The 142984-nt window shown below is 38.9% G+C and overlaps 11 protein-coding genes, 1 long non-coding RNA gene, 2 other non-coding genes and 2 pseudogenes across 18 annotated transcripts; 7 read left to right on the top strand and 9 right to left on the bottom strand.

Annotated features, from left to right (window-relative positions):
* Window positions 1-15131: 15131 nt before the first annotated feature.
* Window positions 15132-18170, bottom strand: LOC143865531 (dehydrodolichyl diphosphate synthase CPT3 pseudogene; annotated as a pseudogene).
* A 217-nt stretch (window positions 18171-18387) lies between these two features.
* On the bottom strand, window positions 18388-20051 carry LOC143865550 (dehydrodolichyl diphosphate synthase CPT3 pseudogene; annotated as a pseudogene).
* Window positions 20052-22894: 2843 nt separating this feature from the next.
* Window positions 22895-24779, top strand: LOC143865530 (VAMP-like protein YKT61). The gene is made up of 4 exons (XM_077375850.1): window positions 22895-23101; window positions 23950-24054; window positions 24253-24318; window positions 24714-24779. The coding sequence occupies exons 1-4, from the start codon at window positions 22958-22960 to the stop codon at window positions 24777-24779; spliced, it is 381 nt and encodes a 126-aa protein (XP_077231965.1). The 5' UTR covers window positions 22895-22957.
* Window positions 24780-32866: 8087 nt separating this feature from the next.
* LOC143865538 (dehydrodolichyl diphosphate synthase CPT3-like) lies at window positions 32867-34698 on the bottom strand. The gene has a single exon (XM_077375856.1). It carries the CDS (start codon window positions 33983-33985, stop codon window positions 33143-33145), a length of 843 nt encoding a protein of 280 aa, XP_077231971.1. The 5' UTR covers window positions 33986-34698; the 3' UTR covers window positions 32867-33142.
* A 14068-nt stretch (window positions 34699-48766) lies between these two features.
* LOC143865555 (uncharacterized) lies at window positions 48767-49749 on the top strand. The gene has a single exon (XM_077375876.1). It carries the CDS (start codon window positions 48830-48832, stop codon window positions 49427-49429), a length of 600 nt encoding a protein of 199 aa, XP_077231991.1. The 5' UTR covers window positions 48767-48829; the 3' UTR covers window positions 49430-49749.
* On the bottom strand, window positions 49602-50868 carry LOC143865554 (uncharacterized). The gene is made up of 2 exons (XM_077375875.1): window positions 50370-50868; window positions 49602-50249 (listed from the first exon to the last, which is right to left on the bottom strand). The coding sequence occupies exons 1-2, from the start codon at window positions 50682-50684 to the stop codon at window positions 49860-49862; spliced, it is 705 nt and encodes a 234-aa protein (XP_077231990.1). The 5' UTR covers window positions 50685-50868; the 3' UTR covers window positions 49602-49859.
* A 6583-nt stretch (window positions 50869-57451) lies between these two features.
* On the top strand, window positions 57452-58508 carry LOC143865552 (protein RADIALIS-like 4). Its single transcript, XM_077375874.1, has 2 exons — window positions 57452-58018; window positions 58227-58508. The coding sequence occupies exons 1-2, from the start codon at window positions 57717-57719 to the stop codon at window positions 58252-58254; spliced, it is 330 nt and encodes a 109-aa protein (XP_077231989.1). The 5' UTR covers window positions 57452-57716; the 3' UTR covers window positions 58255-58508.
* Window positions 58509-62785: 4277 nt separating this feature from the next.
* Window positions 62786-63967, top strand: LOC143865529 (Tetratricopeptide repeat (TPR)-like superfamily protein). The gene has a single exon (XM_077375849.1). The coding sequence runs from the start codon at window positions 62786-62788 to the stop codon at window positions 63965-63967; it is 1182 nt and encodes a 393-aa protein (XP_077231964.1).
* Window positions 63968-66275: 2308 nt separating this feature from the next.
* On the bottom strand, window positions 66276-70901 carry LOC143865536 (protein RER1B-like). Its single transcript, XM_077375854.1, has 3 exons — window positions 70430-70901; window positions 67547-67727; window positions 66276-66653 (listed from the first exon to the last, which is right to left on the bottom strand). The coding sequence occupies exons 1-3, from the start codon at window positions 70768-70770 to the stop codon at window positions 66609-66611; spliced, it is 567 nt and encodes a 188-aa protein (XP_077231969.1). The 5' UTR covers window positions 70771-70901; the 3' UTR covers window positions 66276-66608.
* Window positions 70902-71489: 588 nt separating this feature from the next.
* Window positions 71490-71972, bottom strand: LOC143865528 (uncharacterized). Its single transcript, XM_077375848.1, has one exon. The coding sequence runs from the start codon at window positions 71970-71972 to the stop codon at window positions 71490-71492; it is 483 nt and encodes a 160-aa protein (XP_077231963.1).
* Window positions 71973-80598: 8626 nt separating this feature from the next.
* Window positions 80599-80670, bottom strand: TRNAQ-UUG (transfer RNA glutamine (anticodon UUG)). Its single transcript has one exon. It is a non-coding gene; the product is annotated as a tRNA-Gln (tRNA).
* A 945-nt stretch (window positions 80671-81615) lies between these two features.
* Window positions 81616-93029, top strand: LOC143865542 (uncharacterized). The gene is made up of 2 exons (XR_013241918.1): window positions 81616-82054; window positions 92818-93029. It is a non-coding gene; the product is annotated as an uncharacterized LOC143865542 (long non-coding RNA).
* On the bottom strand, window positions 81880-95881 carry LOC143865539 (uncharacterized). Of its 2 annotated transcripts, none has more exons than XM_077375858.1 (3): window positions 95142-95881; window positions 86736-87176; window positions 81880-82479 (listed from the first exon to the last, which is right to left on the bottom strand). In XM_077375858.1, the coding sequence occupies exons 1-3, from the start codon at window positions 95668-95670 to the stop codon at window positions 82280-82282; spliced, it is 1170 nt and encodes a 389-aa protein (XP_077231973.1). In that variant the 5' UTR covers window positions 95671-95881; the 3' UTR covers window positions 81880-82279. The 2 variants fall into 2 exon arrangements, with proteins under 2 accessions (XP_077231973.1, XP_077231972.1); XM_077375857.1 differs by lacking the exon at window positions 81880-82479 and adding an exon at window positions 84299-84784 and having other exon boundaries at window positions 95142-95878.
* A 2030-nt stretch (window positions 95882-97911) lies between these two features.
* LOC143865545 (2-methoxy-6-polyprenyl-1,4-benzoquinol methylase, mitochondrial-like) lies at window positions 97912-124693 on the top strand. Of its 3 annotated transcripts, none has more exons than XM_077375864.1 (10): window positions 97912-97946; window positions 103606-103688; window positions 103771-103884; window positions 110484-110610; window positions 110710-110771; window positions 110943-111101; window positions 111205-111349; window positions 111994-112065; window positions 112870-112978; window positions 124364-124693. In XM_077375864.1, exons 3-10 carry the CDS (start codon window positions 103791-103793, stop codon window positions 124463-124465), a joined length of 870 nt encoding a protein of 289 aa, XP_077231979.1. In that variant the 5' UTR covers window positions 97912-97946; window positions 103606-103688; window positions 103771-103790; the 3' UTR covers window positions 124466-124693. The 3 variants fall into 3 exon arrangements, with proteins under 3 accessions (XP_077231979.1, XP_077231980.1, XP_077231978.1); XM_077375865.1 differs by lacking the exon at window positions 97912-97946 and adding an exon at window positions 98053-98267; XM_077375863.1 differs by lacking the exon at window positions 97912-97946 and adding an exon at window positions 99519-99715.
* On the top strand, window positions 113264-113370 carry LOC143865561 (U6 spliceosomal RNA). The gene has a single exon (XR_013241920.1). It is a non-coding gene; the product is annotated as a U6 spliceosomal RNA (small nuclear RNA).
* Window positions 124694-127759: 3066 nt separating the features above from the next.
* Window positions 127760-140482, bottom strand: LOC143865544 (Golgi transport complex protein-like protein). Of its 2 annotated transcripts, XM_077375860.1 has the most exons (4): window positions 139209-140481; window positions 135370-135843; window positions 128058-129152; window positions 127760-127953 (listed from the first exon to the last, which is right to left on the bottom strand). In XM_077375860.1, the coding sequence occupies exons 1-3, from the start codon at window positions 140289-140291 to the stop codon at window positions 128196-128198; spliced, it is 2514 nt and encodes an 837-aa protein (XP_077231975.1). In that variant the 5' UTR covers window positions 140292-140481; the 3' UTR covers window positions 127760-127953; window positions 128058-128195. The 2 variants fall into 2 exon arrangements, with proteins under 2 accessions (XP_077231975.1, XP_077231977.1); XM_077375862.1 differs by lacking the exon at window positions 135370-135843 and having other exon boundaries at window positions 139209-140482.
* Between the last annotated feature and the right edge of the window lie 2502 nt (window positions 140483-142984).

The following is a 142984-nucleotide window of genomic DNA, read 5'->3' as shown; positions in this document are numbered from 1 at the left end:
GGGGGAAGCAGCATGCATCTTCTTCACACAAGCATCTAGGCCTGTCCTTTGAGAGGGCTGCTACAAGCGGCTATAAACAGCAATGGAACCCTTAGCCAAGACCCTAAATCTCCTTCCATTCTTCGAATTACCTTTAGATGATCCCTGCACAAAGAAAGCATTTAATACAAATTAGTGTTTTAGTGGGTTTAAGAGCCCCTACTTTTAATTAGATGGTTGCCAAATGTTAATTCAGACATTTGCCAAATGTTAATTCAAGTTAATTCAGACACACCAAGATAAAAAAAAAATAATACAAAATTCACACAGCTTCTGATTCCATAAAAGATGAACTCACCTCAACCTAACTTGCAAGATTTAGCTTTTCTAGCATAAAAGATAGATCCAGATTAACATCTCTACGACAAAGGAAGAAAAAACAAATCAGTACAAATGTGCTCTTTGAAAATAGTCCTAATATGTCATAAAGATGCATGTAATATAGCTCATCGATCCTTACCTGACGAACTTCCTCCTCCTCATGTTCTTTCACTCCATCTGCTATGTCTTTTTCGGTTTTCATACACCTTTTTATTCCACACATACAGTTGCTTTCCCCGTGTGAGCCAATATTGCTATGGTTAGACGAGGCCATTAAGCTTCAGTATCTACAAGCAGAATCAACCATCAGAGATTAAAAGTTTAATCAAACAGTAGAAGGGATTGAGGCATTTCATCAAACATTATAAGGTCATGAGTTATGCAAACATTATAACCATCACCATTGTTTAATCAAACACTATAGTTATGCAATTTTTGAAAGAAATCTTTGAAATGGTGCAGGTTTCATGGCTGAAGAAACAGTTCTCCATCAGCACTGAACCCTAATTTACTGAACATAATGGGACTTGCAGGTAAGAAGTGTTTAAAATTTTTAAGACCAAAAAAAGCTTAAATTTCTGTTTTTAACCCTAACAAACATTAGATTGAAACCGTACAAAGGAATCATACAAAGAAACATGAAAACATGAAAATAGAATTTCCATGGTTTGGGTTTCTTCCTCTCCTTCTTTCAAACATGAAAACGGTTTCCATGGAAAAGGTAAATAGAATTTCTCTTCATAGATCTGCTACTTGCTATTGAATCTCAATCAATGACAAATTCATGAGTAGAAACGGGATTTTGATGAGATTTTTTATACTGTGGTTTGAATTTTCCATTTTTGGTCTGAATTTAGTGAAAAAGTGTAGAAAAACATAGATTTCTACTTTGGTCTGAATTTTCCATAACTATAGTGTTTGATTAAACAGTGGTGATGGTTATAATGTTTGCATAACTCATGACGAGAAAGTGTCAAATTTCAATGATTTTGGGGATTTGGGTTCTGTTGAAACTGTAGAAAAAGTGTCAAATTTCAATGAAAATGAGTTAGGAGTTAATGTACCCTGTGTTGAAGAGATTAGAGATTTGGGTTCTGTTGAACCTGTAGAGATTGAAACCCAAACCCAAACCCAAATCATGTTTGAAACAAGCCGGAGGTTTCTTCACGCCGGACCGGAGATGGGAGAGAGGGAAGAAATCGTACAAAAAATTTAAAAACTCTTTCTGTCAACACATTCAAATAGCAGAGGAAAAAACCCAAAACACAAAAAAACCCAAACCATGGAAATAGCAAGGAAGGAAAGAAAAAAAAACCCAAAACCATGAAAAAACCCTACCTGTTACCTCACGCAAGTATCTTCAACCTCTGTCTTCGTGGCTCTGCCGTTGTTTCGTAGATAGATTAGGGAGAGAGAGAGGAGATGGGGTGTGTGGTCGGTGGAGAAAAACTAGGGTTTTGGGTTTGGAAAGAGGCAGAGACGAAAACGTGAGAGACCCTGTTTCGTTGGCTTTTTTCTCTCTTTTAGGAATGCACGGTCAAGATCGTAGTGATCCGACGGTTCAAATACATAATAGCCTAAATTTTAAGTAGGGAGCATTTGCCCTATATACTCTAGGGTGTACACTCTCTTTCCTCATATATATATATATATATATATATATATATATATATATATATATATATATATATATATATATATATCTTTCCATGCCTTCATGTATGATGTGAGTGATTCCATATGGTTTCTTCAAATTTTTTTGTTTGTTTGAATGGTATATGGTTTTTTCAATCTATGGAATGTTTCATTATTTAAGTGGAAACGTGAAATGGAGCTCATATACCCCCCAAGTTACATGTTGTTGGTTCTATTGTTAGTAATGTTCACCAATAAGCCCATCTGGTGTCTTTTTGTAGTTATTTTTTTAAAACTCTTATAGGTTGTTTTTCTGCCATTTTTTCTACAATTTTTTTAAAACTGTGATTGTGATTTGTGAATTTCATAGAAATTGATGCTTCTACCATTGTTTTTCTCATAATGAATCGAAACATCTTGAGGAAATGATTGTTGAAAATAATACTACCTTTAATTGCTATACTTTTTACTTCTTAACTCTGAGTAAATGTATCCATGCCTCCATATACGATGGGGGTGATTCCATATTGTTCTTTCAATATATGCAATGTTCCATTATTTGAGTGGAAAAATGTGAAATGGAGTTAATACACACTTCAAGTTATATGTTGTTGGTTCTATTGTTAGTAATGTTCACCAATAAACCCATCTGGGAGTTTCTCTTTCATGCTTAAGGTCCAAAAAAACACCATCATCCCATCGAGTTTCTCTTCTATTCTTAAAGTCCAAAAAAACACCATTATGCAACGCATCCACTGCAGATTTCCTTTTAGTTTTATTTAAAAACCTTGGTAAATATATATGTTTTGATGATTTTAATGTGGTTTATAATGTCAATTTTATTCATCTATTGCTTGGGCTAAAATTGTAGAAACAAGTGAACAATTAATGAAATGAACAATATTAGTATTATAACTACATATGTAATTAAACACAATACAACGTAGTAGGTGCACTTACACAAAGATACTACAAAGTAATATACCATATAAAAGAAATGAAAACTGTTGTAGTACTATAAATGATATGAAAAAATATCATGAAAATTGCAGAAGAAGAAAAAAAAAATTTACAAGACCTATATATATGAGGATCAAACACTGTAGTAGATATAGCTTTGTTTTAGAAACAACAATAAAGATTGCAAAATAAGAAGAAAAATCTAAAAAATAAAAAAAGTAAAAGAAATACAAGTAAATGGATGCATAACTTCATAAATCTAGCTCCGAAACATGTAAAACCATCAAATAATGAATACATAAACCAAGCATCCATTAAAATATGAAAAATTGGAAAAAAATAAGTTGATATAAAAAAGCAAAAAGCAACCGCCAAAACTCATCAGATCTTACAAAAAACATGCGTATTTCATTAATCATGTATGCCTTTGATGTTTCATGACTAATCCATAACAAAAACAAGGGGGAAAACTAGCTCTCTTGCCTCAAACTAAGAAAATCTCCAATTTCGTGAATTCACCTATGTCCCGTGATTAATGCTTTTATTCATGTTGTGTTACTTTTTTTGTAAATCTTGGTGGGATTTGGTCATATACATGAAAAGAGAATCAGAAGATAGGGAACTCTTACATCAAATATAGCAAAAAAGAATCAAAGGAAAGGAAACCTCTACCTGAAAATTCTCCGGTCACCGATTTTTTTCCAGGTTACACCTTAGAGTGGATTGAACTGCAAATAATCTGTAAAAATATATTCTAATTTTAATATATTCTAATCTCAAAACAATGTCCTTATTGTCCAGATAGTGTCTTCTCAATTTATGCTTCAAGGTAGTGTCCTTTCTGTCTAATTTATTTGATGGTTAGTTGGTTACTAAGCCCAGCAGTTCGCCATTCTTTAGTTTATTTCTTGGCTACTATGCTCAGCAGTTCGCCTTTCCTTAATTAAAGTTTATTTCACGGGCTACTATGCTTACCAGTTCACATTTCTTAATTAAAGTCTATTTTACGGCTACTATGCTAGCAGTTCACCGTTCAAATATTTTGAAAACAAAATCTAACATAGGTGGTAGAACCGACCCATATTTGAGAACAAAATCTAACATAAGTGGTATAACCTACCCATATCAGTAATACCCATGATAAATAACTTTAAACTATCTATTATGATACATATTAAAGACTTACTTTAGTGGTGATGAATAGAGAAAAGTGATTTTCCCATGTCTTTTTCTTTCTCCTTTCTCCTTCTATATCTCTTTCTCTTTTCCTCGCTCTCTCTACTTTTTCTTAACACTCTTTCTTTTTCTTTCTTTTCTCTCTCTCTTTTCTCTCTCTCTTTCTTTTTATTTTTTTTCTTCTTCTCTTCCTCTATTTATAGGGAAAGCTGAAGTGAATAGTGACGTGAATAGTGTTTAAATAGTGATTAAATAGTGACACTGAATAGGGAACGACAACTTTCGTCAACTTTTTCAACTACTCTCTTAGATGCTTTTACGAAAATATATGAATAGTAAAGGTATAAATAAATGAATAGTAAAGGCTGCTTGAATAGTAACAGGATGATTAATATTATTTAATTATTATTTTCGTCGGTAAAGCGCAACTACTCATTAATGATAGTGGTTGTGGAGTTCACCCGCTTAGTCAGTGAGTTAATGAAAATGGTTGTGGTGTGTCCTTCTTGCAGTAGTTCCCACTAGTGATGGTTCCCGTTGGCGGTGGGTCCCGCTATTTGTGGGTCCCGTTGTGGTGGGTCCCATTGGTGATAGGACCCGCTTGTGTGGGACCCGCCTGTGGTGGGGCCCGATGGTGAATAGTACTTGGTGGGTCCTACTGTGAATAGTAAATATAAATAGTGATGTAAATAGTGTCAATGCACAGTAATTTTGAATAGTGACTATTGGTAATATTCAATATATGTAAGTATATCTACTCATTTTTTTGTTGACATCTGGGGCAGTGGCTTAGTAGTAGGAAGTCGTTCAATCCACGCTCAGCATCGGGTTCGAATCGCGTAAGCCTCATTATGCCAGATGTCATCATGCCCGATTAACTCGGAGAAAATAAGTAATGGCCTATGATTACCCACCTATGAGGTCATTTTTTTTTTTACTGATTATTACAAGTATGCTCTTGGCCATTCTTAATTGATGCTATGTATTCCAAGTTGGGACTCCTGGTCCCCAATGTAACATCCATAGTATCAATAAAATTGACATGTTTCAAAATATATATATATATATATGATAATAGAGTTCCTAAGGTGTCACCTCATATAGCTTATATGAGGTGGCGCTTAAAAACATAAGGGGCCCACTTTGTTTGGATGATCCAAAGCATTCATTTGATACGCCCTCACATAGATAGGGTGTGCCCAAAAAAATGAGTAGATATACATCTTCTTGCATTTCCCTTTGACATTTACATCTTTACTCTTTGAATTTTGATCATTACTAAGTTCCTTTTACTTGTCCATTCACAACCGACCGAACAGTTGGTTAGAACCATATTAGTGAATTTGTTATCTACAAAAATTGAAATTGTGTTCTTGATTCATTAGATATGCTATACTCATTGATACTGATAAAGAGACCTGTTTCCTGAACAGATGTTTTACAAGCAAGCTAAAAAAACGAACCAGTGCTGTACCATATTATAAGTTTCTTGGGGGAGCAATGATTCTTGGGAGAAATTTCTTATTAATGGTGTATTAGAATTGTATGATGAAGAAATTGTGGGTGTAATCTCTTATATCGTTTGTTATAAGTGTGGGCTTGTTGGAATTCTTCTGCTTCACTTTAGACTATGTCCTCCTTTCATTCATTCTTCTGTTTCATTTTTCCAAATGGAGAGGCAGGTAATTGATTATTTGTTCTGTAATACAGAGTTTATGTTAGTGGTAATGTGTGTTATTCATGTAGCCCTCTTTGGTTACCTAGAAACATTATTTGCTGCTAATCTTACTAGCATTACTGGTCCAGGCTGTGCGTTAATGCATGGCTGTAAAATGGTGGGCCCCACCCTTTTCATGTTTTAAGGTGGAGATGGCTGGACCCAACCCATTGGTGTAAAATGGTGGGCCCTTCCTATGCAGTTTGGTTGTGCTGATATTATGTTGTTTAATCCGAAGTTCTCTACCCATTCCTTATTAAGTTTGCTTACTTAAGTTGTGTTCTTTAATCCTTATAGGATTGTTATTCACATATAGGATTAAGTGTTTTGCTAGGCAATCTCACAATTACTATTTTGCAGCTCACTTTTTCAGAAGAAAATAGCCACCTCAGATGAATTAAATGAATAAGACAAATTCTGCTACGAGGTGGTTGTTCTCTCATGATAAGTTGAGTTGCAGAATGACCGTGAAATTGCCTGGCAACCCTCTTGTTTTTAATTAGTCTAATTTGCAAATGGAACGCTAAGTCCCTGTTTGTTTTCTATTTTGAGGATTGTGTGTCCAAAACTGATTATTTGAATAAAACATAGTCTTGGACTCGCAATCGGTTCTCAAAACACAAAACAAACTATCATGGTGATTCCTGTCCAAAAAGCACTGCCCAACTTTAAAGCTCTTTTGTAACCTATTTAGTGGAAGAATCACGAAAAGTTGTAAACTAGAAACTTGTAACCCTTTGAAAGTTCTTTCCAACGCATATTTATTCTTTAAATTTGGCCAATCGGTTAAAGAGTTAAGATAATTTTAGTAGGCTGGAATTCCCGTCCAAATGACACTGCCTGATTTTAAAGCTCGTTTTTTACTTATTTCGTGGACGAATCACGAAAAGTTGTAAACTAAAACGTTATACCCCTTCTCTAGATGTTTCCAACAAGTATAAGTACAAAGTTTTTGGACAAGTTATTAAAAAGTTATGGTCATTTTAGTGAGGTGAGCCTGTAAGCAAAGTAATCCACTTTAAACATAAAAATACGGGTCTCCCAACCACTGTGGTCAAATTAAAGAGATGAGAGCAGACCCACACCTTGTGTTGGGCACATGGGTGAGACCCACCATATGACCGAAATAGAGGGTTCACCCCTAAATCAATTGATTTTCAGTATTGGACCCAAACAAGCTAAAAAGTGCATTTTCGTTATTAAAACCATGTGTAGGCTCACTTACTTGGCCCAGATTTAATTACAATGGAAATGCGAGCCCACCAAATTAGAACAAACCCTTCTCTTTTGGATTTTATGAATAATGTCTCAACGCTTTGGACAGAAAAGATGGAAAATGATGTGGAAATAACCAAACTACCCTTAGAACGCAAGAAACCCTGAAAAATTCTAAAAACGGCAAGTTTGCCAACTTGATTGGAAACTCCAAATGACATCATTCGGAGACCTTTGGAATAGCCTGGAATCCCTCAAGAGCATGAATCATTACGAAACCCTTAGAAAGACAAAAAATTACTCTAAAATGTAGTAACACCCAAACTATATGTGGACACTGACTTTGGACTCGATGGATTCACCAATACTCTTTGCTTTCTAAAGCGTAGCAAAATAAGGGTGTCTACACTTGGAAGCGACAGTCATTCGTAATGTGACCGCTGATTCGAAAACTAAAGGTAATACTGTCGATCAGAGTAAGGTAATTTTTCCACAAATCTTAGCCCCTCCTTGGGGTACTTTCCAACCCCATTATGCAAAGATCAATTCCCTAAGGTGTGTAAATCCAAGATATACGCTTTGTCACACCTTGTATAAGCAAAAGAAACCCCCAAAGATCTCCCAATATAATCCGACTTTGACGTTTGTTGAAGAAGAGACGAAGAAATCCAAGTGTGCTTTGAAGAAAAACAAGTAATAGAAGATGATCAAGAACACCACAATGGGGGAAGGAATTTTCTAGAGGGGGAAGACATGGTGGGATGTTTTTCCATGAGAAGAAAAGCCTTGGGTGGGTTTGCTTTTATAGGTACAAGGCTAGGTTTTAGTGAATTTGGAAGTTTTTAATGTGAGCTCTCTCCTTTTGGCTTGTTTCCAATTTGTGCTTTGACTTTTTCATTCTTAGATTTTCATATTGAACTTATTTCTAAACATTATTTCTTGCAAGCCAAGCAATGCTAAATTACACAATGGAGATCCTTCAAGATCAATCTAGAAGCCTTCTCATATAGGAAACTAGCTTTTATGAATGATTTTGAGGGCTGCCCAACGTTTGAGCTCATTTTTGACCTATTTAGAGGCCGATTTAGGAAATTTTGTAAACTAGAAAGTTGTAGATCTTTTCGAGACGTTCGAAATAAAAATAATTATAAATTTTTTGAACGAGAAGGTAAAAAGTTATGACCATTTTACTAACCTGACCATACTAGCCCTTTCTAATTATACCTCTTCCTTTCTTTTTTATTTTTTCAAAACATATATGTTGTCACCAACCACCTCATCCCATGTTGGACATTTTTGCATGTGGCCACGTATGTGGCCAACCCACATGGGTGGGTCCACATGGACCCCCACCTTGTGGGCTTTAGCCCAATGGGCCTTATGACATGTATTTTAGGTTTTTTTTCAATAAAAATTCAATAAAATCCTTTAAATTCAAAATTTTTATTGATGAACCCAACCCATATGACGAGCATTGCCTGGAGATAATCATATTTAACTTCAATACCTTTTGTGTATAAGATTATATGCAAATAATTTTTAGAGGTACCCCAAGAGGCAAATAGATAATGACTTTATAAGGGTAAGGGTGGCAATATGCCGGATTCAAATTTGATCCACCCATATTCAAATAGGAGAATTCCTCGGATCCTAACCTCATTATTTGAATCCAAGTCCATTAGGATTCGAAATATTCAGTTTATGATATAATATTTTTAAAAACTTGAGTCCATTAGCATTATCATGTGCGTGCAAGTATTTTAAAAAAAATATAGTAGGGCCATGTTGTTCTATGATCCAAATCATTCATTTGTTGGGCCCCTACTTAAACCGTGCCTCGAAAATCACCTACGACCCTCTGAGCTCTAGAGGTTTTTAGATTGTGCCGTCCCTCTACAGATCGAAGGGTTAGGATCATCCTATGGAGATGATTTTTTGCGCACAACTTATCTAAGTAGAGGCTCAACAAATGAACGGTTTCGATCATCAAACCATGTGGGCCCGACTGTAAGCATCATATAAAACTCCGGGGGATGACTATTATTCTACTGACAAAAGATTAGATGAAGAGAAGAAAGAAAGCATGACAAAATCGTTGAGAAGTTTAATAGAGTGAGATCATGGCAGCTATTCCATTCATGTTCTTATCTTTTCGCCCCAAATTCGCTGAAGCAAACTAAGAATTCCTATAATCTAAGCCAAAGCTTTAACCAGGAGAGAAAACAGGACTACTCGACATAAACAGAAAGAAGGGACCCTTTCGTATTGTTTTAATTTACATTAGAGAAATGATATCAGCACAACCAAGTTTTAATAATTGCACAGACCCAGCTTGTCTTTTCTTTTCTAATTGGCTCGTGAGAGCTTTTTGGGAACTGTAATAACTTTTGACCACTCTTTATATACTAAAAGACAAGATGCATTACTGAAAATATCAAAACATGGTTGTGCTGATATCATTTCCCTATACCATATTACGCGTGGATCTTTTATCTTTTTCAATTTACATTTTTGCTTTTATTGGCATTTTGTTTTGCATTTTGTTTTCCTCCTCTCAATTGTTGAACTGGGTGGTGATCTAATTTTGATTTCAGGTGCCTATTTGGTATTGCTTACATAAATTTTCAGGGATTTTTAAGTTTTTTTGTGTTTTTATGATGATTTTAGATACCCATTTTATATTTTTAATCACATAATTTGAAGTTCCAAAATTTATTTTTTCTCCTTTAATCTTTAGGATGTGGTGACATTGGTACCTTTTGTGCTATTGAGTTAATGTACCCATTTCATATTTCTCACACTACTTGAATTCCTATTGTTTCCTCTTACTTTTTTGTAAACATTCAATTATTTCATTTATTGATGTTTAAATGTCTGCTTTCTAAATCTCTAGTCTTGCTTTTTCAATGAATAATGAATAATGAATATTGGTTGAGGATAGGATAGAAAAATGAAGAGAGCTCTGGTTTATGTGATATTCAACTAAAAATAACCTCCCATTTCACAACTAGAATCCCATGAAATGAAATTGCAGCTCAAAATGTGGCTAAGAACTGAGTCTTTACCTAATAGCAAGTCTTCCTGTCAATCTTGATTGTTGGATTCTAAGTGCTAAAAAAAAATCTTTTTTAGAGGTTGCAAACACTATTGCCTGCTCTGGAATTAGTGTTTTGAGGCTAACATAACAGCAAAGAGCGTAGATAATGGATACGGGTATGCAGTAGTTTGAAATGGAAGTGTGCCCCATGTAACTAGTGAAGGACTCATGAGGGTCTATGAGGCGTGAAACCTGTAACAAAACAATGGATTCCAGTAGGCACCAAGACTAAATGCAGCCATGGAGAGCCTTGGTAACAAAGTGTAGCCTCACCTGTGGCTAGCTTGGCTTGGAAGCTATGCCTAGCCACAGGAAAGCAATAAAGTTGGAAAGCATACATCTGGAGAGCATGACAAATGAGTCACATAATCCATAAGCTTGGCTGAAAATGCTATAGGACTACAGAAGTATAGGAAGGATTTAACTAGGTGAAAATCATACATTGACATCTCTGTATCTTTTCTGTTTGTTCCAATGTGTAGGGTAAACTTAGGGGATATTTGATTTCCAATGTTCCACTGACCACATATCATAGGGAGCAAGTATATAACATTTCTAAACCGTGAATTTTAAACCAATTAGATCAGAGTACTAAAATCATCATCTCAAGAAGTTATTTGTACCATAGCTACACTATGAGACCACTAAATGAGTGGTTTAGATCATCAAAAAATAAGAAAGCTACATTACATGATCCATTTCTTAGACAACGGTCCTTTATGCTCAGCATCTAATGAAGCATCTTTTGTCGAGCGAATGACCCTAAAATATTTTTTTCCAAAACCATCTTATGCTCAAGAAGAAAGATATCTACCAGCTTGCAAGAAAAAATAACGCCATTTGAATACAATTTCTCTGCTAAATAGGTGTTCCACCGACCAAATTGCCGTTCTCAGATCAATCCCGACTGCACATCCAATTCTTAGACCACAATCCCGATTGCACGTCCTCCCATCATAAGTTCGATTTACATCACAGTTCCATTACTTGGAACATCCATCGAACTAATTGCCCATCCACTTACCTAATTGCCCTTAACCATAACTAAAGGACATGCAATGAACAGACAATCAGGCTTTTATTGCAACAACAATATCATGTGGGATCTACCTTGATCACCACCACTGTAACCAAAAATCATGTCTAAGCTAACAATCTAGTACAAATATGATAAATTTAGAATCAAGAAACAAGGGGAAAGGAAGCAATCCAATCATAGAAAGTTCTACAACAAAGCTTCACTATAATTGAAAGGAAACGATCCAAAAGTGACCGACATTCCTCCATAACTTTGATCAAAGTCCTAATCCAATGGCAGGATTCAAGATCATGTTTTTTTTTCTTCTATCAAATAATAATCAAGGAAGATTATATATTATAATTCAAAAGTATGATTTATATAATCTTTCCAGTGCTTGGCACAACTAGCACAAAGAAGCACCACTAGGAACAAAAAAAATGGAAGCAACCTTCTTTCTCTAACTAGTAAGGCTTATAAAAGAATCTCTAGATAGCTGACTTAAGAACCTATAAAACTTCCTGAATTTTATTTGTTAACAAAAACGTGCTCTTTGCAAGCAGCCTTGAGACTGACCACTTGGTTTGGCACCATATTTATATCTCTTGGGCAACGATGAACTTTAACTACCATCCAAGATATAACAAGGAAGCAGAAACTTTACAATTGAAGTTTGACATCCCATCTTCCTCAATAGTTCTACCCATATTTTCCTTGTCATCCTCAGTGCCACTGCGAGAAACCAAGCACTGAACATAATTATTTTGTCCATATGCACAAGCTTCTGTTTGGGAAAGATCCAGTTCTGTTTAGGACATTAATACAATTGGATGGCATGGCTTCATTTCAGTCGAGCCTCGAAAATCCCCAAAGAGGCCTACTTCCTTTCTGTGATTTCTTCTTCCTTCTCATTTTTCAACTCACAAATGATCTCATTCCTAATTCTTGCTGCAAACAAATTCTGGAATCAAAATCTCGTACAAGAACATCATAGGATTCTTCCAACAAACCGCAACAATCTCATAAATTAAAAATAAAAAAATCTACTGAATCCTCTGAAAGTGGGTATGAGATCTAGGGCGGTCATTGAGGCTATCTAGGCAGTTGAAGTTCAATGACGAAGGTCTCTTTAAGCCTACCTCCCTGTCAATCTCAACCATGGTAAGTACGTCCTAGATTTAGCAATGATTGGATGCTGCTGCCATAGATTATGTGGGCAGCGTGGATTATAGGCCTACACCAACAACACTACATAGATCTAGAGGTGCTTGGACATTGCTGCAATAGCTGAGGAGGTAGTGGAGAAATTCCGTTGGAAAGAGAATAGGGATAAAAATGTCAGGTCTGATCCAGTTCTGATTCAGTTCTGAGATGGAAAATTATGCCACAAAAGAGAGGAGTTTTCGTGGCTGATTTTCACAAAGCAACGATATTCAGTCAGAGCCGACCCCAACTAGTTTGGGACAAAGGCTTAGTTGAGTTGAGTTGAGTTTAACGATATTCAGTCAGAGCTGAAGAAAGTGAGGGAAGAACAGGGAGAAAATGGGGGCAGGAGAGATGAATCGGGAAAGAAAAGTCGAGTTTGGGAAAGAAAAGTCGAAAACTCAACTTTGTAGGGTTCTGCAAAAGACTTATCCGACATACCTAATTCAGTCTCCAGTTTTTGCAACTTCTACTTACTCTGTTGGAGAGTATGCCACTTCCCCCATTTTGGGGTAAATGGCTGATGATGCGGAAGCGACTTACGGAGTGTTTTTTTCTCATTTATAGGGTGGGTAAATGAATGTTTTACCCCATATTAACCCTCACCGGAACAGACACTTAGCAAAAGAAAATCCCTTGTGAAGATCATCACGGACATTAAGCTTAATTTGCCTGCTTGGTCCAACGAAAGGTTGGCCATTGTGATAATCCCCTCAGGCGTCTCCCTCCACAATTGGAAGCCAATCATTCGGGAGAAAAGGGAATAAAATAAAGCCTCACCTAAATAGTATCCACCTCCAAGCAATATAATAAAGTTGAATTTTGAAGGTAATGAAACCAAGTTGAATTTTAGGGATTATGAAGGCAGAACTATCAAGTGCTAATCTGAGGCATGTGGAATAACAGATTCAAACGACGTGGAGGTCAGATCACTACTGATTGGTCTTCATATTTCAAAGAATGTATCAGTGGGGATTGTATTATCGAAGGGGATAGGGATTCAAAAATGATGGTTTCGTGGGCTAAAGGGATGTCAGAGGGACCATGGAAGCTTGCATCGATCCTCTCTGAAATTTCAGATTTACGTACCCTCATCAATCCCCATCATGTTCATCAATAGAGGTCGGCTGTAGTCCGGAACGGAGTGCTCATTAGCAATATTTCCCTATAGCACATGTGTTTTTACTTTCATCTTGTATTATGGCATTTTCTGTCGGCTTAGGACAGTCTGTCCTATGTAGAAAGGCTAGTACTTAGTAGAGATTGGTTATGGGGCCATCTATTCCCTTGATGTAATTTATTTTGATTCAAGGAGCATTGAAAAAAAATGTCGTCACTTAAAAAAATAAAGAGAAATGGAAGGAAAGTATGTGGCAACACTACGTTTCAAAAAAAAAAGTATTTGGCAACAGTTGACTAGCTTGTGACTTGAATACCAACATGCCCTTAGCTTGGCTAGGTCAGGTAGTTGGATATGCGATTATAGTATGATTGCAGACGTAGATAGTGGTTGACATTAACTGTCTTGACATTTACACTGTTCGGTTTTGCTTTCATTTCTTCCATTCTTTTGCCTATATACTGAAGTAGTTATGCCTCTTCTCTTATTTAAGAGTGTCCATACTTTCATTATTAAATTACTCTGTATATCATTTTCTGTTAATATTTTCATTTTTTCTTGATGTTGCGTTTGTGGCTTCTCCATTTACTTCTGGAACAGTTCATGTATTTCATAATTTAATTTTTTATTTTTTAATGGTAATTTAATTTTTCATTTTATCTGTTCTCAATGTTGAAATAGTTGTTTTTTCCGTTTCATATTGAAATTTCTCGTTTATCAGTCTACCTTTGATTGCTTGTTTGCAGGTCGAAGGGACTCAAGAGAGGCTGATGATGTGTGTTTTCTGCTCCAACAAACATCTCTACGTCCAAGTGATTGACGATGCAAAAATCTAGCTCTAAGGAGCTTGATTATACATCTGGACCTACTATTGTAAGTTAGAAATTTAAGAATCAGTGGAACCACATCTGGTTCATTGCTGGAGTTGGGCATTTACATTTTATATCTAAAGATCTCTTCTAAGTTGAGTAACCACAACTTCCTGAACTCGATGAATGGACTTGACTAATTGTTATCAGTTACTCTTTACATCCATGATCTGAAACTTAAAAAGTAATTACAAAGTCTGTAAAATGTTATGGTTTGTCAACTGTCACGTTTCCTCGGTTGCTATTTTTTTTTTTTTTGTGAATGGTGGAAAGTTTCATTAATGAAAAGGAGACCGAGATGGTCCGATACGAATCAAATCATAAGAGAAATCTACATAAAGCACAACAATAAGAAGCTAGAATAAGCTAACAAGGTCCTCGGTTGCTAAATTGTGGGGCTAAAATGCGATTTGCCCTGAATTTCATCTTTTCAAGAGGGCGTCCTATTGGAGTCATTGGTCATTATCCGTGCACATATTGATGACAACTAGTCTAGTTTTGGAACATATTACAAAAAATGTAAATTTATTTTGAGTGGAATATGTGGTGGGGGGGTTTGTTTACTGTAACTGGGGTGGGTGCATTTTTCTAATGCTGGGGGACATCTTGTCCCCGTTGTAATCTCTTTCTGAGCAATGAAAGCCAATTTAAAAAAAAAAAATGCGATTTGCCCTGATTTATCTTTTCAAGGAGAAGACCAGTGAACAAGAAAACACACATTCAATTCCAATAAGATGGTATAGTGGCACTGGAAATATTCAAAATTAATGATATAAAATTGAATGAAGCACAGTAGTCAAAGATTGATTTTTATCATAAATATTAGGAGCAATACAAGAAAAAAACTGTAGTCTCTGTTGTGGTAGTACATTTCAACAGCATATCATTCTCACCCGATCGGATTGAAGATCCGATATAATGAAGAAAAGATCCCTCCCAACATACAGGGATAAGCTAAGAAGGAACCACTAGAACTCACCTTACGTGCATTGCATTGATAGTTCAAAAGCTTTTGTAGGTACCGATATAATCTACAAGCTGAAACCTTCAGAATTGAAAGAAACAGTGATTCATAATCACTTGTTCTTCTTCTTCTCCAAATAAGGATGAACTCGTTGATATTCCAAAATTGCCCACACCAAGTGCCTGAGAGAGATATCTGGCCAAAGAACATCAGGAGAAAGCAAGTAGCAAAATGTAGTTGTTAACTTACCAACTTCTCCAAGAGCTTAAGCTGTTAGAGAAAGGCGTTATTTATCTTTTATACTTTAACACTCCACCGCACGTGTGGCCCACTTGGCAAACACGTGGCACATGTGGTCCCACTTTGGGCCGACCATTGCATGTGGATTTTCGCTATCTGGGAGGTTTAAACTCGAGACCTTTGGCTCTGATACCATGTTAACTTACCAACTTCTCCAAGAGCTTAAGCTGTTGGAGAAAGGCGTTATTTATCTTTTATACTTTAACAGTAGTAGCGAGTCTCGCCTGAAGTCCTAACCAATATGTCAGGATCCGGGCACCCCGTCGTATACATGTGCCTCTCCAAATCTGCCAGTGTGATCACACATTCTTCCAAACCATTGTCACCACCTTTTGAATTTGTTTCTAAAAGATTGGGTTGTTTTTCATTGTATGATTCTTGGACAACATGAACAATCTCATCGGTACAAGTGTAGGCTACACAGATTGAAAGTACTGCTTTCGTGTTCCCGGCTGTGGTTGTCACTGCCTTCTCGGCGGCATTCCTCACGGGCTCATCTAAAACCTTCAAATTCCCAATGAATTTAACCTTAATCCCATACTTATTCACAATACTCTCTTCTTTGAGCAAACCTTCGAATTTCTCCAGCATTAGTTCCATAACAGACTGAACTTCTTCAGCGTTTCGATTGAAATTGTCAATGCTAAAAGCATAGACAGTCGCATACTTCACACTCAATTCATAACAGCGTCGGAGAATAGACATGAGAGCCAAAAACCCAACTTTGTGATCACTGCCAGGATTCAAATTCCGGCATTTGGCAAATCTTCTGTTTCCATTCATGATAAAGGCTATGTGTTGAGGAATGGGACTAAAAGAGAGCACACCAAAAAGGCACCTTTTGATGAAATTACAGATACTTGTGTAGAACACAGATGGATTGCCCACATTAGACTCCTCCATTTCAAGAATCTATAACCCAATTCAATTAAGAACCCTAACTCAAAATAGATTGCAACTCGGTTTACTCTGAATTTGAAGAATGAGTGAAAAAATCCTTCTCATAAAGGCCAAAGCACAGAGACCATTTCTGTTGTAAGCATGCACCTTGTATTCTGAACACAAATTGGGAGAAAAAAATTATGGGTTGACCTTCTCATCTAAAACATAGAAACACTGCCATGAAAGAAAGAAATATCTATCTATATGTCTATCTACCAATATATAGCCGACCCAACAATCATATGTAGTAAAGATGAAATAAAGGGTTATACATGTTATGCATCAAGAATCACAACTCACAATATCCAAATGCAACTTGAACACTGGTCACCAAAAAATTCCAAACCAAATATGATAGAGCGAATAAAACTGGATAGGTAGCTGAATGTTCAGTAATCTTCTTAGGTGCTTATACTTTGTGGAATGCTATGTGGAAGGAGTGCATCCCACAAAATATAAACCCCTTGATTCTTTCATTAAAAATCAAGGGGCTTTTTTAGTCATTTTTGAATAACCATTGAAGTTATTTTATGTATTGCAACGAATAGATTGCACCACCGAACAAGCTCAAAAGTGATCTTATATTATTTGAAAATTTTTGAAAAAAAAAATTATATAAAATGAAAATATTTTAATTTTATTACCTATTATAAATAAATAAAATTAAAAAATCACATAGCATTCAGCTCTTTGATAAATCAAGTAAAAAATGAACAACAACAAAAAAATAATAATAATAAGAATAATAACCGACTGATGTTGAAGAATCAGCGGATGAGTTGTGGTTAGGGGTGAAATAGCTAGGGGTGCGACTTAGGTTGGCTTGGGTTGGGCTTTTGCTAAAAAATGAATAGGAATCAACCTGAACCCGACCCGATTTTAACATAAAAGCTCAACCCGAATTCCTAAAAAACATCCCGCGTTGTACCCCTAGAAATGCCACTCGAACCTAGAGCCTTCTACCGAAAAAGGGCTCCCTACACACATCATTTTATTCTACCAAATAGGATGAATGGCCATATCGTTCTTTCAAAATTATGAGCATATAAAAGTACAAGTTGGGTCTACTTATTCTTCGGCCTTGATGTACGGGGTACACACCAAAATTCTTCTCCATCAGATTATCCCAACCCAACCCTTTGATTTGTGCAAGTTTCCTTTTATGAAAGTAGATCATTGTTTTTAATCTTTCTATGTGTTCATTTAGAGGCGACAAATTAAAAGTTTAGAATGGTCTAATGAAAGAGCACTTTGTAAGGGTGCCCATCGATACGCATGGGATGCATATTCAGATAATCCATTGGCTTGGGTTGAATCGGAGACCAAATGCAAGGCCAAATACGAATTGAGAACACCTTAAATCGAATCATCCTAGGCCTATGGGTACAACTTGGGTCGGGTTGAGGCCAACCCTAACCCAACACAAGATACTATTCCCCCAACACGAGATATTATTCCCTCAACCCTAACCCGACCCTCGGGTTGAGGATGGTCAACCCTAGCCCAACCGCCCCCAAATCGGGTTGGGTTCGGATTCATCTTGGGCCAAAGAAAAATACAAGGAAAAAACATAATCATAAGAAAATCATGATAAAATTAGAGGACAGAGGTCGGGTTCGGGTCGGGTTGCCAAAGCCTCAACCCGAGAAAATGCCAACCCAGCCTGAGCCAAAATCGGGTTGAGCCCGACCCAAGTTGCACCCCTTGATTCATGAGCCTCATTTAGGGTTATGCCAAGAAAAGATAAACAGTTGATTTCCATTATCTTTTATCTTACGTAAATTTGGCTTCGGACAGAGACTATGCGGGTGAAGTCATGATGATAAAAAAGATCAACAGTCTTGATCGCATAAGATGTCCTTTGTAGGACCCAAAATATGCTTGGTAACCTGATCCATGAACGGATAAATCTGCCCCTTTATTTTCCATGGTCGCCCCATGCTTCTTGCTAGAGGCGGTATCCGGTTGGGACCCTTTTACCCGATCAATGCGTGGGCCCAGTATATGCTTTGAAACCCAAGTAAGAAAAATGGGTTTCCAACTTGTAACTGATCACCTTCTTGCCCTAATCTCCAAAACTGGGCAAATCGGAAAAATACAGAAGCTTGAGGTAAACTGGGCCCACGTAGAGAGAGAGAGAGAGAGAGAGAGACAGGTTACTCGTACTCAAAACGGGGTACAGTCGGTTGCCGGTGCTATCCTTTCATACAAAAGAGTCTTTTCCATGGTCAAATATCTCTTGGATTCTTCGAAGAAAGAAGAATAAGAAGGGTTAGATCTCCTCTACTTATTAGATTCTTCTAAGAAAGTAGCTCCATATTGCACTACTAAAGGCAAGCTCCATATTGCACTACTAAAGGCAAGTTAGGATTGTTTCCCCCTTCTCATCTAATATTGCACTACTACATGCAAAGTAAGACTGTTTCATTCTAAGACTGTTTCATTCTCTTATCTTGCATTGTACTGGGTTACTTTGTGCTCTGTAAATCTTTCATGAAATACCCAAGTGTTTGGTTTAATGCCCAAGAAAAGAAATTCAAAACCCATGTCTTTAACTGTTAGTTTTTTTTTTAATTTACTGTTGGGTACTGTTTCTTGAGGTAGAAAAAGGATTTTTTCACTCTTTCTTCTAGTCCCAGTAAACCCAGTTGAAATCTAGTTTGCAGGTTACTTTGTGCTATTCCAATCTTTGATGTAATACCCAAGTGCTTGATTTAAGGCCCAAGAAAAGAGATTCAGAACCCCTTGTCTTTAACTGTTAGGTAGAGTTTGTCTTTAATTGGTCAGGCGAGTCTCGCCTGAAGTCCTAACCAATATATCAGGATCTGGGCACCCCGCCGTATACAAGTGCCTCTCCAAATCCGCCAATGTGATCACACATTCTTCCAAACAATTATCAACACCATTCAAATTTGTTTCCAAAACAATGGCTTGTTTTTCATTGTATGATTCTTGGACAACATGAACAATCTCATCAGTACACGTGTAGGCTACACAGATTGAAAGTACTGCTTTCGTGTTCCCGGCTATGGATGCCATTGCCTTCTCGGCGGCATTCCTCACGGGCTCATCAAAAAGCTTGAAATTCCCAATGAATTTAACCTTAATCCCATACTTAATCACAATACTCTCTTATTTGAGCAAAGCTTCGATTTTCTCCAGCATTAGTTCCATAATAGACTGAACTTCTTCAAGTTTTCGACTGAAATTGTCAATGCTAAAAGCATAGACAGTCACATACTTTACACCCAATTCATAACACTGATGGAGAATAGACATGAGAGCCAAAATCCCAACCTTGTGACCACTGTCAGGTTTCAAATTCCGGCATTTGGCAAATCTTCGGTTTTCATCCATGATAAAGGCTGTGTTGAGGAATGGGACCAAAAGAAAGCACACCAAAAAGGCACCTTTTGAAGAAATTACAGATACTTGTATAGAGCCCAGATGGATTGCCCACATTAGACTCCTCCATTTCAAGAATCTATAACCCAATTCAAGCTAGAACCCTAAATAAAACTAGATTTCAACTGGGTTTACTCTAGATTTGAAGAATGAGTGAAAAAATCCTTCTCTAAATAGAGAAGCTCTACCTAACAGTTAAAGACAAGGGTTCTGAATCTCTTTTCTTGGGCCTTAAATCAATCATTTGGGTCTTACATCAAAGATTGCCAGAGCACAAAGTAACCTACTAACTAGATTTCAACTAGGTTTACTGGGATTAGGAGAAAAAGTGAAAAAATCATTTTTCTACCTCAAGAAATTGTACCCAATAGTAAATTTCAAAAAAAACTAACAGTTAAAGACATGGGTTCTGAATCTCTTTTCTTGGGCATTAAACCAAACACTTGGGTATTTCATGAAAGATTTACAGAGCACAAAGTAACCCAATAGAATGCAAAATAAGAGAATGCAACAGTCTTACCTTGCATGTAGTAGTGCAATATTGTGTCAGAAGGGGAAAAAATCCTAAAAACGCGGTATGGGGCGATTAGTCGATTGCTAATGAGCGGGTGGATTGAATACCAACCCCCAAATAAACAGCACAGAGGCTAGTGAGGTAACAGAGGCCGGTGAGGTAACGGATGCGGATCGAATAGGGCTACGGGCAACTATTCACCCGACTATTGGAGATTGCGCCGATCAGATGGCAGAGAGTTTTAGAAGACTCTAGCAGGTAATGACATCCTATTTAAAGAAAGTTCTTCTCATTTCCACTGGTTGCCTTTAGTAGTGCAATATGGGGCTACTTTCTTAGAAGAATCTAACAAGTAGAGGAGATCTAACCCTTCTTGTTCTTCTTTATTCGAAGAATCCAAGAGAGGTTTGACCAAGGAAAAGACTCTTTTGTATGAAAGGATAGCACCAGCAACTGGCTGTACTCTGTTTTGAGTACGAGTAACCGGTCTCTCAGTACGAGTAACCGCTCTCTCTCTCTCTCCCTCTCTCTCTACATGGGCCAAGTTTACCTCAAGCTTCCGTATTTTTCCAATCTGCCCAGTTTTGAAAATTAGGGCAAGAAGGTGATTGATCACAAGTTGGAAACCCATTTTTTTTACTTAGGTTTCAAAGTATATACTGGGGCCCATACATTGATAGGGTAAAAGGGTCCCAACCGGATACTGCCTCTAGCAATAAGCATGGGACGGCCATGGAAAATAAAGGGCCAGATTTATCAGTTCATGGATCAGGTTACCAAGCATAGTTTGGGTCCTACAAAGGACATCTTATGCGATCAAGACTGTTGATCTTTTTTATCATCACGACTTCACTCGCATAGTCTCTGTCCGAAGCCAAATTCACGTAAGATAAAAGATTACGGAAATCAACTGTTTATCTTTTCTTGGCATAACCCTAAATGAGGCTCATGAATCAAGGGGTGCAACTTGGGTCGGGCTCAACCCGATTTAGGCTCAGGTTGGGTTGGCATTTTCTCGGGTTGAGGCCTTGGCAACCCGACCTCTGTCCTCTAATTTTATCATGATTTTCTTATGATTATGTTTTTTTTACTTGTATTTTTCCTTGGCCCAAGATGAATCCGAACCCAACCTGATTTGGGGGTGATTGGGCTAGGGTTGACCATCCTCAACCCGAGGGTCGGGTTAGGGTTCAGGGAATACTATCTCGTGTTGGATTAGGGTTGGCATCAACCCAACCCAAGTTGTGCCCCTAGGCCTAGGATGATTCGATTTAAGGTGTTCTCAATTCGTATTGGCCATGCATTTGGTCTCTGATTCAACTCAACCCAATGGATTATCCGAACATGCATTCCATGCTTTTCGATGGGCACCCCTACAAAGTTCTCTTTCATTAGACCATTCTAAACTTTTAATTTGTCGTCTCTAAGTGAACAAATAGAAAGATTAAAAACAATGATCTACTTTAATAAAAGGAAACTTGCAAAAATCAAATGGTTGGGTTGGGATAATCTGATGGAGAAGAATTTTGGTGTGTACCCCGTACATCAAGGCCGAAGAATAAGTACCCCTAACTTGTAATTTTATATGCTCATAATTTTTAAAGAACGATATGGCCATTCATCCTATACGGTAGAACAAAATGATGTGTGCAGGAGCCCTTTTTCGGTAGAAGCCTCGAGGTTCGAGTGGCATTTCTAGGGGTGCAACTTGGGTTGGTTTTTAGGAATCCGAGTTGATCTTTTACGTTAAAATCGGGTCGGGTTCATGTTGATTCCTATTCATTTTTTAGCAAAAGCTCAACCTGACCCGACCCAAGTCGCACCCCTAAGCATTTCACCCCTAACCACAACTCATTATAATTATTATTGTTGTTGTTGTTGTTCCTTTTTTACTTGATTTATCAAAGAGCTTAATGCTATGTGATTTTTTAATTTTATTTATTTTAAATACGTAATAAAGTTAAAATATTTTCTTTTTATTTAATTTAATTTTTTTCAAAAATTTTCAAATAATATAATATCACTTTCGAGCTTGTTCGAGGGTGCAATCGATTGAATTTTGGGTGCAATCTATCCGTTGCAATAGATAAAATAACTTCAATGGTTATTCAAAAATGACAAAAAAAAAACCCCTTGATTTTTAATGAAAGAATCAAGGGGCTTATACTTTGTGGGATGCACTCCTTCCACATAGCATCCCACAAAGTATAAGCACCTAAGAAGATCACTGAACATTCAGCTAGCTATCCAGTTTCATTCGCTCTATCATACTTGGTTTGGAATTTTTTGGTGACCAGTGTTCAAGTTGCATTTGGATATCATGAGTTGTGATTCTTGATGCATAACCTGCATAACCTTTTAGTTCATCTTTACTACAAATGATTGTTGGGTCGGCTATATATGGGTAGATAAACATATAGATAGATATTTCTTTCTTTCATGGCAGTGTTTCTATGTTTTAGATGAGAAGGTCAACCCACAATTCTTTTTCTTCCAATTTGTGTTCAGAATACAAGGTGCATGCTTGCAACATAAATGGTCTCTGTGCTTTGGCCTTTATGGATGACCAGTATCCTGTGCGAAATGCATTCTCTCTTCTCAACAAGGTAATCCAGGTTCCAGTCGCATTGAATTTTCACTATTTCATATATTATGGAATCTGCAGCAGTAGTGTCAGTTGTCTGCATAACTGTAAGGTGTATTGCAGTTGTGTACATTTATTTATTGGATGTAGATTGCTGTTGTATAAATTTATTTATTGGTTATCCAATTCCTGTTTAGTGTTTTCTTTATCTGCCAGCATTGCATCTTTAGAATTTGGCTTTGTTTTACTTGTACTGAACCCTACTTTCCTGCATTGGAATCTTCCTAGTACTTCTTCCTCATAATTCTTCTGGCGTTTCTGTTTCAGATCTTCCTTTAACTCTGATCACCGACTTGCATTATTAAAATGCTACACATCTAACCCTAATTTCTTCTTCTTCTTCTTTTTGAATGGAACACATCTACCCATAACTTGATTAATGTTCTGTTGTTATTTTTTTTTCTTATGAGGATGTCCGTGTTGCTTGTGAATCTGACACTGATATGTCACCTATTGACTTCTCGGTTTTGAATGTAAAAATCGGAATTCGTTGGGACACGGTCACAAGACGAATTCCGCCTTGTCCTATGCGAATCCATGTCAACATATGTCAACACATGATTCGACCCTAAGACACCAAGAATTGTGGAACGCAGCTTGGTGTTGACCTGTAAACAACAGATTGTTTAGCGATTCCACTGATAATTATTGATACATTTAGTTTTGCTTACCTTTCTATTACAAGCCTGTATGCTTGCATTCTGATTCATTTTCATAGTGTTTTTTCTCTAATTCTGCTGTATAAAATTGTGCAAAGGTTTTTATCAACTGATTTTGTGGAATGCTGATTTAATTATAATATTTTGGCAGGTGGTAGATCAGTATCAGAAGAATTTTGGGGAATCTTGGAGAACAGTACAGCAAGATGCTGCTGAACCATGGCCCTATTTGAATGAAGCTCTCACAAAATTTCAGGTATATGTCTTGTTTCTTGTTTCTCATTGCACTAGCTAGTGGCTACGACTATAGATGTGAATACTGGTAAGTATCAGTTTGTTCATTTTTCTCTTACATTTCATCATGTTATACATTTGTTATGGGTCAAATCTGTCTCAAATATGACTACTTTTTTCACAAGTAACAAGAAATATACTTCTCTAATTTTTCTTTCAGGACCCTGCAGAAGCAGATAAGTTGTTGAAAATTCAGAGGGATTTGGACGAAACAAAAATTATTATCGTGAGTGCAATTATAGTTTGCTTGAGCTTAATTTTATTTGTATTTGTATTTGTCCTTTCTGTGTGACTTGCTTCCATGTTTTCTTTTGGGTAGAAAATCAAGTAGTTGGTTATACTTGTGCTACCAATGCAAACCTATACTTTTATGTTAGGTTCAATGTGGTTCTTTCATCCTTGAATTTCTTCCATATTGGTCTCGCTGTTAGTGATATGCCCTGACACATGCAGGTTAGTTTGAGCTCGGGTGTGCTTGCTTTCTCTAGAAGTTTGAATTTTTCTATTCATTGGAGAATTGGGTAGCTATCCTTTAATAGTTGTAATGAAGAAGCATGAAATAAGAAACAAATCTAAATTACCATTCAAAAAATAATAATATCAGAAACAAATATAAAACAGAGAAAATTCATAGAAGTACTAACAAAGGGAGAGAAAAGTGAATCAGTTAAAGAAAAGAGAGATTAACATGTACTCTCTTTTCAGAGGGGTTTGAAAGAATGTGTGATCACATTAGCGGATTTGGAGAGGCACATGTATACGGCCGGGTGCCCGGATTCTGACATATTGGTTAGGAGTTATGGCGAGACTCGGCTGAGCAATTTTTTTTCTTTGGCATACTACATTTTGATACTTGCTTGCTCCTGATGTTCTTTGGCCGGACATCTCTCTCAGGCCCTTGGTGTGGGCCATTTTGGAATATCAACGAGTTTATTCTTATTTGGAGAAGAAAAAGCAACGATTATGAATCGTTAGTTGTTTCAATTCTGAAAGTTTCAGCTTGTAGATTATATTGGTACCTACAGAAGCTTTTGAACTATCAATGCAAAGCAGGCAAGGTGAGTTCTAGTGGTTCCTTTTAGCCAATCCCAAATGAATTGGAAGGCGTGTGCAAAGTGCAAACCCAAATGAAGAGGTGAAATTGATATCAACAATCTAAAAAAGCAAGGAACAATGCTCTATTTGGTAAATGAATTTGGAGATTTGTTAAAGAAAAAGATGCCTTGTGGCATAGAATCTTACTCATCAAAAAAAATCTTTAGGGAAAAATATGGGGTAGGTTGGGGGATTGGGAAAGTAAGGACCTGATATAGGTAAAAGTTCAGGAGCATGATGGTCCATTTGTAAAAGTATAGGTACCTATTCGAGTCCAATGTTACTTAGAATGTGTGTGTGTGTGTGTGTGTGTGTGTGTGTGTGTGTGTGTGTGAGAGAGAGAGAGAGAGAGAGAGAGATTAAGGTTAGCCTTTTGATGCAACACAAAAACTTATGGCAACTATTACCGTTTGGGTGGTGGCGCCTATATTGTTAGAGCAGAACAATCGAATTTTCCTTAGGGTTTGTTCAGTGAGGGTAAATACGAGAGGGCAACCTATTTCACACTAATCTGCTTACCCTGCATTGATTTACCTTTGAATTTGTTTCGGTTCTTCCAATGTGTAGGGTAAATTAAAAGGGTATTTGTGTTCCTGTGATCACAATCATAGCATGTACATGTATAGCTTTTTTTAACAGTTCATTTTACACCATTCAAATGAGAAGACTAGAATTATCGGTCTTATGTGCCATATATGTTTACTCTTCACTATGATATGCAATAGTTAGTTAATCGATGTCAAATTCTTTTGTTCGTCTTACCCCATGACTTCTCTTCTTCTCATCTCTTTTCTCTTCTTCTTAACCTATGACTTCTCTTCTTCTCCTCTCTTCTAGTCTTTTCGTCTTTTTTGTTGTTCTAAAACTAGATTCAAGGTGTCTTATACATACACCCTCACCATATTATCCATTATCTCATTAGCTTCCTTAGGAATGTGAGCAAACTAGGCCTCTGAAGGGTCTCTTGAAAGCTCCCTATTTACGAAGACCAGTGAGGAAAAGCTCTGTCTCATTCAAAATCTTGGTGGCCTATTGGCATCTGCATTAAGTTGGGAGTAAAATTAATTTTGACAACCCTCCAAAAAGATTCAAATGACAGAAGGTTCTATTGAGATTGATATTCATGGCATTTCCTGCCTATTTGGATGTAGTTATCTGAAAGAAGTGGACAAGCTCAGTTAAGGTAGGAATTGCATTTACTAAATACGCTGCCCAAAAGAAAGAGTGGGCTCAAAGCTACAGTGCAGCTTACTGTAACAATGCTCAATAATGGAAAATCCAAAGTGGGATGCGCTCTTGATCCAGACCACAAATAGTTCTGATAATAATCATGATGTCCAACTTGTAATTCACTACATCTAATTTTCTAACCTTCCACATAGATCTGATCATGCGGTCCCGTAGATATGTTTGTGTAAGTTTTAATAAGCATTCCCCGATTTTTTTTTCCTCCAACATTTCATCATGTTTCAACTATCACCAGTTGCAATCTAGAAAGAGAAAAACTGTTGGTAAGATACAAATCAGTAAGGGTAAATACGAGGGGATAATCTATTTTTGGGTAAACCATTTCACAGTATTCTACTTACCCTGAATTTGTTTATCTTTGAATTAATTTCTGTTGTTCTAATGTGTCGCGTAAACTTAGGGGATATTTGCTTTCCAATTTTCACACTGACCACATATCAAAGGGGGCAAGTATATAACATTTCTTTTTTTCTTTTGAAAGGTAACGATTATCATTCCAATGTAAACAAGGGATTTACAACAAAAGAGAGGAAAACAGCCCCAACCGAAAAGCAAGCCGAAACGTAGATACACGGCTACAAAGGAAAAAAAAAACCCAAAAGTCCCCAACCAATATAAGAGTAGAAATACCGGACCCGCCAAGCTAGCGTTGACGAAGAGACCGCCACCTCCTATAAGACACCATTCGATGTAGGAGTGTAATCCACAGTGATAGATGCCAAGTTGACCGCATCCTTAGCTAAACGATTTGCCCTCTCATTGGCAGACCTTCTCATATGATGGATTTTAGGGCAAATAACGCGGACCAAATCCTGAATTTCAGTGGTGATGTGCTCAAGCTTCAACGGACCCCACTCTTATTAGAAGCCCAAGCTAGTGCATTCAAGGAGTCCCCTTCAATAATAAGAGGACCCAAGTTATGGCTCACATACCATCTTAGACCAAACAATGAAGCCCTGGCTTCTGCTTCATTAGCATCGCATACACCAGCCAGGCCCGAGAATGACATCAATACCCCACCATTACCTTCCCGAATCAAGCCACAATCCTTGCACGACCTGGGTTACCGATAGAACTTCCATCAAAATTCAACTTGACCCAACCCATCGGAGGCGATTTCCATTAGGGGTGATTTTCATCTTGCTTTTCTTCTCCCAAATGACTGAGTGCCAATTTCTAAGTGTTTCCCCAACTCCATATGTAAGCCCGCTTTTAACTCTAGTCCAAGCAATCAAGGCCAACTTAATTTCTAAGTATACAACATTTCTAAACCGTGCATTTTACACCAATTAGATCAGAGGACTAAAATCATCATCCCAAGAAATTATTTGTACCATAGCTTCTCTATGAGACAACTAAATGAGTGGTTTAGATCGTCAAAAAATAAGAAAGCTACACTACATGATCCATTTCTTAGACAATGGCCCTTTATGCTCAGCATCTAATGAAGCATTTTTTGTCGAGCGAATGACCCTAAAATATCTTTTTCCAAAACCACCTTATGCTCAAGAAGCAAGACATCAACCAGCTTGCAACAAAAAATAACACCATTTGAATACAATTTCTCTGGTAAATAGGCGTTCCTATGAGGAGGATTTGGATGCTACGAAAAATTTATTCTATTCAATGCCAATCACAGCTCTGCAGGAAAGTAATGATGTGGAGAGGAAGTAAGTGATGAAAAAGGGCCGAGGGTTTTAACCCTGTATATTCGCTTTCCGGCCCGAAGCGAGATAGGAAAACTAAGGTCAATATGAGTGAAAAATTCGTTGTAGTATAAACTAAATGAAGTTAGGCAGGTGGCTTTTGCAATATACAGTTTTTTGGTCTTGGCGTTGCCTGGCGGTCCTTCAATGACCTTCTATAATTCTGTTTTTGCTAAGGAACGGTAGAGATGGAAGACAACGAAGTCTAATTTTAATCTTCTTGATAATTTGTGCCGGAAGGAATTAATTTTGTCCCATGAGAATCGTTGGATGGTTGTTGTTTCTTCCAAGCTGTGTAGGATGGAAGGACATAGAGATCTCTAGAAGTTCCATGGGTGGTCACGTTGAGAGTTGTAGGAAAGAAGGGGATGGAGAGAATATTTCTTGTAGCACCCAGGAAAGGATATCCTTGGGTTCACCAGTTTTTGTCCGGTGTGATATATTAATGATATATTCAGGTTCGTTCCTGAAATAATGCAGGATAGAAGCTGGGGTGCTTTTGGGGAAGAATTTATTTCGGAGGAAAGTAGATGTAGAGAATACAGTCTTTTGTGTAATACAGGGATGAGTATAAACAAATGTTAATGCTTTTTATATCTTTTGGACTAGTCCCGGCATGTCGGTCTTGTCCACCTTAATATTCTGTAAAGCAGGCTGGGACTACTGGTCCCGAATGCTATCTTAATATTAATGAAATTTGTCAACTTTCAAAAAAAAATAACCATAATTAAAGGGAATGCATTGAACAGACAATCAGGCTTTCATTGCAACAACAATATCATGTGGGATCTACTTTGATCACCACCACTATAACCAAAAATCATGTCTAAACTAATAATCTAGTACGAATATGATAAATTTATAATCAAGAAACAAGGTGAAAGGAAACAATCCAATCATAGAAAGTTCTACAACAAAGCTCCACTATAATTGAAAGGAAACGATCCAAAAGTGACCGACATTCCTCCTTAACTTTGATCAAAGTCCTAATCCAATGGTAGGATTCAAGACCAATGTTATTTTTTTCAATCAAATAACAATTAAGGCAGATTATATATAATAATTCAAAAGTATGATTTATATTGTCATTCCATTGCTTGGCACAACTAGCACAAAGAAGCACCAATAATAACAAAAAATATGGAAGCTACCTTCTTTCTCTAACTAGTAAGGCTTACAAAAGAATCTCTACATAGCTGACTTAAGAGTTAAGAACCTATAAAACTTCGTGAATTTTCTTTCTTAACCAAAACGTGCTCTAATTGCAAGAAGCCTTTAGACTGACCACTTGGTTTGGCACCATATTTTATTTATATCTCTTGGGCTATGTTGCATCGATTCTTTGCCCCCTATGCCGAATCCATGACGACACATCTCCGCATCTGAATCGGACATGCATTCACGTGGGACACACCTGGATTCTTGTCGTAACCGTGTCCCGCACGAATCCTGTTTTTCTTATGGCGAATCCGATTCATTGTTGTCTCTTTAGAAATGTGAATCCAGTATATTTTCCCTTTTAATGTATTTTCTTCTTAACTATTTCTATATGAAAGTACAACCCGTACTCTTTTAATAAAAACCCTTGCGCCTCGACCCTCGAATGTCGACCCCCTTCATCCTTCAACTCTCTTAATACAAAACTCGCCTCAACCCTCAGCCCTCACATTTTTCATGAATATATATGCATAGACATAAAACTTTTAAATTTTCAAAATTTTATTTTATTTAAAAATCACCGAATCTGAATCCTACTTTTGGAGGTTTGCCGAATCCGACACCTCGAATCAGTGTCGGATCCCGACACACGAATCCGAATCCATGCAACACTACTCTTGGGCAACGATGAACTTTAAATACTATCCAAAATATAACGAGGAAGCAGAAACTTTACAATTGAACTTTGATGGCTAATGTGCACCTCATCTTCCACAATAGTTCTACCCATCTTTTCCTTGTCATCCTCAGTGCCACTGCGAGAAACCAAGCACTGAACATGATTATTTTGTCCATATGCACAAGCTTCTGTTTGAGGAAGATCCAGTTTTGTTTAGGACATTCATACAATTGGATGGCATGGCTTCATTTCTGTTTAGACTCAAAAATCCCCAAAGAGCCTACTTCCTTTATGTGATTTCTTCTTCCTTCTAATTGTCAACTCACAAATGATCTCATTTCCTAATTCTTGCAGAAGACAAAATTGTAGAATAAAAATTTCGTACAAGAACATCATAGGATTCTTCCAACCAAACCACAACAATCTCATAAATTAAATGGCGAAGGTTTATTTAAGCATACCTCCCTGTCAATCCCAACCATGGTAAGTACGTTCTGGATTTAGCAGTGCTTGGATGCTTCTGCCATAGATGATGTGGGCAGCGTGGATTATAGGCGGTCGACACCACCGTCGCTGCATAGATCTAGAAGTGCTTGGACATTGCTGCGATAGCTGAGGCGGTAGTGGAGAAATTCCGTTGGAAAGAGAATAGGGATAAAAATGTCAGCTCTGATCCGGTTCTGATTCAGTTCTGATTTGGAAATTGATGCACAAAAAGAGGTGAGTTTTTGTAGCTGATTTTCAAATAGCAACGATTTACAGTCAGAGCTGGAGAAAGGGAGGGAAGAACAGGGAGAAAATGGGGGCAGGAGGGATGAACCGGGATAGAAAAGTCGAAAACTCGACTTTGTAGGGTTCTGCGAAAGACTTATCCGACATACCTCATTCAGTCTCCAACTTTTGCAACTTCTACTTACCCTGTTGGAGAGTATGCTACTTCCCTCATTTGGGGGTATATGGTTAAGGATGCGGAAGCGACTTACGGAGTATTTTTTCTCATTTATGCCCATTGGAACAACCATCTTTTCATAGGGGGTAAATGAATGTTTTACCCCCTTTTTACCCTCACCGGAACAGACACTTAGCGAAAGAAAATCCCTTGTTAAGATCATCATGGACATTAAGCTCAATTTACTTGCTTGGTACAACGATAGGTCGGCCATTGTGATGATCCCCTCAAGCATCTCCCTCCACAATTGGAAGTCAATCTTTTGGGAGAAAAGGACATAAAATAAAGCCTCACCTAAATAGTATCCACCTCAAAGCAATATAATAAAGTTGAATTTTGAAGGTAGCTCTAAAGGAAACACTACGGGGTATCTTTAGGGATCATGAAGGCAGAACTATCAAGTGCTATTCCGAGGCATGTGGAACAACAGATTCAAATGAGGTGGAGGAGAGAACACTACTGATTGATCCTCGTATTTCAAGGAATGTTTCATTGGAGATCGTATTATCGAAGGGGATTCAAAAGTGGTGGTTTCGTGGGCTAAAGGGATGTCAGAGAGACCATGGAAGCTTGCATCGATCCTCTCTAAAATTTCAGATTTGAGTACCCTCATCAATCCCCATCATGTTCATCAATAGAGGTCGGCCAACTTGTAAGCAGATCAATTGGTTAAGCAAGGGGTAGTCCAGAACGGATTGGTCATTAGCAATATTTTCCCTATAGCATAGTTTTTTTTTTTTACTTTCATCTTGTATTATGGCATTTTCTGTCATCTCAGGACAATTTGTCCTATGTAGAAAGCCTAGTAGAGATTGGTTATGGGGCCACTATTCCCTTGCTGTAATTTATTTTGTTTCAAGGAGCATTGAAAAAAAATGCTTGTCATTTAAAAAAAATAAAGAAAAATTGAAGGAAAGTATTTGGCAACACTTTAACTCACTTCCATATCCTTATAGGACTACCTTGTAACTTGAATACCAACATGTCCTCAGCTTGGCTAGGTCAGGTAGTTGGATATGCGATTGTAGTATGATTGCAGAGGTAGATAGTGGTTGACATTTACACTGTTCGGTTTTGCTTTCATTTCTTCCATTCTTTTGCCTTCTATTAATATTTTCATTTTTTCTTTCTTGATGTTGCATTTGTCGCTTCCCCCATCTACTTCTGGAACAGTTCATGTAATTCATAATTTAATTTTTCATTTTATCTGTTCTCAATGTTGAAATAGTTGTTTTTTCCTTTCCATATTGCAATTTTTTGTTTAATAGTCTACCTTTGATTTCTTGTTTGCAGGTCGAAGGAACTCCAGAGAGGCCGCTGATGTGTGTTTTCCGCTCCAACAAACATCTCTATGTTCAAGTGATTGAGGATGAAGAAACCTATCTCTAAGGAGCTTGATTATACCTCTGGAACTACTATTGTAAGTTAGAACTTTAAGAATCAGTGGAACCACATCTGGTTCATTGCTTGAGTTGGGCTTTTACATTTTATATCTAAAGATCTCTTCTATATTGAGTGACCACAACTTCTTGAACTCAATGAATGGACTTACTAATTGTTATCAATTACTCTTTACATCCATGATCTGAAATTTAAAGATTAATTACGAAGTCTGTAAAATGTTATGGTTTGTCAACTGTCACCTTCTGTTTCCTCAGTTGCAATTTTTTTTTCTTGAATGGTGGGAAGTTTCATTAATGAAAGGGAGACCGAGATGGTCCGATACAAATCAAATCATAAGAGAAATCTACATGAAGCAAGAATAAGCTAACAAGGTCCTCGGTTGCTAAGTTGTGGGGCTAAAATGCGATTTGCCTTGAATTTTATCTTTTCAAGGACAAGACCAGCGAACATGAAAACAGACATTCAATTCTAATAAGATGGTATATTGGCATTGGAAATATTCAAAATTAATGATATAAAATCGAATGAAGCACAGTAGTCAAAGCTTGATTTCTATCATAAATATTAGAAGCAATACAAGAACAAACTGTAGTCTCTGTTGTGGCAGTACATTTCAAGAGCATATCACTCTCACCCGATCGGATTGAAGATCCTATATAATGAAGAAAATATCCCTCCCAACATGTAGGGATAGGCTACGAAGGAACCACTAGAACTCACCTTACCTGCATTGCATTGATAGTTCAAAAGCTTGTGTAGGTACCAATATAATCTACAAGCTGAAACTTTCAGAATTGAAAGAACCAACGATTCATAAACATTGCTTTTTCTTCTCCAAATAAGGATAAACTCGTTGATATTCCAAAATGGCCCACACCAAGTGCCTGAGAGAGATGTCTGGCCAAAGAACATCAGGAGCAAGCAAGTAGCAAAATGTAGTCTGCCAAAGAAGAAAATTGCTGAGCCGAGTCTCGCCAGAAGTCCTAACCAGTATGTCAGGATCAGGGCACCCTGCCGTATACATGTGCCTCTCCAAATCCGCCAATGTGACCACACATTCTTCTAAACCATTATCAACACCATTCAAATCTGTTCCCAAAACATCGGCTCGTTTCTCATTGTATGATTCTTGGACAGCATGAACAATCTCATCAGTGCAAGTATAAGCTACACAGATTGAAAGTACTGCTCTCGTGTTCCCCGCAGTAGCCGACATTGCCTTCTCAGCAGCAATCCTCACGGGCTCATCTAAAAGATTCAAATTCCCAATAAATTTAACCTTAATCCCATACTTATTCACAATACTCTCTTCTTTGAGCAAACCTTCGATTTTCTCCTGCATTAGTTCCATAACAGAATGAACTTCTTCGGGTTTTCGATTGAAATTGTCAATGCTAAAAGCATAGACAGTCACATACTTCACACCTAATTCATAACAGTGTTGGAGAATAGACATGAGAGCCAAAAATCCAACTTTGTGACCACTGCCAGGTTTCAAATTCCGGCATTTGGCAAATCGTCTGTTTCCATCCATGATAAAGGCTATGTGTTGAGGAATGGGACCAAAAGAGAGCACACCAAAAAGGCACCTTTTGAAGAAATTACAGATACTTGCATAGAACCCAGATGGATTCCCAACTTTAGGATCCTCCATTTCAAGAAAGGAGCGAAAAAAACCCAGTTGAAGCAAAATGTTATGTTCCTAGATGGTCCCCACTTGGGGTGGAATAAATTAGTTTACAGTTGTTTTGGAATGGATATAGGAGTCGTAGAGACAAGGGTTATCTAGATTGGCTTGGGTAGGAGTTTTAGAGGAAGTGATCAAGTGGGTTTTCTATAAATAACATGTAAGTAGTCTTTTTGTCGAACGAATAAAGAAATTTATTTCAGAAATTGTGTCTTTTTTAGTACAAAGGAGGACTGACCCTTCCCTCGAAGTGGGTCAAAGGAGGATTGACCCTTGCCTCGAAGTGGGTCAAGAGGCTGATCTTCCCTCTAAGAAGATCAATCACGTTGCAAACCGATTCATAACGCAAAAACTGTAAATCAGACTGGATTTCAAGTGGGTTTAATGTGAAGTTCAAAACCTAACAGTCAAAGACATGGATTCTAAATCTCTTGGCTTAGGCATTAAATCAAACAGTAGTATTCATCAAAGATTTGTAGAGAACAAAGTAAGGAAAGAATTCCACCTTGCATGTAGAAGTGCAATCTGGGTTGAGAAGGAAATTGTCCTGCCTTGCCTGTAGTAGTGAAATATGGTTCTCCTTTCTTCGAAGAATCTAACATGCAAAGGAGATCTAACCTTTCTTCGAAGAATCCAACTCTTATTGGGGAATAATTAATTCGCCCCAATTTTCCCCACTCTCGCCCCCTTTGACTGGCCACTCACTCTTTACAGGGGTGCAACTTGGGCGGGCTCAACCCGAACCCGTCGGGTTCAACCCGGGAAAAAGTCGGGTTCGGGGCCGGGTTCGCGTTGAGGGCTTGGGCAACCCGACGTTTTTAATAATTTTTATATTTTTTAAGCTTAAAATATCGGGTTGGGTCGGGTTTGGGTTGGCCAAAAGGGTTCTTCGGGTCGGGTCGGGTTGGGTTGAACCCCGTCGGGTTCGGGTTGAGTAAATGGTTGGTCGGGTCGGGTCGGGTTCGGGTTGGCCTCAACCCGACCTGAGTTGCACCCCTGTAACAGCCAATAAAAAAGTTCACCATCCCTCCCAAGACCAACCACCGAGAGTTCCATGATACATAGTTACATACGTTCGATTAGAGTTTTTTTATAAGGGAGGTCATAAATTCACCACTTTCTATTACAATATTAACCCCCTCTTTTTCAAAATGGACTGCACAGCACACCCCATAGGATGATCCAAACCGTCTATTTGACAGGCCACAATGTAAATAGGTTGTGCCCCAAAAATCATTTCCATAGGATGATCCTAGCCCTCATATCTATAGAGAAACTCCATATAATCAAACCTCTATAGATCAGAGGGATATGATCATCCGATGGAAATGATTTTTTGGGCACAACCTATTTACATTTGGCCCGTCAAATGGACGGTTAGGATCATCCTATGGTGTGGGCGGGATGTACAATCCATTTTGAAAATTAGGGGGTGAATATTGTAATAGAAGGGGATGAATTTATCATTGTGCTTTTATAATAGCTATAGAAAATAATTTTTGGGGGCACAAATTATTATGGAAACCTCTATAGATCGGAGAGCTAAGATCATCATATGGAAATATTTTTTTGGGCACAAACTACTTACGTTGTGGCCCTTCAAATGGACGGTTTGGATCATCTCAAGGTGTGGACTTTTTAAAAAATACTGGACTATAGGAACACACTTATTGAGGGGATCACGTAGGGGACCAGTTATTGACGGGATCAGGTTAACAAGCATATTTTGGGACCCACTAAGGACATTTTATACAATCAAGACCGTTGATTTTTTAGATCGTCATGACAGGATTGACATGATCTTTAACCAAAGCCAAATTTATTATCCGATGGGTAAGATAAAAGACTACAAAAAATCAACTGTTTATCCTTTCTTAGTATAATAACTATAATTAAGGCTTGATGGATCAAAGGGCCTAGCTGATCAGATCAAGGTGTTCCCAATTGTACCTTGCCTTGTATTTGGTTTTTGTTTGGATCAACCCATCAGATCACAGATAGGTGACATTAGAGGAGCCCAATAAGTGTCTGTTAGGAACAAGCAGTCAGGATCAATGCTCACATGCAATTTCTGGGTCCGAGGGAAATGTATGTGCAATTGAGACAGTCTGATTGGATGTATATATATGTCCAATTGAGACTGTTGATATCGTAGATCCATGTCAATTGGACATCTCATGTGTACCATAAAAGACTACAATAATCAATGGTTTAGCATTTAGAGGGGGAGCCTTGGCGCAACGGTAAGGTTGCTCTATTGTGATATGGTGGTCACGGGTTCGAGTCACGAAAATAGCCCCTCTAAAAAGCAGAAATAAGGATGTGTGTACATCTAGCTCACCCCAGACCCCGCAAATGGCGGGAACCTCGTGCAATGGGCCTCCTTTTTTTTTAATCAATGGCTTAGCATTTCCTAACGAGTACTGCTAAAACGGTTTGAAAACCGAACAGGAAACCGTACAAATGGGTTATGGCCACCCCATCACAAGTGAGAGAGAGAGAGATTTATGCAATTTATCAGTTAGCAATGACATAAGTGTGTGATATCTTAGTGAATCTATCATAATCTAATTTTATATCAAATTCCAAAAATGAATTATATTTGGATTCTCGTATTATATCCTTAGATATTATATGATTTCATATAGATAGAGAATTGGATATAAATGATTTCAAATAGATATTATAGGATTTCATGCCATTTTTATGATGTGAAATGGACGTGATTGGTTTAGGTTTAGATATCACACACTTGTGGAGGTGAAATGGACGTGAAATGGACACCCTATCTATGTGAGGACCATTCAAATGAATGGTTTGGATCACCCAAACAATGTGGGCCCCCACTGTATTTTAAGCTAGTGTGTAGGTAACTTACCTACACAAGTGTGTAGGAAATGTTTTCTAATATATATATATATATATATATATATATATATATATATATATATATACTAGTGGGACCAATCGTGCGATGCACGATGCACAAGTTGAAAAAATGGTGAAAGTAAGGTATAAAACATAGAAAATCAATAGTTATCGTTGAGAGCAACTGAAGAAAAGAAGAATCTTGAGAACAAAATAAAACATTGTAATCATAAAATTTAACAAAGCAAACCAGATAAGTTGTATAAATTTCGGACATATGATATTGAAATAAATAATAGATAAAGTTTTTCCTTAACAAAAGCAGATTGAGCTTCAACGTAGTTAGATATGAATCTTATAAAATTTAAAGGGATGAGAGGCACCCATTATCAAAACATGATTGTGCAATATTAGCAACTATGTATTTGTATAGAAAGTTAATGCATAAAACAGCTGATCTATGATAGGATTCAAGCATAATGCAGTCTCAAAAGTGAGTCTTACTGTAATGTTGAATCATAACAGTTAAGGTGGCCACATGTTTACTATAACATAAAATGCATTTCTTTCACTAAATAATACAAAGTTAAAATCTTATTCATCAAACATAAAAATGAGGAAAAGGAGAGAAGAGAGAGGAATATACCAACCTTGTACCCTCAATGACCATATTTTTGATTTTACTTCTGGGTCGTGTACTAACACATAAAAAATAAAATTATAAATAAATAAGCAAATGCATATATATAAGCATAAAAGAAAAGGAGAAAATTAAAATGGGTACTATATTTTTACTGTTGTGAAATTTACAAGTTGATTAATCATAAGAGCAACATGGGTCATGTGGTATGCAAAATAATCAAATAAACATATGAATTTCACATAAAAATATTCCACATATGATTAGGTGGTAAAACCCACATGTGGCACTCGAACGTCGCCAAACCATATGTCTAGTTGGAAGGAAAAAATCACCGAAAGATCATCGCCACCACCTAAAAACCCAAAGAAATCAAAACAAAATAGAATAAATAGATAGAAAGAACTGATACTCTTCTCCTCAAAAAAGAGAATTAGAAGATTCAATAGCATCTCTTACATAAACAACCTTAGAGATAAGCAAAATATATTGGATGCAAAATATGCCTTACATAAACACACATGCTTCATGAACGCAGTAGTCTTTCACCACCAAAAGGAATAAGAAAAGGCGTTCGGTAGGAGTACAAACCTTTGGAATGGAATCAGTGAGATATCCTTGAGATTATATATTTTCCTAAATTGATTATATGTCGTATGCGTTTGGAAAGCCAAAAGGCCATAAGTTTATATTATAAGGAAAAGCTAGGAACATGAAACGAAATAAATGCCATCAATTTTAGAAACAAAACTAATTAGAAACAAATTATTAAAGGATATGCAAATTTTGGAAAACAAATCGAATTAAGAAAATAAAAAGAATTAAATGAAACGTGTCTATCTTTTGGAAAGAAAAGGATTGGCATTTAAGGTTGCCAAAACCGAAAATATAGGAACGGAATAAAGAGGGAGTGTGATTTTAAACATAGATAACGGAATAAAGAGAGATTTTTTTGAGGAATTATCTGCTAAGTGCATAAAGAGAGATTTTTTGAGGAATTATCTGCTAAATTAAAGGGGTATTAATGCCTACTTAATAGAAACGTGGAGGTGAAATGTTACCAATATACGAATTGATAGTAAGCGTTTGGACTAAATGGCCTAAAATTCCTTTTCTTCTTTTAATTGTTCACATGACACGTAGGAAATTTTCATGCCATGTAGATTCGAGGGAGGAAGGGGAGGGCTGCCACCTCAGCGGTGAACAGTAAACTATGCATTACTGGGTTTTCTTTGTACTGTTTCTTTTAACTGTTTGCCTTTGTCTTTTTCCATCTAGAGGAACTCATCAACCTCAACCACTCATCCTAAAACTCAACTATAAAAATTCTGGATATCCACATTGTCAAAAGTCATAGCCATTTCTCTTTTGTCATATGGGTATCTTTTTTGGTCCAAAGATGCTCCGAAAGAGAATTTTCTACACCTTCCTTTTCTTAACTCTAATGGCATTCCAACAAGAACCCCACAACCAAGTTTTGGCCCAAGGGAGTTTTGTCAAAACCAGTGGAACCCACTTTGTCCTAAATGGGAGACCTTTTTACCTAAATGGTTTTAATTCTTAGTGGATGATGTCCTTTGCATCAGACCGATCATAGTTGGGAAATGTGTCTTCTATTTTTCAACAAGCCCAAAAGTATGGATTGACTGTATCAATCCATACTTTTAGGGGTTGGATTTTGTGATTTCAGAGGCTAGAAAATATGGGGTTCATTTGATTTTGAGTTTGGTGAATAACTATCCGGATTTTGGGGGAAGAAAACAATATGTTCAGTGGGCCAGAGAGCAATGGCAATCCTTAAGCTCTGATGATGCATTTTATACAAATCTTGTAGTTAAAGGCTACTATAAGAACCATGTCAAGGTATAGAAATTATTTAATATCTTTCTTCCTATGATGAATGTCTTGATGGGTGTGTTTGAAATTTGTTTTTTGGGAAGTTTCATATGTTCTGATCAATATTTTTCAGGTAATTTTCTTCCAATTTATCTTCTTTTTTACTATTATATTTTGATGATTTACAGCTTGAGCTTTGTTTTATCTTATGTTTGCCTAATTTTATTGGGTTTTGAAGCCATTTTATTGTCAAATAATTTTCAAGTCAATTGCTCCAAAACTTCTGGAGTTTGATCTTTTTGCTTCTTAGTCACTCTACTTTCTTCCATTTTCTTTTTCTGGTTATTTGAATGTTGTGTTTATTAATTCTCATATTGTAGAGAGTGATATGAATATTAGTAATAGTAATATTCATGATTTGTTCAAATTTTATACTATTATACTTCAGTTAACTATCTGAAAATTTATCTTGTGCAGACTGTTCTTACAAGGATCAACTCAATTACTAAGATTGCTTATAAGGATGTGTTAGAAAAGTGTTTCAAATTATATTTTACAAATGCATTTTTGAAAATTTAATTTTATTAGAAATGTGTTTCAAATTATAATCTTGAAAATAAATTTGTGACTTTTCATATTCCTTGGTATTCTAAGAGTAATTCACAAAAGGACAAAAGAGTCAGCTTTTCTTGGTGACTCTTTGTATTCCATTAATGGTGACTCTTTGGTTTTCTCATTTGAGTTGAATGCCTTGAGTTCTCTCATTAAGGGTGATTCCAAAAATGGAGAGTCTCTTGGATAGCTTCTATTAAGAGAAAAATAGTTGAGCTTTTTAAAAGAGAGAAGTATGAAAAATACAATCCTTTTTCATAGAGTTGATTTTCAAAGAGAAAAGTCATTTTGAATAAAAACTTGTTTCACTTGTTTGATCGATCGGAGGTGGATACACGATCCATTGTAGAGAAATGCAACTCTCTTGGATGCACAGGGAATCTGGGCTTGGTTGAATCCCGGCGATAGTGCTACCATAGTTGTCTTCCGTTTGCATGTGGGAAAGGCTTCAACTATCTTCAAGAAGCATTTACGCGCCTCTAAGTCTTGGTTCTTTCTTTATATTTTCGGGTAGTATCTTATTTTAATTTTGTGCACTTGTTCTAACAAATTGAAGATAGTTTAACTCTCATGGCTTCTAATGGAGTTAATAAGAGTGTTCACCCGAATTTTGAGACTTTTGATGGAAAGAACTTTCAGAGATGGCAGACTAAGATGGAGTTCTTCCTTCGTCAACTTCAATTGGCTTATGTGTTAACTCAACCATGTCCTGCAAGTCCAACTGCGGAATCATCATCTGATCAAGTCAAAGAAATCAATGATCAGATTGCTAAATGGAATGATAATGACTACTTTTGCAAGAATCACATCCTTAGTGGATGTCTAATTCCTTCTTTGATCAGTACTCCAAAAAGTTCATGACTGCAAAAGACTTATGGGACACTCTGAAAACAGTTTACCAAGCAAAGGAAGCTAGTTCAAAGAAATTTATGGTTTCAAATTATATGGACTTCAAAATGAATGATGATAAGGATGTCTCTATTCAAGTTCGTGAATTCCAATTGATTGCTAATGATATTGTTGCTGCAGGCATGACTCTTGATGAGAATTTTCATGTGGGGGCTATTGTTACTAAACTTCCACCATCTTGGAAGGAATACTGCAACAAGTTGAAGCACAAGAAAGAAGATCTCACTCTTGACCAACTTATGCAACATCTACACATTGAGGAGGAAACTAGAAAAGGTGACAATGAGACAGTAACGAAACCGATAATTAAAGCACATATTGTTCTTGACAAGGAGAAGAAGAAAGATTCTGAAAAGAGAAATCTAGAAAATTTTCTGAAACCAAAGAATGCGAAGAACTTCAAGCCTTCTAGCTCTAATCCTGCCAAGAACAAGGAGTGTTACAATTGTCACAAGATTGGCCACTTTGCCAAAGACTGTCGCAAGCCTAAGTATGGAAATGATAATAAGAAAGAGAAAAGAGAAGACTCAAATGATCTCGTCGCAATGGTGACTAAAAACTTTATGGTGGAAAATGAAGTTGAATGGTGGATTGACACTGGTGCATCTCGACATATTGCAGGAGACAAGATTCTCTTCAAACATTATGAACTAGTGGGGGATGGCATGCTAATGTATATGGGCAACTCATCATCCGCCAAGGTTATTGGCAAGGGCACTGTTGAACTCAAATTCACTTCTGAAAAAGTTATCACTTTGAAGGATATGTTGCATGCTCCCGACATCCGCAAGCATCTTGTCTCTAGAGCACTTCTGTCTGAGCATGGATTCGAGATGGTCTTTGAAGCTGATAAATTCATTTTATCAAAAAATGGTATGTTTGTTGGTAAGGGCTATTCTGTAAATGGCATGTTTAAGCTTAGCATTGAAAATGAAATTATTTCTGCTTATATTGTTGAGTCCTTTGATTTATGACATCAAAGATTAGGTCACGTGAACTATAACTCAATTGCTCGCATGATTAGTGAAGGGGTTATAAGTAATTGTGATAGAAATCATGATACTCAATGTGTGATATGTAGCAAGTGCAAGATCACTAAGAAACCCTTCAAATCTGTTGAAAGAACCACCACTCTCCTTGAGTTAGTTCACACTGACATTTGTGAAATGGACTTCATTTCATGAGATAGCAAACGTTATTCATAACCTTCATTGATGACCATTCTAAATATGCCTGTGTATATCCTTTAAAATCAAAAGATGAAGCTTTTGAAAAGTTTAAGGCATATAAAGCAGAAGTTAAGAACAAGTTGAATTTGAAAATTAAGACCATTCGTTCAGATAGAGGAGGTGAGTACATGAAGGTGAATTTCATGATCTTTGTAAAAGATGGAATTGTAAGACAATTAACTGCATCTTATACTCCTCAACAAAATGGTGTAGCTGAAAGAAAGAATAGAACTCTGATTGAAATGATTAACTATATGTTAAATAGTTCTGGACTAACTGAAAATTTGTGGGTAGAAGCCTTGTTTTCTGCTTGTCATGTTTTGAACATGATCTCTCAAAAGAAGATCAATCAGATATCGTATGAGTTGTGGAATGGCAGAAAACCAAATATCTCTTATTTCAGAGTTTGGGGATGTTTAGCTCATGTGAGGTTACCAGATAAGGATACTCCAAAGCTCGGTTACAGGCGAGTTGATTGTATTTTTATTGGTTATTCTACAACCAGTAAAGCTTATAGATTTCTGAATCTGGAAACTCCGTCTCCTCACACGATTGTCGAATCAGTGCATGCAAATTTCTTTGAGAATGTGTGTCCAAAGAAAGACAGAAAAGTTGAAGCTGGTTCTTCAACTGAACTGAAGAGAAAAGCTGTTGAATCACCAGAAAGGGTTACACCTAGACGAAGTTCAAGGGTTGCTATTCCTAAAATATTTGGACCTGATTTATGCACTCTCATGGTGGACAAGGATCCAGATACATATTCTGAAGCTATGTCCTCTAATGATGCTCTTTTCTGGCGTGAAGCTATTGATGGTGAAATGTATTCAATCATGTCTAACACAACTTGGATTTTGGTAGATCATCCAACAGGTTGTAAGCCTATTGGTTGCAAATGGATCCTCAAAAGGAAATTCAAAGATGATGGCTCATTGGACAAGTTTAAGGCCCGATTAGTTGCTAAAGGGTATAAGCAAAAGAAAGAGTTTGACTATTTTGATACTTTTGCTCCGGTAACAAGGATCACTTCCATAAGACTTCTTATTGCTTTCGCTGCTATTCATAATCTGGTTATTCATCAGATGGATGTTAAAACAGCATTCCTCAATGGTGATTTGGAGGAAAATGTCTACACGGAGCAGCCTAAAGGATTTGTCACTCCTGGACAGGAGCACAAGGTTTGCAAGCTATTGAAATCTCTCTATGGCTTAAAACAGGCTCCTAAGCAGTGGCATCAGAAGTTCAAAAGTGTGATGTTGTCCAATGGATATGTAATCAATTGAGGAGATATCTGCATCTTTAGCAAGTTCAGAGATAATTCTAGTGTTCTTATATGCTTGTACGTGGATGATATGCTCATCTTTGGTACATATATTGAAAAGGTTAATGAAGCTAAGAGGTTTCTTGCTTCGAATTTCAGCATGAAGGACGTTGGTGAAGTAGATATGATTATGGGAATCAAGATTGTAAGATCTCTGAATAGTATTGCTATTACGCGATCAAGTTATATTGAGAAGATCCTCAAGAAATTCATTCATTTTGATGATGCACCTGCTCCTACTCCTTTTGACCTAAGTGTTAAGTTGCTACGCAACAATGGTCAAGCTATTGAACAGCTTGAATATTCGAAGATTATTGGCAGTCTTATGTATGCAATATGTTGTACAAGGCCAGACATTGCTTATGATGTTGGCACACTGAGTAAGTATACAAGTAATCCAGGGAGAGATCACTGGAATGTTCTTCTACGATTATTGAGGTACTTGAAGAGTACTTTGAGTTATGGACTATATTATGGTAGCTTCCCAGCAGTTATTGAAGGCTATAGTGATGCTACATGGAATTCTGATAAAGAGGATTCTGTACCTGTGACTATCTGGATATTCTCTTTAGGTGGACCTGCGATTTCTTGAAAATCAAAGAGGCAGACGTGTATTACTCACTTCACTATGGAATCAGAATTCATTGCATTGTCCTCTGCTGGAGAGGAAGCTGATTGGCTAAGTAGCATATTGGTTGATATACCAATATGGAGTAAGCCAATACCACATTTGACAGCGTATTGTGATAACAAGGCTGCTTTGTTTCGGGCAAGTAGCGAGTACAATAACAGCAAATCTAGACAAGTTCGTCTAAAGCACAATCACATGAGAAGGAACCTAACTGATGGAATTATAGCCATTCAGTATGTGAAATCAAGATTAAATTTGGCGGATCCTTTGTCAAAAGGTTTGGGAAGAGACCTTGTGTCTGATACATTGAGGGGGATGGGTTTAAACCCTATTGAAATGTAAGTTGTACATTATGGATACCCAACCCAGTTGATTTTCTCCTGGGTTTTCAATGGGAAGAATGAAATAATGTTACAACTATTGGTGCACATGAATAAGATTTCTTATTTCCCTCCCTATGATGTATATGTGCATGATCCTGTATGAGATAGAGGTTGAGAATTCAATTCTCTTAATGAATCTATAGACCAATGGTTTGGTTAGAGTTGACAAGACAACTCTTGATAGATTCACCGAATGAAACTCGCATGTGAGAGGTTGAGAATATAGTTCTCTTAATGAAATATCCATAGTTGTATGACGGGGTTTGTAAGTTAACCCTTGATGGATTCACCGATCTGAGTGGGAAGTTTGGCCGCTTCCTATAGGATTTAAAGGCTTTAATCCTTAGAGCACTCGGGCTTTAGTACTTCATCTCCAAAATAGAAGTGTATGTGATATATTTTTGATTTGTTAACGTGGTTCTTAGTTCAAGGCTTTGTCCACTAAGATCCTAGATGAATCAAGAAACATATTCACTAGGCAGTGGTTCAAGTCAAAAAGACACCATTGTTGATGTACATGACTGTGCCGATCAAAACTAAATTTGAAACAAGTGGGGGTTTGTTAGAAAAGTGTTTCAAATTATATTTTACAAATGCATTTTTGGAAAATTAATTTCCTTAGAAATGTGTTTCAAATTGTAATCTTGAAAATTAAATTTGTGACTTTTCATATTCCTTGGTATTCTAAGAGTCATTCATAAAAGGATAAAAGAGTTAGCTTTTCTTGGTGACTCTTTGTATTCCATTAATGGTGACTCTTTGGTTTTCTCATTATTGAATGCCTTGAGTTCTCTCATTAAGGGTGATTCCAAAAATGGAGTCTCTTGGATAGCTTCTATTAAGAGAAAAATAGTTGAGCTTTTGAAAAGAGAGAAGTATGAAAAATACAATCCTTTTTCATAGAGTTGATTTTCAAAGAGAAAAGTCATTTTGAATAAAAACTTGTTTCACTTGTTTGATCAATTGGAAGTGGATACACGACCCATTGTAGAGAAATGCAACTCTCTTGGATGTACAGGGAATCTGGGCTTGGTTGAATCTTGGAGATAGTGTTGCCATAGTTGTCTTCTGTTTGTATGTGGGAGAGGCTTCAACTATCTTCAAGAAGCGTTTACGCGCCTCTAAGTCTTGGTTCTTTATTTATATTTTCGGGTAGTATCTTATTTTATTTTTGTGCATTTGTTCCAACAGGATGATCCCACTATTTTTGCATGGGAACTTATGAACGAACCTCACTGTGAGAGTGACTCTCTGGGAAGACTTTACAGGTAAGAATCTTGGTGATTGAGAGTGATGAATTGTGATGGTTAAATTATAAGTAACCAATTGGATGGTTAGGATCATCTATTCAGTAACTTTCATATGTAAAACTTTCTAGCCATTGGATGGGTATTTTTTGTCTTTTCGCATCCACAAGCCGTTAGACCTCCATATATACTCCTCTAACCCTTTGTTTCCGACCAACTTCTCCTTCACTTTCTCTTACGACTTTCTTTACTACACTTTTCTACTTACTCTAAGCTTCAATTATACTCTTCAACCTTCTTTATTCTCTCTACATTCTAAGTCTACTTCATCCAAAGATCCAAATATAGATGTCCTTCTTTTTTTTTACATATTTAGTTCATTTAATTGTTTCTTATATTTTTTTTACAATTTCTGATTTTTTGAATTTTTATATTTTAATTATTAAAAAAAATTCCCTCTTCATAGCGGAATGAAAATTTTCAAATGAAATGGACGAAACACCGAAACGTTCCGTTACGATCGCCAAACCGAAATAGCGAATGAAACGGAATTGATAACTAAGATGGACACTGTCATTCAAACGTCTAGTGTTGCTGTCTTGCCAACATCTGCCATTGGTACCGTTGTCACTGTCCATGGCTGCTGCGACTATCCTAGCAAATTTTATTTAAGAAACTGAAGAATGTTTCTTATATACTACCTACACACGGTATGTACATACATGTAGTAAGTAATTTGAACATCTTTAGGGCATAACAGATGAATCCAACTGTGTCTATTGAATCCCTAACCTTAGGTTCGAGATTATTTCAGATCATGACGTAAACGTAATGTTTAAAAGGCCTACTCTAATTTACTCACCGATAACCTATTAACAACGACTTGAGGTTCTCCTCTGTCCAGTAATGTTGTTATTAATGCTGTTATTTTCCCTAGGAATGTACAGAAATCATCTCTCTGCTCTGCTGCATTTATTTGTTCTATTGATTGTCCTTGTTATTCTTGAGGTTTATTGAAGTTAGCCTTCATTTTGGATTGTGGCCTTTGGCTGGGCATATGTCTAAAATAGCCACAATACCTGGGAGCAATTTTATGTTTACTAGATTTGCCCATTCGTTGGAGCGATTCTGGCTGCTTGGGCCTTTCGGTTCTGCTTCCCCCCTCCGACAAAGCAGAAGAAAGCCTGAGGAAACGATAAAACATCTAGTCAGGTTGTTTTTGTGTCTAATGCTCTCAAGGAAATAAAAGTGTCAAGTGTGTGGACTTCATCATTATTTCTTTTCTGGATCATCCTATTGTTAAGCCCTGACTTAGCTTAGTTCATATTTGAAGAAACTATCATTTCTTAACAGGGGTGTAAACGAGCCGAGCCGAGCCGAGCTTGGCCAGGCTCGGCTCGGCTCGGGCTCGAACCAGGCTCGGGCTCGGCTCGGTCAGGCTCGCGAGAGGCTCGCGAGCCTTACCGAGCTCGGGTTATATTATGTTCATACCCCTCATCTTCCCTGGACAGCCCTACTAGTGTAATTTGACTACTTTTTTTACACTATGGGGGGTGGTCCTAGTAACAAATGGGGTTCCAAAAATGAAGTGACATATTTTGCCCCTGCTTTTAATGTATAAATTAATATATAATATATATATTTAAATATATTAAATTCTTAACGAGCCTTAACGAGCCGAGCCTAGCCGAGCCTGGCCTAAATTAGGCTCGGCTTGTTAAGCTTAACGAGCCTGGTGAGCCGGCTCGGCTTGGCTCGTTAAGGATTCGAGCCGAGCTCGAGCGAGCCTCCGAGCCGGAGCCAAAATTGACACCCTTATTTCTTAATCATATCCAAGAGTGTTTTTTATTTATATTATCGGTGCAATGCTAGTTTGTTAAAAGTATAGAAGATTAAATAAGACATCCCCAACAACTTAAGCTTTTGGAGTAATTGGTTGTTTCACATGGTATCGGAGCAATAGCCATGTGGGTTCAAACCTCCTTGATATTAAAAATCCACGTATAATGACCAACCCAAAAAAAGGGCAACATGCCCTACGTGTAGCTCAGAGGCCTCATACGTGAGTGGAGTGTTAGAAGTACAAAAGATTAAATAATGTCATCCCCAACCGCTTAAGCTTTTGGAGTAATTGGTCGTTTCACACAGTTGCATTTGAGCATGTAACCCCTAGCCACCCGCTTGTAGTGTAAAAAGAGTAGTCATATATATACTATTTTTCGGGTAACTAAAAACTCTTTAATTATTTTTGGCAATAATTAAAGTTCTATCCGACGTTGAAGTGGGCTTCTGTTCTTTAACTCTCATTGGCGGTCAATTTTTGGGTCCAACTATATACTACATTGAATGGCTTTGCAAAATCTAACTTACCCGGTCAACTAACCTATGTTTATGCTGATATATATATATATATATATATATATATATATATATATATATATATATATATATATATATATATATATATATATATATATATATATAGAGAGAGAGAGAGAGAGAGAGAGAGAGAGAGAGAGATTTCACAGTGGGAAATGATATCATCGCAACCACATTTTGATAATTGCCCCAACCCAGCTGTCTTTTCTTCTTTAATAGGCCCCTGATGGGAAATGTAATGACCTTTTGAGAGCTCTTTAAATACTAAAAGACATGATGATTTGTGAAAATATCAAAATATGATTGTGCTGATATCATTTCCCTTTTCACAATTTATCAAAGTCTTCCCCCGAATTAGAGTCGGGTGCAATGTACCGGGAAGACTTCATGGGATAAGGGGCTGTGGGGATTCTTTATTATCCATAGGATGGTGGTGGGTCCTATTATGGATGTGCCACACCATACGAAACGTTGACTGAATTGTAGTGCCTATCTCATCAATGGCCTTTAGAACAAAATCTTCCGCATCTAGCATCTAATTTGATGAGATTTCGTAAATTAAGAATCTCCCACCTTTGATTTTTACCGCCAAAACTACAACTTTTGGCGCCAAATAATCCCGCCAAGTTCCAGCCCTTTGCAGCTTTACCAATTTACCAATTTCATTATAAAACAGGAGGATGGCTGGAGATGGAATTCACACTGCTCCTCATTTCTTCTCTCGTTTGTTGTTTGTTGTTGTTGTAAGAGCAAGCTTTCATGGTAGTTGCTTTGGGTCCTGGCAAGTTTTATGGAAGCAGCCTTCCTCGGCCTCGGTTCTATACAGACGTGAAGCTGAATGATGAGAGGGTTGATCCTCCATTGCCCGTCCTCCATCCCTTTCTGTCGTGGGCTGCTGATGCTCACTGGTCCATGGGCGGACTCAGCTTCAAGCGCCACAGATTGCAGGGCAGGATCGAGGGCAACGTCAAGAGGCTTAGGGCACAACGGGAAAAGACTACAAAAACCAAAATCAACAGCAACTCCCTATCGCCCTCACATTCTCCTCCGCAGGTAAACAAAAAAAAGCGACGACTTGTCCTCCTTGATGACGGCGACGACGACTCCTTCACCTCCGAAGAAGAAGAAGAGCAGAATCAAAGAAGCTTGTTGAAGAAAAATAGCCATGAGTTGACTGATAAAGCTTCTTCCGCTTCAGGCGATCATCTCAAAGATACAATTGCTTCTCGCACTCGGAGTCAAAGGAATGGCAAAGAGGAAATGACTCGAGTTAAAGATCTAAAATCCACAGGGGAAGTGAAGGTATCCGCCAAGAAGAAGTCATCCAAGAAAAAGATCACAACTGTTAAGGGGCATTAAAGGCACCCATCATAACAGCAAACAGAGTCCTCACAGGATATTAGCTGGTGGTCCGATCGTGATTCTGTCCTTCATGTTTTTAGGTTCTTGATTTTAGTTATGCTGAAATACATGTTTTCCTTGTGCTTTGTTCTACTAGAAATGTAAGGTAGGTAGTGAATGGAAATTGCAATGTCTTGAAACAATGGTCCTCTGTTGTTAAAATGGGATGAAGCATAGAATTTGTCTAATTTACAACTTCACCGAGTGTGGGTGCTTATTTTCGCTACCCTTCATGTATTGCTTGTATGTATATCATAAAATCAGCCCTGTTGTGTGCATCCACATTCATTCTTTTTACATGCCCAATACCACAATTAAAAAAAAATTGAAACAGATACATATAATGGGCAGGAGGGTGTGTTTAATGTCTATAACCCCCATGAAATGATTATGGGCTGTTTTGCAACCATGAGTTTCTGAGCTGCAATTCTGCCGTTTCACCATAGCATTTGGCTCTCACCAAGCAGAAATAGGTGCAGAAGCCAAGAGAGGAGCATACTCTGTTGGTCTTGAGGATGTAACACGCCCCACAATCAATCCCTCTTCCTTGGACCAATAACCCCCATGATTTGGAATTTCCCTTCTCCCCGTCTTCTTCCTCCTTGAGCTGTTGGATTAAAATGATCCCATCTGGAGTGCAGCTCCCTTCCTCCCATCTCTTTCTAATGTGGGGCCAGCTATCTGAGATTGGGGTCTCTATCTTCAATCTAGAAGAAGAAGATCCATTGGATGAGTAGACATGAAGAAGGAACGGCGCATCTCGTATATTGCTCACGATCTGTGAAAAGGATGAGGGAATTGGTACTTAGAAGATGGATAAAGGATCACGCAGTCACAATCATATATCTATATAAAAAGAAGAGAAAAGAAAAAAGATGTATGGAATGGAAACACCCACCTCTGTGATGCATTCATTCATCCACTGATCGAGCCTTTCAGCGTGGTAGATGGGGTCGTCGCTCTTGCAGTCATCTTCTTTATGACGAAAAAGGGAATCGACCTGATAAACAGAATGGCCATGGCCACTTGTGGTGGTGGTGGTGGTCATATTCCCACATCTTCCTCCTCCTCCTTGGGCATTGGCAAACAAGCAGGTCTGTTGTTTGGGCTTGAACCTAAGAAGAGAAGGAGACTCAGTCCAAACCAAACGGCTCCTCCTCCACCCCACAAAACCCTTTCCGCATCCAACACCAGCCGCCAAAGAAGACGCCATAGAGAGAGAGAGAGAAAGAAATCGATATTTCCCCCCTCCCTCCCCCCAAATCACGTTGATTGAGGGAGAAGAGAAATATTCTCCCTTATCAATTCACGCCTCAAAAACAAATCAGATTCTTCGGGGGTGGGTTTGATTAGGATTCTTTGTTTGTTTGTTTGAACGCGTTACCTACGCCTTTCCCTCACGCTTCCTTTTATAACTCCATCCTATGTGGCCAGCCACGCACTTTACGCCTGCTCACACTTTCCCCCACGCGCTTTCCTCCCTCTCTCCTCACCTATTTATTTCCACCTCATCAAATTCGGCACATCGTTTATATCGTGTTACCCACTCCTCTCTTTTGATACCCACGTGTTTAGCGAGCTATTGGGTGACCTTTAGGTGTCTTGCTTACTAGGATGCACACTTGTACAAAGTTCTACCACCGACCACAAGTCTATCCACCTAGCTCTTTACCTTGGTAACTAGATTATATTTCATGTGCCACGGCTTTCTAAATACCTACTCGTTCCTTGGATTCACAATAAACAATGTCAAATGTCACGACGTGTTATGTATCAACCATCTTTATGTGATTCAACGTACTTTACATGCTCACTTCATTACTAAAGTCTTGTCATGACCCATTATATCGTGGTTACTCCTAAGTCAATCAAGCACCTTTCCTTAGATCGATCAAAAAGGGATGGACCTAGCACCAATCTTGCCTACATGCACGTGTCGTAGAGTTGCTTATCTCAGTCACTTGAGTAGTAGACCCTAAGCAAGAAGAGTACGTGTAGAAATGGAATTACACACTGATCATGATCACATTTGAATAGCCTGTGAAATAGTTAGGCTATTCTACCAGACAAGACCCTTTATATGTCCTTTGACCTGAGGGATTATATTGGTCTGTGGGCCAGTCTCTCACTTTTGAGCTATCTAATAGTGGCTTTAATAAGGATCACCTGAGAGTAGTACTAGAATGTTAGACAAGCCTACGAGACTAATAGGGATACCCGACATGGAATTCTTCGCCCAATTATTTGGACAACATCTACAGTTTTACTCAGAGCAGTACACCTATAAAATTACCTGGCCAGGTGGATTTGATAAAAGGCTTGTCAAAAGTTTTACAAAATATATATTTAAAATGTTTTTAACAAATGTATTTGCGGGCCTAAACTACTTGACTGAATCTTTAGGATTATGTCTCGATGGAAGCCACTAATCCAATGCGATTGTAGTTTTAACTAAGGAGCAAGATCACAGTGGGGCCCACCAATGGGTTCCACATGATCGACTGTTAAATTCCTGCTACGATCCCACTCACAATTCAAATGACCCATTTATATCCTTTAGATAGGGGTCTCGCATTTATTGGATTGCACGGACGAACTAGTTTCGTTGCATTTGATACAAAGGGATAACTATACATATTTCTAATAGTGGAATACCAAATTGGTTAAGTGCTAACCAAAGGGTTACTTTGGGAATTACATATTAATTGAATGGAGCTTTAATATTATCGGATAGGAGGTTCTGCATATTATTTAATTGTAGAATTAAATAAAAATCTTACTTTCTATTCTTGTTGGAAAAAGAGTTGGAAAGGAATATTTGATTTGGAGAGAAAAAGAGGCTAAAGTGGAGATCATTTAGGAGATCTTTTCGCAACCAACTTGGCGACCCAATTTCACAAAGAGAAAAACACCCCAATATGGGCTTGCAAAAACGTGTGATATTTTTCAAAAGGTTCTCACTTGGTATTGGTTTCTATATTGAAAAAGCAACATAGCTAGTTTCCCAATGTGAATCCAATTGAGAGAGAAACTTTAGGGTTTTTTTTTGAACTTGGAAACCAAACACTATAAAGATAGGGATGATATCATTTTTCATTCAAACTACTTTCAAAACCACATTCGGATCAAATTTAATTTCATGAAAAATCGTTTTCAAAAGATCCCAAATATTGCTAAAACAAAAGGATATGGCCCAACGACCCATAGCCCAAGTGCTAAGTTAAGTTTAAAAGTGAAAAGATAGAAAATTAGAACTTGAATGGGGGACCATAGACCAAAATCTATCTTAACTGGTCCAAAATATTTTTAAATATTTTTGAAAATATTTTTTTATAAATTCCTCTTGTTCTTCTGATATTCGTAGAGTACAAGAATGTCAAAATCCGATAAGAAATGAGGGGGATATGAATTTTATAAGTTCAATACAAAATCAAATAAAATCTGTCCACCCTTCTGTGCCGAAACCAGACTTTTAAAGTTTGGCCAAACGTCCGACCAAACGTCTTGAATAGATATATGTTTTGAAATCAGATGTCTGAAGTCTGGACAGACGTCTGACTTAGCATTTGGAAAAGAGCAGTTGTGCTCTAACGGCTAGTTTGACTTTTTGACCATTTGTTATCTTTTTATGCCCAAATTACCCCTAAACGATCATGAATCCTTAGGGACTATAAATATGGCATTTATTCACACATTTAATAACTTTTGGAAAGATTGAAAATTATTTTTGAGCTAAAACTTTCAAATCTACAAGTTTTCTTAGAATTCTTCAAAGAGCTTTGAACTTGAACATCTAGTTGAAGAGGATCTCCACAGGGCTTCATTGTATTCATTCTTTGGAGAGTTTTTGTGAGCTTTACAAGTTGTAATCAAGGCTTCAAAGAGCCTAAGAGTGTTCATCGTCGTTCTTCAACTACATTATAAGAGGGTCTCCTCCTCGGCCCGCTAAGAAAGGTGAATCTCGGCATTGTAAGAGGGTCCTTAATTCGGCCCGCTAAGCAAAGTGAATCTCGGCATTGTGGGAGGGTCTCTAATTCGGCCCGCTAAGAAAGGTGAATCTCGGTACTGTAAGAGGGTTTTCAAGTCCGGCCCGTTAAGAAAGGAGGATCGTGATAGTGGAAGCGCTAAGGAGATCTTGGCGAGTGGATGTAGGTCTTGGTGTTGGATCCAAGTACCGAACCACTTTAAAATCCTTGTGTTCATCTTCTTGCTCTCCTATCTCTCTCTACTTGTGGTTGGTAACATCTAAACCCTTCTTTATTTTGTTTGCATTTTAAAATTAAAAATGGGTAGTTGCACTTTACATTTCTAATTAACAAGGGCTTGTTAAATAACTTAACTTGAATTTTGTGATTTGCTGATTGTGGTTTGTGCACTTAACTTAAAACTTATTTTCAATCTTGTATCAACTCACTTAAAAAGAACAAAAGTTTTTAATTACCCAATTCAGCCCCCATCTTGGGTTGCCTATTGGGATTTCAAACATCATCAATGAAAAGCAGAGTTTTCCATGAAAAATGCTAACTACTTTGAATGCCATCAAAATCTCCCTTGCAAGCTTTGACTTCTAGAATATTACCCACATTTGGAAGGAAGGTAACAATGCAGCAGATTTTCTATCAAAATCAGATTGCCCTTGTAAAGGGAAGTTTATTCCAAAGACTCTTTGTGAGTCCCCTACTATCGTTTGTAAAATCTTTGTAATTTTTTCTATTGTTAATTATTTTAGTTGGGGTCCTGCCAAACTCCTCATTAGCCACAAAAAAATTTGAACCACCTTCCTTAAACTTCATATTCACAAGCTTTCTAATTAGAAAAGCTTTGTTCCCGGCAATCTTCCTCTCATAAAGAGACTCTAGATTCTTCCAAAGAGAATATGCAAATATTTCATTAGACAAATGGTGGAACACTGTCATCTAACAACTACCTAATAAGTCTTATAGCCTTTCTATTCTGGTTTTTCCAATCCCTATCAGACATGTTAATCAGCTTGGCCTCATCACCTTCAATGGGTTCACACAAATCCTTACAATAAAGGATATCATTCATTTTGCATTTCTAAATCATCCAATTTGATCATGTAAGCTTGATCGTGGTTCCTGGAGAATCTTCCATCTCAATCCACACAAATAACTGCGTTCCCACGCACACTAAGGTCTGATACTACTTGTAGGGTTTTTGCGCCGAAGAAAAACCACTAAAATTCCAAACCAAATATATATGTGGATTAAAGAATCAAACCATCGAGAGAGCAATAACACAAGAGATTTACTAGGAAAACCCTCCAGTGAAAAGGGGAAAACCACGAGGCAAATCTGATGAAATCTCTACTAATTAAAATGAGTAATACAATGTCTATCAAGTTTTCACCTAAAACTTTATGAAATACAAAAAATTAGGGAGATCCAAGGTTTACCTCATTGCGAACTCACCACAAATACGCACACTGATCTTAAATCGGAGAAATCCAAATCCTCGCGAAGTCTAGTGCATATAGAGGATTCAAAGGCGAGGTGAAAATCTCCAAGAAGTACGTTCCAAAGTCCAAACCCTAGGTTTTGATCCCGTACAAAACCCCCGAAAAAGCACACAAGAAAACCTAGTTGCTTTGTTCTTCTCTTCCATCTTGTCTCTTTTTCTCTCTACATTTCTTGTGTTTTTTTCCCTTTTTTGTTTCCCACACGCACACACCGATTCTCTCGCATTTTCTTTTTTCAATTAGGAGACCTTGTTTCCTTTTCTTTCTTTTTTTTATTAGGAAACTTATGTGCATAGGTGTGGGGCCTACACATGGGGCTGGATCCCACAAAAAGAGATGAGGAAAGCAATAGCAGTAGCATCTGTGATGTGTGGCCCATGATTCCCCATGATTGGTAAGCAACGATATATGCCCCTACTTTTAGTGTCGCAATCCCCTTTTATGATATTCGAGTAGCTAGAGGCAAGGATTATGTCCTTTCCTCTCCCTTTTACTCCCCATTGCCCTGATTTATCCCCGATTCTTTGAAAAGCTCCACTCTTCTCCTTATATGGTAACCAGTCATTCCATAGATGCTTGAGAAAGACGTTGGCCTTTTTCAAGGCATACCTTCTCTCAACTTGAATGACTATGGATTCTTGGGGGATAAGCCTCCTTTATTCCAATCCAAAGATTCACCTGTGGCTGTCAATTATAATTAACCATCTCAATGTGTTGTTTTTCGCACATCTCCCACCAACTTGCACCCCATTTCTAGTAAAACTATTTGAAAATTCTCGATGCTAATCCATAGCTTCATTATGCTTATTACTATACTCTGTAAAGAAGGCTAAAGAGGCTATTATGTGTCACTAATTAATCACCCTATATAGTATAAATTGCAAGGTTATTATACATGTCATAGTTTACGCCTCTTTAAAAGAAGTATAACAAATTGTTTTGAAGGCATTATACATTCGCACGCGTGTGTATGTATATATGAAGTGAGCCCACTTATAGGAAGAAAAAAAATCACTTTGACCAACCAGTCCGATTCTTGGATATGTTGTTTCAGCTCTTGCATTTGAAGACAAGGCACCTTTTAACCTTCTTATTTCTTTACTTAAAACATATCTCACCCCTCTCTCGTTTTACCTAGAATTACACGTCGAAGCTCATCTATCTCAGTGTAATCAGATACAAAGTTGAGTGAGATTCATATGTGATAATACTAAGGAGAAGAAAGACGATACCTGCAGCGCTGAGTGGAAAGGTGTAAGATAACATTGGCACTTATCTCTAAGAGGCATAAGCGTATCTGTGTACGAGAGAGAGAGCTGTAAGGAATACACATGTTATGAGGATTAGAGAGCAAACAAGAGAAGTGCTGTAATGCACCCTTCCACGTTTTTTCTCTTTCTTGTATAATGGGCTACCCCAGAAGCGAACAACAGGTAAAAAAAAAAAAAAGGACAACCGTGTCTTTGAATGTACAGCTATCCTTATTTTGGAATATTGTTCACTTTGGTACTCTGCCTCTGACATTTAGCTCCTAGAAAAACGATCACCTCTCTCTCTCTCTCTCTCTTAACGTGTGGAACCGCTCAGCTCTGCTTTCTTCCCCTTGTATCAGAAACGCATCTCAGATACTCCACTGCCATATGCCCAACAAACTAACAGAGTAAACATTTTTGGCTTTTCCCCCTGTCCTTCAATTTTACTAAAAAGCCCCTCTCTCTGTATTAGATTAGAAAATAGAAACAGAAATCAACTCATGATAGTAAAACTGAATACAAAGTTGCAGTAGAAATAGCAGATGATGAGATGGTGGTGGCCCAACTTATAAACACCCTCTAACCAAATTCTCCACGTCTACAAATGGGTCATTAGCAAGAACAAAAATCCAATCTTGATCCTCCCATTCCTCTTACCATTTTTGTAAGCGTTTCTCTGACTCAGACTGTAAAACTCCATCCGTTACATAAATAATAACCAAATGTTTACGTTACCATTCACGACAACAGATGAGAAATTTGTTGCATTCAAATGGGGGCATGATGGTGATTTTCTAAATATTAGTGATGTGATGTGTCATGCAACATACATCTTTGCAAAAGATTTAGTGCTACAGGCTACAGCTCTAATAAATAAAGGCTACTGATTCTGGCACTGCCATGTTTTGATAATGAGACGAACTCACTTGTCTTTTCATCATTTTACTAGCTGTCAAAAGCCATTACAATTCCCAAAAAGCAATTAAAAAAGAAACTACAAGGTGAGTTGGGGTCCATTATCAAAACATGGTATCTCGAATATCAGTAGCCTAAATAAATAGATGATGTAATTACAAAAGGGAAGCGAATGAATCCCTAAATAAAAGGTAAATGGAAACCGGGGCAAGCTGCCCACCGTATCTTTTCCGTATTTGTTGTATTCTCGTTTATAGAGAAACGTTTTTCAGAACCTCCTGACCCTTTACTGTAAAAAGAATGAATAACGGCTGAGAGAAAAAAAAAAAAAAAAAGGAAACAAGAGAAAACACCAATCCCCTCCTCACTTGGCTTATCTCTCTATCTCTCGGCCAGTCTATCTATCATGCAAAAAGTAGTTGGATTCTAGTCTACCGGACCCAACGTCACTATTCATCACCTCCCTCCCTATCTTTTCATCTCTATATATAGAGACTAGACCTGCATACTCTCTTGCATGCTATGAAAACATCTCTAGCTTGTTTGATTTTGTTTCTTCCCTCTCTGTGCTTTGTTTGTTGAGTCTTATATATGTATAATGGCTTCGCTTTCCCTGAGTTCATCTTCATGGAGTGCCAAACAGAACAACTCCTTCGAAAGGGCCTTAGCCATATTCGACAAGGAAACCCCTGACCGCTGGGAAAATGTGGCCTCTATGGTTGGTGGAAAATCCGTTGAGGAAGTGAAGCAACACTATGATATTTTGGTGGAGGATGTGAAAAACATCGAGTCAGGTCAGGTGCCCTTTCCTAACTACAAGCCAATTTCCTCTAATAAGCTTAACAACGCCCATGCCAAGACCCATGGAAACACAAATCTCATCAACGATGATGACCACAGGTATGTATGTGATATATTCAACCAATCTCATATTATTTCTTCAAAAAATGGAGTTTGGGCCGTCTAACTACAAAATCCATCTTCGATCTCTCTGTCCTTTTCTTTTTTTATTCAACTGGGTCTTCATTAAAGTTACAGAATCACGGGATCTTTTCATGTGGCTCACTTTTTTTTCATGTGTTGTTTCTCTGTATGTATATGTACGCAGGCTTATGATGTATCTCAAGTTACGGTGAGCTGAGTCCTGCTACTACAGGGTGTCTGAAGAGAGCTGCTTCCCAGAATAAACTGACCTCTCTCTCTCTCTCTCTCTCTCTCTCTCTCTCTCTCTCTCTCTCTCTCTCTCTCTCATCTGATAGGACTGCTTTACAAGAATAGAATTGGTTGTTTTCGTTTTTAGTGACATGTCTTACTCTTTTCATAGTTATATAAGGGTATGTAAGTATTTAATTAGTATTAAAAGAATAGTAGAGAGATGATTTAGAGTTGACTGCCTTCTCTTTTACTTAATCTCGATCGTTTATTATATTTATGGGTTTTGTTTAATAGCAGAGAATTACGGGACGCACACACGCATCATGCTTAAAATAGCTGATGTAACCTTTTATGCAAATAAGGGATTCACCAGGCAATTTTGGGGAAAAAAACAATCCGCAGCTGGCTTTTGCAGGAGAGAACAGCCACCTCAGTTGAATTAAATGAATAAGACACTGTCTCTGCTAAAAGAAGTGAGCCTGCGGCTGTTCTCTGATGCAAAAGTGAGCCCCGAGATGGCTTTAAGCAAAATTACTTAACAAATCCCTTCAAATAATAGCTAAAATAGTTTTTTGTCTGTCGTCAACATATTCAGGCAAGAGAACGACGATGCGACTGGATACTGACAGTTTTAGACTGCAAGCAAAACAGAAATCTGTTTCGTTAAAACGAAACGAGATTCTCTACCAAGACACATGTGCAAGAAACGAGGACGAAGGCTTGAATCCCCCACCAAATGCCAAAAACACTAGGAAAATATCAAATCATCCGTCATTTTCACTTTCGTCTTTATTATCAGTGGTTTCCATAGTTTTAATAGCTGAAAGAAAGTTCATAATTATAAGGTTTTAAATAGTCTGTGTGGCCACCAGGGTATAGATGTTCTTAACTTCTCGAGCAAAACATTAGATATGTAAAAGGGACTTTACTTTGAATAACTAATTTCCCGTAATATAGAAGACAAAGAAAATGACTTTCAAAGCTGCCCATTCACTCATCTGCAAATAAGATTAACTAAAAACAAGCTCTTTTTTTGCAAATAAAGACTCATTTTTGGTGGTGTAGAAAGAGATCCTAGATTTGTCAGTGTGAAACTCAAATGATCATTGTTAAGATATGATCTCAATTATGAACCTTGGGCCTCACATATATATAGCACACATGTGTGACCAACCCAATGATTTGGTAGAACCCCATGAATTCCAGAGCAAAGTCGTTTGCCTTTATATTATAAATTTTTTTTGAATGATGTGTAGCATTGTTAAAAAAAATTTATGTAAAAAGATTTATCTCCTTTTTGGGCTTTTCCTACCTTTCAGGAAAGTTTAGGGAGTTTGAGTAAGAGAAAGATGAGAGGTCTGGAAAAAGTGGGAGAGATTTTAGGGAAGTAGGATAGGGTTCAGATGTCTCAAATAGGCCACTGGTTTTCTCATAAACGGTCTCTCTCCCTCTTATTTTTATCTAAATACAGCAAAAGAAGAGAAACTTCTTTCTACGGATCTCACCCACAAAAAATTTCTTCTTCAAAAACAAAAAAAAACAAAAAACTTCATGTTCTTTTTTATTTTGTTTTTTACATTTTAATGTTTTCAGCAATACGGGCGATTAGGAGTTCGTGTGATTGCCGCTGCACAGAAATGATACGGAAAATCGTTGTATCTTTGGATATAAATGCCAATCAACCCAGTTCAGATATAGGTATATTGTTTCTAAGGAGAGTATAATTTTTGGTGTGCCTCGATCTAGTCATAAGTTTTTCTAAATCTTGTTTCTGATTAATTATCTTTATAATTTGATTTGTCAATATTAGAATTGAGGTACTATGTTAACCAAAAATTCATCTTAGATTATTTTATCATACCCCCAACAACTTATACATGAATAAAAACAACAACAATGCTTTCCACCCGCATGCACAGTTCATGTACAGCATGAAATTTAATTTATTTCATTTTATGCATGCCCTCTAATGTTTTCTATTCATTTATCTTTTATTTCTGGAAGGCCCCGGTTTTTGGTTTCATATGAACTTTGTGAAAAAATTAGTATAACTCCATAAGCTTGATAAAAATAGTCTGAATTTTGGCTGGTAATTTCCATGTTCATGACTGATCTTGTTGAGAAAATCCGCAGATCAAATCCGATCCAATGTGCACCAATTAACGTAAAGGTAGAAAATAAATTCACCAAGATTTACGTGGTTCGGCCAAGCCTACATCCACAGGTGAGAAACATAATCTTTACTATGAGAAAACAATATATGAGGACTACCATAGATTAAACCAAAACCCACAAACCCACAACCCTTTCCTTGCTTCTCTCACCCAAGATCGTACAAGAGAATAACTTGAGAAAAAACCTCAAAAAAAAATACCCAAGAGAAGAACCAAAGAAGAAACTCTCTCTCTCTCCCAAGCCTCTCTTGTAGCCATACCACACACCATGGTCAAGAGAAGCCTAGCTTTATAAATTTAGGTTAATTTCCAAAAACTTAGAGAGTTAGTTTCTATTTTCCCTTCCTTCCAACAATCTCCACCTTAGCTTATTTCCTAGCACACCTAAAGATTTTTCGTTAATGTCGTCACCGATACGCTATCGCCGCATACCACCATTGGACTTTTGAAGTATTAACTTCACACCCTCAAATCATCCCGGTTCTGATTCCTTCTGATTCAATTAACATGGCCAATATACATGTGTAGATGCTAACCCATTGACTCACCAAGTCAACCTTGGTGAGTCAAAAAAACCTAAATTTGGGGGGAAATCTTGAAATTTTGACCGAAATTCGGTACAAAAATAAAAGAATTAATTAATGTTTACAACAGTTCGAGCAAAATTACTGAAATTTCAACCGAATTTTGGATTTCGCGAAATTTCAGTTTCGGTCCCAACCGATATTCAGGTCCAAAGATTCGGACAAAATTTAAAACCATGATTGGAAGCATGGTTTTAAATTTTGACCAAAATCCGAAATTTCAGCACAAAATTGGGTAAACCCGAAACGTTACAAAATTTTGACCGAAATTTCGAAATTTTGGTCTTTGGATCGAAATGTAAGGAATTTCACCGAAAAATCTGGATTTTATTCATTATTTAATATTTTCCCGAAATTTCAATCGAAATTACTGAAATTTTGGCAATTTCGGCCAAAATTTTGTACGAGATAAAATAGTAGTTTCTTTGATTTCGTTGGCTTTCGGCCGAAATTTCAAAATCTCAGTTTCGATGAAGTCCTAAACGCATTCCGAAACTGACATTTGAAACCATGATTGGAAGTAGGGTGCAACTTGTGTCTGGTTGAGCTTCTGGTAAAAAATGAATTGGAATCAACCTGAACCCGACCCGATTTTAAGGCAAAAGCTCAACTGGAATTCCCAAAAATCAACCCGAGTTGCACCCCTAATTGGAAGCCCTCATCCTGTACCACCTGTAAGGATTTCAATGATTCCATCGAGACCTGGCACAGAACCAATCTACCAAAAGAAACATAAAAGAAGCCCAAACAAAACCGGAGGCCTGTCTCTCGAAAGACTCCAAAGAAGGAAGATGGAGACTACTCTCAAGAAGATCAAGCAAAGGTAAAATCTGAGACAACGATGGATGAGCTGAAAATAGAATCCAACTGTCCCAAATAGAAACCCCTCAAAAGCTAGCTTGTCAAGATATCACCCTAAAAAAAAGCTACAGCATCCTCGAAGAGTCCGGAGAAGATGAAGATGATAGTGACACAGATGACCATTGCTCAAGCACATCTTCCGGAAATCTTGTCTTAGACGAAGAACGGGTAGGAGAAGGTTTCCACCGAGCAAATTCTCCAGCACCCATCCATGATGAGAATAAGAGACGAAATACTAAAATCGATGAAGGGCCAGAGAAACATGAAGTTGGGTCAGGAGATGATATATATCCCCTTCCACTGAGGACCAAAAGTTGAGGAAGAGCAAGACAATCATAAAGTTGAGTCATAAGTTGATAGTCCTCCAGGAACATTAGGAGCATCAAGTTCTTGTTATAGTCTTTCTTGGATCATTTGAATCCTTTATTTCCCCTATCTAGTTTGTCCAAGGATAGGGGTGATGATTTTCATTCTCAAATGTATCATCTTTCTTCTCATTTGATAAACCGGTAGGGGTCCCCGCCAAACCCCAGCTTACCAAAAGAAAAAAAGATTACCATCCATTTGTTTTGGATATGGTTTCCCCTCTACTGTCTTCTATTTTTTAATCCCATCCTTTCACAAAAGAAATGAAAGGCCGAATTTGGGATGACGAGGAGAAACAACCTCTTTGTTTTGGTCATTGCCACCATATCTTTTAATTTGAATTTCCGATAATAGTGTAGTTAAACTAGCAAAAAGTTTACCATTTTTAGTTGTGTGTGTGTGAGAGAGAGAGAGAGAGAGAGATAGATCTTAGCACCCGTTTCAACTTACGACGATCACAAGCCATTGTGTAAAAGTGTAGTTATAGGTCACTAGAGAGAAGAGATTGGCAATTGCAACATGAACAAATGGCCGTCTCACCCTCTTGGCATGCAGTGACCAAAACGACTCATAGAAGCAGCCTTAACAAAACAAGAGACCCACCACCACCATTACCTTCGATTCGATTTCCCAAACTCCCTAAACCAAAAGTCATAGAGATCAATTCAATCCAACCCAAGAAGAAAAACAAGAGCTCGACCGCCATTGATGTTTTACGCTTGATGGACAGTCTGCAACTCCCCATAAAAGCCGACATGTACGCTTCTCTTGTAAAGGAATGCACCCACTCTAAAGATGCCCTCCAAGCCGCCCAAGTTCATGATCACATCCAGGCCAGCGCTCTTCGTCCTTCCCTTCTGTTAACCAACCGCCTACTGCTTATGTACACCGCCTGCACTAGACTAGAAACTGCGCGCAAGCTCTTCGACAAAATGCCCGTGAGAGATTCCATTTCCTGGGCTACTCTGATCATCGGTCATGCCGAGCACGACCAACACAGCGAGGCCTTGAAGTTGTTTGTGGAAATGCTAAAAAATGGCGGCGTACAACCCACATCATTGATTCTCATAGCTGTCCTGAAAGCATGCATCCATGAGAGAGATTTGGAATTCGGTAAGCAAATTCATGGTCGGGCTTTAAAGACAGGAGATTGTAATCATATGCTTCTGGGTAGTTCGTTTATCGACTTGTATGGGAAATTGGGATTCTTGGAGAGCGCCCAAATGTTGTTTGATCAAATGAGCCGTCTTGATACAGTGGTTTGGACAGCTATGATTGTTGGGTACTGTAGACAAAGTCGTTTCGAAGAGGCCGTCAAGGTGTTCAAGGAGATGGAGAGAGCAGGAAAGAAGAAGAACAATTACACATTTTCCATCATTCTTCGAGCATGTGGGAAGATGAGCAACAACAATGGGGAAGTGGGTAGACAGGTCCATGCCAAAGCCATCAAAGTCGGGGTGGAAGAGGATTTATTTGTGCAGAGCAGTTTGGTGAACATGTATGGGAAATGTGGGCTTCTGAAGGATGCGAGAAAGGCGTTTGAGATGATCGACCCAAGGAACACAGTTTGCTGGAATGCAATGCTAAGTGGTTACGCACAAAATGGGTGCTGTGATGAAGCTATCAAGTTTCTGTACGAGATGAAAGCTGCGGGTGTAGAGCTCCAGGAATCAATGCTTAATCAAGTAAGGTTAGCTTGTGGGGAATGAATTTTAGGTATTGCTGATCTGAAGACAACCACGATCGATTATGTATATGAATGCCGCAGGAGGGAAACTGTAGCTTAAATGTAATTAAACAAACATTTTATTGAGTGTTGAATGGTTAAGAGCGTTTGAATTTGGTAAAAGAGTGTTCAAATTTGGGATACCAGTCAGGGGACAATAGACCACTCGCATGTAAAATTTCAGCGTTTAGAAGTCCCACCTGAAAAAAAAAAATAGGGGTTGTTCTCTTTATATAGAGTATCGGGTACAAGAGAAGTGGCCCATAGAAAAACTGCATTTAGGCACTGGATCAATAGATCATACAATTTTATTTACCCATCATACATGTGTAACACTTGGTATTTGATTCCGTCTCTATTGTCAGCCAACTCTACTTCAGCCTTCATTGCCACAAGCTCTATCTTAATTAGTTGATCAACACCTTGATCAGAGAAAAAAGTGGCACTAATCAAAATCTCTTTTTTTTTTTTTTCAATTTTATTAATAATAATGCAAGGGTTGCAATCATGGGGCAAGATGTCCTGCTAATAATAACAGCGGCTACACTAACCGAAACCACAACTACGTGCACTAATCCAGCCCCAAGACCAGAGTCTTTACTCTTTACTCCCGATCAGACACCTAGGACACATTCTCATTCTCCTCGCACATTCTCCTTCTCCTAGATAGATCCAACATCATCATGCCAGATTGCAATGCTCTCCCTGATCAAAATCTTTTTTGGATTGCAATTAATGGCTATCATATGCTTTCCCCAAAGGGAAGGAATATTACGACTAATGGCTATCATCCACTGACTCATTTATCCCTCCAAAATGCCAACATATGTTTATTTCAGGATAATTGAATCCATTCTCATATTAAACGAAAAAAAAAAAGACTTCATGGTCCTCCATTAAAGGAATGAATCTGCCACCTTCTTCACACCTCAGATCTCCCAAATTAAGTCTTCAGATGATGGAAAAGGTTGTGAAAGTAAGGCATGCAATAACAAGTTGAATCCATCCCATCACACACAGTAAAATGAGCTATTCTAACACTAGGAAAAACTCCCATGCAATAACAAGTTGACCATCTTACACTGGAGCAGAGTCCCCTTCGGCAAAATGGAACATACCCTTTCGAGCCTTTAACCTTTTTGCAATTATTAGGCACATTTCGAAAGACAGGAATGTTAGGAATTTTGAAGACAAAGGTGGAAAGGAAGGATTGCATGGATATCAAAGTTGACCATATTTCTTGGGCAAGGAATGGGAAAATAATGAGGTTGGAGGACGGTGATCTTTGAGAAAGGAACTAAAAATATTATAGCTCCAAGGTGGAACCTACCTCCACTGGAGTGACTGAAATTTAGCTTCGATAACAGGGATGGCAAAGATGAAATCATTTTTGTTAAAAGGGATTGAGCCTCCAGCTCAATGGTCAAGGCTTTGCGTGGAACCTTGCTACAGGTAATCCGGGATGGCAAAGATGAAATCATATTCTTTAAAGGGGATTGAGCCTCTAGCTCAATGGTCAAGGCTTTGCTCTACAACTTGGAGGTCGCAGGTTCAGTCATAAAAGAAGTTAATCCGGGACAGGCAGGAATTGGAGGCCTGTTTAGAAATTTCAACGAGAACTCATTGTTCAATCCTTTTCCGGACCAGCCAGGGTTAGCAACTCAAATGATGCAGATGCACGAGCTCTACTATGGGGCTTGAGATGGTTGTATGCATATAGGCATGTCGGGCCCTCCAATTGTTGAAGTAGATTCTTCTAGTGCTATAGCGTAGACCACGAACAAAGCCCTGGGGCCTTGGAAGTTAGCCGACATCTAGCAGATATACATGATTTGTGTTCAATGATTCGCCCGTAATATAAAGAAGTCTGTCAGCAAACGCTCTTGCTGATAGATTGGCGACAGAGGGAGGAGATAAGGAGATCCTACTCCGTCCTATAGGGAATAGGATTGAAGTGTCGTAGGTAGGAGTATCCCCTGTTTAGGCTTGGTCTCTAGCTGCTGTTTACATTCTTTGGGACATCTTGTCGCTGCTGTAATTCGGTTGCTGTTATTGATAAAATTTTCACCTTTCAAAAAAAACATATCATTGTTTTTAGTGCCCTTGCAAGCCCAAAAACACACAGATAAGCTCAATTGCCTATGGATTTTCTCCTGCGCCTGCAAGTTTAGTGAAAGGAAAACATAAAAGAATAATATGAAGGAAAGAATCCAGAAACAGCCAACAAAATTAAGCAACTGCTATCAAATTAAAGTCAGCCAGTTACTCCTGGTCAACCTGTGAACAGCACATAACAAAAGAACTTCATAATATTGAAAATGCAGAGTACAAACCTATAGAAGAATGGCATCTGAAAATGTCAAACTAGAAAGAGTAAGCATGAATAAGCATATACACATATATGAAAACCAGTACTCCAGTCCTGAATTCAGTTGGTTTCCTTTGCTCAGTACTCTGTCCAACTCCATTTTAAAATGCTTCAATTTTTAGAAGCCGCGTCCAAATATTTAAAAGTGAAATCACTACTCATAAATGAACCCCCAGGAACAGCTCACCAGCATCGCCCTGAAACATAGTCTTCAGCAGAACGGCCAGCCAAGACAATCTCTGACTTCTTTGGGAAATCAATCACCGGAAGTGCTTGCATATGACTTCTTCCCGGTATATCTCTGGCAAATTATGAAACGTAATAAGCAGGTAAGAACTACAGAAGCAAACCAGGTTGCTGACTAGCAGAAAATTATCTTCCAAGCAAGATAATGACAAAAATCCCCTGTTCTTTGGGAGACACGGAACCAACTTATGGTTTAGCCAAAAAATAACCAACCCATACAAGTTTCATCAACGAATAAATAGGTGTCCCATGATTTCTCAAACGTACAAACATATCTCATATTTATTGAGACCAGTCTTGGCGATGTGGTTTATTTCAATAAGCACCAAAAAGGATACTGGTAGGAATGGTGGGTTTATGGCCCACTTTTTGGAAAATAAGGATGTTTCCTCAAACATAAAGGTTATTGCCATAGTTTACAAGGAATTAACTACATTTCTCAACATTAGATGAAACTCTTAACTCTTAAAGTTCCAACCAACATACCGTTCAAGCACATTACAAAATTATGGTCATTTTATCAGCACTCCAAATGCTGAACAAATGAGATAAGCTGCCAATTTAGTTGAAAATATTAATATTTTTGTCACGGTGATTCGGAATTTCAATGGTTTTTAGCTATTAATGAGGTATTTTGGTGTTTCAACTACTTCCAAGGGGTTTGAGTGCTGCTCCTGCTTGTTGAAAGCAAGAACATTTCTTCCATTTGTGTAAGTTTCAAAATGGTTTCTGTGATTCCGCAAAAACAGGGGCATTGTCATATTTTATCTAGAGGAATAATTAGTTAAAAACAGTAAGTCCTATCAGAAGAATCAGCTTGATTGGAATCAAGAGATTGCCGAACAAGTGAAACACATCGGAAACTGACCCAATATGGCAAATGTCTTAAGTCAAAAAAAAAAAGAAAAAAGAGGGAAAGAATCACAGCTTCGTATGTACATAGCTTACCTTCTTTCCAACACTGAATGGTACATATCTGTATTTGATCATGTGAAGTATCTGCCGCTTCATTGTCAGCACAAACAGAACAATCCAGTAACATAATAATATAGGCCAAAACACTGGAACATCAAAGGCTGAGAAGAATGTCATAACAAAGGCAACACAGAAAGCTTTTGTTATAGAATACCTGCGATCTCAACAACACAAGAATTCATAAGGTACGCATGATTAAACAGATTCATGCATACAACCAACAAAGACTATCTTTATAAAAAAGGGCATACCATAAATTTATTCTATCACTACAACGACACATTTACGTGTATAACCTAGAACTCCCATAAGAATCTACCATATATGACTTTTTTTTTTTTGAAAACCTCTACCATACATAACTAATCTTACTATACAGTTATAAATGAATGAACTGCAAATGCAAATAAGAAAATGGCATAGGAAAAAATAACATTCTGAAATCAAACATTAGTGTGCTTCAATTTCTTCCAACATCCAATCATTTTAACTGATGCTATGTTTGGTTGCTTGGCGTGGCTCGGAGAGTAGTGGAATAGGAAGTCAAAGGGAGGAGACAAGCATTTTGATTTGCCTAGAATTACCTCGGAAAATTGTGTGGCTGTTTGGTTGCACGGCATATATTCGGAGAGTAGGAGAAAAAGTAAGGGGTGTCATTACCAATATAGAGAGAGAGAGAGAGAGCATCATTCCATAGAAAATTCAACCATAATTCTTTGCTATTGGAAGAAGGGGACAAGAAAGAGACAAGTAATTACCACATGATAGAAATTCAAGGGAATCAAAGGGAGTCCAATGCATTTTGGCAACCAAACGTGGGATGGCATGCCAAATCCAAACCAAATTCCGACAGCTGCCAAGCTTTTGTGCAACCAAACGAAGCATAATAGATTGTATACCAAATCACCTGCTTCGCTCGATGACATACCATATTGCGAACCAGATCACACTATGGTTATTCCCTCTAAAAACTAGTGAATCACGAGCCAGAATGGAAGTCAGGTGGTTCAGCGCCCAATTTTGCCTTTCAAATTTCTCACTCCCAACACCTATATAGTTTTGACTTTCAACATTGAGTCAAAGTTTCGGTTTTTTAATCCTTTGTTAGAGTTGCTATCCTCTGTTCAAATCGACCTGTGTTCTTGGATAAAATGTTACCATAACAAAATTGAACATTGGACCGCAGTGAATAGGTGTATTGGGATTGGAGGATATTTTGAATGGTTTTCCTGAGTATGAACAATGATGCCATGATGGAGATAAGAGTAAATTGAACTCATTGTGTTCAATTGCAGGAGAAAGATTCTACAACTGTCATTGCATGGGCTTCTAATAAAGCAAACGGTCAATCGAAACCAGCGGCCGTGATTGAGGAAATTAGGGACCTTTGCGCCAAAATTTCTCCAAAATTTCAACAGGCTGAGGTTGGCTAATGAAAATGCAGGGGAAGTGGCAAAAGGAACGGAAAGGAGGATATGGCAGTAGTTGATAGTAACCATCTAGGTGACAGGCGGCCGGAAGAGTAAGGAAAAAGCAGGGAGTCTGTGTATCTTTTCTGCATATGTTGTGGGATAACTTATGGTCCCACGAATATACATGATGTGGAAGAGTCCGGTTTGTCAATAAAATCTGATACTTTTCAAAAAAAAGAGTAAATTGAACTAGCGAACCGAAGATGCCTACCCCTAACGAACAGGTCTCGTTTGGAAGTTGCAAAACCAGAATCAAGCATACCAATGAACCGAGTAACAAACTCTAAGGCCACTGGAGCATCATTATTCATAACAAACAGCTTATCACCAGTTTACTGGTAACTCCAGTAGGTGCAACCAATTCAATTTACAAAAGCAGACAATTTAAAGCATAGGTGGCGCTTGATAACTTCATTCCTCTTGACAATAAGAGTCAAAGAAGTTGCTGAGCTATCAATTTTTCATTGGTACCAACTTCCAGCACTAATAAAAAATTTGGGCTCCATCATCATCCTATCATGGATGCAATTAAGAAGTTCACATGAGTCATCCTTGTAAAAAAAAATAGTCTATATAACTTTTCCCCAATTTTCCTTTCTATAACTCATTTCACCCACAAACTCACCCTTAAGACCCCCTCCCTCCTTTTCTACATAACCAAACCTTTTCCCATCAGTTTTTACACTCCAATTTAACCCAAGCAGTCCAACCCTTGTCACCCATACATCATACCCGGATCCTTTTAGCATCCTCTAATTTCTTTATCATTTTAGGATTGTTTCGACCTTGGTTAGGCATTTTATTTCAGATCTAATTTTCTAAGACAGATTTGACTGAGAATTAATTTTGATTCATTAGATTGTTGGGCCACCAAGATGCAGCATGTGCATAATATGAGTGTCGCGGAGATGCGAATGCTTAGATGGATGTGCGGCCACACAAGGTTAGATAGAATTAAAAATGAAGACATCCGTAAATGTTGCCGATGAAAGTATAGCCATATGCAGATGATTCTTAGAAACATTGCTCCAGATAGGATTATTGTACAACCTCACTTGTGTAAGATGAGTTCAAAATTGCGTATCTTGGATCAGTGCTGCAGATACATGAATGTATTATATCCGGTGGATAGCCAGATGATGTTTAGGATATCCATCTTTTTTTTGTGCCAAAATTATCCAATCGACCCAGTATAACTTAAGCCAAAAAGGGAAAAAAATGGGAAGGAGACATAGTATTACCCTAGTTATGATGGAAGACTACAATTTCATAGAAAAGACGATAGCAATCAGAAACCTAGATGAGCGGCAGAAGAAAAACCCTAGAAATATGAAGGATGAAAGAGTCAGATAAGAAAAGGAGGAGAGAGGTAAAAGGGGCTAACCAGAATTTGAATTCGGGGAGGCGACGGACGAAGGGGCGGAACTCATCAGAGCCCTTGGTGGGGAGAGAAGCGCCGTCCAGGTGGTCGAGCTCAGGATCGACCTGAGGGGAGAGGAATCCGATGAGGAGATTGAGGATGTAGATGCCCAGGCCGTAGGATACGATGTAGAAACCCTGCAGGAAGTAGACTCGAAGGACGTATACGGCAGCGGCTGCGAGAGTGCCCAGCCATCGCCGGACCGGGTGAGGAGTAGATCGGTCCAGGTAGTGCTGGAATACCCGAGAGAAGCTAGTTCTCCACTGACCCAAAGCGCTCGTCTCCTCTCCAGGGCCGCCCTCCATTCAGAATTTCAGATCCGAACCGATCAGAGAGAGAGAGAGAGAGAGAGAGAGAGAGAGAGATTCCTATCCTACCCAAAAATGAGGGGGTGAAAAGGAGGAAGAGGGTGGTACTAAAAATCAAAGGGAAGACCTCCTCCGTATCCTATATTAATTTTTTGTGATTTGTCGCGGCTGTCTTTGGCTTTCCCACACGTATCCTTCTACCGACACCTACAATACAACCGTGCGAAACTCACTTCGGGATTAATGGTAAAATCCAATTTGTTAGTTAGCTGGGACCCACAGCAGGACATGTATGTGAAATCGAGACCGTTTGTGGATTAATCATGTATACAAGGCAGACAGGTAGACCTATGAAAAGCCATGAGGAATGGTTGGGTAGAGAGCAACCTCACGTAAGGGCCAGGCGGCTTAACTGATCTGAACCGTTGACTTGATAGTCCTTGCTTTTTTATCTTCTATGGTTGATAGCCCCCAGTCATAACATAACTGACTAAAGAAGCTCAACCATTCTCCATCTAAGTATGACGTTTGAAATTAAAACCAACCCTACAAGCCAAACATGCTTTTACTCACTTCAAGGAGTTGTAACCCGTATTCCTCTCACTGACCCCATCACATTAACCCCAAAACCCCCCCCTCCTCCCTCTCTTTTGTAACCATCATGTTCAACCATTTTTTTTTTTTGAATAATGTTTGACCATTATCCACCTTCTCTATCAGAGAAAATCAGCAGCTGCATTATCTTCTCTCCAAATGTGGGACAACTTCCAAGAGTCAAAACAAGCAAGGGACTTCTTTATGTCTTTGATGAGGTTGAGCTTACTCCAAGGGCGAGAGGAGGTACCAATTATCATGTCAATAGCCAGCTTTGAATCAGATTCGATCCATATTGATTTCAAGCCCATCTCTCTAGCTAAGGTAATACCTTGATGAACAGCAAGTAGTTCTAGTTCAAAAATTTCTTCCCGCTCCACATTCATTGAGAACATGGCAATTACCATGCCATATTCATCTCGAATTAAGCCTCCAATACCGCCACCTTCTGAGTCCAGCAAGGCATCAGTGTTGATTTTGAAAGAGTCTGGGTCCGGCTTTTTCCAAGAGCACCATTTTGTTTCAGCTTTGATAGGGCAGAGGACATAACCAAAATTTGCGGCGATCAGATTATTTCTAGAATTGTCTACATCCTGAAGAGCCATGCCAGAGATTTTCCCGCGGGCAGTAGATAGAATGTCCGAGAGAATTGATTTCTTGTGGAGGCGCGTGTTTCAAAGATGCGCATATTTTTTTCTCTCCAAATTCTATAGATTGAAGCAGAGAAAGCAATTTTGGTCGTTTTTGTACCTTGGCCGCTTCCTTTGAAATTGTTCCTAAGCCAAGATTCTTCTTCCATTAGAGACTTTGCAGGATTTCTCCTATGGCCAAGACGCCGAAGAATCGATTTCCAAATCCATTTAGTGTAGCTGCAGTTGAAGAACGAGTGACTGACAGATTCATTCTGTTGGTTGCAGAGAATGCATTTACGATCTACATTTGGACCAAGGAAGGGGAGATGGTCTCAAGTACTGAGGCCATTCTTCATTGCTTTCTAAGCGGTAAGGTCATGTTTGGGGATGTGTCCTTTGAACCAGATGCTTGGGGTCAGGCAAGGATTGGGTCTTTATCCCGAATGGAATTCCAGGCACTCTTCGAGGAGAAGTTTCCGTTGGTGTTAGGTTTGCAGATGGGATAATTGACTCCGGAGTCAGAGAAGATGGTTTCATCTAGGATTTCTTTTCTTCTGCAAGAGCAACATTTGATAGGATGGGGACCCACTCAACCAAGGATTTTGCTGTTGCCACAGAGCGATCGGTAGAGTGTTTTGAAATCACAGGAGAGATTAAACCTCGAGGGTGCCACGGCTGCTCCCAAAAATCAAGTTGGAATTCATTGTCGATAGAGTAACAAATATGAGGTTTGGCAAGATCTCTAGTTCTAAGAAAGCTCATGAGGATGGTCTGGAGGGAGATTTCATGGTCCAAAAATTCTTATCCCTAAACATATTTTTGATGAAGGCATTGAGCCCATAGGTTTTTGTCACAATGAAGGATTTTATTCGAAGGTCCATTGGTAAGAAAGAGTTGAGCCAGGGTGGTAGAGACATTGTTGAAGTTTTGAGTTTCACAACCAGCTTGAAGGGTGTTTTAGTCATTTACAGTGGGCACATCTATTTATAAGTTATAAGACAAGACAACCTCTTTTTCTTTCAAAAGGATAACGGGGATTTTGGTGCTTTCTCTCTCAAAGAGCAAAAGAGCTGTGTGCCTATCTCTATTAATTAATAATGGATGTAGTAGCAATGGCGGTTTCCGTCTCGTTCTCGCCCATCCCCACCCGAAAAATCCCTTTCTCTCCCTCTGCATCCATTGCCCTAACCACAACATCCAACCTCAGCTCTCTTTTCTCTGTCCCACTGAAACCCTCATCATATCGGAGGAGAACCGTTACTAGGATGATGAGCATGGAGGCCGGTATCGGAGTTATGGGAACGAAGCTGGGGATGATGACTTACTTCGAGCCCGAAGGTAAGGTTGTGCCGGTCACAGTCGTCGGTTTCCCTAAATAATGGAATATGACTACTGAAATTGCATGGTACATCTAGAATAGACCTAAGAAGACATGATCCGATAATTCTATTTGAAACTTGAAATGAGTTTTTTAAGTTTTACACATTCCGTTTGCATTACCAAGAGGGTTTGTGAAAAATAATCACCTAAATAAGAAGAGTACTCTTAATTAAGAGGAATCACACTGAAAGCACGTTTTCCCTAAATCTGGGAAGCGAGCTTCTGACCTAATTAATGGCTTCCAGTAGCTATGGCACGATTCAAAAGTGGAAGGTAAAGTATACCAAATTGGGGATAGAAGTTTTGATATTTTGATTAATATCGGCTGTACAAGGTCATGAATGACAGGGATGGTTTTCAAAACAAAGGAGATTGTATTTTTCATGAGATGGAATGCTGGATTTGACTGTCATTTTTTTGATATAAAACAACTCTTATTCTATCCACACAAAGTAGACTGGGTAGAAATTACATGGAATAGTTCTTTGAGTGTAAAACCAAGTTGTGCGTCAGAAGATTAGTTTTCTTCTACTCAATATGGTGATGTTGTGATAGTTTTGGTACCTTTTCAGCCTAGCTGTGGTAGGGAAAAGGATTAGAAGAAGCTTTTGACTCACTTATGCCTGCTCCAACTTTTCTTTAAAAAGAGGGCGAATATCCTAGGACGGAATGCACATTTTGAATGATGAAAGATTTTATTAAAAAGAAGGGGAATTTATCTTGTTAGAGCTTTGAATGTGCATTTTGGTGGTTGTGAGAGAAGTTCTTACCCCGATTCTTTACTTCGTAGAATGTGATCTAATCTTTTGAGCGGTTGGCGTACACACCTCTCTCCATCTCCATTGGACCAGATTAATGAGCATGTCCGGGAAATCCGTCAACGGAATCCGATCAATGAACACAATCAAAGGCAATACTAAAGCATTCACAAGAGAGCAACACGCACATAGCACATGATTTACGTGGTTGAGCACGATGGCCTACATACACGGGTGAGATAGCGTTCTTCCAGTATTAGAGAAAATATGATAATATTACAATGGAATTGACACGATCCCTAAACTCGTTGTCCTCTTTGCTCTTCCATGAACACATTTGTCTCTCAAAAAACCCTTTATACAAGAAAGAAGAACCTCTTTTTCATTACTAAGGAATCCACGAGAGAAAATCAAGAACCATCTCGCCTTTCTATTTTCTTCTCCAATGTTTTCCCAAGAAATGAATATTTTTGCTCTCTCTCCTTCTCTCTCTCTCTCTCTCTCTCTCTCTCTCTCTCTCTCTCTCTCTCTATCTATATATATATATATATATATATATATATATATATATATATATATATATATGTATATTCTAAAAAGAACAATTGTGCACTTTTTTAAGTTTTGAAAAAACTCTCCTCACCTCTCTTGTTTCCATGTAAGAAACACTTTAAAAGCAGTTTTCTAACTGTTTCGCGAAACAAATCATAACCCAAGAATCTTTACTTTAACTTGTTTCACAACCACCTGGAGATCAACTATACATTGTACTCTCAAGAACATGGCCCCGCACCTCCTACATATGAGGTGCTCACCCTATTACATGGGGTGCCTCATCGATCATCAACACCTTGTGATATTGGCCAATTGCAAGAAATGCTTGGACTTAACCGTTGCAAGTCGCTTAGTCAACATATCTGCAACACTCTTTTTCATGTCGACCTTATGAAGATGAATCTCGTCTTCTTCCATGCATAGTTTTAAATCTTGGCCGAAATCCGAAATTTCTGCCGAAATATTTCAGTTTCTGTTTAGACCGAAACTGAAAGTACATTGAATCAGATTTTTACATGATTTCCCCGAAATTTTGGTTCACCGAAATTTCCATTGAAATTTCCACCGACATGACTGAAATTTTCACTGAAATTTTATATAATTCCGTGGAAATTTAAAAAAAAAAACAATTTTTTTGTCAAAGTTTTACATGATTTCGGCCGAAATTTCCACTCAAGCCGAAATATTTTGGTTTTGGTGGTGGCCGAAATCGACACCCAAAGCTTGCTTCTATGTACTCTCGTATCTTATGATTCTTCACACCTTTATGTTTGGTTCTTGCATGATGTACTTGATTCTTTGCTAAGTGTATGCCACTTGACTGTCACAAACTCACGATATACCGTTGCTCTCTCTTGTTTCAACCCAAGCTCGTTAACCATTTAACCAAATCATAGTTTCAAAACTCTTCAACGCATAGTTTTAAAACACCCCTGCGTCCGCGTCCTTTAGCTTGGCCTCGTTCCGCATTTTGACATACAGAGTCAATAAAAACGCCTTTTACTCTCCTGAATTATGACCGTGTGAACCGAGTACTCGATCGAGTCGTGTTGAGTCAACTAGGATTTTCCTCGGCCGTGTTCTGCTCCGCATCGGCATTTTTCAACACTGCCCCCACGTTATAATGGACTCTCCTAAGTTGGCTCCCTTTTACCTTTGCCGCCTTCTGCATTTTATCCTTGAGTCCGTTCTGCATTTTGTCCTACAAAGTCAATAAAAACTCTTTTGACCCTCTCGAGTCATGACTGCATCCACCTAGTACTCAGCCGTGTCAACTGAGTACTTGACTGTGTTGTCCCGAGTCGACTAGGATTTTCTTCGGCTGTGTTTTGACCTGCATCCAAGTTTTGAAACTATGAGCCATATAGCTTCCTTTGCAGCGTCTATGACCGCCATGTATTATGCCTTAGTAGTCGATAATGCAACCACTGACTATAGCGTCAACTTCTAACTGATAGCTCTACCTGCAAGTGTGAACATAGTTGTCAACCCGTGACTCGACTCGTAACTCAATTTCTTAATTTTATGACTCGCGACTCGACTCGACTCGTGACTCGTTAGAGTTTTTGAAAAGAGTAGAATGTAGTTGAAAAAAATATCATTGTATCTCAAAAGATGAAGCATGTAAAAAAAAATATAACCCAATTGCACATAGATAAAGCACTAAGCCAAAAATATCCATCTATCCATAATATATACTAAGCACGTAACTTTCCAAATGTTATTCACCTTTTCCAGAAAAAGTTTTTCCTGGAAAGTATTTTCCCCTACATCATGTTTTGATCTTTTGATTGGGTGGGGTGGGGCCCATATTCTATACCCAAGAATAGCATGGGTAGGGTCCACTATTTTATCCTTGATTTGATGAGCCCACCAACTCTATCCAAACTCATGCATACACCGTTGGACCAACTTTTTTTTTGAATGGTTCGAACTAATTATTTTACACCTCATGATATGATGAGGTGGGGCCCAATATTTAATGACCATGCTTAGGATTGGTGGGGCCCACTGTCTCTACCCAAACCAATGCAGAAAGTGAGGCCCACTATTTTACCCCTAATGTTATTGACAAGGTGGTGTCCACCTTCCCTACCCAAACCTATGCATTTGACTGGAGCCCACAATTTTACATCTCATGTTTTGATGGCGTGGGGCCCACCATTTACTAGTAAATAACTACATGCTTGTAACTTGCATGAACAAAAATAATTAAGTTTTAAGTTTCTACTTCCAAGTTTTCAACCATCAAAGCAAGAAAGCCTAGGCCCAACGACTCATAAGAGTCATAGTTTTTGTACTGGACTAGGAGCGACTCGTAAGAGTCACCAGATTTGTAAGAGTTTTTTACAGAGGCGACTCGACTCAAAACCCGGCGACTGACCCGACTCGATTCGAGAGTTGACTCTTACGACTCGTAAGAGTTTGACAACTATGAGTGTGAATATATGTTTGGCAGTGGACCTCTTATGTAATCAATCCTCTTTGATCTCCCATGGACTTGCTTCTCTCTCAATGGAGTGGGTAGAAAGCATTGAGGAGACATGAATTGTAAACCAGTAAGTTACTGGGGGGTTTTCTAGTGTTTGGTTGCGGGTGGAATAGAAAAGTAAGTAACAAAAGAATAAAATTTAAAAAAAAAGCAAAAGTAAAAGAAATGTATAAAAGACGTCCGTATCCCTATTCCCTTTAAAATCAAGTTATAAAACATCTCTTCTTCAAAAATGGAACCAGAGAAAGTCATGAGTGAGATTTCAGAAATCGAACTGAACTGATGATTTCCAAAATCGAAAGAAAGTCGAGCGAGATTTCGGAAATAGAAAACGAAACCACAGAAAGGTCAAATGGGAGAACTAGATATTTCTGCCGGTCGACTCCATATTGATCTTGAGAATTTCATATCTGGGTAGCCTGTGAAAACCTATTTTCAAATCTTTGATTTGCAGAAGTTTGTGTCGTCTCCCGTGAGAGAGAGGGAGAGGGAGAGGGAGAGAGAGTTACCTGACAAATCCTCCCAAATTCGACAAGTCAACATCAACCCTGTTAACTTGCCAACTTCTCCAAAAGCTTAAGCTGTTGGAGAAAGGCGTTATTTATCTTTTATACTTTAACACTCCCCCGCACGTGTGGCCCGCCCACTTGGCAAACACATGGCACATGTGGTCCCACTTTGGGCCGACCATCACATGTGGATTTTTGCTATCCGGGAGATTTGAACTCGAGACCTTTGGCTCTGATACCATGTTAACTTACCAACTTCTCCAAAAGCTTAAGTTGTTGGAGAAAGGCATTATTTATCTTTTATACTTTAACAAACCCGACATCTCTAAGTCTCCCCAAGCTTTCTTCTTCGTAAATGTCAACCAAACTAAGCAAAATGCTGAAATGGCACTTTTAAACCCATGAACAACCCTTAAAAACGCCTGGACATGGGCATCCAAACAGACCCTAAGATAGAAAACCAAGTACCGACTTGCTTTTCTATTTTCTTCTCCGAACAAGAGAAAGTGTTCCATGGACACACTTTTCTCTATAAAAAAAAACTCTCTTTATACAAGAAAACTTATTTTTTTCTTTACAAAACGAAACCACAAGAGAGAGAACTAAGAACCAACTCACCTCGCTATCTTCTTCTCCACACAAGAGAAAGGGTTCTTCTCCACCCTTTTCTCAAGAGATGAGTATTTTTTTTCCTTCTCTCTTTATTCTAAAGAGAATAACCATGCCTTTTTTAAATTTTGAAAAAAATCGCTTCACCTCTTGTTTTCACGCGAGAAACAGTTTTAAAAACTGTTTTCTAAATAGTTTGAGAAACAGGCCATAATGTAACAGAACCATTCAATGAAGAAAGGTTTGAGAGGAAAAGCATCTTGTCTACAAAATGTGGGCATCAATCATTGACTGCAACTTGGATGGGGCAACATAAGCTTCTCGATTTTTCATCCCTTGGATATTGGGGATCTTACTTTCAAAGAAGATATGCCATGGACTTCTTGTTATTGTTATTTCTCATATAAATGGCCTCGAATTTCTCCTTTGTTAAAATGAGAATGTTGCAGAACATGTGAAGATGACCAAATCACCCATTTTGCAATATGCAAAGTGAAGAGACTCTTCACTCTTCACAGAGAATACCAAAGTTAAATTCAAAAGAGCTCGTTTGACGAAATTATTGAGTCTGAATAGAGTCCAAGGTATCAAAACAGACAGCTCGGAACTGGGTGAAATTCCCCATCAATAAGGATCGCTTGAAACACAAGGTTCTTAGTAGTGATATAGAAGCACTACAATATACTTTCCGATACTATTTTCTATTCTATTTATAAAAAAAAACATCTCTTGGGTTCTAGTTTAGCTCAATAATGGTTTTGAACTGTCTCCTTGCATATGGTTGTAGCTATGGACTTGTATGGCTTTCCATGTATTCAGTCTTTGGTTCTTCTGAATATGAAATATAAAACGAGAGTTGCCTGACTAAAATGTAGGTCTTGATTTCCTTGAAGATAGTTTGAGAAGACTGTCAATGTTGTTGTTATGCCATTGGAATTTTGATAAGCTCTTTCTGCCATTGGTATTGGGAATTTTAATATTTGGGTTTGCAGTTTAGGTTGTTAAGTAACTAGAGAAGATATTTCCCGAGAGAGCAAACATTAGTCTTGCAAGTTCAGTATGGTTTTAATAAGTGTTGATATTGATGCTGCTAAACTAGTCTTCTTGTGGTTAATAGTTTTCTTCAATTGAAAAAGAACCGTGGGGGGCATAGCAAATGGCAGAATTTTAATAAACAATGGAGCAAGCTAAAGCCATTTTTTCCGTGCCCATTCCTTTGACAATCAACACATCCACGGGAGGCTCACTTTCCATAGTTTCGCTTCACTTCTACTTTACTTCACATTGAAAACAACTCGGATGAAGAATAAGGGGCCGTTTGGATACGCGGATTTTAGAATCCAGGTTTTTAATTTGAAAGCAGTGTAAAAGAGGGTTCATGATCAAACTGCTGATGCTGTCCTGACAGCGTTTCTTAGATTTTAAGCGAGAAATTCAGGTTTAAAAATCTCTCCTGCATCCTAAGATTTCTAAAACCTGGAAATATGTGAGGATCTGCTACTCTCTTGCTGACAAGAAGAAGGACGAGAAGTAAAGAACGAGTCAAAAATGACAACTGGTCCGCTTCTTCTCTTGTCTCCAAGCTACAATTTTGAAGAAATCCCGGATTCTAAAATCCGCGTATCCAAACGGCCCCTAAGTTGGCTCCGTTTGGATGCCAGAATTATTTTGGTTCTTGGAACTTTTGTGGAACAAAAAACTTCCTGGGAGATTGGTGGGAAAAAAAACTCCCTGGAAGTATCCCGGTAAAATAAAAATCCCATGTTTGGTTGACCGGACTATGGTGGGAAAAGAAATCCCGGTAAAATAAAAATCCGCTTTGTTTGGTTGCTTGAACTGTTGGGAAGAAAAAAGTTCTTCTTTTGGTTCCTTGGATTTTTTTTTCTAGCTTTGGGTTTCGTGCGGAGTTATTTTGGTTTGTGGGATTCTTTTTTGCCCACTATATAACTAGCAACCAAACGTGGGTTTCCTGCGGAAATTCCACAAAAGTCCCAAGAACCAAAAAAATTCTGGCATCCAAACTGAGCTGTTCATATCCCGCCTATGCTCTCTCCTTGTCCTCTAATTTAAATCCTTAATTGTGATAGGGAGGGTATGCCCTACCCGCGGTTGTAGCCCCTTAGGGCCTTTTTTTTATAAATATACTCTGGCAGGGGTCCTTGCCCCTGGGTCCTAGTTCATTTTCCTCAGCCATTGCGCTCTCTATTTGGGAAGGGCATATACGAACCCCAAATCCAATCAAATGGTATTTGATTACAACAAGCAAAAGAGACGCTTGCAAAATTACTAGGAAAAGGAGGTCCTACCGGGATTCGAACCCAGGTCGCTGGATTCAAAGTCCAGAGTGCTAACCACTACACCATAGAACCTTTTTTTGTTTAATTTAAAATTAATATATAATAATATTATCAAACTGACAAAAAAACGCAACCTAAATTATTTTGTACACATGGGGAGGGTGTCCACGAGGAGATTCAGTGGCGTATAAAACCCTGTGATTTGGTCTTCAGGCTTATGCTCATCATAATATTTGCTAAGAAGCCTGTGACGAAGGTGACCAAATTATCTTTTTAGTCATTTCCTCAATTCCATGATCTTCCAAGGGCAAAGGAATTATTGTTCCCATTCTATGTAGATGGTTGTGATAAAAAATCATAGTTTTAAAACTCCCCCGTCGACTCCCTTTTACCTTGGCCGCGTTCCGCATTTTGCCTTAACCCAGTCCGCAGGGAGTCACTCCTATTTGTCTTTGCATTGGATTATAGTTGGATTTTAATTAGAGCAAGTGTTTTGTCCTGGACCGTGAGTTATGTAGATGAGCTATGTATTTGGGGTATGGGGTAGCAGTTTTTTGGACCTTTTGCTGCTTATGTATTGCATTGGGAGGGACTCATCCAGCGTAATGAAATTCATATTCAGTTCTTTTATTTTATTTTATTTGATAGGTAAGCTAGGGTTTGACAGGGACCCCTACCTGGGAGGGACTCATCCAGCGTAATGAAATTCATATTCAGTTCTTTTATTTTATTTTATTTGATAGGTAAGCTAGGGTTTGACGGGGACCCCTACCGGTTTATTAAAATGAGAATGATGATATAATCAGCATACAAACTCAAACCCTATCACAAGAATAGAAATACAAACCAAGAGAACAACGACAAGACCTATCCTTAGAAGCGGTATCTAAGGAAAGATAACGAAAGCTCCTAATAACCAAGTGCATCTATCACATCTATCATTTACTTTTCAATTTTTTTTTACAAAAAGTCTTCCTGAAATCTGTCACTGAAAGAGTATATACTTTTTGATTCGATCCTTTGCTTTTCCTAACTTTACGCCATCCCTATAAGGCATACTTGATACTACCAGGATAGCCCCTGCATCTATGGATTGTTGCATATTAATATCATAAAAGTTAGGATTAGGGTTCATCGCTAAGCTCGAATCATTGTCGAAGGTGGCCACGATAAAGAGATGGTGGTTTTATGAGATACGATTTTGTTCTTCATGGGTACACCAAGCCAGGGTTTATTTTATCATTGGATAGGCTTGCTATCATCTGTTCATGTCAAGAAAACAGGCCCCAATGGGTACAAGCAGAAGCAGGTTCTGTCGTGCATCTTTGTAATTTCCACCGCAAGTTCTGTCATGCATCAAAAATAGTTTGAACGTTTCGGAATCTTTAATGAAGATTCACGAAGCTCTTCATCATCAACAATGGAGATTCACAAAGCTAATCATAATTCACCTAAGGTGAATTTTCTTTCATATAGTTTTCTTTATATCAAGTGAAATTTCTTTCAATTGATTTTTTTCATTTTTATCATAATTCTCCTAATTCAATTAACAAATTTCTATTCTATGTACGCAAACATCAAGTGATGTAACCTTCGCCTTCTGCAAATCCTTAAGGGCCACCATGATAAGCAAAAGGCATTTTTTCCAACAGAAACGATAGCTCCTGTGTCACCCAATCAGCTAGGTAGCAGCTTTGCATGATTCGAGCATGTCCGAAGGTGCTTCAGAACATTCATTGGAGGTCAGTAATGGATCTCCACCTGTGTGAGGGAGATACGAGTATGCAAGCACTGAAGCCCCAACTGCAATTGACATCCCAACAGAACTCCATATCCATCTATGCCTCATCTTCCTCCTCTGATGTTGCTGGCGTGATATCTCTGTGTCACAGCAAAATGCATGTAAGAAAACCATAGCAAGGAACCGATTAAAAATAAAGAAATTGGCAGGAGCTAACATTTCACAACACTTATCAAAGTTCTGCTTCTTCCTATCCAACTGCTCTCTCTTATTGTAGCTGATGGATAAAAGCAGGCTCATTGATTCTCTGCCCTTCTTCCTCTCTCTTTTGCCAGTTTCTTTCATTCTACACTGGTTGATGGTCACAATGACTTTCACTGTCCCAGGACATCCTTCGAGAGATCAACCATGGCCAATAGAAACCCTCACTAGGCTTCAGTAGTTTAACTCTATTGTATCATTTTAAAAAAAGCAAACAGAACAAACGGAATTTATATCCAAAGAAAGCACTAATAGCAGTTCAATGAAGAACAGCATGGGACCTGATGCCCCTGCATCAACACAATAGTACCCAGAAACAATAATAAATCCAGCATTTTTTGAGAAACCAAAAGGTCAAGCCTTCGTCCTTCAACCAAAAAGTCAAGCCTTCGTCCCTGACTGATTCCTATAGAGCTACCCAAAAATCCTATCAGTGATCTATTTAGTAGAAGTGATTGCTGAAATGCAAGCTGTTATCCATTACCTCCATTTAGCGCAAAAACTCATCTTGCACAAAAATCAATAAACCCAACTCTATTGGGTCATTGTGAGTCAAGTCCTCCACATCCACCCACCGGCGCACACACAAAGGCATGAATAGTTTTTAACTAGTAGTTATCCAAATGAATGCTAGTTTTAACCAAGGAAGCAGAAATCTCTACTCATAATGGGGAATCTCGATTCCCCGAAAATCGATTCGGAAACGGAAATCTTCTCGATTCCCCCGATTTGTGGGAATCCCGTTTCGGAAACGTGGGAAACGCAATTCCCACTCTATGGGAAATTCGATTCCCACTCTATGGGAAGCGTGTTCCCTATCTACCCTCCTTGTCTCCTGCTAGTCCTCTTCTATTCCTCTTCTTAGTATTTACATGTAAAGTCATTTAAGTACTTAAGATTTACATGTAAATAAGGGAATAACCCCCCATTTGAATCTATTAAAAATGATTTCAAGACTCAAATCTAAAAGGAAAAAATGTCAACTTTCCAGTTCTAGTACAAAATTCAAAAAAACGGGTCGGGTCAAAATTTCAACTTCCAAACGATGGGGTATTTTTCCAATTTTAAAAATTCATAAATTCTATCTTGTCCAAATATTATTAAATCTCAAAAGTCCGGTAAAAAGAAATATCATAATTTGGTTTCTAAAAAAATTTCTTCTTGCCAGGCACCGGTCAACGCACTGGTCAACACGGACATTTCAGCTGATCGTGATTTTCCTTTAAGTAAATGTTGGATCTTTTAATAAAAAATATTTTTTAAAATATTTGGTTCATATAATTATTTCTTACTTATTTTTAGTTTTTTTTTTTTTTTATATTTAACTATTAAAAAAAATTCTCCGATCCTTCACGCTTCCCTCCTGAGAGCGTTCGCTTCCCGCTTCCCACTTTCACTTCTGGCAACCTTGGTTTTAACAGTTGGATATGCTGATCAAATTGAGCCTCCTTGACTGATTCCCATAAAGCCACCAAAAAATCCTTTCGGTGATCCATTTAGTAGAAGTGATCGCTGAAATGCAAGCTGTTATGCATTACCTCCATTTAGCGCCAAAACTCATCTTGCACAAAAATCAACAAAAACCAACTCTATTGGGTCATTGTGAGTCAAGTACTCCACATCCACCCACCGGCGCATACACAAAGTTATGCATAGTTTTTAACTAGTTTTAACAGTTGGATATGCTGATCAAATTTTCAGATGAAGATTAAAATTCAGATGCTCATCACCATCACAATGAAGATTCACAAAGCTAATCGGTGAATTTTCTTTCGTATAGTTTTCCTTATATCAAGTGAAATTTCTTTCAATTGATTTTTTCATTTTTATAATAATTCTCCTAATTCAATTAACAAATTTCTATTCTATGTACGCAAACATCAAGTGATGTAACCTTCGCCTTCTGCAAATCCTTAAGGGCCACCATGATAAGCAAAAGGCATTTTTTCCAACAGAAACGATAGCTCCTGCGTCACCCAATCAGCTAGGTAGCAGCTTTGCATGATTCGAGCATGTCCGAAGGTGCTTCAGAACATTCATTGGAGGTCAGTAATGGATCTCCACCTGTGTGAGGGAGATACGAGTATGCAAGCACTGAAGCCCCAACTGCAATTGACATCCCAACAGAACTCCATATCCATCTATGCCTCATCTTCCTCCTCTGACGTTGCTGGCGTGATATCTCTGTGTCACAGCAAAATGCATGTAAGAAAACCATAGCAAGGAACCGATTAAAAATAAAGAAATTGGCAGGAGCTAACATTTCACAACACTCATCAAAGTTCTGCTTCTTCCTATCCAACTGCTCTCTCTTATTGTAGCTGATGGATAAAAGCAGGCTCATTGATTCTCTGCCCTTCTTCCTCTCTCTTTTGCCAGTTTCTTTCATTCTACACTGGTTGATGGTCACAATGACTTTCACTGTCCCAGGACATCCTTCGAGAGATCAACCATGGCCAATAGAAACCCTCACTAGGGTTCAGTAGTTTAACTCTATTGTATCATTTTAAAAAAAGCAAACAGAACAAACGGAATTTATATCCAAAGAAAGCACTAATAGCAGTTCAATGAAGAACAGCATGGGACCTGATGCCCCTGCATCAACACAATAGTACCCAGAAACAATAATAAATCCAGCATTTTTTGAGAAACCAAAAGGTCAAGCCTTCGTCCTTCAACCAAAAAGTCAAGCCTTCGTCCCTGACTGATTCCCATAGAGCTACCCAAAAATCCTATCAGTGATCTATTTAGTAGAAGTGATCGCTGAAATGCAAGCTGTTATCCATTACCTCCATTTAGCACAAAAACTCATCTTGCACAAAAATCAATAAACCCAACTCTATTGGGTCATTGTGATTCAAGTCCTCCACATCCATCCACCGGCGCACGCACAAAGGCATGCATAGTTTTTAACTAGTAGTTCTCCAAATGAATGCTAGTTTTAACCAAGGAAGCAGAAATCTCTACTCATAATGGGGAATCTCGATTCCCCGAAAATCGATTCGGAAACGGAAATCTTCTCGATTCCCCCGATTTTTGGGAATCCCGTTTCGGAAACTTGGGAAACGCAATTCCCACTCTATGGGAAGCGTGTTCCCTATCTATCCTCTTTGTCTCCTGCTAGTCCTCTTCTCTTCCTCTTCTTAGTATTTACATGTAAAGTCATTTAAGTACTTAAGATTTACATGTAAATAAGGGAATAACCCCCCATTTGAATCTATTAAAAATGATTTCAAGACTCAAATCTAAAAGGAAAAAAAGTCAACTTTCCAGTTCTAGTACAAAATTCAAAAAAACGGGTCGGGTCAAAATCTCAACTTCCAAACGATGGGGTATTTTTCCAATTTTAAAAATTCATAAATTCTATCTTGTCCAAATATTATTAAATCTCAAAAGTCCGGCAAAAAGAAATATCATAATTTGGTTTCTAAAAAAATTTCTTCTTGCCAGGCACCGGTCAACGCACTGGTCAACACGGACATTTCAGCTGATCGTGATTTTCCTTTAAGTAAATGTTGGATCTTTTAATAAAAAGTATTTTTTTAAATATTTGGTTCATATAATTATTTCTTACTTATTTTTAGTAATTTTTTTTTTTTTTTTTATATTTAACTATTAAAAAAAATTCTCCGACCCTTCACGCTTCCCTCCTGAGAGGGTTCACTTTCCGCTTCCCACTTTCGCTTCTGGCAACCTTGGTTTTAACAGTTGGATATGCTGATCAAATTGAGCCTCCTTGACTGATTCCCATAAAGCCACCAAAAAATCCTTTCGGGGATCCATTTAGTAGAAGTGATCGCTGAAATGCAAGCTGTTATGCATTACCTCCATTTAGCGCCAAAACTCATCTTGCACAAAAATCAACAAAAACCAACTCTATTGGGTCATTGTGAGTCGAGTACTCCACATCCACCCACCGGCGCATACACAAAGTTATGCATAGTTTTTAACTAGTTTTAACAGTTGGATATGCTGATCAAATTTTCTTTGTTACAATGCCACAAGGCATAGATATTTGCTGTCAAAACTAAATTATTTCTGAATGGTGCTGTCTAAACCCATATTAAATTATGTTGCACACCGGATTAGGCAGAATCAAGAAAACTACGTCAAATGCAAGAGAGAAAAACCATACCTATAATTTTCTGATTCCTTTGGGACATCTCGTGGTTCACAGCTTCACGGTACTGTAGTTTATCTCGCAGACGGCCAATTTCATGGTTCTTAGAGTCAATGATTGCCTCTGCAGCTGCTTCTGCTTCAGCCCGAGCCTGACCCCTACCAACAGCTTCAGAAACAAACCTTGTAACCGCAACTTCCAGACATAACCGCTCTGCTGACTCTATCTCAAGCTGCATATTTTCAGCATTGGAGGCCACAGGAAATGATAGCCCAACCTGAGATAAATGTTCGACGATCCTCTGCCGATGTCTATGCATGTCATAAAGAGCTTTCTCTGCTTTCTTCCTCCTCTCAATCTCCTCAAACAGATTGATCCGTGCACCACGCAATTCAGCATCAAGGTTTGAGATGGATGACGGTGATGCTAGTGAAGATGAACCATCAGAGAAAAATTCTGCATATGCATAAGTGGTAAGTTAGGGAGATCCCATATTAAGCTTTTTTCCAGTGTAAAAATTGATATATTAAGTGGTTTAGGATAAGTACATACATGTTTAAGTGTTCAAAGATATACATATTTAATAACGTAGAACTGAATACAAATAATCAAAGTCAAAACAAAAAAATGGGCTAAAGAAACGAATGACAGAACATGAACTCATCCTTTCACCACAGCCTTCACAAAAGACTTTCTCTTTTTTGAACAGTAACTTCCATCTATTCACAAGGGCCAATGGCTAAAGACCAAGATGCTCTAGTTACAAAGAAAAACAGAAAAAAAAAAAAAAAAACAATAAAAACAAAATCTGAATACAAAACCCTTAAGGCGAGATGAAATAAAAAAATCTCCAAATGTGGTCTGTAAATATCCTCCCTAGCTAGACGATCCGCCTCCTCCTACAGGGGGGTTGAAAAAATCATCTCCCCAACAAAAGCCCATCTGATGATTCCTTTATCGTCTCTAAGCAATCCCCTCACTCATGCTGGACCTGGATTTCCAATGTTGGAACCGTCAAAGTTAAGCTTGACTTTACTATGAGGGTGGGAGAGGGGAAGGGGGAGGGGAATCCTACTCGGAGCTGTAGTGCTCTTAACTAGAGCATCGTTGCAGACTTCTAACCATGTAAGATGAATGGTAGTCTCCAAAATACATTTGAAACAGGGAAAGGATATTCGCCCATTGGACTAGCATCGACAAGATATGTGGATATAAGATGGATGCACATTTTGCCTCTCCTTTGAAAAACCGTATATTCCTTTCGAAATTGCCCAACACACCACAAGAGAAGTCAACAACCACAACACCCTGCCTCCCAGGAGACCAGGGAACAAAACCCTAGCTCTCATAGAGATCTGATAGGTCGCTTGTGAATGCCCATGAAATAAGAAACAACAAAATATCGCTAGCTAACCCGCAATGAATAAAGATGTGATCAACCGATTCCCCAATTCACCGGCCTGTAGACACAAAGCACATGGCCCACTATGATAATCCTTCGTGTCCGTACATGGTTGACTGTCATAATCTTGTTAAGGGTGGTCATCTAGCTAAAAGTACACACTCTGGTTGGAGATGGGATCTTCCAAATTCTCCCAAGTCCCAACTGACGTGGAAGGCAGAACTGGTTGAAGGTGGGCATAGAAAGAACGAACCGAAAAGACTATCTTTTGCCCGAAGCCAGATCCACTTATATAACATAGCCCTGCGAATATATATTGAATCTAGAGTCTCCATAAGCAGTGATACTCTATCTATTTCTCTGGCGAACAAGTTTCTGCAGAAGTTAATTTTTAATTAATCATTCCATATGGCCTTAAAAAAGAGTCTTCAACACTAAGATCCTTACTAGAGGCAATAGCAAATAAAATGAAAATTATCATTTTCAAAGGTCATGCCAGAAATGCACCCGATCTCCTTCGGAAACCCTATATTGGCTCCGCTGAAACAGATCTTTTAGTCTCAAGATGTCCCTCCAAATAATTGCCACTCTATTCTTGTATAAGTCTAGAGAATTCCAACTGATGAAACTTGCCCCATATTTTGCGTTTATCGCCTTGTGCCACAAAGAACTTCTTTCCTCCCTAAAGCTCCACAACCATTTCACCAGGAGAACGGGAGAAACCTTTGCCCCAAGCCTTCTTTCTTTTGCAAAGATCTTCCCATTTTACTAAGTGAAAATTCCTATTTTCTTCTGAATCGGCCCACAAGAAATTACGTTGAAGTGGTTCTATGTGGCTGATTACCCCAAAGTTAAAATGTTTAATAAGACCACCTTGATCAAAGTTACTCTGCCATATAGTGACAGGAGACCTCTCTCCCATGAGGATAATTTGCCTTCCATTTTTTATACCGATCCCAGAGTTTTTTCTCGGGCCTTCCGCTGCACAAAGGAAGGCCCAAGTACCTTCCAGGACAATGACTTATTCGCACCAAAGCATTGCTGCAAAGGAATTTAATTCTTCTTCATTTTAAATGACCCACATCATAGGTGATTTGCCGAAGTTTGTTCTCTAGCCCATAATTACCTCAGAAGACCAAAGAACAACTTTAAAATTCTTGATTTCATCCATCTCTATAGTGCTAAGTAGCAGGGTGTCATCCGCATATTGGAGGCCAGAAATCACTATCAAAGGGCTAACCAATCTAAAACCCTCTATTAAGCCGTTCCTCTTGCATATGTCTAGCATCCTGCTTAGAGTGTCGACCACGAGTGTGAATAGGATAGATGACAAAGGGTCACCTGGCATTGACTCCTTGAAGAAACAAAAAACTCATGAGGAGATCCATTGATCAAGATGGAGAACCAAGCTGATGATAAACACCTATAACCTATTGATCCATTCGTGTCATCTTCATCGAATCCCATTCTACCCATCACATAATCTACATAATCCCATTGAAGGTTTTAAATTTCGGTTTCGGCTACAATTTCGGTCTTCACTGAAACCGAAATTTCAGTCGAAATTCTGTAGAAGCTAACGAAATGTCGGATTTTTCTGAAATTTCGCTAATTTCAGCTGAAATTCTGTAAAGAAATAGAAATTTATATTTTATTGAAATTTCGACTGAAATTTCTTCGACCGAAATTTCAACCGAAATTTCAGCCGAAATTTGTTACGTTTCGGGGATTTTGGTTTCCGAACGTTTCAGTTTCGGTGTTGACCGAAATCCGAAATTTCGGATGATCGAAATTTAAAACCTTGATCCCATTTCACTCGGCATTTTCCATGTGTAGCTTACAAATATGAACTGCCTCCCCTGGATGAATGCACTTTGGCTTTCTAAAACTACACTTCTTAAGATTCCCTTTAGGCGATAAGCTAAAACCTTTGCCGGCAACTTGTAAATAGAGCGTACCATACTAATAGGAAAGAAATCCAAAATATGAACTACCTCATCCTTCTTAGGGATTACCGGATTAGAGCTATGAAGGTGTCCCACGTGCTTCTTTTCAGCTCTAATCCACTATGAAAGGCCTCTAAGAAAAGAATCAAATCATCTTTCATCTTGTCCCAACAATGTTGGAGGAAGACGATACATAATCCGTCTAGACTTGGGGCTTTATCCCCTTTCAAAGAAAAAAGTGCCTTCTTGATTTCTTCTTCGTTGAAGTTTGCTTCTAGACAACCATCATCCCTCTGTTCAAGCAGGTCAAAATTAATCCCCTCCGGAACCAGGCAGCAAGAGCCTTCCGAGATGTAGAACCCAACCACCTCTTTAATTATTCCATCCTCAATATTGAACACGGGCTCCCCTATGAGAAACGAGCTAATTCTATTTCCCCCATTTCCGGCACTAGCAATCCCGTAAAAATAAGTTGTGTTTTTATCGCCCTCTTTCAACTACGTCACTCTTAATCTTTGCTTCCACAAAAAAACTATTCTTGAAGAACTGCCATGTTAGGGCATGTTCGGCAACCATCTATTTACGGGATTCTCCCCTTTTTAGGTGTGTGGAATGAGAAACACAAAAAAATCTCAAAACTCTTGTTCGGTAACTTAGCCCACTAAGGCCCGTTTGGCCGTTTCTAAACTTTAATCTACTTTTTAGCTAAAAAGTTGGATTCGCTTCCGAGATTCTCATGAATCCGTTTCTCGCTCATTTAAATAGGCGAGAATGAGAAGCCTTGTCGAACACGCCCTTATATTCTTGAAGAACTGCCATGTTATATTTTTTCAAAAATCTATCTCTCTTTTTGTCTTCTGAATAGTTCCATCTTCTTTTCTGTCAAGGTCCATTAAAGCATAGCGAAGTTCCTCATTCGGTTTTCTAGGCAAGCTACTCTCCTCACTATACCATCTGTTGAATTTGTTTTTTGCGAATCTCAGCTTTTACCCTAGTTTGACATCAGTAGGACCTTCAGTATCTGCCTCTCTCCACCAGTCCTCTAATTGTCTTTTCAATCCGGGATCTTCTAACCACGCAATCTAAAAGCAAGCTGAAATACCCCAAATACCCCCTAAATAAAATTTGTCCCCCTCTATGAAAGAGGGGCGTTTTTGTCCTAAAGAATACGTATTAGATTAGGGCTCTTTTAGAAGCTTATAAATACAACTTTAAGAGCTTTGGGAGACTAATCAAACTCTAAGACTCATTTCTGCAGCCCGAGAGAGAGATTCTCGTGTGGAAGGAGGAGGAGATCAACAGCTCGGCTTGGAATATGTGAATCGAGGTAAGATCCGCACCCTAAATCGATCTCTGGAAGTTAAAGAACCATAAAAGAGGTAGAAGCATGTTTGGGAAATATGAATCGATAGTTTAATCGCATTCTAGGTTGATTCCATGATCGAACTCGGGTTCCTTGGAGGTTCGCTTTGTATTAGAATCCCTAACGAACTCAAAATCGAATCGTTTTCGCCATGGAAACCGAGATCTTATGACCTAGACCTAAAACTTAAGGACAAGGCTTAGGTCTTCGTTGATCGAGTATTGGTGCGTGAGTTTGGATTTGATGGAATCCTATGGCAGACGGAGTCTGTCTATCGGATCCACCCCAGTGCAAATCGAAGACAAGACGAGGGAGATATGATTTTGCAAAGTTTATGCGAAATCGGGTAGAAGTTGGATTTCTCGCGGAAAACCCAGCCCGCGATTCGGAAGCCCGAATGAAGGTATTCGGATGCCCGAGTCAAATGCCTGAACGCATAAGGGTAGGAAACCCGAGAGTCAGATTTTCTTCGGAAGTTATCAGATTCGCACGAAGGGTCTTCTGAAGAGGCGCTCGGACGCCCGAAAGACTTGGTCGGGCGTCCGAACCCGGCAAATTTTGAAGATTTTTTAAAGGAGTTTTGGGACTTCATGATAAATGTTTGGGCTTACTCGTGGGACCCTTATGGATGGGATGGGATTTCATCCCTATGACACCTTTATTGACTAAGATTGATTTGAAACCTTATTTAGAGTGATTATTAATGATGAATTACATATGTATATCGATTTTAGGGAATTGAAGCAATGCTTTGGATCATTCTTTGAACTTCGAATTCGAGGTGACTAATAAGGGACTATTCTGATGGGTTATTTCCAAACCCTTTTTTATGACATTCTTACTTGTTCACATACTTTATTGCTTTATAGCCATATCAGATTATTGATAACTGCAATCCTTTCAATTATTTTAACCATGATAATTCCTATTGATTGAGACTACAACCCCAGTATTGAATCTTTTGATTCATATGCTATTGAATATTGAACTCTCTTTGAATTTATTGAATCAGCCTTTCTTGGGAAGCTAAGTTTACTTCTGGACCCTTCGTCAATGGGGAATGTATAATACGTTGGTTGATAGATACCTACTGGCCAGTACTGAATTACCTGTTGATTATAGACAGCGATCGAAACAATAAACAAAGCTAATATCGAATCCCAAGACTTATGAATTATTGATATCGATACCCACATCGAACACCAAATTGAATGTTTGCCTCACTTCTGATTTTGATATCTCGGTTGAATTACCATTTAATTTCCCAATTGAATGCCTTATTGATTATTCATTATCTTAGTCTTTGATGTTGTATCTGTATCTGTTAGCATAGCTTCTTATTACATCGCATGAGCGCGTTAGCTCACCTTTATTAACCATTTTCAGATCCCGAGGCGTGATTCTGCTCGCGTTTGGAGAGATGTATGAGATTGATTGACGATCGAGTAATTTACTTTACTTTATTTAGTTATTCGTGAGTATTTGTTAGTTTTGACTCATTTACATTATTTCTTTAGTTTGGGTTGTGATGAGAGATTGATATTGATGTAATCGACTGGACAATTGTCTAATGGAATAATATTACTTAGCTTTAGTTATTCGGGCATAATTCTGTGATATCGAAGAATGCTTTGCACGCTTGTGGAGTTTACTTTACAGGCATGTAGCACTGTTACGTTCCAAGCTATTAACGTAGTTTGGGGCATGACACAAGTATAACCGGAGCCCAAAGTTTCGCTCTAGATTCAAGCAGAATCGGGCAACGGTCAGATATTGGCTTAGGAAAGGCTGATTGGTAAGAGTTTGGATGGTGTGAGATCCACTAGGAGCAAAGCAGGAAGCGATCTAAACTGCTTCTATTCTGATTCTTGGCCAAGTAAAGTTAGATCCTGAGAGCGGGTGATCCAAAAGCTCATTTCTGTTAACAAAATTCAAAAACTCCACCATAATGGAAGAAATTCTAGCACACCTCTATCTACAAAAAACCTGGTTACGTTGAAATCTCCGCCAATACAAAAAGGGTCTCCCCACCGGTTTCTCACCATGTCTAGTCCTGCCCATAATTGATTGCGATCTACCACTCTACTGGGTTTTACACCACAGTGGTCCACAAAGTCCGATATGAAATGTTCCTGAGAACCACCAAAATAGAGAATTCCCCAATGAATTCCTCCGTTAGTGAAAATTGCATCCCGACCCAAGCTAGCGAACAACCTCCAGCAGTTCCTATCATATGGCAAAGCTTCCTCTGCAGCCGAAACCCTTGAGAGTGGACCTGGCGATCCCTTGCAACTTTGTTTCTTGGAGAGTAAATATGATAGGTTTGTAAAACTTTAAAATTTCTTTCACACGGGTCATTTTCTTCAAGGAGCCCAAACCCTTCTCACAGTGTCTAATGACTCTAGTTCCCCCCATAATGTTTTCATTTTTTTCCTTTTAACAAAAACTTTCAAACAAGGTTTAAATAACAGTCGATCTTTACCACCCAAAATCAAGGCTGCCTATGGAGGTCTCAGGTGGATAATAAATCATTGGCTAGTTAGGTACCATTTTTTATACAAAAATGATCATGATGGTTCTCCGTGGCTTGAATCACACGATCATCAATCCTCCTTCCTTATGGATTTTCCACATCCACATTTGGAACATTGACGATTGTGAGTGTGCATCTTCCAACAAATAATAAATGTCTCATTTCTTGGTGAGTACTTTGTCACATATTTGAGGGAACAACTACAAAAGGATGACAAATGAACCATACTATTAGAAAACTAGATAATTATTAGCATCAAGGAATGTTGGAAGTGTTATGAACGACTTGGGACCCAACAATGAGTTTTCTACGCTCCCTCTATTTCAGATAACCATAGTTCAGTGATTTTTCTCTTTCCAGAACATCTATTCCACTTCTACTCCGTCTGTTTTACTACCTCTACCACCATCCCAACAAACACACATGTCACCCACCGTCAGCAAACACTAATCAGTGTAGATGCCTTTCAGCGTGCCGATTTATAAAACATCAGTGTTGCAAACCAGTATCCTTTATTAACTGCACATTTTTTCAAACCATTAATCTGCAAGACTTGAGCCATGGAAATTCCTGGTTTAAGAACTAATTTCAGGTTCTTGAAGTAAAACCACGACAACTTTACCTTTGGGTGGTTTGCAAAAAATCCTTCCACCCCTGGGTATCTTTAACACATCAGATTGGCTTGGTCGAGTGTGTGCCATCCATAGCTATGAATTTCGTTTTTTGACCGAAACATAACGAAATTTATAGCTAAGGTGCCATTCCAACCTGACTGACTTGTGAAAATGATGAACATAAACTAAATTGTAATAGAGAATACACTGACTAGTTTCATCATGAAGACATGGATACATGTGCCATCCCTGTGGGGCTTTGCAATATAGAGGTGTTGTTGCTATTAGACCGAACAATACATAGAACATTTTTTATCCATAATATTCCAAAGTATCAGCTTCCAACCGTGTAGATAGAATATGATCTAAGGCCACTCTCTAAGTCATCCAGGAAGGAGAATGATACAAGGAGTAAAATTAACCATACCTTACCGAAGGCATCATCAGTATAGCACAGTTGTTTTGAAGAATAAAGAAAGATATAAAACAGAAGGTAGGGAGAAGCAGAAAGAAAAAAAGAAGATATGAATGTGACAGAGAAAAGAATACTACTGCCCAATTACCTTCGGGTGCATCATAGTACTCGCCATGAGTCGTGAGGGATGAATTTTTCCAAGCGCTATGATTCAAACTCCCCTCTTCATCAATCTCATCCCCATCCAGAACACCTTCATTAACTAGCCTTTCACCGCTGCCCTCGATAATTTCAACATCTGAAAGACTCCCATCCTTATCATCATCATCATCTTCTTCTTCTTCTTCTTCTTCGAGAAATGGAACAGCAGAAAACGCGTCACCCATCAGATTCACCGTACCACCATTTTCTTCGTCTTGGATTTCGTCCGGCGCAGGTACCTCTCGAAGCTTTCGATTAACGAGATAGGGCGACGGTGAAACCGAATCCGGACAGTGAGGAATTGGCGTCGATTTGGGAGTGATGTACAGAGCAGGGGAGAAATAAATGTGGGAGGGCTTCTTCTTAGACTTGTTCCCCGCGTTGTCTCTGTTCGTCTCTTGTTTCAAAGGCAAGGAATTTCTCTCGACAGTAGGCTCCACCAAGTTCTCCAAAGCGATTCTAGAGACGGTAGGCATGGTTTTTCATTCCCTTGATAAGACCAGAGCTTCGGACAACTCCAAAGCTCGTGAGTTCCGAAACCCTAGAGATGAGAGATTGGAGAGGAAGAAAACCAAACCCTAGGTTTTTCCTCTGTTTTTCCCCGTTAAGAGGGTTTTAGATCGTTAAGTATTTATAGGTTATGACCAGCAGGGTTTTTGGATGTTCTCCTGCCCAATTTATTTTGTTATTTTTGTTATTTTTTTCATTTTGGAGGAAGACTCGACAGCTGCTCAAATTGTCTAAGCTCCCCAAAATGTCCTTATTTATTCTAATAAATTACGGAAGCACCCCGTTTTGACGTGGGCGTGGCGTCGGGGAAATGTTCCAAGTCTAGTAGAGCCGCGAACCTTCTAGCAGGTGGACTAGAAATAAGTTGAGATCACATGTTCCTTGTCCCATGCCAAACTACAGAAAGCAATGCTTAGGCCTCGATTTATAAAAACCTAAACATAGGATCATGTCTTAGGATCGTTCGATCGAGGTAGGAAGACCAAGTACACGCTCTTGTTGGCGTGTCCCATGTTCACGGCAGATCCTAACAAACTCTCTTGAGAAGACCAAGTACAACCAACTCTCTTGAGAAGACCAAGTACAAAATTTTGGGACTTTATACACCCTCTTGTTGCTTTCTTATGTGCCTACAATCATTCGTTGAGCCGCAGCCGTTGGGCATATATGGGCATTGAAAGACAACCTTCGCTCGGGTTGGGTTGAGCTTTTGCTAAATATTGAACTTTTACTAGATGCTAAAACAAGAGCTCAAAGCATCAAACCAAGTTGCATCCTTGCATTTAATTAAAATATTTTGAGTGTTTTAAGCATGTTGTTGTTTGCGTGCGAGCCATCATCACACCTCTTTGGTCAACCGTGTGCATGAGCGGGCACATCATAACCAATCTGGATCTAGCAAATTTTGGCCAATTTCAACCCAAACATCAAACCAACTAGACCTGGCAAAATGGGACCCGTACCCGCGGGTACACCCGGCCCACAGGGTACGGGTACCAATTTCATTACCTGCGAAAAAAAATACCTGCACCAACCCATACCCGTGATCCGTGGGTGGGTCTGGGTCGGGCACTGGTGCTCGCTGGTTACCCGCCATTCGGTTTTCAACTATTTATTCTTAAGGCCGAAACACTAAACAGTTAAAAATATACTATGTTGATGGCCAACAAAACAAGCAAAGCAATAGACTGTGTGGGTCTGGGTCGGGCGCTGGTGCTTGCAGGTTTACCCGTAAGTGTTAACAAATATCTATTTGGTTGTTTTTCGTGTAAGAAATGATGAAACAATGGCATCCTTTTCGATTTTTCCTAGTTCATTCAAATGTCCCAAGTTCCTGTGAATCAGTGCCATTATAGGTGACTGGTATCTTTGGTTGTACCAAAACAAACACTTGTTAAAGTAAATGAGAAATTATTCGATGAATGGGTGTATAACACATGTACTCATCATCCCATCCTTGATATTTGATCCAACAGCAGCTGACTTGTTAAGAAGCCGCTGTTGGATTAAATATCAAGGCTTGTACATCCCACGCTCCTCTTTATGTGTTCATACACCCATTCATTATATAATTTCTTTTGGTAAATATATATATGAGAGAACAGTTTCTACACACTAGCTTAAAATACAGTGGGGGCCCACATTGTTTTGGTAATCCAAAGCATTAATTTGATGAGCCCTCACATAGACAGGGTGTGCCAAAAAAATCAGCTTCATAGGATCATCCTAACCTTTCGAACCGTGGAGGCAAAAAATGGACAGATTTGTGGAGGTTTATATACGTCTATTTTACCTCCACAAATCGTAGGGTTCGGATGATCCTATGGAGTTGATTTTTGTGGACACCCTATATATGTGAGGGCCAATCAAATGAATGGTTTGGATCACCCAAACAATATACCCTCCATTGTATTTTAAGCTAGTATATAGATAACTTATCTCCACTTGTATGTAGAAACTGCTCTCTCTCTCTCTATCTTCTTTAAATTTGCCGGGTTACCTGCGGGTATACCCAACCCGCCCGGGTGGGTTTTGGGTTCATGAAGGCTATCCGTACCCGCGTCGGGATTTCTTACACGTACCCGCCGGTACCTGTACCCGCGCGGGTTACCCGTTTGCCAGGTCTAAAACCAACTGTGTAATCGCTCACAAACCAAGGGTCATCGGTTGCTGGCTTGTTCACTTTTCTACAGGGGCATATGTACATGGCGGCAGAATCATCCCCTGATCGGCTGATCCCCATGTCTCTACTCTCTCTCTAAAACTTACCATGTATTTAATTTCTTCTTCATGTTTTTGTTTGACATCTTTATTTTGATATGTCTTTTCTTTCTTTCTTTCTTTCTTCTAGGGTTTTGATATGGTTTAGGGTTCTCCTTGCTATTATGAGACTTCAAAACTTTTGGTGTTCTTTTGGGCGCTTCGAACCCAAGTTTTAGAAGGAATTTATATTGATAATTGAAAACGGAGTACTGTTTATGGATCCATATCTAGCTCTTATACATAACATATTGTCAGATATCAACCCCATCTCCACTTGGCTCTTTATCTCCAGATTCTAATCGTAATATCATCACTTGGATTTGTATTGCTTTTATGCCTTTAAATGCTATTTCATTGCTCGTTAGAATGTTATTCGTCTCAGATTCTGGGTTTATAGGAGACGTAGATCAACAATCTGTTATGGAATAATGATTTATCTGCTTATCCTGTTCAAAAATTTCTGCACTCTGTGGTTCTTAAAGTAGTAAAATGTACAGTTATGGATCTCTTCATCACTGCATTGGCGAAAGTTATTAATGGTTTGTACCTTATCTTGCCAAAACAGAACGCATTGTATGGATTTTGACAACTGCTCTGCCCACCAAAAGGATGCCTGCCTGTTAGTGTAATATGATGATGTCCCCATGAGGAACCATGCATGTAACATCATTTTCAAAAGGATGCCTGCCTGTTAGTGTAATATGATGATGTCCCCATGAGGAACCATACATGTAGCATCATTTTCAAAAGGATCATCAAATTTCGACCCTAGAAATGCCCATGGGTTGAAGCAAACATACTAACTTAGTTTGATTATTGAATTTTCTGATTCAAAATCCTTTTATTTTAAATTTTAACTGATATATCATGCATTTTTCTTACAATTAGGAGACCCCCCCCCCCCCCCCCCCAAGTGTAAATTCCTGGCTCCGCCCCTGCTTGTCTTAGACAGACGATTAATCTTCCTTTTGAGCATAATTATTGAGCAGCCATTTTAACAAAGTGAGTGCGGAGATTTAGGTGACTTAGATAGGTATACTCGGCCAATGACCGAATATGAAGAACATGCAATAAAAGTAATTGTCTTGGAAACGTAAAGGTTCTTGAAAAGTAAATGACACTGGAAATGTAAAGTTTACGGTAGATAGATGTTTCCATATGCAAATGCTTGACCCCTTTTCTTCCCGTTCATGTGGAACAACTTTTCTTCCTGTCCATGTGGAAAAATCAATATAAACGATCATATTTATCGAGTTTAAAACTTTTAGGGAGGGTTATGTTTTTATCTTTTAGCTCATTTGTTAAGAAACAAACCACTACAGTGACTTGGGCAAATGAGGCATGCGACGATGTTGGTCGCACGAGCAGTCTTATCGCTTTAAATGGTGTGTGAGTAGTGTGACCTTGGCGAACAATGAACAAGAATGACAATTTTTGAGTTCCCTTATTGGAGATAATAATATTCATGATAGGTCAACCACATCTACCAACGACTTCAAGCTACCATTATCCAATGTTATATATCTGTTTTGTAGCCTCAAACTTGTTAAACTTTATAACAAGTTTCACGTTTTTTATTCAAACTAACAAATATTATAAATAAAAGAAAGCTTGTCCCCATAGTGTAAAGTGTGAGAACATTCTAATATCTCTCTTGACTTTACATCCCTTATTGATCAGGTGCTGGGTTGTGTAAGGAGCAAGTGAGGTTAAGATCATGGCCACGCACAGGCAAAAAATAATAAAAAGGTGCCAAGTTCGTCCATGTCAATGAATGAAATATCAGTAGGTAAAATTGTATTTTCATTAGCAATAACAGGTGATGGAAGACATTATTAGGAATGTTTTGAAAATTATTCACTCAGATGCCAACTTTTTAGATATTGGGTAATCTTTAATGATTAGTTGGATAATATTCCACAAATTAGGGGACTAAGTAGCAAGAATTCCTTATATATATATTCTCCTCTTTAAATATTAGGGGACTAAGTAGCAAGAATTCCTTAAATATCTTCTCTTTTAACTGTTCCTAAATCTCTCTCCTCTTCTCTCAAACAATGTTAGAAAATGCCAAAAAATGGTAAAAAAAAGTGTATTTAAATATTGAACAATATGAACAATATTTTTATAAACACATTTGTATGAAAAAACAAATCACTTATAAAGTGAATTAATCACGTCTTTTCTAATAAAACCTAGATAATTCAATATTTTGTTTCGTTCTTCTTCTACACTCTTCAAATTTGGGTATTGGATTCGTGGTTGTCTGGGACTCTGGGTTGTGAGTTGTGACTATCTTTTAGGTGTTCTGCTAATTGATTGTGTTTAAGGCTTGTGGTGTTGGCTTTTGTAGTTGATTTTAAATTAAATTTGGTTATGGAGTATGCCTACGATGTTGTTGTACTTTGACTTTAGTTTGGTCATGAATACAACACTTTATTCTTATTCATTTATTTTTAAGGTCTTGAAATGTTTTTTTTTTTGAAAGATATAGTGGGGATTGAGAATTTGCATATTTATATCGATCGGTGATGATTTTTCGCATGTATCTTTTGAATAGAACTGTCTTGACTGACTGAATTTTTTTGTGTTTTTCCCCTTTTCTTTGGTCTATCTTTGATCTCCCATTGATCCAGTCCTCCTAGAGTCCTATCTCTGATATTCATTTGTTGAACTCTTGCCGAGTGCTGATGGCCATCTATTTTTACTGTCCTGGTTGTCATATGACTAGAAAAAAATGTTATGCTCAAAATATTGTTAGAATGCATCTTTTTGTAGATTTTTTTTTGTCTTTGTAGTTTTAGTATAGATTATTTCTGTCCATAATGTTTCCCATACCATTACCAAAATTTTGAAATTTGAACTATTGGTCTATTTGGTTGCCACTAAGATAGTGTTTTGTTGGGGAAGGAAAGTAAAATGACGTCATATTTCTTGGGTGTGTTCATTCTACTTTTCTGTTCCTAAGGAATTTTCCAAATAATAGCCCTTTCAATTTCCTCCGAAATCAAGAGGAAATAAAAAGTAAGCATGATTATGGCTATTGATATTGACACTACTATGTTTTGGTAACGATCTGAAATCTCCATGTCGTTTACTATTTAAGCCATTCCATTTCCCGAAAAGCCCTATGCAGCCAATTAAAACAGAAATGCCAAGGGAGGGTTCACCCCATTATCAAGATGTTGTAGTGCCAATATAAGTAGTCCATGATTTTTTAGTTCTACTTTGTCTCTACTTGGAAAATAGTGCCATTTTAGTATCTTACTTTCGTTTCTCTATTTTCAGTGTATTCCTCTTCAGAGAGGAAATTGTTTGTTTGCGTGCTTGAATTAAGTTGAAAATTAGGGTTTTTATGGTCAGTGAAAATTTATCTTGCTATTAGATACACTAGATTTTATATGATGAGTTTGCATGAGAAGTATTTTTTCTGAAAGTGCAGTTGGGGCAACTTCTTAGGATGATACCAAGCGTTCATTTGATGGGCCACGATATAAATAAGCCGTACCACATAATTCAGTTCCATGGGATGATCTTAACTCTCCGATCTGTAGAGGTTTCTATAATGTGAAGTTCCTTTTCAGATCGGAGGGTTAGATCATACCAAGCGTTCATTTGATGGGCCACGATATAAATAAGCCGTACCGCATAATTCAGTTCCATGGGATGATCTTAACCCTCTGATCTGTAGAGGTTTCTATAATGTGAAGTTCCTTTTCAGATCGGAGGGTTAGATCATCCGATTACACAGTAGGGCTTATTTATGGTGTGGCCCATCAAATAACGGTTTGGATCATCCTAAGAAGTTGGCCCCTACACTTCACATGCACACATCATATCAAATATCTCTCTCTCTCTCTCTCTCTCTCTCTCTCTCTCTCTCTCTCTCCAGTTTTCAGATCTCACTCCTCTTCCTCGCAATTCAACCCTTCCCCTCCCACGCAATTAAAACCCTATTCCAATCAGATTCCGTTCCCCCATTTCTCGTTGCTAAATGATACGTACCTAGATAGATGGGTCTCACTTAGGATTTAGCAATATCTAAATTAGCTTTTGATATTAATGTGATTCATGGCAATAGTTTTAGTAGTAATCTATATTTAGTAGGAGATGGGGATTTGATTAGAATATTGGCTACTCTTATAATAGCAAGTTATTATTTAATTAGGAAGTAGATTTGGGTAGGATTCTTAACATGTAGGAAAGTTACTTAGGATTATTGGATATAAATAAATTGAAATATTTTATTTCATCAATGGATAAATTATTCTAGAAATTGTGTTTCTGCACAAAGGAGGATTGATCCTTCCCTCAAAGTGGATCAAGAGGCCGATCTTCCCTCTAAGAAGATCAAATCACGTTACGAACTGAATCGGGTTCGTAACAATTGGTATCAGCACGATCCGTTATCATGTCGAAGCAAATTGAAGGAGCAATGGATCAGTGGGATGAGAATATAAGAGAGATCCTAAGGCATCTAGTTTCTATGAAGGCCAAGTTCAACGAGATAGTATTATCGTTTCGTGTGAAGTCAGAAGAACCTCCATGTCTGATGGAAGAGTTGAGTGAGAGCACCGTCGAGAGGGCTTGCACAATATAAAAAGGAAAGAAGACAGAGAAAAAGGAGAGAAAAGAAAAGGAGAGAACATAAGAAGAGAGAAGAAAAGGCGAAGAAGCCACAAAAGAAATGTTGTCATCGAAGAGTCTACCGTTCCTCTCAACCTATCCAACGCCGTCGAAAAGATTCTCACCCAGAGTCATCTATGTATCAACATCTCAATTATTCCAAAAAGACACATCAAAAGTGCTTTGATGAACGGCACGATGCGATTGATTTGGAGATGGAGCTGCCTCAACCCTTGATGAGGACATACAGGATGGTGATTAATTATAAGACAAAGAAAGGACGAAAAGGAGTGAGAAAGAATAAAGAAAAAGATAAGAGAGAAGAAATTTGGAAAGTCGTGCGCAAGGTCACCTCCTCAAACAGCCATCGATTAATCTCCAACCTTGAGGACAATGTTGATTTCAAGGCGGGTGGAATGATACGTACCTAGATAGATGGGTCCCACTTAGGATTTAGCAATATCTAAATTAGCTTTTGATATTAATGTGATTCCTGGCAATAGTTTTAGTAGTTATCTATATTTAGTAGGAGATGAGGATTTGATTAGAATATTGGCTACTCTTATTGGCTACTCTTAGATTAGCAAGTTATTATTTAATTAGGAAGTAGATTTGGGTAGGATTCTTATTATGTAGGAAAGTTACTTCGGATTATTGGATATAAATAAATTGTAATATTTTATTTATCAATGGAGAAATTATTCTAGAAATTGTGTTTCTACACAAAGGAGGATTGATCCTTCCCTCGAAGTGAATCAAGAGGCCGATGAGAAGATCAAATCACGTGACGAACCGAATCGGGTTCGTAACACTAAAATGAATCATTTATGACTACAATGGATTGATAGTGTAAAATTTTCATTAATAATTTTTTTGATTTTCCATTTCCTTGTTTCTGGGTTGAAGCAGGAACCGTTTTAGGTTTTTGTTGCTTGTTTCTTGCATTTGGTGTTGTTATTGGGTATCTTTGATTACACAACTTTTGACATTGTTGTTTAATTTGTTCTCTCCAGTTAAATATCAGAAGAGCACTGAACCCATTATCAGGAAACTGCCATTCCAGAGGCTGGTTCGTGAAATTGCTCAGGACTTCAAGGTGAGAAAGGAAATTATTAATTTTTCATCTGGGTTGGTTTCTCTCTATGTTATTATATAACAATCACTCTCTGTCCCCCTAGAGCAATTCCTGAAGACAGCCATGGCGCTGAGAAGGAGCAGCCGCAACATCGCAAACAAGCTCTCGTCTATGCTCGCTAGGACTTCTCTTCTGCATTCTCATGCCACAAGCTTCGGTAATTCCATCTCTTTCACTATTCTTCCGAGCATTTCTTTCCTCACTTTTCATTTTTAGGGTTTGTTTCTTCTGATGGGTGCTTCTGCTAACCGATCTTTCCTCTGATATTCTGCGGCCCTCTATCAATCACATGGTTTCTTGTTCTTCTTTTGCTGAAGTTTGATCTGCCTGCCTGTTCTTCTAATCTAGTCGATTTGCCACGAAGGAGTTCACTTATCGAATGGTCTGTTAACAGTATATAAAATTCATTTGCCGATACTCAACTCAACTCAACTAAGCCTTTGTGCCAAACTAGTTGGGGTCGGCAAATCGACTAGATAAAACTGCCGATAAGGGACAAAAACAAATGTCGCTGGATACTATGTTCTGTGTGGGGGATTTTGTTACAGAGACCCCATGTATTTTCTCATTTTGTTTTTGTTTTTTTTTTCACCAGTGACAATAGGGAAGATTGTAAGTGGGTCAAGTAGTGTGGCAGTTGAAAAATCACCTTAGTTTTCAGAAATTAGGGTCATTTGATGCTATTAAAAAATTACACACATTTGCTGTACAGTTGAAAATTTAAATTACACACATTTGTGGTATAGTTACTAACAAAAACTGCCTTTGACTCACATGGGATGCTATGGCAGAAAGTGAGATGATAAATCCTCACAGACTGACATTCTTTTGGGTTTTAACCCGCTCATAGAATCAAGTATACCCAATTCATGATACTAACTGTATTAGAGAATGCTCACTTTTATTCTTCATAAACCCTTTCGATTCTTTTTATTCTTAAGCCTCTTAAAAGGTGCATGTCTGGACCCTATCATTGTGCATATTAGTTCTTAACTAGAGTAGTGGAAACATAAAATAGTCTCATTCCCTGCACAGATGTGCTCCTTGCATGGATGAAATAATCAAAATCCCAGTCTTTGCAAATTGGGGAGGGACAAAATAGAAGAATCAGCAATTGGTCATGACTGGCAGGTTATCTTGGGGAAAGTTCAGTGGTTGCCAAGATTTTTGGGCTCATATGGCTGAGACGAAGTTTGCTAAGTGTAATCCTATGTGCAAAGCTGAAGGCTGGTATGAAGGACTCTAGATAGGACTTAAAATTGCTATGCGATTCTTCACAATGTTGTTGATCAATTCCATGATGAGTACTATTTTACCCACTCCAGCTCCTCCGAATAGTCCGATTTTTCCTCCATGTCGATAAGGTTCTTAAAGATCCACCACTTTAATCCCTGTTTCAAAGATAGATAATCATGTATCTAACCGGATAAAAGCAGGCTCAGACCTTGGAAAATGAGGCTTCTCTCAGATTATGGCTTAATAAATTGAGCATTGATGTTCCTTGGCTGAGTTTAAAGTTTAAACCCACCAGGGTGATTAAATGAGTACATGTGATGGTATGTATAACCAGAGATTCAAAACAAAATGATATGGCTATATGCAGGTAGTAAAAGCACGCTTGCAACTTTTTATATGTAAAGCGCATGGGCACATATTGGCTACAAATTTTTTTTTCTCAAATAAAAATGTAACCTTAGGAAACTAGGGGAGGACCCTTGCACATCTTGTTTGGTAGGGTACCACTGCTTCAAAACTTTTTTTTTTTGTTTTGAAAATTGACATATTTCATAAATATTAAGCTAGCATTCTGGACCAAGAGTCCCATCCTGCGGTACAATGTGTTAAATAGAGAGTGCTGGCACGGGCATACCTGAGACCAACTAGTAAGCACAGAGTAACAGTACAAAAAACGATTACCCATCACCTCCTTCTTTCTTCTTTTCATCAGCTAGCATACATTATAAGATTAAAGGAGTCCTTGTACACCTTCGCCTGTGCCCTTCAAAACTACGCACATCAATAGTTGATTTACCAGATTTTACTCTCTTTTACCATGGATGACTTCTTGTCCGAGTCATTATGGTACCCTACCAAGTCAATCAAAACTCTTTTGATTCACTCGAGTTTTAACCACGCCAATTATTGAGTATTGACCCACCTGAGTTGGCTGAGTAATTGGCTACATTGCGCTTAGTCTTTAGGATTTTCCTTGGCCGTGTTTGAGCCCAAATTTGCTTCTTGAAACACTAGAAAATACACATGAGACGAAATTCCTCATACTTGTATGTATCAGTTTTGTCCCCGATAACATTATGCATGCCGAACTAAGCATCCATGCAAAATAATCTTTTTCTTTTTTTGAAAGATAACGATACTTTATTTATTCATGAATCCCTCAATACATGAGCAAATTCCCAGAGGGGACAAGTTGTCCCCACTCCCGTACATTACCCAAAAACAGGAGATAAAGAATACAGAAAACCAGAGCACTAAACTAAGGCAGTGGAGGAACCATAAAAAACGACAGCAGTTTCTCCAAGATGTGTCCCCTTCTTTGCCGGAGCATCAGCCTGAGAATTTGCTGATCTCCTCATGTGAGATAGGGATGGACGGATAATTCAAATCCGATCGCGAATCTCGTCCACGACTCCGGCAAGTCTCCACGGACCAGCACTCCGATTTGTCGCCTATGCGATGACGTTGGCAGAGTCGCCTTCCACTATCAGGGGACCAAGATTGTGATTTACGTACCACCTAAGGCCAAACAGTAGTGCCCTAGTCTCTGCATCGTTTGCATCACATACCCCCACTGGACCGGAATAAGACATGGTAGTTTCGCCGTTTGCATTCCGAACAACACCACCTATACCAGCCATTCCTGGATTCCCCAAAGAGCTACTATCAAAATTCAGTTTAAACCACCCATCCGGAGCCGGATTCCATCGCAGTTTTGGTCTAGACGACGATCTTCTCTCTGCCATTATGTCTTTGCCGGCCCTGAGAACATGAGTTATCGAATATGGAATCCCACCCGAACTCTTAGACCATGAGATAATAGCAATTTTGATATCGAGAATGATCCGCTGACGGGACTTGGATGAATCATTGAAAATCCGATTATTTCGCTCCAACCAAAGGGCCTAGGAAACAGCAAGGCGTATGGAATCCCACATCGGTTTGCCCAGACACCCGTGGAAAGCCCCGCCCCAGTTGATGATAATATTCGAAATGCTATTCGTTAACACCCATGTCATCCCAACAAATCTGAATATGGCCATCCAAACTGCAAAGGCAAACATGCATAATAACAATGCATGGTCGAGGGTTTCTTCATGATTGCAACATAATACACACCAACTAGCAAGACGGACACACCGTTCCTTCAACCTATCACAGGTATTGATACATCAATGAGAAACCGTCAAGGCGAAAGCCATAATTCGAGGAGGAATGTTTGGTTTCCATGTGAAAACCCGAAGAGCCTGTACCCCAACCCCCTCATGGCCTCATTCAACCTTTTGAAAAAAGTTCTAACAGAGAAGCCCCCTTGTATATCTGGGATCCACACCCATTTATCCAGTTCATATGATGATAAATAAGCTTTTGATAAACAACTCAACAGAGAGGAAAAACATCAATTTCACCATCCTTTAAGTTGCGCCTAAGCCGAATGGTGGCCCACTTTCAATGGTGTAAAGCTCTGTGTGGATCTAGAGACACTTGAGGGTGTGGATCCCTCACTCTGGAGAGGCATTGGAAGGTGAGTGTTTTCGTTTCCCTAATTCCAGGAGAATTTGTAACCATTTTGGTGTGGTGAGTGAGTGATGCAACATAAATAGAATAACAAACAAGTTTCAAGCTTAATGCCAAACCCAAAATAAAATCAAACACATCCCTCAATAATAGACAAGAAGGAGAGCATAATATAGTGCAGTAAACAATATAGAAAATGGTATAACTCTTTGCATAAACATTACCTTTCATAGTTAATCAAAAGTTCTCCAAAAAGAGGGTCTTACATCCTTAGGCTCTCGTGAAAAGTTGTGCCGTTGGCCCCTTATGGGTTATTTGGAAGGAGAGAAATGACTGTTTTTAGAAGTTTGGTCAAAAGTCATTTCTATATTTATATAAAGGCCATATCGCTCATCATTGAGTAGGTGAAGATCCTTCTATGCTTTATGTTTATCTCGATCTTCAATCTCAGGCGTTGCCAGAGAGGGATCTATTTCTGTGGTGATAAGGAGGTTCCTTTTCCGCTATGGATCTCTCAATATAATGAGTTAATGACGCTCAACATCAATGGCTCGAGCCTAGGAAATCCGGGGCTGCCAACAGAGGTGGAGTTTTCAGGGATGAGAAGGGTCTTACTGGCTGGTCATTCTCCAGTCCATTGGAATTATGGATTCCAATGAAACCTAATTGAGGGCGGTTCTCCAAGGCATCAGAATTACCGAGAACAAAGATTTGGCCAGGTTGATTATGGAGGGCGATTCACTAAATGTCATACGATGGCTAGGCTGAAGCCACCCCTCATCCCTAAAGATTTTCTCATATGATTGACGTGATTCAGGATTGAGTGACTGATTTCTCAGTTCTCTTTTAACATTGTTAGGAGATTGGCTAATAGTGATGCAGATAGTTTAAACCGTGTAGGAGTCGATAGGGCACCTTTGGAGATATTTTGATTTTCTTCCCCCTTGAGGCCTTTTTGTTTCTTGTTGTATTTCTCTCTGTTTTTTCTGCTTCTTATCCTTTCTATTGACCATCTCAGTCGTAGGGTTTTGCAGTTTCCTTTCGTAATAAAATTCTTGATCATTCAAAAAAAAAGAGAGGGTTGTACATCATATAAATTGACTTTTTTCATATTTAAAAAAGAGGGTTGTACATCATATAAATTGACTTTTTTCCTATCTAAAACTCTCCTTCTTGGGCAGAAACTCATAGACCTTTCCTAAGCACTTTCCAACAAAAATTGCTTCTAGCCATCCTAAACAAGCTACAATTCTTCCATCACATAAATCAAAACTTTCTCAAACCAACCTAAATCTCCTCTAAGAATATTGGTTTTTATTCTAATTTTTTCTAATTGTAAAATAGTCCTAATTCAACTTTCCTACTTCAACTTAAAACTCCTCAATTCAAGTAGAAACTCTAACCGCTTAGACGACCAAATCTTTTCCCAAAACATGCACATTATAAAATCTATACAAGAATATTTCAAAATTTAATTTAAATCACAAAAATTCATAATAAATTCTTTCTTCAGCGGCTATACGTTTTCTCTAATTTCGGGTTTGAAAGACTTCTAAATTTGTGTTGCATGAATTCCCTCCCGATGGAGTAAATTCGACTCCATTTGAATTCGAAACCCTATGAGAGTTTGTTCAAATTATATTCATATTCAGCGGTTTCCTGGATCAATTGTGGAGAGCAATTTATACACCCAACAGGGAAGTGTTAGAAAGGAAAGGTTAAGGGAGGGAAAAAGAGGAAGGGTACAAGAGAGAGGAGAAAGAAAGAAAGGGATAGAAGAGTTTAGGGATATAAATTGACCTGATATGAAGCATCACTTTTCGAAAAAGACATCACACCCAATCAACTTAAGAAAGCATCAAATTTTATTCATACTCAACGGTTTGGCTTTTCATATTTATAGATTATGCAAGCATACGGAAACTAAAAAAATACTCATAATCCTTGTTGCAAAATAACTAATTGTCTAATAGGACTTATGTTATAATTAACTACTAATTCATTGAAATAAAACTCCTATTACATGGACTCTCCCTACTAAAGTAAACTGGGACTCTTTAAACCTATTAGGACTCTTAACTCATCATGGAAACTAACCCACTTCAAGTCCCACAAATACGAAGACTCCTTTATGTTGCAATGTGGGCCCTTGTGGTCACTAAACAGCTTAAGTGATTAATTACAAGGGCTTAAATGCTCCCGTCACTTAAAAATTTCGCAATAAACATGTGAGCCCCATTTTAAACACTTACAAATTAAAGAAATCAAGTGATATTGTTGGGAAAAGACTGAAACTTAAGAAACTTAAAAGATACCTAAAGGACACTTAAAAATTAGAATATGGGCCCTAGGATGGTCCTCATTAGATATGCTAGCACCTAGCATGCTACTTGGTTTGATCATTGGATGACATGGGTGGGCTTTCACGGAAATGGATGCATCTTTGCCAAATGGACCATTGTTTTTTTAACAATGTTGGGGAATTATTCAGAAGAGGGCTGCTTGCAAAACGAGATTTCATTTGGAAATAAAGATGAAATCCCATGTTGTGACATATGCGCAAAAGACAAGTGAGCTCGTATACCCACCAAATGAAAAAAAAAGCTGTGGAATTGACCAAATCGTCGGTCAATTCCACTTCCGTCTTTATTTTCCAAACGAAGTCTCGTTTTGAAAGTGTTTTCCTATTCAGAAAGAGTAATAATTGAATCTCTGACATTAAAAGAAAAAAGAAAAAATCTTCGACATAAAGCTGATAGAGGCTTAGGGGTTAGGTTTCGCACATGCTGTCTCTTTTCTATTACTTGATTCAATCATACTTTCGACCATACAGTTCACGCTTAGGCCTTTTGCACTTACTAATTGTGTACATTTGAGAAATGTTGTATATCTACCATTCTTGAAGGGTAGATGTATTTGTATTTGTAAATGTATATCACGAATCACTTCATTACCTACTTACACTTTAAGATTGGAAAACAATTAACTTTGTTTCATGTACAGGATTTAAACAAATACACGAAGAAGAAAAAAGCAAAATGGTTGGTAATGTCTTCACCAGTGTTGCTTCAAACTATGATCTTATGAATGATTTGATGAGTGGTGGGATGCATAGATTATGGAAAGATAGGTTAGATTCGTTATAAACATTCCTGAACATGCATCAAAATCTGCATAATACTCTCCTTAGCTGTATCCTTCACACTTCTTTCTTGATTAATTTTTCCAGGTTGGTTTCCAAACTGCACCCTTTTCCTGGCATGAAGCATCTTGATGTCGCTGGTGGAACAGGTTAGCTTATTGCGTGTCCTGTTATGCTATATCTAGTCGGTGCATGCCCATACTGTCCCACTCACTTTGCTATTTTTCTTCATCTTCTTTTTTCTTTCTTCTTTTTTTTTTGTTGGCCGGTTATATGAATATCTTTGCAATCTGGAGATGAAAGCTTGTACATGTTTGCAGGTGATGTTGCTTTCAGAGTCCTGGAAAATATTAATAGTGTCAGTCGTAGAGCTACACAACATGGTCTATTGGATGACTTTGAAAATGAAACTCAAATATACATTTGTGACATCAACCCGAATATGCTGAATGTTGGTAAAAAACGTGCTATAGAGAGAGGTATAGACTTGGATTTCATAAGTAATTCATTAGTGATCGTTATTTTACATTTTATATACAATATTCTTCTCCTGAGGCTCAAATTCAGCTCTGATACATGTAGGCCTTGGTGAAGACTGTTCCCTTCAATGGGTTGAGGGAGATGCAGAAGCATTGAGTTTCGAAGATGATTCAATGGATGGTTACACTATTGCTTTTGGGATCAGGAATGTAACACACATTGAGAAAGCTATCTCGGAAGCTTATAGGTGAATACTTAAACTTGGTTTATTTGATGATGCATGCATGCAGAAATGGGTAGGATATGCTGCAATATGCATTGACTTTTTTGAATAGAAAGGCGTCGTTGGACATGAAGGAAACACATTGCAAAATGGTTACAAGGCTGCTTGAACATGGAGGACTGGTTTTGAAAAGTCAAGGGAAATATAGCATGGTGACTTGCTTATCTTTAAAAAGAAGCATGATGACTTGGATGTTTCTTGATTCACAAAAAAATAAAATAAAAATTCAGAGCCATTCCTTCTGAATGTTTTATGTCTTCATCTGGTGAAAAGTATCTCTTCATGAATTCCTCAAGAGCAGTGTGCTTTAACTTGTGATTTGCCCATAGTTTTAAAACTCCCCCACGTCATCATGGTCTTCCCCGAGTCGACTCCATTTTCCCTTGGCTGTGTTCTGCGTTTTGCCGCCACGTTCCGTATTTTGCCCTACAGAGTCAATAAAAACTCAGTTGACTCTCTCGAGTTATGACAACCGAGTACTCAACCACGTCGTGCTGAGTTACTAGGATTTTCTTAGACCGCGTTTTGACCTGCGTCCGCATTTTAAAAAATTTGATTTGCATGTTATCTGGTGGTGTTCTGACTTCTGCTTTTCTTATTTATTTCAGGGTTTTGAAAAGGGGTGGTAGATTCCTTTGCCTTGAGCTAAGTCATGTGGAGCTGCCTGTCTTTAAACAGCTGTGAGATTTTGCTATTTATCATGGCCTGGGGATAACTATGATTTGTTCCTTATTTTGCGAAAACTTTATGGTTGCTTCATTTCATCTTAGCAATGTTGAAACCAAATGATGGAATTAATTCAGTCTGAAATGAAATGAAATGGGAAATACAATTTCTAGTATTCATTGCATTGAGCTCTAGCCTATGTAACTTCCTTGTGTCACGCACGGGGAATCAGGAAAAAGTACTGGTACTCCGGCATGTCCATACAATTAATTGATAATTTGATAATTCATGTACTACTAGTGGAATGCTGTGCAATAGTGGACACCCCATATTTTAGGAATTTTCCATATGGGAAACGGACTGTGGACATACTTGCTATGGAAAATCTTTTCTTTCCCTTTTCTGTCATTATTTACACACTATTTGTATACCACATATTTATTTATTTGATTAATCTTTCTTACATGGATGTGAGTATGGTTATCTGGCAGTAAAGGAAGTGGATATGGGATCCCGTTCCCTAAAATCAATTCTTAAGATTAACGTTCAGGATCTAATATGATTTTGTTGGTTACATCATGGATAAAAAATCATGCCTGACTGAAAACAAGACATGTCTATATTATGCGTTTTATGAGCTAATATTTATATAACATTTTTGCCATTATTATCTTGTAAATGTGTGGGTTTGTCAGTTTGTCAGGGCTTTTCTTGGTGGCTGTATATATATTGTGTTTCTATTTGACTCTAATGCATGCTTGACAGTTCGAGTCATTGTTAACTATCTGTATTCTTAGCATTACATTCAACTGCCCCAGGTACGACTACTATTCATTTTCAGTCATTCCGGCTTTAGGAGAGCTAGTTGCCAGCGATCGGGAATCTTACCAATACTTAGTTGAGAGCATTCGTCGGTTTCCCACCCAGGTAAATTCCAGAATGCACCCTCCCTACACACGCACAGACTACTAACATGCACGAATTCATGCTATTTGTATCATGTGTAGTTCAATATGTTTACCTGTTTGTATATGTATGTTTGCATGGAAGCACTCACACGTACACATGTTCCATTTTAATAACTTGCTGCCTCAATCATTGACCTGATCGGATCGTCTAGGTTTTATCTTGGACAGGTTTTCTACTGACTCCGAATTTTACCCTTTCAAATGTCGACTAGGTTTTTCCTTGGTCGGGTTCTCATCTCTTTGAATTTTACCCTTCCAAGACATCCGATTAAATTGGAATGATACAAAGAAGATTAGCATGGTCCTTGCGCTTGGATAACATGCACCGATCAATAAAAAATTCCTTTGAATCACCCGAAATTGAAAAGTTGATTGCTTCAATCGTCGACTTGCCCGAGTTGACTACTTATTACCTTGTCCAAGTTCTCGTCGTTGTGCAAGTTTTTAAGCATTGGTTCTTTTATAAATAATTTCCTAAAGTGTTCCCGGTGATCATCGACTACAACTTTTTGGGTTATAGGTAGGCGAGAGATTCATTGTTTGGACCCGAACCCTTGGATTTCTTACCCTTAGGACGAGCATCTTGGGAGAGATCGGAGTTTGGTCAGCCTGGATATGGCGAGCTTGCTGGCGGTTCGCAACTACATGGACACTTTAGTCCTTTGCAAAGGGTTCCCCCCCCATCCCTTCTCTGCTGGTTGCCTTTGAGCCATGCGCAAAGTCGGGTTGACATGGAAGATTGAGCGGGCGAGGATTGGATGGATAGGCCATTAGTCCCTCAAGCATGGTTTTAAATTTCGGTCGAAACATTTTGTTTCAGTTGGAATTTTCGACTTCGGCTGCTACCAAAACGAAATCCACCTACATTCATAAAAATACCAGATTTCGCCCAAAATTTTTGGATTTAGTTAATGTTTTCGGTCGAAATATGCAGAGTATGCAACTTTTTAGATTAAAAAAGTAGGTTTATGGGCCTTTGCATGCCCAATCGGAGTGGTAGACTCAAATGAGGCGGAGGTACGCGCGGTACATTAGGGCATTAAAAGAAGAGTACGAGTTAGCAGGGCTGTCTCACCTTGGGCTTCTTGGCCTAGGCTTTTGGCGGAATAACCGCAGTAGCCTCCTTTACTTCATGCCTTTATAGAACGGAGATGGGAATTAGGCTGCTGTTAGTACAACTAGGCTCTTTGCCAGATTCTCAGCATCTACAAAAGTTTTTGGGTGGTGTAGACTGGGATAATGTCATGGTAGAAGGTGACTCCCTTAATGTTATCCGCCGGTTGATTGGATATCATGCGTTCCTCTAGAGATTTGCCGAGTATTTTGAGGAGATAAAGGACTTGTTAGGCAACTCTTCCATCTCCTTTTGACACATTAGGAGGTCGGCTAATGGGGTTGCGGATAGGCTTGCCAGGGATAGGGTGCATTTGGAAGATCTTAAGCAGTTTGATTTCCTTCTACTCTGACATCGATGTTCATTATCTTATTTATTTTTCTCATTGTATTTTTGTTTTGCTATTTTCTCTTATCCCCTTTGTTTTTGTACTTGACCATCTCGCTCTCTCTTTTCAATGAAATTTTAGCCATTCAAAAAAGAGTAAGGCTTTTGTTGAAATGTCGACATTTCAATAGAAACCCTGATAAAATTTCATTGACTTTTATCTTTGAGCAACGCTAGTTGTGTGTTGACTACGAGAAATATTTATTTGCTGCTTGCTAGTAATAACCTTGGTTCCTGAGACATTTTTTTTATGAAAATGGCAGCTTATTTATTGATAGCGAAGATCGAGATGGTCAAAGTACAAAAAAGAGAAAAGGAGAATAATAGAGAGAAGCAGGGCAATAGCATAACTAGGGCTGCAACTCGGGTCGGGTTTTGGAGAACCCAACCCTACCCGAGAAATATCTCGGGTCGGGTCGGGTTTTTTCACGTTGACGCAATTTTTTAAGGAAAATTCTTGTTTGGCAAGGCAACTCAACTCATAGAAGTAGAAATTACACTCACAGTACACTTGAATCAAACAATGATGTAATTACACTCACATTACACTTGAATCAAACAATGTTGTAATCAAACAATGTTGTAATTACAATCAAACAATGCTGAATCAAACACTTGAATCAACTCAACTCATAGAAGCAGAAATTACACTCACATACAATAACAGTGGGTACGTGGGTTTTCACTTTTAACTTTTAACTAACAATAGAAAAAAATGTACATACTATAACTTATGTGACTTGGGTCGGGTCGGGCCCCTTCAAACCCGGCTCGACCTGAGATTCATGCGGGCTTTTGAATGCTCAACCCGGCTCGACCCGAAACCCATGAAACCTGAACCCAACCCAGGCTATTTTCGGGTCGGGTCGATGCGGGTCACGTAAAACCCGGCTCGAGTTGCAGCCCTAAGCATAATGATTAAGGCAGAAGAGAGTCAAAAAGCGCCCTTTCTTGGAGACACCATCTCTTGCTAGACTACTCGCCATCTAGTTAGCGGATTGTTGAACATGATTAAATACTATTGAAGATGATGTCATCCAATTGAGCATCTCATCAAACAACCTATCTAACCTCCAATGGGGCTTTTGAGAGCCATTTAGCCATTTTCCATGACCCCCCCCTCTCTCTCTCTCTCTCTCTCTCCCTCTCCTACTATCAAGTTGTTTAGGTGATCTCTGGCCAACAATTTAATTCCTTGGTAAGTTGCGTTCACCTCCGCTTCCGTAGTGTCCGCCACCCCTAAAGGACCCGCAAAGGCCCAAATTACCTCCCCCAGCTCATTCCTCAGGATGCCCCCAACTCCTGCTGGCCCCAGATTCCCCATGCTAGAGCCATCAAAGTTGAGCTTCAAGAAACTGGGCGCAGGGGGAACCCATTCTTGAACTATTTTAAACTTCAATGTGAAGACAATTTTCGTGCTCATTTGATAAAATCCATGAACATTTTCATAGCTTTTTCTTGCATTGATACTTTTCGTCACTCAAATTCATGAATAGCCTGAGTGGATCTCAACATTTTTTTGGTAAGCAGTTCTTGATCTTGCTCTTGGTTCATTGTGCCCCTTTTAGCCTAACAAGTTGTTATTCCTTGATTAGAGAACCTTCAACATCGAACTCATAGGGCTGACTACTATAGGCAAAAAAGCTAGTTCTAGCTGAAGACGTGACAATAATGACTTTTCCTAACATGAAAAGTTAGATTGGCAGAGCTTCTTCGACAACGAGTCCTTACTATATTGCCTCCCCCCCCCCCCCCCCCCCCGCTGGTCGCCATTGAGCTAGGTGCCTAGGTCGAGTTGATGTGGAGGATCGAGCAGGTGAGGATGCGTGGATTGTCTTGACTCTGGATAGGCCATTACTTTCTTGACTAGTTCCGGCACAAGTTAGCATCCTTCGTGGTTCAAATTTTGAAATTCCCTCTTGTGAGAGAAGTGATAGGCACGGTTCTCAAGACACGAGGAGACATGGTGGAGCTTCTACCTCTGTTGTTGTTTGTTGCAGGCAGAAGGGTAAGATTAATTAAAAATGACTTAATTGCCGCTATACTTAAGATTTTCGTAATCCACTTGTGGGCCCCATTTTAAACACCTACAACTTAAAGAAACCAAGTGATATTGATGGGAAAAGACTGGAGTACCCCTCCTATAACTTAACAGACATAAAAGGCGCACTTTTTTTAATGGTTCTGGCATAAAAAGGCGCTTGAAAATTAAAATTTGGACCTTGGGATAGTCCCCTTCAAACCAAATTTAACATTCACCATATATCTCCCCAAACATAATCAAATATCATCCACGGAGGAGTTTTGGGACTTCTCTTTCAAAACTTTCTAAGAAAATGGGAGGAGGTCTTGAATGGTAGAATTCCAAAGAGAAACTTGAGCACGGCCAAACTGAAACATACCACCCCCTTTAGTCATCATCAAGCTGGACTTCGCTAGTTGTTCTCACAAGAAGCTGGGCCCAACAAGAGTTGGAAGGCTTTTAGGCATGACATCAACACCATTTTATTATCATATTCCAATCTGGCTGGTCACACCGATTTGAATGAGGCTGCAAGTCGTGATCTTCTCGTGGACATTTACATCTTCAAATGGGATTTGGGATGTCGGTTGGTCGTGGACGGTGCTTCTTCACGTGTTTTTCGATAGGCCAAGTGTATTAGCACTGGAAGGCTGGCAATATTTATCGACAGATTCCCGTAACGGTGTAGAAGCAGTCTTTTTCTTTCCATTATGTCCCTAGAAGTGCCTACGAGTGGCCAATAGGTTGGCTAAATGAGTGTTAGGAGAAGCTTTTTGTATATAGGGCAACCACCCACAAATTTAGCTTTTCATTATTGTCTATTAATGCCGTTACCTTAGACAGTAAAAATAAAATCAGCCGAGCTAAACTATATGATTGAAATGTGAAATTCAGTTGTTTGCATGACCAAACAAGGGGAACTAACATGTTCCACAAAATAAGTTAACTCTTCAAATCTCAATGATATTTAGTCAAAGCAAAACCTAAAATTTTATGGCATGGGGCACACATTTTGATGCGGATTGTAGGCCCAATATGTGGCATATTTGCCCATCGGGACGTTTAGGGATTTATTTCCATGTTACTTTTTTTTTAAAAAATTGACAAATATATTCATACCAGCAAATTTACAATGGGGACCAGTAGTCCCACCAGGTTTACATTGTATGAATTGCCCAGGAGCGTTCTCCTTGGCCCAAAAGAAAACCCATTACCCCTTACAATACCCAATAGCCGTAATTGTATCGAATCCAACAAAAATGCCATATTGTGCCCCCCCCCCCCAAGTCAAGATCGTGACCTGCCACGTCACCGACTTCTCCACCACATCCTGAATTCGATTTTCAAAAATCCCGCTCAAAAGCCCAAAGCTATCGTGCGCCACTATAGCCAACCACCAAACAACATCAGGTCTCCGACGGCCTCCACCTCGAACCACTACCAATCACCGCGGTCACCACCGAATAGTCCCAGCTCCGTTTCCTCCACAGAAAACATCTCCGCCAGGGGAGTCCAGCCACCACCACCGTCATCAAGATCCGGCAGCCACCATTGCCACTAGCCACTACGCCCGATCTCAAGCCACGACCCATGATCTTGATTCCGGAGACCACGGCCTCCTACAACCAAACCCATCAACCCCATTGCTAATCCGGCAATCCACAGCCTCCGGTAATCCTCGGCCTGAGAAATAAGATCGCTCCGCCTATAGCCGGCTAAGGGTGTCAATTTTGGCTCGAGCTCGAAAGCTCTCTCGAGCTCGGATCGGTAAAAGTTCAGCTCGAGCTCGGCTCGAATCCTTAATGAGCCGAGCCGAGCCGAGCCGGCTGGCCAGGCTTGTTAAGCTTAATGAGCCGAGCCCGAGCTAGGCCAGGCTCGGCTCGGCTCGGCTTGTTAAGGCTCGTTAAGACGAGCAAAGAAATACAGAAGGGGGGTGGTTTATCGAACAAGGGTGTGCCACTATCATTCCTTGTATACCAATTGCTAAAAGAGAAAAGACAAATGCAGGGTGCAATTATCAAAGTGTGGGGGTGCTGATATCAGCACACCCCCATTCCCTATAAATCAGAAAACGACTAGGGTTTGAAGGGATATCTCTCATTTTTAGGGTTTTGACTTTTGAGCTGGAGAGAGAGAGAGAGAGAGAGAGAGAGAGAGAGAGAGAGAGAGAGAGAGACTTTCCTTTTATCCAACAGTCAGATTTCAACTCAATCGAACGGAGAGATCTGGTGAGATCTCACATAATCTAATCGGAAATGCCGATTGAAGAAGAGATGAGGATCGAAGGTAGATTGTAAGAGTATTTTTCAGGGTTTTAATGGTGTTTGAGGGATCCATTAAGAGAGAGAGAGAGAAGCGGATCTGGTAATATTCTCCGACCAGGTCCGCCGACTCTATCTCGCCGGCAACTCCAACTCCGGCCGGAATCCGGTCGTGCCTCCTCCATTGCCGTCCACCTTCATCTCCCCTTACCTCCACTCCATCAAACCCACCTCCATTAACTCCGGCAAGCTCGGTAAATTCCTCCATTGAAACCCCATTTTCTTCCCCAAGCCACCATCACCACGAGCTCGGTAAGGCTCGCGAGCCGCTCGAGCCTGAGCCGAGCCCGAGCTGGGCCAAGCTCGGCTCGGCTCAGCTCGTTTACACCCCTATAGCCGGCCTTCCACAACTTCGGATCCAGGAACCCACGACCTTTCACGGCCTCCGGCAACCTCCGCGGTTTTCCTCGGCTCCATATCCAGCATCACGGCCTCCACAACTCTAGATCCAGCCTCCACGGCTTCAGATCCGGCCTCCACAGCCCCAGATCTGACCTCCACGGCCCCAGATCTAGCCACCGTGGAAAAGCCATACTCCAGATCTGGCCACCATGGTTCCAAATCTGGCCTCCACGGCTCACTTTTGCCAGCAATGGGGAGAAACAAGAAAAAGGGGGCGAGACTCAAAAAATACAAAAGAAGAGAGGGAGACGAGAAGGGGCTAGCAATGGGGAGAGACAAGAAAGAGAGGGCAAGGCTCAAAAATCAGAAAAAGAGAAGGAGACGAGAGAGAGAGAGAGAGAGAGAGAGAGAGAGAGACGAGAGGAGAGGGAGAGAGAGAGGGAGACGAGAGGAGAGAGAGAGAGAGAGAGAGAGAGAGAGGGAGAGAGAGAGAGAGAGAGAGAGAGAGAGAGAGAGAGAGGGGGGGGGGGGGGGCAAAAAACCCCTCCCTCCCTAGGGTTTCCATCGACCTAGGGAGGGATCGCCACGATCGTCTTTTTTTTCGCCTCGTGCAACCCCTTTTTCACTAGTTCGTAGGATTTTTATTTTCATTTTTTAGTTTTGGGGCTTTTATGGAATTTTATTTCAATTGCTCATATATAAGCCTCATGTAATAGAGATTTTAGTTTTGATGATTAATTGAAGTGAATACAAATTCTCCCCTCTAATTTCTCTTCTTCTCGTCTTCCTTCTACTTCCTCTCTTCTTCTTCTTCTTCTTCTTCTTCTTCTCTACTTCCTCTCTTCCCTGTTCTGCATCACTTTGGTTGGTATCAGAGAGTCCCGTTGCATCAACCCTGCATCAAATTTCCATCCAATAAATCCAAGAAAAAACCCCTTTATTCTTACGTACCGGTCAAAATAGTGATAATTGTATTTCTATTGATTCTTTCCAGAAGTCTCCATTTATACCTTCAAATGTAGTAAAAAAAAAAAAAATCCAAAATAATTTATTAGTTATTACCATAAACGTGTTTCCCAGTAACCAGATCTCACATGATTTGTACAATTGCTAACATTAGTCATATGACCATACAAGACCAATAAGGAGCTTTTCAGTAATAGACTCAGCAGATAGCTCTCGATGTGTAGAATGTTATGATACCATGATACTACTTGTACTTGTATTGGATACTTCTGTTGGTCAAAATAATGATCATGCTTTTTGGTTGTTAATGTCGAATATTTGCATTTATGATATTTAGTCTTATGGATGTTCTTTTGAATTTATTATTAATTCTATCTTCTAAGTTAAATCTAGTTAATTCTGATTCCATCTTCTAAGTTAAGTCTAGTTATTTCTTATGATATTTTATTTATACATCTCTTTAGTCTCATGTCATGTTATGGGATACCCATACCCGTATCTGTGTCCTAAATTTCAGAAATACCAAGTCGTATATTTGTTCCTTTCTATGTTTATATTCATACCCATATCTTGGTATCATAGATTGAAAATAGAGGGTGAAGGGAGAAACTAGGATCGAGAGATTCAGCATTGATCCTAAGTTGAAATGAAGAGAAACTATGTTTACGGGAGAAAAGAAGAGAGTAATAAAGTGGAGTGCATAGTGGCACCACATCTATAGTAGTCTCACCCATATGATTGTGGAGGTGGGGCAGCTACATATGAGAGTTAAAGTTGATTTTCTATGATACCATCAAACGAGTGGGAAGACCAAAAAAGAAGGCTTGGGATCCCATTATTGAAAGTTAGAACAAAGGCTACCCGCATGGAAGTGGAACTTTATATCATTGGGGGTCAGAATCACTTTGAGAAAGGCCGTCCTTGCTAATATTCTGATCTATCTCTCGTCTTTGTTCAAATGTCCTATAAGGGTGATTAAGCACATAGAGCGGATGCAAAGAAATTTTCTTTGGAGGGAGCCGATGATAAAAGGAAATTTCACCATGTAAGATGGAAGGATGTATGTAGATCTCTGGGCCTCGGGATCCGCAACCTCAGAAATGTCAAAAAGGCGCTTCTAGGAAAATGGTTGTGGAGATTTGGGGAGAAGAGACAAACACTCTAGACTAGAGTAATTGATGGAAAATATGGGGCTCATCTAGTTATTGGGTACTCATGAGAATTATAAATGTAGCAACTGAATTATAAATATAGCAACTTAACAGTTTGGAGAGATATCATGAAGCAAACAAACCTATTTCAGTAAGGCACAAGATACAGAGTGTACACAAAGGCGACAGAGTAAGGTTTTGGCACGATAAATGGTGTATGGAATCAGCTCTAAAAAGATGTTTTTCCTGAGTTGTTCGTTGTGATTAATAATAAAGATGCCTGGGTTCATGGCTGCTATGGGAGGGAAGAGGGCTGCCCAGTATGGACGGTGAACTTTATAAGCAACTTCTTTGATAGAGAACTAGACAGAGGTGCCCACCTTTTTAGACATCCTGGATGCCACCTATATTGGGAGTTGAGGCAGAGATAAAAGAATTTTGTTTAAGGAGAGATTAAAGAATTGGACATTTACATTTTCGGGAGTATTCATTGTCGTCATTCTACATCAACATCTCTTCAAGCTCCCCCTGTATCGCTTTGCCAAGTCTACAGCATCTCAGCACCACCCAGAGTTTGTACATTTGGCTACGATGTGGTCCAGGATAGGATCCTGACTGTGGACCACCTGTGAAAACATAGAATGTTGACTATTGATCATTGTGCTCTGTGTGGAAGCAGGAGAATCTGTAGACCACTTGCTTTGACATTGCAGGTTTGTCATAGAGGTTTAGTGTAGAATTTTTGACAGATTTGGTATGACATAGGTTTTTCCCTGCCAGCTACCTGGGTATCGGTTCTAGTGGCATTATGGGCGATCATGAAGATAGTCTCCCTCATATTATCCTGGGTGAGTTGCTTGTCGTGCTTTAGCCTTTACATCAGACATTAGACTGTGCTGAGAAGATATTTTGCGAAATCAAGAAGTCAGAGTCAATTAACCCAAGATGGTCTCCTCCTAAACTAGGAGGGACAAAGTTCAAATTCAACGATTCCAATATTGGTACTCCCGGTCCGGCTGGGATTGGCGAGATGAAGCAGGAGACACCAAATGGGCCTTTTCTGTCCCCATTGGATTCAAAGATTCTAATGAGGTGGACGTCAGGGCACTGTTGCAATCCATTAGGATGGTGACTAGGCCTGAGATGGACCATATCATAGTTGACTCTCAAGGTCATCAGATGGTTGGATGGATCACATCCCCCCACTGTGGAGGTTCGCGGCGTACTTTGATGAGATACAAGATCGGTTTGTAGGGACCCTAGTTAGAATCCAGCATACTAGGAGGTCAGTTAATCGCGGGGGGATTGCCAGCCAGGGGCAGGTCAACAAGAATGGCTTAGAGCTATTCAATTTCTTCCGCCGTGACATATGGGTATCCTATGTACATTCTACATTATGTTTGTATTTTCCATTGTATGTAGTCTCGACCCCCTAGGTCGGGCTCTTTATTTTCCCCTATTAATAATAGACCTACTGTTAAAAAAAAGAGAGATACAAGAAACGTTTACCCATGCACATTATTCCCAGATTCGTCCAAATGCTTTAGCTTTGTTTTGAATCAAGTGAGGGGATGCTAGTTTTATAAACTCTGAGATATCTTTCTATGCCTTTAATATTTATTCACAATTTGCTCTGATTTTATATTTTCCAGGTATTACCTGCTTTTGCCTTTTTTCTCCCACAACAGAAAAACACACACTAACTTAATGTGTTTCTGAAGATAGTTAGGCATAAATTTGGGGCTAAGTTTTGCAAGGGGTTTAAATTAAGTGCCTTGGGGATTTCTGTTACTCACACAGATATTGTTTGCAACTCCCAGGGTCACTCATCTATTGAGTAGGTTTAGCTTGTCCTGTTTCTTGTCTAAATCCGAGTTTTGTGATACCATGCTCATCAAAACTCATTTGACTCCCCGATGGGAAAGAATAGTACTTGATGTGAAAGCGGACATTATACTATAGAGCAGTATTGGGAAGGATGCACTTAGTTAGAGCCTTGGAAGGCCGTCATTCGTGAAAAGAAGATGAAGCAAGTCAAAGCGCCAACATGGAACCCCCTCCGAGAGGATGGAATAAAATGAATTTTGATTGAAGCTCCAAAGGGAACCCAGGACAAGTGGGAATTGGAGGCTTATTCAAGGATTCTAGAGGAACAATACTTCTTTCATACTCTGGAGCAGCGGGGTATTGCTACTCAAATGAAGCGGAAGCCCGCGCATTACTATGGGGCTTGGAGTGGTTCGCAAATCATGGGAATGGAAACCTAATCATTGAAGGGGACTCAACAAATGCAATATCATGAGCTTCCAACAAGTCAGTAGATCCATGGGAGCTAGCGGATGTCATCTCGGAAATTAGGGATCTAGTAAAATTTATTTCCCCTAAATTTCTGCATGTATGCCATTCCGCCAATGAAGAAGCAAATAAACTTGCGAAAGAAGTTGCGCAAAGAGAGGAGATGGTCCTATTCCAGCCGGACCAATCAATGGAGATGAGGAGGTTTGAAGGGCAGGGGAAGGATTAAGAACTTAACTCTTGACGTCCCCTCACAGTTAGGGAAGTCTATATTGAAGGCCAATTGTGGGTGGGGGAAGAACATAATTGTCGGGGTCACTGTAATTGCTGTTACAACAGTGGGACATCTTGTCCCCTCAATGCAATTCGATTATTATTCAATATTCATCACTCATTTGACTAGCTGGAGTAAATAAAAACTGACTTGCCGAGTTGCTCCCTTTCAGTAGAGTTCTTTTTAAGGGATTTGCTAGCGTCCATCGCAAAAGGCATTTCACGGATGGTCTGTTGCATTTGATAGCAGCCACAGAGGCTCACTTTTCAGCAGATTTTGTCTTCATTCACGAGGTGGCTGCTGTCAGATTCAACAGACCATCCGCGAAATGCCTTTCGGCACGCTAGCAAATCCCTCTTTTTAATATATTGATTGATCCTAAATTAACATTGTGATTTACATTGTCTTAAGGGGGTTTCTTTCCTTTTCTTCTGATCTCTGACCTCTCCGTTATGGTGTATACACATGCAGGAAATGTTTGCTAGAATGATAGCTGAAGCGGGGTTTCAGAAGGTGGAATACGAGAACCTTGTTGGGGGAGTGGTTGCCATCCATTCTGGATTGAAAATTTAGGAGGCATATAAGATGTTTCAACCAGAGATCAGTGCAGTACAGTGTTTTCTACAATTTTCTTTTCTTCTTTTTTCAGTTTTCCTAACGAGTCAAAAGCAGGTGGTTATTCATGTTTTCTGGGTAATATTTGTTTCATGTCTCTAATGTCATATGATTCATAATTCATTGCTGAGATATTAATATTCAAATAAAAAAATTTGAATGTGACTTATTGCTCATTCAGTCAAATATTTTCTACCAGTTGGACACAGCTAGTGTAGTTCCTCTGATTGTGGGCTATGGCTGACCGGATTAGCAGTTCCGTTGGTTGTTTTCACCCCTTTTGTTTGGCTTTTCCTGTAGATGATCCGCAAATTTGCAGTCGCAAAAGTGAGCCGTGAAATAGCTTTTTGAGAAATTGAGCTTCAAGGTAGTAAAATACCAAAAAATTACAAAAATTCAGAGCACAGGAGATGCAGATTTGCAAATGGAATCCGTCATTATGATTAGGGCCTGTTTGGATGCTGAGAAGATTTTGATTTGGATTTCTCACATTTGCAGCTCCCTTTTGTGTTATGAATTGGATCCGGATCAAATCCTTTGATTTCCAAATCAGCGACTGACGGTGAAAAAAATCAGATTTCCAAATATGCTGTGTAAATAAGGCAACCCCCAGTCCCCCACCCCACCCTATGTCCCCTTATTGCGCACTTTTCACATCAAATCACGTTATAAGGGGAGCACATGCGTAATGCCGGGGGAGTGAAAATATCATCTCCCAATAAGCAATTGGAAATCCATAGATCTAGGAGTTTCCTTCACCCTCTTTGCTCCTCAACGTCTCCACTCCAGTAGGAAATACCCCTTCCCTCTTAATCCGTCACTAATTAGCCAGGGTGATCCTTGTTTTACAGTTTGCTTTGATGGCATACTTAAAAGAAATTTTGAGTCTTCGACATCCAATAATCCTCACAATATCAAGTTTTAGAAGATTAACATTTGAAGAAAAAAATGAAATGACCTATATTTAGGTTTGACTATCATACCTGTCACGTTATTTTTTATTATTCATTTACAACCATATAAATTGCAACAACTTTCCCTGCCAAAAATAGATTATTCTAGATCTGGATTTGCTAGGGTCTATCGCGAAAGGCATCTAGCAGAACCTCTGTTGCATGACCCTTCTAAATCAGTAAAGGTTTTCTCCAATGTCAACGGTTATATCTATTTACAAACAGTATGGATTTCTTTCAACATATCATAAGATGATTAGAAGGCTGATCTCCTCCCGCTTCGAGATTTTCTGAGTTTGTCGATGAGATCCAAGATTGGATAGAAGGTCACATGGTCCATTACTGACACAGGGAGCGTGAAGCGGCAACACCGAGATAGAGACCACCACAAGCAGCAACTAAGATAATCTCGTGGGGGTATGAAAACCCATGCCACGGTTTGGAGAAAAACTCCAATATCACGTGAAAGGAGCGAAGCTCCTTCACCCACTTCAAAGAGCCAATGCTCTCTTCACAAGTGTTATCCAAAAAAAAAAAACTTTATTCAAATCTACTTTCTCTCCTCCCGACATTACGTTATATAAAGAGCCAAAACCTAAGAATAGCAACCCTAAATATTTGCCTAACAATTATTCATTACCTTCTATCTACAGCAACAAAAATAAAAGCAAGAAATATGACTAAGAAAATCCTAAAATATTATTCCCGTAATAGGCACTTATCATATCCTAAAACTACCTATAACTTAGCCAAATCAAGTCCAAATCGCGTAATCTTGAGCTCTTTAGATAGGTAATAGAAAAGCCTTTCTAAAAACACCAAAATCAAGCTAAATAGACAAGTTTTGATGCCCCAGAAAAATACTAAAAATAAAATAACGAAAATAGAAAATAAAAAAATAAAAGATCTGATTCGCGCCGCACGTTCTGCATCATTCATCCCCGCCTCAAGAAAACTCGACTTCAAGTTTAGGCCATCATCCTCCAAATTTGATTTTCGGCACCGCATCAATCTTCTATTCTTCATTCCCCCTTTATTTTATTTTTTTGATTTTTTATGATCCCTTACATGACGCTTAACCATGAAAAGGGCTCTCGAAGGCACTCTCAGATCCATGTCCGTCTTCTCATAGATGCGGGCTTTGAGTAGTGCTAACTATGTGAAAGACTTCACCCGTTGTTGGAAATCTTCGTTCTCCACGGCCAGATCAGGCAAGCCGACGTTAGGCGCATTGACTTCTTCATCCCGTCGTGCATTCGTCGGAGATCCCTTGAGCTCTGATACCAACTGACGCAGGAAGCGTGAAGCGACAACACCAAGATAGATATCAACACAAGCAGCAACTAAGATAATCTCGTGGGGGTATGAAAACCCATGCCACGATTTGGAGGAAAACTCCAATATCACGTGAAAGGAGCGAAGCTTCTTCACCCACTTGAAAGAGCCAATGCTCTCTTCACAAGTGATATCCCAAAAATAAACTTTATTCAAATCTACTTTCTCCCCTCCTAACATTACATTATATAAAAAGCCAAAACCTAAGAATAGCAACCCTAAAGATTTGCCTAACAATTATTCATTATCTTCTATCTAAAGCTGCTCCTTCACCCACCTGAAAAAGCCAATGCTCTCTTCACAAGTGATATCCCAAAAATAAACTTTATTCAAATCTACTTTCTCTCCTGATATTACATTATATAAAGAGCCAAAACCTAAGAAAAGCAATCCTAAAGATTTGCCTAACAATTATTTATTATCTTCTATCTAAAGCAACAAAAATAAAAGCAAGAAATATGACTAAGAAAATCCTAAAATAGTATTCCCGTAATAGACACTTACCATATCCTAAAACTCCCTATAACTTAGCCAAATCAAGTCCAAATCGCGTAATCTTGGGCTCTTTAGATAGGTAATAGAAAAACTTTTCTAAAAATACCAAAATCAAGCTAAATAGACAAGTTTTGATGCCCCAGAAAAATACTAAAAATAAAATAACGAAAATAGAAAATAAAAAAATAAAAAATTTGATCCGCGCCGCACGTTCTGCATCAATTACCATCACGTTAGGTCAGCAAATGGAGAAACGGATATGATGTTCGTGCAGGAGAGGGAAGAGAGGTGTTAGATTGTTTCAATTATCTCCCCACTTGATTTGTTCTTTATTTTCATCTTTTGTATTCCATGTTTTCTGTATTGTTCTCTCCCCATGATCGCCTTGGTCACTGTTTTCTTCATATTTAATATATTCCACTATTTCAAAAATAAAATTTGGAGATGACCTCCACATGAAGCCCATAACTTACAAAAATTAGACTGTTATTTGAGCAAATGAAATGGTGCAAAACAACATGAAATGAGTATAAACTTTGGGAAAGAGCAGAAGACTAAAAAAATACAACTCTTTTAAGGATTTCTGTAGATGGACTCTTTCTGTGGACGACAGGCATGTACGTATTAATCAGCATCAGCAATGGGTGGCAGTCAATGCCTGACCTGCAGCAGTAGAGAGACCAGAATCAAAGCCGAAGAACAATAATTGTAGTACCCTTAAAAAGACACCGATCAAAAGTCATGAAAATATAGGATACAAGGCATACCTTAGCAAGTTACCACTGCATATAAGTTCGTAAGGTTTGTCAGTTGTCGTTGAAACAATACCATCCAAAGAAAAATTCCTAGAACAGCATTCAGGCTCGGAAAGGCCATTTTGATCAGAAATCACTTATTTACACAAGCTATATTGATACTTGCGACTTTTGTGATGCGGGAGTGCTTTCAGCCAGTGAAGAGCCTAGCCGAAGCATAAGGGGATATACAGGGCTGAATTCCTTGTCCCCTCTGGCCCTGACCGTAACAGCGTAATCATCAAGAGTTGCTTTGATGCCTTTCCAAATCTGATCCTCCCCTTGGGAATCTAGCCACAGTGAGTATTGCAGAGGTGTAAGTTTGTTCCTTTGTATTGGTGATTGTAGCTCCTCCGGACCTCGCGAGTAAAGGTGGTGAAGTAAAACACTCAATGGCAGATCTTGAAGCAGCGGAGATCCCTCCAATTGAGATGTTTCCAAGAAAATAACAGGACGAAACGCACGGAGGGCTCGATAAGGTGCTCCTAGCTGCTCAACTGGAAACAAGTTCTGGCCCACAGCTAGCTCCAACTCAGCCATGTCCCTCGCCATCCTTAGTTTGCCCGATTCTGAAAGAGGTCTCACAAGAGCAGCATGTCTGATGAAGAAAATTAGAACCCTTGAAGCCATTCTCCTAACGAGCCCTATACATATGGTCTCTGCACTTGTGCTAACAGCAGGAGTCAGAGAGGAAGGCAGCAACCTAGATAGGAACTCACTGCGGAAGTGAACCACACACTTTTGCAATTCATCCATGTAAGCGGAGGCATTGTTGTCCATAGCTGCATCCATGCCTTGGACCCCAAAGTTGTGTTCATGAATTTGCAAGACGCAACCCTCGAGACGATCAAGCATGGCTTGGAATAGGGAAGTTACAGAGTCACATGCAACACCGTATATGGCACCTAAAGACGGAGATAAGACATCGGCAGCTACAGATGGCAATGCTGATATTGTAGATGAAACACGTGTATGGACTTCTTGCAGATGTTGACAGAGAATGAAGTTTTTGAGTTGGGGTGGAGTTGCAGGACCAGTCACTTGACGAGCGTCAGGGCCAGTTGATATCTGTCATTAGAGACCAAAAATATTCAAATTGTCATACGGAAACAGTGGTTAAGGATAGCTTTAGAAGAAGTAGGGTTTCATGCCTTTCAGATTCATGCCAACAATTAAAAGAACTGGTGTTTTACAGTGAAAGGAATTATATGATGTGTGCATGTATTTCTTCAAGAAAAAAGTATCCAATGGCAAAAGTGGGTCCACCAGTTTGGTGATCGAGGCCATTCGTCTGCTGGACCCTACAAAACCCTTTTTTTTTTACAGATAGTAGCAATCTTTATTGCAAAAAAAAAAAAAAAAAAAAAAAGAAGGGAAGAAGAGGGGTTGAGCTGATCCCTCAGCAATGCAAAGGCATAGAAACAGAAACACGGCTGCAGATCACAAAACCAGAAGTTTTATCTCCCACTTGTAAGGCCTCTCTATTAACACACTCTAGCTAAACCATCAATAATTTCGTTGGCACTCTGAAGATACATGCAAAGGAGATATTTCTATATCCACAAATGTATTTAATTTGCACACTTGAGTTTGTAAGACACCATAGGCCTGAGTACTTGCAGAAATAGAGGCTGTTTAGTTTGAAGATACAAAAGCATGAATAGGGGTTCCATGTAACCCCAGTTCTCTTTCAGCCCTGAAAAAAAGGGAATAAGTGCAACTCAAGCTCCAAGATGAAGTTGGTGCTCATTCCTACCTTTCGGGAATAAGCAGGAAAATAGGGCTCGCAAGCCAAACAACATATCACCCAAGATAAAGCCTCTATTCAGGCGATTCAAACTTTCAGTCATTTTTTTTTTTAAATGGTGAAATTTTATTAGAAAAAGAAAAGAAAGGCAGGGCCACGACCGAGACAATCATGGAAACAAAGAGAACAAGAGGAGGAGGTCACTAGAAGAACACCACAGCTCAAGATGGTAAGAAATCAAAAATCTCTATTGACGATCTAGACACTCCAGCTCGGGCTAGACGATCAGCCTCTTTATTCGCTGACCTCCTGATGTGATGAAAACGAAATGAGTGGCCCGCCAACCGACCCGAGATCTCATCAATGAACTCTGAAAATCTCAAGGGGTGGAGAGATCTCCCGTCCAACCATCTGATAAAATTGAGAGAATCTCCCTCCACAATAAGATTATCAATGTCCCTACCCACCATCAATATAATGCCTTAGGGATCACCCTTACTTCTGCCTTATTAGAATCCTTGATTCCGATCGGCCAGAAAAAGCCCACTTGGTTAGACCATGCTGATCTCTAAGAATGCCCCCAACACCAGCCGACTCAGGGTTTCCCAAGCTAGAGCCATCAAAGCTTAATTTCAACCAACCAGGATGAGGGTGGTTCCTTCTTGGGGCGACAATCCCTTCAAGGTCCTTGCTAAGGCAAATATCCTTTTAACAACATCTGGTGTCTGTGGTTGAATACAAAACGACAGAAGGATTGATTTTTTTGCACGGGAGATGACTACAGAAATGATTGGATTAGAACATTATGGTAATCCCGCTTAGGAAAAGATGCTACAAGATTTTGAGAAAAAATAAAAATAAAATTTGAAAAAAGAAATTGAAAAAAAAATGAAAAACATTTAGACGAAAAATGGCGTTGTAGAGACAAACTTAGAGATCAAGCACAAAAAATGGTTGTCTTCAACCCCGGTTTAGGGTTTTAGGAAACAAAAGAAACCCTAAATTCAAAATAAGGATATTTATGGACTTTAACCCTCGAATTTGATTGGGAAGGACAAATGACATCAAAAGCCCCTCAACAGAATTAAACCATTTGTACCATTAAAAAACAAGAAATAAACCATTTGCATTTTAGGGGTAAAAAGGGAAATACCAGAAAAATCTAAATAATTAGTTTTTTCCCAAAACTTTTGCACGATTCAGGTTGGAATGGGGTGTTCAGATCAAAATTTTTGGAACACCGGAATTCTAGTTGAAAATTTTGTTTCAGAATCCATTTCAGAATGGATAATCAGGGAAATTCTGTCAAGAAAGGAGGGAAATTTAAAACTAAGTTGTATACATACAAGCAATGCATGCATACGCTTGGAATGCCATTTAAGCAGTAACAATCACAGAATTACAAAACATGACATATAGAAAACCAACGTCAATTTAGTTTGCGAGATAATGAAGAATTGTGACTTGAAAGGATGGGAAGAATTGTGACTATATGACATTGAAGGATTAATGGGGCAGATAAGGAATTACATGGCATTGAAGGATTAATGGTCTAACACTATTAGTTTGGTCTATCACTTCTAGAAAGAGATCCATTATACAGATGATTACGAGCTACTCATCCCATGAGAAACTAGCCGTTATAAAAACAAGAGAAATGATTCTGTTTACCAGCTAAACGTGATTCCTCTGTTTTTTCCGATTTCTAAATCAGAAAAACACATAATAAACATTCTTTTGAAACATTGCCAAACACCCTTAGGTGCCAGCCGGAGTTCCTAGATAAATTCCGGGTTAGAAAAGGGGCTGGGGGAATTCGTAGTGTAGCAACCCCACTTGTAGGTGAAGTTTCGGGTTCGAGGCTATCTATTTGTGATATGTAAATATATGGAGAAGAGTTCTTTAGAATGGGAATGTAAACTTAGATGTAACCTTAAGGTTATTGAAATCAAAAGCCTCTTTTCCCTACAGGGTCTCCTTAGTAACTCTTACCTTTCTGTCCTTGAACTCAATAAAATAATTTGGATACCGGACAACCAAGGTACTTTCTCCTTTTGATCTTTTTATATAGCTTGGTTGATTTGGAAGGGAAAAAATATCTGATTCTGTCAGGCTTTAGAAGTCAATCGCACCACCACGGGTCTTTGCCTTTGATTGGATAGTTGCAGCGAAAAAGATAGCACTTGTGGAGATATCAAGAAAGTAAGATCCTATCTTGCTAGTTGGTTCATTTTATGCAAGGAGCATGATGAATCATTAGACCATCTAATGGTTCCGTCCTTTCTTGTGAGTTTTGCCACTATTAAGAGTTTTAGTGTTTGATGTTACACAAGACATTCTACATCTTAGAAGATAATAATAACTTTGTATTAGTTAAGAACAAGGTGTTTTTTTTTTTTTTGAATTAGTTAAGAACAAGGTGTATTATGATGGGGCTCATAATCATTAATAGCCATATTTTAATTATGTGTTAGTGAAGTTATATGTTAAACTGCTTGGGAGTCGTGGGATAAATTCTTGTATAATGATCATCATTAAACCCATAAATTCTCTTTTTTCACTTATCTTCTTTCTTTTCCATGTCTTTGGGTCATCACCAATTCATTTCCAAGACTTCTTCCTATTTTGTTTTTTTAACATGACATCGTATCCAGGTTCACAAGTACCTCGGTCTGATTTCCCTTGTTTCATTCTTGTAAACCCTAAATTTGGCCCATCCCATATTCTATTTTCTTTCACGGAAACAACCTCTCTGCAAAGCAGGGGTAAGGCTGCGTACATCTAGCCCTCCCCATATTCTATTTTCTTTGGATATGTCTTGTACAGAGGTTGATACCAAGACTTGGGATTTTCTTTACTTTGTGCACACATGGCAATCTGTTATCTCTTCACCATTGCTGCAGAAAATATTGGCTACATCTGGCATACTGAGTGGTATAGAGTTTTGTTTGAGTGGTTTAATTGTTCCCCATCTCAAGTACATGCATGGCAGAGTGTCTCAAGCTTTAAAGATCAATGCTTTGATCACTATCATTGAGGATGTCACTATTAAACAGTTAATAGAAACAAAAAATCTTCACTGAGTGGCATCAATGTGGAAGAATCAATTATCGTCGATATTGCATACCTCGTAAATTGCAACATTGATCCTCTCCTTTAAAGTATTTGGGTCTTCCCTTTACGGGTGGCAATCTGTCATCATGATTAGGATCTGAGGGAGGAAAGAATATAATCTAAACTTGAGGGTTGGAAACAAAAATATCCACGTCGAATAACCCTCCTCAAAGCTTCTTTATCGGAAATTCCAACATATTTCTTACTTATCTATAAAAATTGAGAAGATACGATAAAACTTTCCTTAGAATGACAATCCCACTTTCAAGTGCCCAGAATTTGCTACTATATGATTATAGGACATTATATATGTTTGGATTGTTATTACTTTTGATTAATCATCCCCCCCCCCCTCTTCCTCTCTCTTTCTCGGGGTTGGGCCTGTAGCTCAATGGTTGAAGCTTGGTTTCCAGCTTACCAAAAAAAAAAAAAAAAAAAAATCCCACCTCCCCCCGCTTGCAATCTCGATACATGGTTACCTCCTCAAAATAGATGGATCAAGCTTGATTTTGATGGCAGCAACAAACTGCTTTACAAGGAGTAGTGGGCTACCGAGTTATTGGTTGAGTGAGAGTGTTCATCGACTCGTTTGGCAGGGTGATTTTGGCATATGCGGGTCCTTCTAGAAATTGCAACACAGCAACAACAGAAGTGGTGCTTCCATCATGGAACGAGATTAAGCTAATATCTTGCTTAGTGTGGAACGGTTGCCCTAACTATCTCTGGGGCCAAGTTGTCCCGGCCTTCAAATTAAGCTCATCAAAGTGGTTGCCCTAACTGGGATCCTCCGCCGGCGGGATGGTTTAAGTTAAACTTTGACGGCAGCTCATTCGGGAACCCTGGGAAGGTTGGCATTGGGGGAATCCTTTGGAACTCTGAGGGCCATTCCATCATGACTTTCTCGGGTCCAGCGGGGATTTGTGATGCTAATAAGGCCGAGGTGAAAGCCCTCTTGGCTGGACTGCAATGGTATTCGAAGCATAATTTGGGACTATTGATGATAGAAGGCGACTCTACAAACACTTACATCAATTTCTCGATGAAATTCGGGATTTAGTGCGGGAGCTTCACCCACCCTTGAATCACCGTTGGAGAACATCAAATTTTGCTATGGATGTACTCGCTAGAGACGGGGCTAATTTACCTGAAACTCGATTCACAGCTCAAATCGACCCGGATATTGAGCCCCATTTGTGAGATCTATGTAATATTTTCTCTTTCTGGGGACATCTTGTCGCCTCTGGTTGTACTGCTTTTCACTATTAATAAATGTTAACTTTAAAAAAAAAAGTGGTTGCCCTAACTATCTCTGCCATGTTTCAAAGTAAGCTCATCATAGTGGTTGCCCTATGTATCTCTTGGGCCAAGTCTCTCCCATGTTTCAAATTTGTCTCTGCCTTTGATTTATGGAATCGTTGGAGAGAAGTGTGCTTTAGTGTGGAGTTTACGCACAAGATTATTCTTGAGTGGTCTCCCCCCGTGCCCGGTTTCTTGAAGCTTAACTTTGATGGGTCAAGCTTGGGGAACCCCGGTCCGGCCGGTATTAGAGGAGTCTTGCGGAATGAGCTTGGGGAGGTGATCTAGGCCTTCGTGGGTCCCAGAGGGGTGGCAGATGCTAGTGAGGCAGAGGTGTGCGCAATCCAACAAGGTTTAAAGTTGTTAGATAGAGATTGAATGGATAAAGTGATAGTAGAAGGGGACTCCCTTGATGTAATCCCGTGGCCCAATTGTGTGCAAAATCACCCTTGAAGCCTTGGAGCCTTTTTTATGAAATGCTAGATTGGATGGGATCGATTTCTATCATCTTCATGCATATTCGTTGATCTGCCAATAGGACGGTGGATAGGCTAGCTAGGGAAGGTGCCTCAAAAGAAGCTTTGGCGCATTTTGACTCTCTTCCTCCTTGATCTCTTTTTCTTTGTGGTTTTCTTTTCCTTTCTTTTCCGATTTGTAATTGATTTTTGGTGTATCGACCATCTCCGTCCTTTTTTGCAATAAAATCGGCTACCATTAAAAAAGAAAAGGCTAATATCTTGCTTAAATCCCGCTAATGTTTGGATCGAAGGTGACTCACTCAACATTATCAGGTGGCTCGAGGAGGAATCATCTCCACTTGGAGATTTTTAAGCTTATTTCAGTAGATGAAGGACATCGTTGCTCCTCTTGTGTGTTACTTTTCCATTTTCACTAGGAAAGAAATGGTCATGAGGATTCTCTTGATAATTTTGGTACTAGTTGTACAAATTTGTTCATTTGGCATGAGATGCCCGGTTCTGTGGCCGGCCCATGTGAACCCCCTTGGCCTTCTCGGTCTTGTTGTTCTATTTAATTTCTTTAATATATATATATATATATATATATATATATATATATATAGAGAGAGAGAGAGAGAGAGAGAGACCATGTCAACGCTAATAAAAATACCTGGTACTCAGCTCTTTCAGCCAGCAAGATCAAGACTTTGCCAATTTCACGTAAAACAAGAAGAGTCAAGTGTCCATTCAATTTAACAGCTTCGATCTCTTCTTGAATACGTAATATAATTCTTGAGATTTGCTCTTTAGAAGGAATACTTCCTCGGTTGGACATTGGAAATATATTATTAACGAGATCAGATAGGCGACTCAAGCAAAGGGCCAAGAAAGATTTCTGCAATAGATCAATGGCCCCAAGCATTTGATCTTTTCCTTCGGAACTGATAGCCGGGGGAACCCCTTTGATGTCAGTGTCACGTGAAATTCTTTCAAGAAGACTCTCTATCATTGAGAAGAGTTTAGGGTATCCCATAGTAAATATTTCTTTGACAAAACTAGATGCACTGAAAGCAGACTTCATCTGGCTTGCAAAAGACTTCACAAGTGCTTCCCAGACTCGGTCTGTTAACATTGGATCACCCTCCTACATGAGGATTAATCAGCAGAGGTTAGTAAAATCAAATAAAATTGAGATACTTGAATGGAGAATTAAAAGTTACATTGCAAACAAATGTAGTAAAAAGGACACTCATGCAAAATTGGAAATGTACATGGCATCCTCACTATAAGTCCGACAAAGCAATATACTTCAGCAAGACATTTTTTTTTTTTGAAAGGTACTGAATTTTGAATTCTCATTGAAGGCACTTAAATTTGATCCCACAAGGTAGACATTAACCGCATACAGTGAATAAATGAGAGCTAATTTGTAAGAATTATGGACTTTTAGTCTTTCTTAGAGTTACAATCCTACTGTAGTGGTAGCAAGAGTCTTCCATGAGGTCTTTAAATCTAATTCAGAAAAAGGAAACACCAAAAAAACAGAGTCAAAAGGCAAAACAGGCTGGAGACGTCTGATAGCCTATTTTAATGTCAACATTATTTATCCTATGTGATTTTTTTAATGATATTTATTCTATGTGATTTAGACACTGCCAAATTTCATAGAACAGAAAGATGAGTTTAGAAGCGTGATGAGCATGAACATACAAAGAAGATTTTGTTTATCCATCACCTATGTCACACACACACACACAAAAAAAACTGAGCAAACTTTCTTTTATAGTGGGAAAACCAGAATTTATGCAATCCTCCTGGAGGAAAAGGAAACCCTATCCATTTGGATGCCACAAACAGCAGGAATGTAAGAGAAGTTTTTTTCCCTGAAATGTCATTGAAAGATTGTTTGGCTTACAAGGAAAGTGTTTCTTTCGAAATAAGGGGAATGCCATGTTGGCTCCATGTCAGCTGATGTGTGGTGGTCGATTTTCCAGACGTTATTTTCTTCATTTTTTAAGAGGAAAAAGATGAAATATCAACCCCCCCCCCCCTTTTCTCTTCCAACAACATCCTTTTCTTTTTGTTGAAACCCCCTTCATCCCTCCTTCCCATCTTAAGACAGGGAAAAAGATCCACAACGGAAACCAGGGCAGCAGCAACACATAAATTATTTATCATATTGATTTTTTAATGATATTTATCCTGTGTGATTTAGACACTACCAGATTTTATGGAACAGAAAGATGAGTTTAGAAGCATGATGAGCAAGAATATACAAAGAAGATTTTGGCTATCCATCACCTATCTAACAAAAAAAGAAAAAGAAAACCTGAGCAACCCTTCTTCTCTAGTGGGGAAACCTGAATTTCTGCAATCCTCCCGGAGGAAAAGGAAACCGATCCGTAAAAAAAAAAATTGTAATTCTAAACAAGTTGCACTATTTCTCATCCAATAAATGCGTCAGAAGTCAAAATCCACTATGCGCAATGAAAAAAAATCCCTTCCATTTCCACCAGCAAGTTGCACACACACCACCGAGACTTGCATCTGAATTCTGAAACTACCATGGGCATGAAAATTCCAGGTACATGTATTCCCCTCTAGTTGGGTGAATATGCATGTGCTCATCTCTCTCTCTCTCTCTTGAATGGTATGTGCTCATCATATCTTTGAAGTTGAAACATAACATCCCATTTCTTAAAGTCCTTAATGATATATAAGAGGATTTTCTATAAAAAGGTTAGAAACCAAAGATGCAATTGTGTGCACTAATTCACAATCATTACACCCCTGCACCTACTTTCTTTTGTCAGTAAGCTTCATCAAGACAATACCTAGGCCACTAATTCGCAATGATTACATCCCTGTACTTTCTCTCTCTTTCTTTTGTCACTAAGCTCCAGCAAGACTATCTCAGGCCATATTCTAATAAGGTTATTCTATCCGCACATACATAAAAGAGTTGTATTTAACTTCCGTCCTATAAACGTACAAGGTAGCATTGAGCAGTAAAATTTCGGTTTTGGTTTTGGTCTCCAAGGAAATGGAAACGTTTCACTTTCGGTTGGAGATTTTGGTGGAAATCCTGTCAGATCAAGCAAACATATGGGAAGATATGCAAATGATACAATTTAAAGATGAAACTTCAGAAAATGCTAGCATAAGCACAAATCCACACTTAGATACCATCACAAAAGCAAGACAACCATCCATAATGATTTAAAAACATTGAACACCTACTGACATGCATTGTCGCGCAGGCTATGATTTAGCCGACACTTTGAATTTACTGTTGACACTCGTGTCGTGCCATGTTCGACACGACACACGTGTCCACACAAGTCGACACTCTTTTGGACACTTTTAAATGTATTGCTAAAGTGTTAGACTTAATGTTGGTGAGTGGACATGTTTTTGTAGCGTGTCTAGTGTGACTTTCTGTTTAATTATTGAATATCGTGTTTACCTCTTTCATTCTTAACTTCTCTTTTATTATAAACTCTTCTTTTAGCTATTCTTTAACTAATATTTGTTGTTATATCCCCTCCCCTAAACAAACTATTGTCCCAATACTATATTCATTGTATCATATTGGTCTTTCTTTCTTTCTTGTATGTACATGTTACTATTTCTAGATTTTTAGATGTTTCCATGTCAAACAACTCGTATCCATGTCAAAACTTAACATAGGAATCCATCATGATTATACATACTTCCTATTTTAGCCGAATCCTTGTTGCTTTTTTGCATGAAATTTATTTAAATATAATCAGTGTTTAAAACGCGGCTGAAGAAAAATCCTTGTTGAGTGGACGCGGCCAAGAACGCAATTGACGCGGCTGAGTACTCGGTTGACGCGGTCATAACTCGGGAGAGTCAAACGAGTTTTTATTAACTGTTGGGCAAAATGTGGAATGCAGCCAAGCTAAAAGGGAGTTGACTTGGGGAGTCAACGCGGACGGAGGGGAGCTTTAAAACTATGAATATAATAATCAACGCGGACGCAGGGGAGCTTTAAAACTATGAATATAATAATCAATGCGGACTCAGGGGAGTTTTAAAACTATGAATATAATTATGCAATACATACAAATATAGTAGATTTTAGTGTATGCATTTTGAACGTTTCAGTTCCGGTGAGGATGGAAGCAGAAACATTTATGTTGTTTCGTGTTGGTTTCTATAGAAATTTGAAACTAGAACAGTAAATTCTGCTCAACAGCCTGATTGTAAATGAATATTGTCTTGTCCATAAAAATGGCATCCCCTTTGTGACACGCGACATGCAGTTTCAGTCTGTCAACAGTGGTCTAAGCTTACCACCCTTCGTTATGTTTCTAGTACCATAGGATATAACAAAAGCATTACCCTTAAACAAAATGGGGTATCAACTTCTCTAATTCTAAAGTTCAGAAGATTAAACAAGTAACATCAATCCATGTTCAATATGAATAGTGTAATGCAATTTGACAGACACTAAGAAAGTGAAGTAATGTATCAATAACTAACCTGCAAGACCTCATCGAGGAATAAGACATGCGTAAATGGGTCCCTTTTCTTAGAAAGAACCCTCTGCAAGTGCCAGACAGCGACCACAATCAAATGCAACTGATCCATGCAACTGTTAATCCTCTGCCAAAGTCCTTCCTTGGCCTTGGACCCGCCGCCAATCTGAGGCGTCCCACTCCGATGAACTCCTCCAGGACCGAAATTCCCTGAAGACACTGGTATTGCCTTCATATCCAAAGCAGATCCGATACTTTTCACACCCTGATTCTTATACTTGTTAATCAATCCGTCCACGGTAGGCCGTAATTCTCCCAAATTATAAAAAACCTGCAAACCAATCCCAACCTCAGCCTGATTCAGCCCCTCCATCCCTCTCTCCAAAACCCTCATTCCGTCGGATCGCAACCGGTTCCCGATCTCGGACAGCCAGGCGATCTCCTCATCGACGACAGAAATTCCAGACAATCCATTCTCGTCGCACAGGCTCTGGATCTCGCGGTGAAATTGGGCCGCCTTGGAAAGATCCAATCTCTCCGGCTCCTTCATGAGATCGTTTAATTTCTTCGAAAGGCGAAGGATCTTGACAGTGAATTGGAGGAGATCGGCGGTCTGGTGGAGATTGGAGAGCTGGACGGTCTTGAGGCGGATCTGACGGTGGGGCTCTGCGATCTCGTGGCGGATCCGGCGGACGGAGGATTGGAGGGTGGAGATGCCAGATCGGACGGTGGAGAGGGCGGATTCAGCTTCTTTGAGGGATGATAATTGGGCGAGAAGATCGTCGTGGCGGGAGAGAACTTCGGATCGGAGTTGTTTTTCGAGGAGATGGATTCCGTCTTCGAGTTTTTCGGCGCGGGCGGCGGCAGAGCCGGAGCTTAGGGCTTGGGAGGAGAAGCGGGTGGAGTCGAAATCTGGGGAGAGAAAGGCAGAGAAGACGGGGTCGGAAGAGAAGGTATCGAGAGGAGAGGAAGAAGAGGAAGAGGAGGAAGAGATGATAGAGGGGAGATTAGATCTGTCTTTGAATGTGGAGAGTCTTTGGAGAGGAGAGGAAGGGACTGATGATCTGTGGATAGAAGGCGAAGCCATTGAAGCGGATTTTATTCTTCTGCTGCTGCTCTCTGTTTTTGGGTATTTTCACTGGTTAGTTCGTAGGTAGGAGAGTGGAGTGCTCTGTTTTAGGAATTGGGACGGCAGAAGTTGCATACAGAATCGATACAGGAAAGGAAGAAATTTTGTGATGTAAAAACCACAGGTTTCGATTTTGATATTTACGCCCATCAATCCCCTACTCGATGACTCGGTGATCACCGAGCCTCTCTTACCCTAACCGCATTCCTCTCCCTTATCCTAACCCTATTCCTTCATTCCAAAGTGCCCGAGTCAGTCCACTAGACGAGTCAACTCAATTTTGGTCCCATTGAGTTGATCTAGTGTATCTATCTATGACTGGAGAAGGGATGGTGTACTTCACGTGGGAAGGATTCAACGTTCCTGATTCCCACGTACACTGACCTGCTGTATTTTAATTTTTTAGCGGGTCCCACTAGATACTTAAGTATGCTGTTTCTTAGCTCTATTTTCGCGAGGGCATAAAGAGGGTGTCGAGAAAATCCGTCGGGCAATCCGATCTGATCGTGCACAAATTAAACGGAAAAGTAAAATAAACAAATCAAGCCACAAGATGAACACCAAGATTTTACGTGGTTCGGCCAAGTCTACTTCACAGGTGAGAAACACGATATTCTACTATGAGAAAAAACAAAATACAAGGATTACAATGGATTAATCACAATCCAAAAAAAAAAAAAACAAAAACCCGCAACCCTTTTCTTGCTTCTCAAACCCAAGATCGTACACAAGAGAAACCAGAGAAAACCCGAAAGAAAACCCAAGAGGAACCCAAGAAGAAACCCAAGAAAAAACCCTTTTCTTCCTTCTTCTTATCTCTCTTTTTCTTTTTCTCTTTCTCCCTTAGGGTAGCCATCACACACCAAGCATCTCTTGTTGTCCTCTCTTGTCATCCTTCCCCACAAGAGAAAACCCATTCTCTTTTGGTATTTAGGTTTTCCCCAAAACCTAAAAAAGTAGCTTTCCTTTTTGCCTCTTGCCTTCCCACCCAAGCAAGCTACGGTGGGTGGGAAATAAGGCAACTTTCCAACAGAGGGTTTAAAAGAAGTGAAAAAGGAGCCTTGTGAGGAGGAAAATTATGGGAAAAAATAGAGTTGTTTTGGGGGCTCTTCCAGAGGTTTTTGGGGTGAAGCAAAATAGGTTTTCTCCTTTTTTCTTGGTTGCACAACATGCAGTGTTGCATAGATCCTCTTATCCCATTTATCTTCTTCTACATTCCTGATGCTGTTGAAATCCGGCAATGTGCTAAAGAAGAGGTTTTGCCTTCTATTCCTTTGGGTAGATAGATGCCAGGATGGATAGGCGGTCATCGAGTTACCTGTGCTCACAAACAAAAGGTTAAGGACTACCCGTAGTAGGAACTCCAGGGGAACCCTTTGACTCTTAAGTCAGACAGAGGCACCATAATGAGAGGCTGACTATAAAGAGGAAAAAGTAGTGGGGTGAGAAGTGAGTGGCAATTAGGTAGGCCAAGTGGATACGCGCACTGGAGGGAAGGTTTTCCATGTTCCCTGCCACGATGTGACGATGACGTGACACCGTGATGATCACTGGTTTGGGTGCCATCACCGACGTGGTACAGAGAGCCAGAGGCAATAAGTAGGTGATGTGATGTGGCAAGTGGGAGGCGTTGTCCCCAACGGGGGCAAATAGATGCTGGGATCTCATACATTGGAGACAGGAAAGCACCTAGATCCTGTACGAGGCTGGAAAGCGCCTAGATCCTGTACAATTTGTTGTCAGATTTGGAACAATGGGACATTGCTCGATCTCCCAGGTTAATGGGAGCAAATCAACAAGCAATGACGTCATGAAGGGCACCAAGGGTTCTTTGTCCATCGGAAGGCGAACCCCATGAGGCGTCACTCGGGCAAAGGCTTTCTGTTCGGAAGGTCCCTTTTCCAGTCAGCAGCCCGACTCCGTGCTCTGTTAGATGGAGCGGTTGGCGACACTTGGCGTTGTGACTGGCCAAGTGATTTTGTCCCACCTTCACGGGGTGCTACCCTGTGTTGACATGCAATTGGTAGTCTGATTTTACCCACAACATTTCCCAAGCATAATGTTGGAGGGTTTCAACTTAGGGGTGCAACTTGGGTCGGGCTCAACCCGAACCTGACGGGTTTAACCCGATTTTGGCTCGAGTTGGGTTGGCATTTTCCCGGGTTGGGTTGGGTTAGGGTTGGAAAAAGCCAACCCGATTTAATTTCTAGTTGTGTTAGGGTTGAGGCCTTGGCAACCCGACCCGACCTCTCTCCTCTAATTTTATCATGATTTTCTTAAGATTATGTTTTTTCGTGTATTTTTCTGTTTGGCCCTAGATGAACCTGAAACCAACCCGAACCCAACCCGACTCAACCCGACCCGATTCGGAGATGGGTTGGGTTAGGGTTCACAATTCTCAACCCAAGGCTCGGGTTGGGTCGAGTTAGGGTTGAGGGAATGCTATCTCAGGTTGGGTTAGGGTTGGCCTCAACCCGAGCCGAGTTGCACCCCTATTTCAACTACTTACTGAAAGGTCTTTTCTTTATACTTGAGATTTTAGGGATGTTTTGTAGGTACATAGAAGGTTGGAGATAAGGGTATTCTGGTAAGTTTTGCCGGTATGTTGAGGGTGAACCACATATATTCTTGTCTTGTGGTTACTTGTGCTT

The sequence above is a fragment of the Tasmannia lanceolata genome, unplaced genomic scaffold, assembly GCF_043159265.1.
Source record: "Tasmannia lanceolata isolate RefF3 unplaced genomic scaffold, GAP_Taslan_0.1 ptg000090l, whole genome shotgun sequence".
NCBI classification, from domain to species: domain Eukaryota; kingdom Viridiplantae; phylum Streptophyta; class Magnoliopsida; order Canellales; family Winteraceae; genus Tasmannia; species Tasmannia lanceolata.
The sequence above is the reverse complement of the archived record's forward strand: the minus strand, read 5'-3'. Positions and strand labels throughout refer to the sequence as shown.

Bases quoted from the DNA above. Each gene is read 5' to 3' on its own strand.
- LOC143865530 (XM_077375850.1), top strand. From the start codon at position 22,958: ATGAGAAGGTCAACCCACAATTCTTTTTCTTCCAATTTGTGTTCAGAA. The intron at 24,055-24,252 runs GTATATGTCTTG...TTTTTCTTTCAG, and splicing joins AAGCTCTCACAAAATTTCAG to GACCCTGCAGAAGCAGATAA. The intron at 24,319-24,713 runs GTGAGTGCAATT...AATATAAAACAG, and splicing joins ACGAAACAAAAATTATTATC to AGAAAATTCATAGAAGTACT.
- LOC143865538 (XM_077375856.1), bottom strand. From the start codon at position 33,985: ATGGAGGATCCTAAAGTTGGGAATCCATCTGGGTTCTATGCAAGTATC.
- LOC143865555 (XM_077375876.1), top strand. From the start codon at position 48,830: ATGGTAGTTGCTTTGGGTCCTGGCAAGTTTTATGGAAGCAGCCTTCCT.
- LOC143865554 (XM_077375875.1), bottom strand. From the start codon at position 50,684: ATGGCGTCTTCTTTGGCGGCTGGTGTTGGATGCGGAAAGGGTTTTGTG. The intron at 50,250-50,369 runs GTGGGTGTTTCC...TCCTTTTCACAG, and splicing joins TGAATGAATGCATCACAGAG to ATCGTGAGCAATATACGAGA.
- LOC143865552 (XM_077375874.1), top strand. From the start codon at position 57,717: ATGGCTTCGCTTTCCCTGAGTTCATCTTCATGGAGTGCCAAACAGAAC. The intron at 58,019-58,226 runs GTATGTATGTGA...ATATGTACGCAG, and splicing joins ATCAACGATGATGACCACAG to GCTTATGATGTATCTCAAGT.
- LOC143865529 (XM_077375849.1), top strand. From the start codon at position 62,786: ATGGCCGTCTCACCCTCTTGGCATGCAGTGACCAAAACGACTCATAGA.
- LOC143865536 (XM_077375854.1), bottom strand. From the start codon at position 70,770: ATGGAGGGCGGCCCTGGAGAGGAGACGAGCGCTTTGGGTCAGTGGAGA. The intron at 67,728-70,429 runs GTTAGCCCCTTT...TTGAGATCGCAG, and splicing joins CTCCCCGAATTCAAATTCTG to GTATTCTATAACAAAAGCTT. The intron at 66,654-67,546 runs GTAAGCTATGTA...ATAATTTGCCAG, and splicing joins CATTCAGTGTTGGAAAGAAG to AGATATACCGGGAAGAAGTC.
- LOC143865528 (XM_077375848.1), bottom strand. From the start codon at position 71,972: ATGGCTCTTCAGGATGTAGACAATTCTAGAAATAATCTGATCGCCGCA.
- LOC143865539 (XM_077375858.1), bottom strand. From the start codon at position 95,670: ATGCCTACCGTCTCTAGAATCGCTTTGGAGAACTTGGTGGAGCCTACT. The intron at 87,177-95,141 runs GTAATTGGGCAG...ATGCATATGCAG, and splicing joins GTACTATGATGCACCCGAAG to AATTTTTCTCTGATGGTTCA. The intron at 82,480-86,735 runs GTATGGTTTTTC...GCTGTGACACAG, and splicing joins AAGGAATCAGAAAATTATAG to AGATATCACGCCAGCAACAT.
- LOC143865545 (XM_077375864.1), top strand. From the start codon at position 103,791: ATGGCGCTGAGAAGGAGCAGCCGCAACATCGCAAACAAGCTCTCGTCT. The intron at 111,102-111,204 runs GTATAGACTTGG...TGATACATGTAG, and splicing joins AAAACGTGCTATAGAGAGAG to GCCTTGGTGAAGACTGTTCC. The intron at 112,066-112,869 runs GTGAGATTTTGC...CAACTGCCCCAG, and splicing joins CTGCCTGTCTTTAAACAGCT to GTACGACTACTATTCATTTT.
- LOC143865544 (XM_077375860.1), bottom strand. From the start codon at position 140,291: ATGGCTTCGCCTTCTATCCACAGATCATCAGTCCCTTCCTCTCCTCTC. The intron at 135,844-139,208 runs GTTAGTTATTGA...ATCCTCATGTAG, and splicing joins TCCTCGATGAGGTCTTGCAG to GAGGGTGATCCAATGTTAAC. The intron at 129,153-135,369 runs GTATTTTTATTA...CTCTAATGACAG, and splicing joins CTGAAAGAGCTGAGTACCAG to ATATCAACTGGCCCTGACGC.